We start from the raw sequence: 138,529 nt of genomic DNA, 5'->3' as shown, positions 1-138,529 counted from the left end.
ACCTCGGTGGTGGTCTATCTGACATCCTCATCTTTTCTCCAGATGTGGCCTCTCACCGGAGAGACGTCTGCAAGGTCTTCGACCGTTTGTGGGCAAATTCTCTCTTCGCCAAGCTGGAGAAGTGCCAGAGTGAGCAGGAGTCCTTGCCGTTCCTGGGCTATATCATCTCGGCACAGGGGTTGGCTATGGATCCTGCCAAATTGCAAGCGGTAATGGACTGGCAGGAGCCCCATTCTCTAAAAGCGGTGCAGCGCTTTTTGGGGTTCGTTAACTATTACCGCTAGTTCATTCCCCACTTCTCCACACTGGTAGCTCCTTTGGTCGCTCTCACCGAGAAAGGAGCCAATCCAAAGGTTGTTCAGAGCAGGTCTCCACGGCCTTTTCGTCTCTGAAAACCCATTTTGCTGGCGCTCCCATCCTCCACCGTCCCGATGTGGATAAACCCTTTATCCTAGAGGTAGATGCCTCGTCCGTTGGTGCAGGAGCAGTCCTTGGGCCCGAGTCCTGTGACCATCTACCGTGCGTGCACACCACTGAGACCTGTGAGGTCAATAGACTCGGCATTTATATTTATGTCTTAAGGCGCCTCTGTGAATATAACAGAGTACGCCCAGTGCACACCAGGTGAAGTTCAACCCGTGTGCGATATACCGCCATATTGTATTGTGCGTCTGCCATTATATAGCAGCAGTTTAACACCTCTGCACGGTGGACCCCGGGCGGCGAACGCACTTTCTATTATTTTATATTTAGTGCGTTCCGCCGTCCCTAACACTCAGTATGTTGGAGAGTGAAAATTGCAAATATGCCATTTTATTACCCAACACATAGGCGACACACACAGTGAAGCCAAATACATGGATGCTAAATGTGGTTTGGGCACACTGCAAGGCTCAGAAGCGAGGGCGAAATTTGACTTTGGGAGAGTGGATATTGGTGGATTGGTTTATGGAAGCCATGTTGGTTTTCAAGAGCCTTTGCACCACTAATTATGTGGAAACCACTGTTTTTCCATTGACATGAATCTTTAGAGGGGAATTGTTTTTTTGTAAGATGAGTGGAACTTTTTTTTTGCATTATTTTCACCTACGTAACATTGTTTGGTGGCTTATTATTCCATATTTGTGAGGCAGAATGCACAAACAGTTGAACACCATGCTCTACTGGCTCATCCTATGAGGTTTTCTATTAGACTGTGAACTGTCATTGTCAGTAGGTGAAAATAAACTGGAGAAGTGGGCAGCAACTAACAGAATGGTTTTTAACAGGGAGAAATGCAAAGTACTACATCTGGGCAATAAAAATGAAAAAAGCATATACAGAATGGGAGGAATAGGGCTAAGTGACAGCACATGTGAAAAAGACTTGGGTATACTAATAGATCACAGACTGAATATGAGTCAACAGTGTGATGCAGCAGCAAAAAAGGCAAATGCAATTCTAGGATGCATTAACAGAAGCATACAGTCTAGATCACGTGAAGTCATTATTTCCCTCTACTCCTCTTTGGTCAGACCTCATCTGGAATATTGTGTCCAGTTTTGGGCACCACATTTTAAAAAAGACATCAACAAACTGGAGCAAGTTCAGAAAAGAGCGACCAGAATGGTGACCGGTCTGCAAACCCTGTCTTATGAGGAAAGGTTGCAGGATTTGGGAATGTTTAGTTTGCAAAAGAGAAGACTGAGAGGAGACTTAATAGCTGTCTACAAATATCTAAAGGGCTGTCACATTGTAGAAGGATCAACTTTATTCTCATTTGCACAAGGAAAGACTAGAAGCAATGGGATGAAACTGAATGGGAGGAGACACAGATTAGATATTAGAAAAAACTTTTTGACAGTTAGAGTGATCAATGAGTGGAACAGGCTGCCACGAGACGTGGTGAGTTCTCCTTCAATGGAAGTCTTCAAACAAAGGCTGGACAGACATCTGACTGGGATGATTTAGCGAATCCTGCTTTGAGCAGGAGGTTGGACCAGATGGCCCAGGAGGTCCCTTCCAACTCTACGATTCTATGATTCTATGGTGAATAATTCAAATTTTTACATAACTTGCAATTTTTACTGACAGTTTAAGTATAAATGTTAAAAAATATAAAATTCGAGGATATTTTATTATAAAATAATATGTGGTTTTATTCTTAGATGACTGTACCAAGGGATCAGAGGGACAGCTGACATCTTCAATTTTTAAATCAGATGATCTTGAGATGCCACAGGATACAATTGAAGTGAATGTCATTACTCCAGATATACCATCATCCCTTTACAGCAAAGATTTATCATTTGATCCTTTTAAACAGGTCCTGTCTTCTGACTCATTATTGACTTCTAAGGAAAATCATAGTCACAAAATAAGCATTGAAAAACAAACTCCTTCTGAATCAAAGAAGCCAATATCTTGTTCAGAATCTGGAAATAGTTTTGCACTCGAAAAATCTTTTCTTAAACATCAAAAAATGTACACAGCAGAGAATAGATTTTCTTGTTCCAGCTGTGGGAAATGTTTTAACCAGAAATCAAATCTTGTTAGTCATCAGAGAACTCACACAGGGGAGAAGCCATTTTCATGTTCAGAATGTGGGAAATGTTTTAAATGGAAAACAAATCTTGATAGCCACCAGAGAACTCACAGACAGGAGAAGCCTTTTTCATGTTCAGATTGTGGGAAATGCTTTACACAGAAATCAAATTTGGTTAGTCACCAGAGAACTCACACATGGGAGAAGCCATTTTCATGTTCAGAATGTGGGAAATGTTTTAAATGGAAAACAAATCTTAATAGCCACCATAGAACTCACACACGAGAAAAGCCTTTTTCATGTTCAGAATGTGGGAAATGTTTTACACAGAAATCAAATTTGGTAAAGCACCAGAAAATGCACACAGGGGAGAAGCCATTTTCATGATCTGAATGTGGGAAATGTTTTAACCAAAAATTGTATTTTCTTAAAAGAATTGTGCACTACTATGGCAACCCCTTGTCTTTCCTCTTATTTGGTTTCATTAAAATAAATAATACTCCTACTTGCCTTCTGTGCCAATGTCATTCTAGCGTTGTCGTCTCTCGCGTTCCTGGGGCTCATGTGAGGTTGTTACATGACATGAGCCCTGCGCCCAATCATTGTTGACTTTACTGTCCCCACCTTCAGACATATAGAACATCAATAGGAAGCCAGAGCTACGACTTCTCTCTGACTTCCTCTTATTGTTCAGTTTTTTTGAAGGTGAGAACAGTGATGCCAGTGTTAATTGGACGCGAGGCTCACATTGACCTAACAACCTTAAATGAGCTCCTGAAACTCAAGTGCTGGGAACGTACCACATGGGAGGTATATATAAGTATTTTTATTTTAACCGGACCAAACATGAGGAAAGAGAAGGGGTTGTCCAAGTAGTGGACAACCCCTTTAAACGTCAAAAATCCCAAACAGAGAAGAGAATCCATTATCATACTGTCAGTGGCGTAACTACAAAGTTATGGGCCCCGGTGCAAACTTTCAAATGGGCCACCCCATGCCAAAATATTTTCCACCCAAATTCACATTTTTCCTATTCATTTTGCACACTATAGTTTTGTTGCAATAAAAAACATATGATTGTCAATGTAGACGCACCTGAATCAGGATGCCTGCGTTCAATCTGCATGCAGATTTCATACTGCGCATGCTCGGAGCCCCATTTATTTTTTTCTTTCACTTTCACCAGTCTCTCTCCCCTCTCCCCTCCTCTCTCTCTTCTGCCCCAGAAGTCAGAATTTCACATTTCCAACCAAATCCTGATCAGGATGCAGTTCCATGCATTTGCATCCGTTTGCAGAAAAAATCTGGATGCGGATAAATCACTAACACTGGCTAACCTTAGAATAGCAAAATAGAAAAAACACGGCACTCAGTGTGGAGAGAGGTGCACAAGTCGGGTATCCAGGCAACTAACAATGTAGTACAAAAACTTGGCACTCAAAAGAAAAATTGATTTGACAGTTCCTTTATTGTAAAAGGCATCCAGTTAAATATACTTCTTTTACTTCTTTAAACGTTTTCGGTCATACAATTGACCTTCATCAGAAACAGAATTCCATTACAGTTCCTCTCAGTTAAAACCAACTGTGAAAAAATTCTGTTTCTGATGAAGGTCAATTGTATGACCGAAAACGTTTAAAGAAGTAAAAGAAGTATATTTAACTGGATGCCTTTTACAATAAAGGAACTGTCAAATCAATTTTTCTTTTGAGTGCCAAGTTTTTGTACTACATAACCTTAGAATAGGTCAGCAATGTTTGATCAGTGGGGGTGCGACACCTAGCACCCCTGCCAGTCAGCTGTTCTTGGTGCCAGCTGGAACTGCTGCCTTACAGAGCTGCTCTGTCTGCTATTTAGTAGCCATGGCCAGCTACTGCACATTTTCCCCCTATTCAAATCAAATGCACTATAGAGCCTCGTCATGTATCATCAGTGTGCACTTCACTGTGCACTATAGAGCCTCGTCATGTATCATCAGTGTACACTTCACTGTGCACTATAGAGCCTCATGTATCTCGAGAGAGAGAGAGAGAGCGAGAGAACTGACTGGCTCCTAATAACAGGACTCACAGGACAGGTGCAGATCTGAGGGACCCTTGGCCAGCAGCAGGAGGACGCAGCAACAGCTTGCAGCACACAGCCACTCACACACTCAATCAGCGGAGCGGTTGAAGGACCTGTGGACACGCCTCTATCTGGATCACGTGTTCCGATAACCACATTCAATCCATCTTCCCCCATGTAACTAGAGGACCTGTGGTGACGCCTCCCTGTTGCGGGTCACATGGTTCGGTCCTCCTTCTCCTTCACTATTGGTGGACGGACGGGCCCCTAAGCAGTCCGGGCCCCTTCGCAGCTGTGACCACTATAGTTACACCCCTGCATAATGTACCTAGAGTGTGAAAACGAATTACTGTAAAATTGAATTTTGATGACCATCAAAAATAACTCAGACTATACAGTGGGGAAAAAAAGTATTTAGTCAGCCACCAATTGTGCAAGTTCTCCCACTTAAAAAGATAAGAGAGGCCTGTAATTGACATCATAGGAAGACCACATCTATGAGAGTCAAAATGAGAAAACAAATCCAGAAAATCAACTTGTTTGATTTGGCAAGATTTATTTCGCAAATTATGCTGGAAAATAAGTATTTGGTCACCTAAAAACATGCAAGATTTCTGGCTCTCACAGACCTGTAACTTCTTTTTTAAGAGGCTCCTCTGTCCTCCACTCATTACCATTACCTGTAGTAATGGCACCTGTTTAAACTTGTTATCAGTATAAAAGACACCTGTCCACAACCTCAGTCACACTCCAAACTCCACTATGGTGAAGACCAAAGAACTGTCGAAGGACACCAGAAACAAAATTGTAGCCCTGCACCAGGCTGGGAAGACTAAATCTGCAATAAGCAAGCAGCTTGGTGTGATGAAATCAACTGTGGGAGCAATAATAAGAAAATGTAAAACATACAACAAGACCACTGATAATCTCCCTCGATCTGGGGCACCACACTAGATCTCACCCCTTGGAGTCAAAATGATCACAAGAATGGTGAGCAAATATCCCAGAACCACACAGGGGGACCTAGTGAATGACCTGCATAGAGCTGGGACCACCATAACAAAGGCTACCATCAGTAACACACTACAACGCCAGGGTCTCAAATCCTGTAGTGCCAGACTGTCCCCTGCTTAAATCAGTACATGTCCGGGTCCGTCTGAAGTTTGCTAGAGAGCATTTGGATTATCCAGAAGATAATTGGGAGAATGTCATATGGTCTGATGAAACCAAAGTAAAACTGTTTGGTAGAAACAAAACTTGTCATGTTTGGAGGAGACAGAATTACAGGCCTCTCTCTTCTTTTTAAGTGGGAGAACTTGCACAATTGGTGGCTGACTAAATACTTTTTTCCCCCACTGTATAGGTTATTGATAAAAAGTAGAAAAACATATAACAGACAGATGCATAATTAGATGAGAAAGGGAAATTATTTCAGAACTTACTGTATTACTTGGACAATAAGACACATATTTTTAATCAGATAATTTTTAGTAAGAAAATTAAACAATAAAGTTTTTACAAAGAGACATCAGTGGAACAAAGATATTTTCAATGTTGCATGGTATCATTATATATTATTGTTATACAGTACAGAACAAAAGTTTGGACACACCTTCATATTCAAAGAGTTTTCTTTATTTTTATGACTATGAAAATTGTAGATTCACTCTGAAGGCATCAAAACTATGAATTAACACATGTGGAATTATATAGTTAGCAAAAAGTGTGAAACAACTGAAAATATGTCTTATATTCTAGGTTCTTCAATGTAGCCACCTTTTTCTTTGATTACTGCTTGCACACTCTTGGCATTCTCTTGATGAGCTTCAAGAGGTAGTCACTGGAAATGGTCTTCCAACAGTCTTGAAGGCATTCCCAGAGATGCTTAGCACTTGGTGGCCCTTTTCCCTTCATTCCGCGGTCCAGCTCACCTCAAACCATCTCGATTGGGTTCAGGTCTGGTGACTGTGGAGGCCAGGTCATCTGGCGTAGCACCCCATCACTCTCCTTCTTGGTCAAATACCCCTTACACAGCCTGGAGGTGTGTTTGGGGTCATTGTCCTGTTGAAAAATAAATGATGGTCCAACTAAACGCAAACCGGATGGAATAGCATGCCGCTGCAAGATGCTGTGGTAGCCATGCTGGTTCAGTATGCCTTCAGTTTTGAATAAATCCACATCAGTGTCACCAGCAAAGCAGCCCCACACCATTACACCTCCTCCTCCATGCTTCATGGTGGGAACCAGGCATGTAGAGTCCATCCGTTCACCTTTTCTGCGTCGCACAAAGACACGGTGGTTGGAACCAAAGATATCAGATTTGGACTCATCAGACCAAAGCACAGATTTCCACTGGTCTAATGTCGATTCCTTGTGTTCTTAGCCCAAACAAGTCTCTTCTGCTTGTTGCCTGTCCTTAGCAGTGGTTTCCTAGCAGCTATTTTACCATGAAGGCCTGCTGCACAAAGTCTCCTCTTAACAGTTGTTGTAGAGATGTGTCTGCTGCTAGAACTCTGTGTGGCATTGACCTGGTCTCTAATCTGAGCTGCTATTAACCTGCGATTTCTGAGGCTGGTGACTCGGATGAACTTATCCTCCACAGCAGAGGTGACTCTTGGTCTTCCTTCCTGGGGCGGTCCTCATGTGAGCCCATTTTTTTGTAGCGCTTGATGGTTTTTGCCACTGCACTTGGGGACACTTTCAAAGTTTTCCCAATTTTTCGGACTGACAGACCATCATTTCTTAAAGTAATGATGGCCACTCGTTTTTCTTTACTTAGCTGCTTTTTTTCTTGCCATAATACAAATTCTAACAGTCTATTCAGTAGGACTATCAGCTGTGAATCCACCAGACTTCTGCAAAACACAACTGATGGTCCCAACACCATTTATAAGGCAAGAAATCCCACTTATTAAACCTGACAGGGCACACCTGTGAAGTGAAAACCATTTCCAGTGACTACCTCTTGAAGCTCATCAAGATAATGCCAAGAGTGTGCAAAGCAGTAATCAAAGCAAAAGGTGGCTACTTTGAAGAACCTAGAATATAAGACATATTTTCAGTTGTTTCACACTTTTTTGTTAATTATATAATTCCACATGTGTTAATTCATAGTTTTGATGCCTTCAGAGTGAATCTACAATTTTCATAGTCATGAAAATAAAGAAAACTCTTTGAATGAGAAGGTGTGTCCAAACTTTTGGTCTGTACTGTACATAAAATACAATAAAGTTGTCATCTTCCAAGGATTCGATTTTTTTTCATTCAAACAAACTAATTCTGTATTCATATTTTTTTATGATGTGTATACATTAGAATATCTGTCTTTCAGCTACAATAATTAGTTTTCATGTATAATGAACATACCTGTATCATTTAACCTGAATTGATCATACCACAAGTGTTCCTGAAGCCAGAAATTGCCATATGTTATCTCTCAGGAGTACTCCAAATGGCAGGCCTGGAACATTCAACCAGGTCCCCAGTTGTTGTCAAATTTCTTGATTGCTTTTCTCTTTCTATATACTCCTTTTTCCAACCAAATAATATTGTTTAGCTTATTTATGAACTCATTAACGGTTGGTGGTTGGAATCTGGCCAATGTTTGTGCAATTAGTTTCCATGCTTGATACAATGTTCACGAAAGACCTACAGCCATCGGCGATAGATTTGAGATCTATCGATTCTCCCAAATATCCCAGTATGCATATTTTGGGGTCTGCTTGGATTTCCACAACAAGAAGTACCCTTGTTATTAAAGATAATGTGTGTGAAGAAACCAGATTGTATCTTAATTTCCCAGTCAACAACTTTTTTGCAAACCAAGAAGAATTGACTTTTTATCTGTATATTGGCTTGTAGAGTTAAGAATTTATTTCTGGGGGGTAAAAAAGACTGACTTGCAAACCAATATACCATTTAACATACCGTGTAAGTTTGTAATAGTGATTTGTACATAGTGTGTGTTTATCTTTGTCTATTGTGTGCTGATATGCTAATTGTGTATTGTATTCTGGAACAGTTTGTTGACTTCAAAAGTATATAGGGAAAGGCTGTGAGGGTGGACTGAAGGACACCGGGTAAATCTAAAAATAGATCACATGCTTCGGATATAAAATAGACTTCTTTTCTTCTGATTGGTGTCACTCTTCAGGATCTCAGCTGAGGGTACATCGGACCCGCCTGAAAGAACACAGGCCTGCTCTCGGTTATCTCCCTACACTTGTCATTATCTCTTCCCTATGTGTGTATCACAGGTGGAATAGCGACCCTGGGAGCTCTGACATGTCAACTGGTTTTCGACCTTGTACAGACTCTATGGACTGTTCTCGGTCATCTCCCTACGCTTGTCGATATCTCTTCTCTGTGTGTGTATCACAGGTGGAATAGCGACCCTGGGAGCTCTGACATGTCAACTGGTTTTCGACCTTGTACAGACTCTATGGACTGTTCTCGGTCATCTCCCTATGATTGTCGATATCTCTTCTCTGTGTGTGTATCACAGGTGGAATAGCGACCCCGGGAGATCTGATGTAACATCTACCAGTATTTCGGCGAGTCAGCGGAAGGGTGAGACCCAGTAATGTGCACCATCTTGGGGGTAATTGCTGGGATTGTTCTATTTGGTATTTGGTGTTGTGGTTCAATAAAGTATTGCCACACTGTTTTTCCCTAACCCTGTGTTGTCTGTGTAGTGTATTACCCACAAAGAGACATAGCGCGTTCAGTGGTATGAGCCCTGGTCCAAGGTGTTTTTCCAGTAGGAGCCCAACTCCAGAACATGTGTAACAAATGTGCATCTCCTGTTCTACATCTTGGACAATCTGCTTTTGGACGCACCCCAATTCTAAAAAGAAAGATTGGTGTTTTATATACTGTATGTATAAGATGTATCTGCGAGAGACTAGTAAATAATTTTTCCATATATCCGGTGCCGCAGCGCTAAACTGAGTCAGATATGCATGCCTAAGTTGTAGATATTGATAGAAGAGTTGTAGATTGTTAAAGCTTTTAAGCGTTCCGTTTTCTACTAACTGAAGTCTGATTCCCCTTGATTCCCAACCTCTGAAACCAGTGAATTTGTCAAACTCCACCAGTTGCTGATTTTGCCATGATGAGGTAAAATGAGAGTATTCCCTTATCCCCTACAGTCTCTTCCTCTGTCCCACACCTTGTACATCGTGGCTAAGGACAGAGACACACTGCCATATTTCTCGTGCGACAATTGCATCGTAAAACTCGCATGGGCCGTCGGCTCTCCTGACCTGAGCTTGACAGCTGCATAGTAATCCATCACGCTGTCTTGGTCAGGTCAGGATAGGTGCCGGCCAGTCGGTGCAGTGCGATGCAAATACAACAATTGTGGCATCAAAATCACTTTAATGAGACTCCCCCAACCTATTACAAATGGAGGAAATTTACACCACACATCTATTTTGGATGTAAATCTCTGTAATAAGGGGTTAATGTTTAACGCTATGTACTCTATAATATTAGAACCGACCACCACACCGAGATTTTTATTCTGTTCCACCATATGTGGGAGAGGGTCAGTGGTAATATAGATGACTTATCCCAATTGCTGTTTAGGCCTCATCTCAGACCAAACTCCTTTATATCTGTCATTATTGGACCACAGATGACTCTACATCGCCCACATACAGTAGCGTCATCAGCACAGACTCACCTTCGCTATGATGTTATTACACGTTAAACCAATGAAGTCCTTGGAATCTCTCAGTTTACATGCCAGCGGCTCATTGCTAATGGAACTAGGAGAGGTGAGAGCGGGCGCCCCTGTCGTGTACCCCTGCCCAACTCACATGGCCCTGACATTCGGCCATTTACTTTCAATCTAGCGAACGGTGACCCATAGAGAACTTTGACCCATATAAACTTGTGACCAAATCCCATTTTGCCCAATACTTTCCATAAATAATTCCACTGGACACTTTCGTAAGCTTTCATAGCGTCACGGACATTATTGCTCTATTTCCAGCCTCGTTATTACTCATCTGTATAGTAAGATATCACCGTCTGATGTTGGTGCCGTAGATCTGTTCGGTATAAATCCTGTTTGTCTTCATGGATCACTTCCGCTATCATTTTATTTCCCTATTGGTGAGTACTTCGGCTAATATTTTATTATCTGCAGGGAGTCAGGATATTGGACAATACGAGTCTGGGGACTCAGGGTTTTCTCCTGGACAATAATTGCTTCATTCATAGATGTGGGCGATCCTCCTACTGATGCGGCTCTTCAAACCCCTCAATAATTCTGGTAACGAGATCTTCCCATGTTCTTTATAGGATTCTCCTGGGAAACCATTGGAGTTCTTCAGTCAGGAGTTTAGTCACTGCCTCCTCTAACTCCTCTACTGTTCATGGCCCGTCCAAGAGCAAACTACGACCTAGGGAGCGAAAAGCAAATTAGGATTTACGGACAGTTCAGGAAGCGAAGAGCAAACTAGGATATACGGACAGTTCAGGGAGGAAAGAGCAAACTAGGAACTACGGACAGTTCAGGGAGCGTAAAGCAAACTAGGATCTATGGACATTTAATTTCTCCGCTCCGTACACACACACGGCTCCGCTCCGTACACACACACGGCTCCGGGCGGACATACCACCAGTTCAACCGGTGCGACTGCACCGGGGCCCAGAGCCTCCTGTGGGCCCTGCAGGGAGGCTAATGATGAGGGCGATCTGGCCGGTTTCTCTGGGCCCGAGGCTCCGGGGGCCCCTGGCCAGATTGCCCTCGTGTGGCGGCCAGGGAGCGATCCAAGCAGCTCCGCTGCCTGCAAGAGAAAATAGCAGGAGCGGAGCTGCAAGGATCCATCCTGCTCCCTGCCTGCCGCCCGCGCTTCCTGTCTCTGACACAGACAGCAGTGCCGCTGGATGATGTCATCTTTCAGCGGCTGCTGCTGTGCCAGAGCGAGGAAGCGCGCGCGATGCTGCGGACAGATGAGAGCTGCTGCTGTGTGTGTGTGACAGGTGAGAAGTGCTGCTGTGTGTATGTGACAGATGAGAAGTGCTGCTGTGTGTGTGTGTGACAGGTGAGAATGGCGGCTGTGTGTATATATGTATGTATGTGTGTATGTCTCTGTGTGTGTAGGTGAAGTCTGGCCCTGGAGGACAAGGCAATGATATAATGGGGTCATGGGGAGAAGGCCATGATGGGGTGATGGGAGAAGGCCATGATGGGTTGATGGGGAGAAGGCCATGATGGGGAGAAGGCAATGATGGGATGGATGGGGAGAAGGCAGTGATGGGATGATGGAGAAGGCAATGATGGGAGTGATGGGGAGAAGGCAATGATGGGGGTGATGGAGAGGGCAATAATGGGGTGGTGGGGGAAAAAGAAATGATGATGGGGTGGTGGGGGAGAATGCAATGATGGTGGTGGTGGAAAGGGCAATAATGGGGGTGGTGGAGGGGGAGGAAATGATGGAGGTGGTGGAATGGGCAATGATGGTGTGGTGGGGGAGAAAGCAAAGATAGTGGTGGGGAGAAGAAAATGATGGAGGCGGTGAAGAGGGCAATGATGGGGTGGGGAGAGGACAATAATGGGATGCGAGGGGAGGAGGACAATGAGGGGTGTGGGGGATTGGGATGGGAGGAAGGGGGACTTATAATGGCCTTAAGAACAGGGGGAGGAGGAGGAAGACATTACTATTGCTTATTATGTCCAACATAGTCCCTTAGTATATAGTTTACTCACTAGTTCTGTATAACATCATCCTTAGTTGCATCGTTTACTCTTTTATTATGTATAACACCGTCCCTTATTACGTACCATCCTCTCTAGTTATATATGGTGCCGTCCCTTATTATATAGCTTCCTCTGCTGTTATGTACAGTGCTGTCTCTTACATAGTGTATTCTTGTTAATTTTGTTATTCACAGCGCTCTCTTTTATTACATAGTTCCCTCTCTTTTTAGGTATAAAATTACTGCTGATCGAGGAGCTGGTGACCAGACGACCAGTCCATCAGCTCCTCCATTCCCATGCTCCATCAGCCATCATTGCATTATACAGCTAACAAGACAGGACGGCATGTAATAAAAAACAGGGCTCTATATAATCCAAAATGTAAAGGGCAGTACTGTACATAACAAGAGAGGGCACTGTGTAAGGGACAGCAATATACATAATAAAGGAGACTATGTAATATATATGTGTGTGTGTGCGTGTGTGTGTGTGTGTGTGTGTGGCTATATAACACATATATATATATATATATATATATATATATATATATATATACATACATATACTAGCTGAAGAGCCAGGCGTTGCCTGGGCATAGTAACTAACTGTGGTTAGTTATAACAAATTATAATGATTATATTGCACATAAAAAACGTGCATCTAATCCTATCCTGTGTGATACTGACTGCTGAGCCGTGTATCTAATCCTATTCTGAGTGATACTGTCTGCTGAGCCGTGCATCTAATACTATTCTGTGTGATACTGCCTGCTGAGCCGTGTATCTATTCCTATCCTGTGTGATACTGACTGCTGAGCTGTGTATCTAATCCTATCCTGTGTGATACTGACTGCTGAGCTATGTATCTAAGCCTATCCTGTGTGATACAGTCTGCACAGCTGTGTATCTAATCCTATCCTGTGTGATACAGTCTGCTGAACCGTGTATCTAATCCTATCCTGTGTGATACTGTCTGCTGAGCTATGTATCTAATCCTATCCTGCGTAATACTGTCTGCTGAGCTATGTATCTAATCCTATCCTGCGTGATACTGACTGCTGAGCTGTGTATCTAATCCTATCCTGTGTGATACTGACTGCTGAGCTGTGTATCTAATCCTATCCTGTGTGATACTGACTGCTGAGCTGTGTATCTAATCCTATCCTGTGTGATACTGACTGCTGAGCCATGTATCTAATCCTATCCTGTGTGATACTTGGCTCCCCCTGCAGTCTGTGTCAGAGGGTGGTCTGTGTGGGCACGGTAATAAATTGCATTATTTCCAGCTTTACAGAAGGTACCCCACCATCCAGGTAAGGTGGATACACCTGACCACACTCCAACACCCTTTGGTGGCTCCCTGCTTGGAACACGAAGCGTGCTGGGAGGCGGGTGGAGTTTAGTTGGCACCAAAAGAGCGGGAAGAGTTTAGGATTTGGTCAGTCTGACAGAGTCAGTGGAAGAGTGAAGATCCCCTGAGTGGGATGGATGAAGGAAGTGCTGCAGCCGACCTCAGTGACCTGGGTCCACTGGCACAGGAAAGGAACATTGATGGAAAGCCTGACTCCATAAGAAAGAAGGATTAGTACGGAATGTAAGGAGAGGAGGACTAAGGATTAAGGTTAGAGCAGAACCCTTCCCAAATTCACAGCGCAAGGCTGGGGTCCAGTCCCCAAGGTTGTATGGATACTAATGGTCCTGCGACAGACACCGGAGGAATAGAAGTTGTCATCACTTTATTCCCACACAAGACTTGGGGGCACAACAGTGAGCCGGGACAAGGTAGTAAGGAGTCCCCGAAGCAGGCTACAGCTGTCTGCCGTACAAGTAGAGTTCATAGGAACATTTGACAGGAGGAACTCCAGTGTAACTCAGTACTGTTAGTACTTCACTATAGGCGCAAGAAGGGAGACGTTCAGAAAAGGCACATATGTTGGCTGAGTGTTGGAAAGGAGTACTTCATCTTGCCTGGAGGTTGGCTGAGCTCCTGTCCCGGAGGACACGGCACAGATGCGGGCACCTGTATGCACAACAGGCTGTGAGTAACGCTTTGGAACTACATGCCCTGGTGTCCTCCGCTTATTACTGCGCCAACCCACTCAGCACTGCTACATCTTTGTGCCTAACACTGCACCATCCACGTCTCCCCTCACCGTCACTTCACCTACTCTGCCCTGGGACTATAGCCCTACCTGTGGAGGGCCACACCATCATTGCTGCACTACACCATCTGTCCCAGAGGATCTGCTTGCAGCGCCGGCTTAACATCTCCCTTGCCGAACACCACAGGTGGCGTCACGAATCATTCACTTATAAACTTCATTCCATCACTTAACCCCTTTTACATGGGCGCCCAGGGCCCCGGACTGGGTCACAGCTGCTGTGACATTCCCCTTTGAGAGACCGGCCTGGTACAGAGTACCCCACAGCCCTGGGAGGGCGACCCAAGTATCCCATGTCAGGGTCCCACCTTAGCAACTGTACGGTATATATTCTTTGGCGCCATCGCTCTCATTCTTTAAGTCCCCCTTGTTCACATCTGGCAGCTGTCAATTTGCCTCCAACACTTTTCCTTTCACTTTTTCCCCATTATGTAGATAGGGGCAAAATTGTTTGGTGAATTGGAACGCACGGGGTTAAAATTTCGCCTCACAACATAGCCTATGACGCTCTCGGGGTCCAGACTGGTGACTCTGCCAAATTTTGTGGCTGTAGCTGCGACGGTGTGGATGCCAATCCCGGACACACACACACACACACACACACACGTACGTAGCTTTGATGCCATGAAAGGACGGGGGCCCAGACACATTTCTTGCACAGGGGCCTCAAGCTGTCAGTGTCTGCCCCTGCAGGGTTCCACTGCATACACACACGTCTCCACTCTGTACACACATGGCTCCATTCCATATGCCTTGTACAGCAGCTGCTCCACTCCATATGCCTCGTTCACCCACGGCTCTGCTCCATACACCTCATATAGACATGGCTCCACTCCCTACACCTCGTACATACTCCGCTTTGTACACAGGTGGCTCTGCTCTGTACACCTCGTACACATGCATGGCTCCGCTCCGTACACACACAGGACTCCACTCTGCACAGACACTGCTCCACTGCATACACACAAGGCTCTGCTCCGTCCACATCGTACACACACGGCTCCGCTCCGTATGCCTCGTACAACAGCAGCTCCACTCCATACACCTTATATAAACATGGCTCCGCTCCGTACACCTCGTACACGCACGGCTCCGCTCCGTACACCATGTACACGCACGGCTCCGCTCCGTACACCTCGTACACACACGGTTCCGCTCCGTACACCTCGTACACACGCGGCTCCGCTACATATACCTCATACACATGGCTTCACTCCGTACACCTTGTACACGCACAGCTCCGCTCCGTACACCTTGTACACACACGGCTCCGCGCCGTACACCTCGTACACACATGGCTCTGCTCTGTACACACGGCTCCGCTCCGTACACCTTGTACAGACGGCTCCACTCCGTACACCTCGTACACACACGGCTCTGCTCCGTACACCTCGTACACACACGGCTCTGCTCCGTACACCTCGTACACACACGGCTCTGCTCCGTACACCTCGTACACACACGGCTCTGCTCCGTACACCTCGTACACACACGGCTCTGCTCCGTACACCTCGTACGCACACGGCTCTGCTCCGTACACCTCGTACGCACACGGCTCTGCTCCGTACACCTCGTACGCACACGGCTCTGCTCCGTACACCTCGTACGCACACGGCTCTGCTCCGTACACCTCGTACGCACACGGCTCTGCTCCGTACACCTCGTACGCACACGGCTCTGCTCCGTACACCTCGTACGCACACGGCTCTGCTCCGTACACCTCGTACACACGTGGCTCTGCTCCGTACACCTCCGCTACATATACCTCATACACATGGCTTCACTCCGTACACCTTGTACACGCACAGCTCCGCTCCGTACACCTTGTACACACACGGCTCCGCGCCGTACACCTCGTACACACATGGCTCTGCTCTGTACACACACGGCTCCGCTCCGTACACCTTGTACAGACGGCTCCACTCCGTACACCTCGTACACACACGGCTCTGCTCCGTACACCTCGTACACACACGGCTCTGCTCCGTACACCTCGTACACACACGGCTCTGCTCCGTACACCTCGTACACACACGGCTCTGCTCCGTACACCTCGTACACACACGGCTCTGCTCCGTACACCTCGTACACACACGGCTCTGCTCCGTACACCTCGTACGCACACGGCTCTGCTCCGTACACCTCGTACGCACACGGCTCTGCTCCGTACACCTCGTACGCACACGGCTCTGCTCCGTACACCTCGTACGCACACGGCTCTGCTCCGTACACCTCGTACGCACACGGCTCTGCTCCGTACACCTCGTACGCACACGGCTCTGCTCCGTACACCTCGTACACACACGGCTCTGCTCCGTACACCTCGTACACACGCGGCTCTGCTCCGTACACCTCGTACACACGCGGCTCTGCTCCGTACACCTCGTACACACGCGGCTCTGCTCCGTACACCTCGTACACACGCGGCTCTGCTCCGTACACCTCGTACACACGCGGCTCTGCTCCGTACACCTCGTACACACACGGCTCTGCTCCGTACACCTCGTACACACGCGGCTCTGCTCCGTACACCCCGTTCACACGCGGCTCTGCTACATCCACACTGTAAACCCCTCCTGACCCCACACATAAACTTCCCCTCATCCAGCGCCATGACAACCAGCACAGCAGAGTCCTGCATACACTGAGACCCCTGATCATGTGACCCCTGACTCCTCCCCTCCTGTGACCTCATCACAGGTCCTATGCGCACAGAGCAGCCATTATGGGGTGCGGCTCTGCGAGTGGAGGTCGGTGCTGGAGATTCCCCATTACTGGGTGCAGGTAGGACCGGTTATATACACAGTGGGGCGCCCATTGCTCACATATATACCCCATATCACACAGACACATGTCGGTTGTAGTTACATGCGTTATACGAGTGTCATCCACAATATTACACTCATCTCTTGTTTCTCGGCCTCTTTACCCTGGCTGAGAAATAATGAGGGGGACAGAACAATCACTAATAGATCAATCTATCCCCCCCTATACAGTATCATGTTATCAGCTTCTTACACCGGGTGATGTGCTGCCGAGAACAAGGATTTCTGTTGCGGTATAAAAATCCAATCACTCAGTGAATAGGCAGCAATTTGCTTGTTTAGAATAATGCACCTCATAGTCCTCCACATAGTATAATACACACCTCATAGTCCTCCATATAGTATAATACACACCTCATAGTCCTCCATATAGTATAATACACACCTCATAGTCCTCCATATAGTATAATGCACACCTCATAGTCCTCCATATAGTATAATACACACCTCATAGTCCTCCATATAGTATAATACACACCTCATAGTCCTCCATATAGTATAATACACACCTCATAGTCCTCCACATAGTATAATACACACCTCATAGTCCTCCACATAGTATAATACACACCTCATAGTCCTCCACATAGTATAATACACACCTCATAGTCCTCCACATAGTATAATACACACCTCATAGTCCTCCATATAGTATAATACACACCTCATAGTCCTCCATATAGTATAATGCACACCTCATAGTCCTCCATATAGTATAATGCACACCTCATAGTCCTCCATATAGTATAATACACACCTCATAGTCCTCCATATAGTATAATACACACCTCATAGTCCTCCATATAGTATAATACACACCTCATAGTCCTCCACATAGTATAATACACACCTCATAGTCCTCCATATAGTATAATACACACCTCATAGTCCTCCATATAGTATAATGCACACCTCATAGTCCTCCATATAGTATAATACACACCTCATAGTCCTCCATATAGTATAATACACACCTCATAGTCCTCCACATAGTATAATACACACCTCATAGTCCTCCATATAGTATAATACACACCTCATAGTCCTCCATATAGTATAATACACACCTCATAGTCCTCCATATAGTATAATACACACCTCATAGTCCTCCATATAGTATAATACACACCTCATAGTCCTCCATATAGTATAATACACAGCTCATAGTCCTCCATATAGTATAATACACACCTCAGAGTCCTCCATATAGTATAATACTCCCCATAGTCCTCCATATAGTATAATACACACCTCATAGTCCTCCATATAGTATAATACACACCTCATAGTCCTCCATATAGTATAATACACACCTCATAGTTCTCCATATAGTATAATACACACCTCATAGTCCTCCATATAGTATAATACACACCTCATAGTCCTCCATATAGTATAATACACACCTCATAGTCCTCCATATAGTATAATACACACCTCATAGTCCTCCATATAGTATAATACACACCTCATAGTCCTCCATATAGTATAATACACACCTCTCAGTGCTCCATACAGTACAATAAACACCATAGTTCTTGATATAGTATCATTCAGCCCCCCATAGGAGTGTAATGCAGTTTCCCCATAGGAGTATCATGCAGCCCCATAGTCAGATGCAGAGGAGGGATGATGGGAGAGGAAGTATCATGTGACGCTGTCTACTCCATTATTGCTTTCGTCATCATTGGGATCGTAGATGCCGATACAGTTGAATGCGGGGGAGGGGGGCGCTAGCAACAGGCTCCCCTGACTCATGGGTCCCTGTGGTAGTGGGGACCCTAGGCAGATACCTAGTCTGCCTGTCCCTAAGGCCAGCCCTGGGCACAGGGAACATTAACCCGTTCAGCACTGAGACTCTTTTAGGGCCTCATTGTGGTGTGAACAGTGACATAACAGCTGTGGACAGAATGCGGCTTCTCTGGTTCCCAGCTCCACATTAGACCCATTCAGACAACTGCAGGATGAGAGGACAGAAGCCCAGAGAAGTTCTCACACAATGTGATTATTTCTCTCCTCGCTCCGCTCCAGCACAGTAATGTAGATACTAGTGATGACGCCACAAACAGACGATGATCCAAGACTTTAAATAACATTTTATTAACTTTTATTCTGTCAGTTTATAAACCTTGCGTCACAAAAATAAAATTTAATCATCAGAACTTTGGCAAAATCATTGGAGGAAAAATCCCAGAGAGAATGAAGGTGTAAATGAGACCCGAGCCCGATATAAACCTCTCTGGAGGAGCCGCACCTTTATACACCTGATGAATGGCTTCACTAATAATACAAAGAAAGACAACGCTGAAAACAAAACCATCTACAATCATGCTAATATCGTCCTTCACCAGTTTAGTAATGTGAGATCAGATCTGTTCTCTGTGTAACGTGAGGTCGGAGCCGTCCTCTGTGTAAACCCTCCAGTACAGATGTATTCAGCCTGAGTATCCAATGAGCTTCACAGTTTAGCAATGCTCGTCTGTGATGGGTTAACAATTTACCCTTTCAATGCCTCAAAACTGAAAGTCCTTGTAGTCACCATTGTGTTCTCTTAAGAAATGTATGGTAACGTTGGAGGGGTTAGTGGCCTCGGGATTAGTGGGGTCTCCTATGTGCTCATTAATTCTCTGGGGTAATTTGTGATTGGTACATCCGACATATCTGACATTACCTCTCACATACTGAATACAATATACTACAAATTTATTTGGTCTTCAGGGACAGGAAACCAACAGACATTAAAGGGCGGCACCTCTCCCGCATCAGTTGGTTTCCTGTCCCTGACAAGGAGCCTCTTCAGACATACTGTAAAGGTACTGTCACACTTAGCGATGTACCAGCGATCCCGACCAGCAATATAACGCGGACAGGATCGCTGGTGCATCGCTAAGTGGTCGCTAGTGAGCTGCCACACAGGCAGATCTCACCAGCGACATCGCTGGGGACGGGGGTCGCTACTTACCTGTCAGACGAGGCAATCCTGACGTCCTCCCGCCCGCGTCCACACGTCGCTCGTCGTCACAGCAGGAAGCTGACGACGAGAAACGGTCCAAGATGTTCTCGCGCGATCAGCGATAACCAGCGGGGGAGCGGTAGGAGCAAAGTATCAGATATAGCGATATCGCTAGCAAAAACCAGTGACGTTATAGCGATATTGCTAGAGATATCGCTTAGTGTGACAGGCCCTTAAGAAGAAGGTAGAAGATTGAAGATATTCCCAGCGCACGTGTGAGCGAAAGCAGGCAAGCGGGCTTCGGGGAGGCGAGCTTACATGAAGGTGGTCAGGCGCCAGAGTGTTGGTGAGTACGAGTGTGGAAATTCCAGGCTCTACCACCCATTAATGGAGGTGCTCAGGGGGTAAAAAGACATATGTACGTAATGAAGTAAACCCCGGCACTCAAAATGAGGACAAAGGAATGAATGCAAAAGTGAATTTATTGACACACTGCAAAGGGAACCTGACCAGATGAGTAGACTGGGCTGCAGTGGTGTGTACCCTCTGTGTCTGGGTGTGCGGCAGTGATCCCTCTGACGGCTGAGCGGGCCCGGGTGGCGGTGACCGACATACTGAATGTGGCCGACTCACGGCCTGATGATGCGGCGGGGGTATGACCCCATGACGCGGTCGGGGCGCGTCCTGTGTGATGCATCGGGGGCATGTTCTGTGATGTGGTCAGGACGCGCCCCTGTGACTCTGCCGGGGAGTGTCCTATGGATGCCGGAGATGCAACGGCCACGGCTGTGAGTCCAGGGGTAGTTCCTTGGGGCTGTGGGCAGTTCCATCTGGGATCTGCACCGGTCAGGCCATGGGAGCAGTGGCTTCGGTGGGAGGGTGGGTCATCAGGAATTCCTGGGTCTTGTGCTGGAATCTGAGGTTCAGGAATGTCGATTACCAGGTTCTAAGGTTGACGGTATTCGGCGTCAGGTTCTGAAGGCCGTGAGCAATCCATCTGTATTCCTTAGGAGGGCGATATCTCTTCTAGGCTCGCTCACGTCTTGTATTCCGGCTGTCCATTGGGCTCAATTCCATACTAGGGCCTTACAGTGGGATGTTGTGCAAAACGACCTTCAGCTGAGAGGATGCCTTGAAAGGAAATTTTCTATGTCCCACCTCTATGATACGTCTCTGTGTTCGTGGTTAGATTTGTCAAACCTTTCCAAAGGGGTTCCCTGAGTAAACCATATCTCCTGGGTTATCTCTACAGATGCTAGCCCCATGGGTTGGGGGGCTCATATTGGGGAGGTGTGGATTCAGGGGGTCTGGTCACATGATGAGCAGGGTGATTCATCTGCTGTAACCTGAAAGAGCTGTTAGCAGTAGAGTTGGCAATAAAAGGGCTCCTTATGTCCCTACAGGGTCAGCATGTCAAAGTATTTCCCAACAATCAGGTAACTGTGGCTTACATTAACCACCAAGGAGGAACCCAATCCAGGTCTTTGATGGAGGTGGCGAATCATATTTTTCAGATCGCTGAGACGACTCTGCTGTTGTTAACATCCCTGCACATAAGAGGAAATGAGAACATCAAAGCTGATTACCTAAGCTGCAACAAGCTCATACAGGGGGAATGGGTGTCGAACCAGGCTGTCTTCAACCAGATTGTGCAGATGTGGGGCTGTCCAGACATAGATTTCTTTTTCCAACGGAGGGAAAAGGAGAGTGCATCACTTTTGATCCTTAAAGGGAATCTGTCACCCCATTTTTTGACTATCAGCTTCCGGAACCGCCATCAGGGGCTTATCTACAGCATTCTTTAATGCTGTAGATAAGCCCCCGATGTAACCTGCAAGATAAGAAAAGCGAGTTATATTATACTTACCCAGGGGCGGTCCGACGCCTCCCGTCTTGTAGCGGTGATGTCCTCTTCTTTGCTTTCCGGCGCAGGCGTACTTTACCTGCTCTGTTGAAGGCAGAGTAAAGTACTGCAGTGTGCAGGCGCTGGACCTCTCTGACCTGGTCCGGCGCCTGCGCACTGCAGTACTCTGCTCTGCCCTCAACAGGGCAGAGCAGAGTGCGCCTGCGCAGGAGCCATGACGGGAAGCAAAGAAGAGGGCGTCACCGTTAGAAGATGGGAGGCGCGGAACCGCTACACCCATCGGTCCCAAACCGGACCCGGGCCACCCCTGGGTGAGTATAATATAACTCATTTTTCTTATCTTTCAGGTTACATCGGGGGCTTATCTACAGCATTACAGAATGCTGTAGATAAGCCCCTGATGGCAGTGCCTGCAGCTGATAGTCAAAAAATGGGGTGACAGATTCTCTTTAAACCCCAGAGAAAATCCACATGCTGTGAATGCTCTCTTGATCCCATGGGATTTCAAGTTAGTTTATACCTTTTCTCCGATAGCCCTGATTTCATTAGTTCTGAGGAAGAGTCGGGAAGACAGGGCAGGTGTTATTCTAATAGCCCCATTCTGGCCCAAGAGGCCATGGTTCTCCTGGCTGAGGAGGATGTCCGTCACCAACCCGTGGGTTCTTCCGGAGCTCCCAGACCTCCTAACTCAGGGACCGATCTTCCATCCATGAGTGTCCAACTTGCATCTGACGGCGTGGAATTTAAGAGGGCACTGTTGAGAGAGAAAGGGTTTTCTCATAGCTTGGTAAACACTTTGCTGAAAAGTAGGAAAGCATCCACAATAAAAATATATTCCAGAACCTGGAGCAAATTTTTGTCAGTTCCAGGGGCAATGGTTGGAGGAAAGGTTTAAGATAAGCCAGGTGTTAGAGTTCCTACATAAGGGTCTAGAGATGGTCTAGCCACAAGCACCCTCAAAGTCCAGGTATTGGTATTAGGGACCCTGTATAATTGTGATCTGGCAGACAATTATTGAGTATCTAGGTTTATCAGAGCATTGGCTAGGTCTAGACCCATCCTTTGGGCCGGAAACACACATGCGAGAAACTCGTGTTTCTATGCAGCCGCACGCTCTTATTCGGTGGCTCAGTGGATAGCACTGCAGCCTTGCAGCGCTGGGGTCCTGGGTTCAAATCCCACCAAGGACAGCATCTGCAAGGAGTATGCATGTTCTCCCCGTGTTTGCGTGGGTTTCCTCCGGGTACTCCGGTTTCCTCCCCCACTACAAAAATAAACATACTGATAGGGAATCTAGATTGTGAGCCCATCAGGGACAGTGATGGTAATGTGTGCAAACTGTAAAGCGCTGTGGAATATGTTAGCGCTATATAAAAATAAAGATTATTATTATCCCGGCCTTAAGCAAAGATTGGTGCCATTGGATTTGAATTTAGTGCTAACAGCATTAACGGAAGCTCCATTCGGACCCATTGAAGCAGCCTTGATTAGGATTCTTTCACTCAAAACAACACTTTTAGTTGCACTGACATCAGCCACTAGTGACATCCAGGCCCTGTCTAGGCAGCCACCATATGCCCAGTTTTAGGAAGATACTGTTATTCTGAAGCCAGACCCCTTGTATTTACCAAAAGTAGCCTCAAAGTTTCACAGACTACTGGAGATAGTTCTCCCTTCCTTCTGCGCCAATCCGGGAAATCAAAAGAAGAGAAAGCTCCATTCACTAGACGTTAGGAGGTGTCTACTTAGTTATATTTCGGTAACTGACCCGTGGAAGATGGAGAATTCCTTATTTGTTTTCTTTGAGTGAGTTAGGAAGTGGCTTAGAGTCTCCAAGAGCACCTTAGGTAGGTGGATCAGGGAAGCAATTTCTTTGGCCTATTCAGCAAGTGGTGTTGCAGGTCCTGAGGGTCTGAAAGCTCACTCCACACGAGCCGTGGCAACATCCTGGGCTGAGAGATCGAAGGTGTCGATTGAGGAGATGTGTAAGGTGGCTTCTTGGTCTTCTCCCTCCACGTTTTTCAAACATTATAGACTGGATATGGGTGATTCCTCCGATTTCACATTTGGGACAAGGGTGCTTGAGGCAGTGGTCCCTCCCTAATTTCTTAACATCTGTGTAATTCTCTCGTGGTGCTGTAATGGGAGACCGAATAAATGCTTACCAGTAATGGTGTTTTTCGTAGCCCATGACAGCATCGTTATATTCCCTCCCTTCACATGTGGGTGAGGACTTCTTCTGGGCTGTAAGCACAAGCACGTGTGGATAGTTATGTTCTATATACATCATTTTATACAGAACATAACTATCTACACGTGTTTGTGCTTACAGCCCAGAAGACGTCCTCACCCACACGTAAATGGAGGGAATATAACGATGCTGTCATGGGCTACGAAAAACACCATTACTAGTGAGTAACTAAGCATTTATTTTCTGTATAAAATTATGTATATATTGCTACTAACTTGGGAGGTCCTCTCATGCTCTGTAATTCAGCTTACGTGGGAGAGAGGTGCCGCCCATTTGTGTCTGTAGGTTTTCTGTCCCTGAAGGGCGGATTCCCTCTCTCGTGATGCTGTCATGGGTTCCGAAAAACACCGTTACCGATAAGTAACTAAGCATTTACTACAGGTGATAAATTGTGTAATGAAATGTTTTTATTAATGTGATTAAATCTATTTCTTTTGTTTCTCATATTTACAAGGTGAACATTTATCACTACCGCATTTGTTAGACCCCATAGGGGTGAGCCGAGTTCTCTTACTATTAAACTAGGAGACAGGAGTTGTGGAAGGGACGGGGATTTGTGGCAGAGAATAACCATCTCGGCTCTCGCTCTATAACATGGGAAGGTATTTGTTAATAATTCCTTTAATTTAGTTAACGCAAAAAAAATTCTGGTAACACCATCCTAAGATTGATTCTCATCACCCAAGAAACAATAAATTGGGGATTCCTATGGGTGAAATGATCTATTCAAAAAGAAACTGATCAGAACAAGAGCAATATAGTAAGGAAAGTGACACCATTTATAATAGACTCCAAAGATGCGGTTATAATAGACTAACAATGCTAAAAATGAACCTTTATTAGAATGTATTATGATATATATCCACCGTACCTAACATACAGTCTCTCCAGTCTGAGCCTTAGAGAGAGGTCAGACTTGGATACTAATAATAAGTGGTGTATATTATTATTCTACTAGAAATAGGCCCGATGCTATCTCATCGGGAGTACGGTGAAATTAACATCTGTGTATGCTTAGTGGTGCTGACAGGAGCAGCGCGGGTAGAGCGCGCTGTTGTTGCTGTTACTGCGCATGCGTGGGAATTGCGGCCACGAGCAAGTGACATACACGTCACCACTATTCCTGCTCATGCGTAGTAACGACATGGCTGTTACTGCGCCTGCGTGGGAATAGCGGAGATGTGTACCGTATATACTCGAGTATAAGTCGACCCGAGTATAAGCCGAGGCACCTAATTTTGCCACGGAAAACTGGGTAAGCTTATTGACTTGAGTATAAGTCGGGTATGCATTGTCCTCCTGTCCTGGTATGTGTGGCTCCCCCCGTCCTGTCCTGGTATGTATGGCTCCCTGGTCCCATCCTGTATGTATGGCTCCTTGGTCCCATCCTGTATGTATGGCTCCCTGGTCCCATCCTGTATGTATGGCTCCCTGGTCCCATCCTGTATGTATGGCTCCCTGGTCCCATCCTGTATGTATAGCTCCCTGGTCCCATCCTGTATGTATGGCTCCCTGGTCCCATCCTGTATGTATGGCTCCCTGGTCCCATCCTGTATGTATGGCTCCCTGGTCCCATCCTGTATGCATATGAACATAAGGATGAGTGACCTCATGGAGATCAACATCCAACACTGCGGAGACACCATCACATGTTTCTCAACGCAGTGATCTAGAGCAATGCCCCCATCCCTTATGGGAAATATGGTGTCTCCGCGGCTGTTCATTTACATGCTTTTGCATATTTCCCATAAGGGATGGGGGCATTCCTCATCAGTGTGGAGTAGGAAACTGGCTAGTAGGAGCAATGCCTAGTGAAAGGCTATGAACATAAGGATGAGTGACCTCATGGAGATCAACATCCAACACTGCTGAGTTCGCTGATCTGGTGTCTTTATCCTGCTGTGCGGTGCTTTGCAGCAGAAAGCTAAGTGTTACATTTTTTGCTATGTTGTCCCATTTGGTGTCTCTTTACATTCCTTTTGTTGTATTGGTGCAGCGGTGGGACAAGTGGTTTCACCTGCCAGTTCCCTATTTAGGGATAAGAGCAGGGCAAGTGAGGGATTAGGTATCCTGCTCGGCGACTGGGTGAAAGAACCCATATAGGGACGATAGTGAGATCAGGGCACATCCTCAGGTGAGTGCAGGGGGTGAACATTTCCCCCGTTCCCTATCTACAGGGCCCACCATTGTTATAGTTTCCCTGGTGTGTTGTGCCGTTTGGTGACCGACCAACCGTTGGGTCGTCTCACACTGGGTAAGTCACTCCATGACAGTCATACTTAGATACTGTTAATAATAAGCGGTGTATATAATTATTCTATAGAGGAGTCAGACTTGGATACTAATAATAAGAGGTGTATATAATTATTCTATAGGTGGATCTTGCTGCACTTTATTGAGTTCTTTATTAGCTCCTTACCATCGGTAGTCGGGATCGTTCCAACTTGTGCCCTTTAATCAGTTATAAACGATCCCAACCTGCACATTCATGGCAATGTGTATTCATTTGCAATGTATGACCACCACAGAAATCACCCCTTATTATTGCACTTTGCCCCCAATGTAAGCAATGAGCAACCCAGCAATCACCTAGCGTTAATCAGTATTAATACGCTACGACGAGTTCTTGTTGAACTATTGCTAAGGCCCAAATAAGTGGGATTAAGTTAAGGAAGGATTCCTTATTATAGGTGAATAGCATTTAAGGAAACAATTGTCTATACTAGAGCGGAAGCTACAGTGTCGCCAAACTGGGACACAAGTTCTCCTAGAGCGCTGAAGATGCAGTGCCACAACAAGAAGTGTTGTATGGCCCACATCGAATGAACTTTGAGAGTACGAGTGAGAGGTCGCACCGATTCAACTCGGGCAGTGAGGTCATCACAAATCAACTGGGAGCTGAGAGTAGCTCTGAGGGGCCGTAGTTACACATCTCAGTCCTTATGGTCCCCACAGGTTTGCTGGACTGTTGTACCTTGTAACAAAAGTTATGTATGGCCACATGTAACCGGAAAGTTCCTGACTCTGCATAATGCAGAAGTATTCATAAAGTGTTGTGCCTACTATCTGATGTTTACATAGTGGGTACAGAAAGTATTCAGACACCTTTAAATTTTCGTATTTTGGTCTCCCTCATTCATCTCTATACTATCTGGTCCAGACCTACCAAATACAACAGCAGCATGTAGCCTACAGTGTGCTGAGGGACCAAATTACAGTTATGGCTGTGGGATCTCATTTGGGATTTTATTGCAGCTATTTGGTAAATTCAAAAAAGTTCATTTTTTTCTCATTAATGTACACTCTGCACTCGATCTTGACTGAAAAAAACAAATGTAGAAATTTCTCCTTCGTCTCATTGGGGGACACAGAGACTGTGGGTGTGTGCTTCTGCCGTCTGGAGGCCGACACTAAGTGTACAAAAAAAGAGTTAGCTCCTCCTCTGCCGCATACACCCTCGCCCCTAGGCCGGGCGTAACTCAGTTTTTGCTTAGTGTCTGATGGAGGCACACGCAGTCTGGAGTTCCAGACTAGATTTTTTTTTTTTTTTTTTTTTTTTTTTCGATCCCCAACGTACTGGCTTTTCTACAGGCAGGGCTGGACGCAGGGTTGGCCCCGAGTTCCCTCAGAACGCAAATCTCGGCCCTGTCGGTACTTTTCCAACGAAAAGTCGCTTCCGTCTGGCAGGTTAGGACGTTTATGCAGGGGGTCGCACATTTAGTACCCCCCTATAAGGCGCCGACGGAATCATGGGACCTGAATTTGGTGCTCAGAGCCCTTCAGGAGGCCCCTTTCGAACCATTGCAAGAGGTCTCCTTACCTTACCTGTCCAGAAAGGTCGTTTTTCTAGTAGCCATAACGTCTATTAGGCGGGTTTCGGAATTGGCGGCCTTATCTTGTAAACCACCGTTCCTAACCTTTTATAAGGATAAGGTAGTTTTAAGGCCAGCTCCCCCCTTCTTGCCGAAGGTTGTGTCTGCATTTCATATCAACGAAGACATCGTCTTACCCTCGTTTTGCCCGGCACCGGTGCACAGGGTAGAGAAGGCTTTGCACACTCTGGATCTGGTAAGAGCTCTTAGGAGGTATGTGGCGAGGACGGCGCCATTCCGCCAGACAGACTCTCTATTCGTGGTTCCAGAGGGACGGCGGAAGGGGCTCGCTGCGTCCAGAGCGACTTTGGCCAGATGGGTTCGCCTGACGGTCCAAGAAGCTTATCAAATCAGTGGCACGCCAGTTCCGGCAGGGATCAAGGCTCACTCGGCACGGGCAGTGGGTGCCTCATGGGCACTACGACACCAGGCTTCAGCGGAGCAGGTATGCAAAGCAGCTACCTGGTCCAGTTTACATACGTTTGTCAAGCATTATAACGTACATACCCAGGCATCCTCGGATGCAAGCCTGGGAAGAAAGATCCTCCAGGCAGCAGTTGCGCACCTCTAATCAGGGGCGCAAATTAGCATGGATTGGGTGAGTTAAGATCCCGCCCAGAGGACTGCTTTAGGACGTCCCACAGTCTCTGTGTCCCCCAATGAGACGAAGGAGAAACATGGATTTTTGTGAGTACTCACCGTAAAATCCTTTTCTCCGAGACGCTCATTGGGGGACACAGCACCCACCCTATCAGCCAGTTGGCTTTTACTTATTTTGAGTTTTACAAATCCTTGTACAAGGTTTAGGGTGGCCCCCTTTTTCAGACATATAGTTTCTTGCCTGAGTTTAAGGCGCGTTCTCCTACTGCTTATGCACTAAACTGAGTTACGCCCGGCCTAGGGGCGAGGGTGTATGCGGCGGAGGAGGAGCTAACTCTTTTTTTGTACACTTAGTGTCGGCCTCCAGACGGCAGAAGCACACACCCACAGTCTCTGTGTCCCCCAATGAGCGTCTCAGAGAAAAGGATTTTACGGTGAGTACTCACAAAAATCCATGTTTTTGCAAATTTATTAGAAAAGAAAAACTGAAATATTACTTGGACTTAAGTATTCAGACCCTTTGTTCAGTATTGAGTAGAAGCACCCTTTTGAGCTAGTACAACCATGAGTCGTCTTGGGGATGATGCAACAAGTTTTTCACACCTGGATTTGGGGATCCTCTGCCGTTCTTCCTTGCAGATCCTCTCCAGTTCCATCAGATTGGATGGTGAATGTTGGTAGACAGCCATTTTCAGATCTCTCCACAGATGCTCCATTGGGTTTAGGTCAGGGCTCTGGTTGGGCCACTCAAGAATGGTCACAGAGTTGTTCCGAAGCCACTCCTTTGTTATTTTAGCTGTGTGCTTAGGGTCATTGTCTTGTTGGAAAGTAAACCTTCGGCCAAGTCTGAGGTCCAGAGCACTCTGGAAAAGCTTTTCATCCAGGATATCTCTGTACTTGGCCGCATTCATGTTTCCTTCAATTCCAAACAGTTGTCCTGTCCCTGCAGCTAAAAAATACCCCCATAGTATGATGCTGCTGCCACCACCAAGTTTCACTGTTGGGATTGTATTGGGCAGGTGATGAGCAGTACCTGGTTTTATCCACACATACTACTTAGAATTATCACCAAAAAGGTCTATCTTTGTCTCATCAGACCAGAGAATCTTATTTCTCATAGTGTGGGAGTCCGTCATTTGTTTTTTAGCAAACTCTATGTGGGCTTTCATATGTCTTGCACTGAGGAGAGGCTTCCGTCGGGCCACTCTGCCATAAAGGCCCGACTGGTGGAGGGCTGCAGTTATAGTTGACTTTGTGGAACTATCTCCCATCTCCCTACTGCATCTCTGGAGCTCAGACACAGTGATCTTGGGGTTCTTCTTTACCTCTCTCACCAAGGCTCTACTCAGTTTGGCTGGATGGCCAGGTCTAGGAAGACTTCTGGTGGTGCCAAACTTCTTCCATTTAAGGATTATGGAGGCCAATGTGCTCTTAGGAACCTTGAGTACTGCGGAAATTCTTTTGTGACCTTGGCCAAATGTGTGCCTTGCCACAATTCTGTCTCTTAGCTCCTTGGCCAGTTCATTTGACCTCATGATTCTCATTTGGTCTGATGTGCACTTTGAGCTGTGAAGTCTTATATAGACAGGTGTGTGCCTTTCCAAATAAAGTCCTATCAGTTTAATTAAACACAGCTGGACTCCAATGAAGGAGTAGAACCATCTCAGAGAGCATCACAAGAAAATGGACAGCTTGTGTCTGAGCAAAGGGTCTGAATACTTATGACCATGTGATATTTTGGTTTTTCTTTCTTAGCAAATTTGCAAAAATTTCTACATTTATGTTTTTTTTCAGTCAAGATGGGGTGCGGAGTGTACATTAATGAGAAAAAATGAATTTTTTTTGAGTTTACCAAATGGCTGCAATGAAACAAAGAGTGAAAAATTTAAAGGGGTCTGAATACTTTGTGTTGGCTGAACGGTCATTTTGCAAACGGCTATCTCTCCCGACTCCCCATACACACAAATATTCCAGCTTTCCTGTGGTCTGTATGAGAGAGTCGCCTCCAGACTCCTCTAGCGGAGGATTATCTACAGGAAGAGCAAACGGATTGTCCTCTGAAATTCAGGATGCCAGATCCTTCTCTGCCCTGGCATCATCTGTCAGGACGCCCCCAAATACATTATATGGTCGGCCAATCCCCCCGAAATCAGTGCTTTCATGTAACTTTAGTCTAATGTGCATGGGGGCATTAAAAAGTAACTTATTGGACACTGCCTCTGCCCCGGTCTAATAGACCTTCGTACATTGCAGCCCAGACACCATTATTAGGCATGTAAGTATCGTAGTAACTAGGCCGCACCATACTATCAAGTACTTGGAGGCGGAGGGGCATTCAGCCGAACTCTGACACACCTTCATAGATGCCATTGTTGCTTTTGACCACAACAAGTCGTTAAACTGCCAGGGTTTTTGTAGCAGCCACTCCTGTGCCGTCCCTGCGGTGTACATCTATGTTCTCCAACAAGGCAAAGCAATCCCCACTGCTGTGGCACCCAAGCCACAACAAACGGCAATTAAGGCTGCATTTGAAATCACTGTGCTGCTAGGATTAATACCGAAATCTCTGTGCTAAACCACAGAAAAACCAAGTGACATGAGTAGTCCAGTTAAAGATAAGGAATGGATGGCATTCACCGTTCCTAAAAGGACCCGTAGAAGCACAGGAGCGCAAAACGATCGTCGTCCTTTCATTCCACATGCCATCTCCCTGCCTGATGATGATTTAACGATTTTTCTAATAATGCCATCCATTCCTTATCTTTAAATGGAGTACAGCTATGTTCTGTCCGCAGTGTTTGTGGAAACAAAAAATCTTTTCTAAAAACCTCAAACTTCTGTGTGTGACTCAGGCATGAGATCTAACATGATAGAAGATTACAGTGCAGGGAAGACGGGAAACCTTCATATAGACGGCCGGTGGGGATGGAGTCAGTGACGGACTCTGGCCAAATATGTTTCTAGAGCCATAGTAGAAGATGAAGATGTCATCCTCATCATGAAGTAGTTATTTCTCCTGTCCCGTGTAATGAATGTCTCCTGCAGTATTGCTAATGCCGATTCCAGTGTCGGGAAATGAGACGAGAATTAGCGTTATGGAAGATGAGTCTATGAGGAACGTATTCAGCTGCCGACTCCGAGGCAGAAACTGCTTGTTGTCTGTGGCCTAAATATATAGGTTTTATAAGTAGATGTAAAGAAGAAAACTAAATACTGTAAAATAATAAATCTCCTCATATGTTTCCCTTATTATCTCCAGTAATTGTATTATTACACAGGATTTTTATGATGTTACATCGTCTCATCTTCTCATTCAGGTCCCTACAATATCGGATCCTCTCAGTGAAGATCTTCTATAGAAGAGAATTTTCCTGATATTCCTATCAAAGATGGATATGGACAGAGACAAGATGGCGGAGAGGATTTTACACCTCACCCTAGAGATCCTCTTCCAGCTTACTGGAGAGGTGAGAGATTCTGATGACGTCACATTACATCATTCTTATCTGTGGGAATAACAGATGGACAGAACTGGAGAGGTGAGGACTCTGGAAATGTCTGTAGTGAGATTTATTAATGTGTCTCTCCATAACCAGGATTACACAGTAGTGAAGAAGACCTCTAGTGAGTGCTGTCAGGACTCTGTGTCTGAGGGATGGGGAAGACCCCTGAATCCAATCACAGGGCGTCCACCTCACCGCCTGATACTTGAGGACATCAATGACCAGAAGATCCTAGAACTCATCTACAAGATGATTGAGCTGCTGACTGGAGAGGTGACACTGCTGGGAATGCTGTGACATTATACAGTAACGCTATGAATGGATCGGGGTGATGATGATATCATTGTATGTGTCAGGTTCCTTTAAGGTTTCATGATTTTGCTGTCTATTTCTCCATGGATGAGTGGAAGTATTTAGAAGGATGCAAAGATATGTGCAAGGATGTCATGATGATGGAGGTTCCTCAGCCCCTCGCATCACCAGGTAACAGCCGGGAGTAGAAATACATGGGCTATAGTTATCTGTATGTAAACAATGAATTCGGTCCCTGTATGTGTTTCCTCCAGATCTATTCAGTAAGAGGACAACACCAGAGAGATATCCCCGTCCTCTTCTTCTACAAGAATGTAAACAAGAAGATCTGAATGTTCCTCAGGATCATCAGGTAGATGGAGAGAAGGTGTCAGGAGATCTCCCCTATGATGTTTAGATGGCTGTGAAGGTCTTATGCTCAGTCTTGTTTTATCCACCAGTATTTTATGGTTTATACTTGTGTAATGAGAACGGTGGAGATGGCAGGATTAGAGCTGATTATAGATGTAACTTCTCCATCTGTGACTTTTACAATATTTGTTTCAGTATGAAGATCTGACCCATATTAATACTACAGAGACATATGTGAAGGGTGATGAGTGGTGTAAAGATGAGATTCCTACATATGGCTACCCAGGTGAGTAGTAAACATTTAACTACAGAGAAGTCACAGATTCTTCTCAGTCACCGGCTGTGGGCGCTTTATCAGTGGTGTAGTCCGGTCATATCACAATTGTGTCATAGCCATTTTGCCTCTAGACTATGACATATTCAACGACCCAAAACTGTTCAAATGAGTTTGAGAAATGAAAGCCCTTTTCTATAGAACTTACAACCTGGAGGATCCACCTACCAACTGAAATACAATTATTCTGACCCTTACCTGCCCAGGTCTGTAAACTACAAAGCCAAATGAAAACGTATGTAGAATGTGCTGAGAAGTTAGAAATTCACTTGAAGAAAAATACTTTGATGGTCCTGTAAGAGAAAGTGGAGGGTAATGATGCCGTTGGCTCCCTAGATCCCTGATATCTTATTGAATGAATCTCCCTTCTCTCCCTTCTGTGCTGCTGAATGTGCTCATATGGTCCCTACAAGACCAGGTCCAGTCTTTCTGGCCAAACTTCACTTTACTGATCAACAACATTTAATGTGCAGTGAGGCCAAGTGTGAATTTATGTACAATAACTGCAGAGTTTCCTTTTATCCTGACTTTTTTAATTTTCTATTAAAACCAACTAACTTCCAACAGGATCACGATAAACTACATAAAACACGTTACACCTGTGTCATGATATATCTCTAAGCTGTGCGTGGCTGATGGCTGTAATATACATTTACTCACACCTGCAGGAGATGTGTTGGCATGGCTCCAGCCCTGGTTTCATGGATTCACTCCACTCCATAAATTCCATTATGTTTTCGATCATAAGGAATTCAGATTACAGCACAATCTCACCTGAAATGGGGGCGCTAATACTCTCTCTACTCTTCTGATCAGAAATCATATTGGCTCCAATAGTCCACTGTAAATGAGTGCAACTCCAGTTTAGTGTTCGATCTCTCCCCCTAACATTATCCTATCTTTAGTTTATTGCAGGTTAATTCTGTATGATAGTTTGATTATGGTGGGATTGGCCTGCCTCACTTATGTGACTCTGTAACTCCTTGTAGTTTTTATAAAAAGGTCTCCATTGCCGCATCCAAATGCCTGAGATTTAAATTTAAGACACTCCCTCGCTCTCCAATATTAGAAAAAGTTCTCTTTAAATGTCTAATATTTCTTCTTGAAATTTATTTGACAAAAAATATTGGCCCTTACGATAGTTTAGATTTCCAGGAACCACCGAGCTCCATACTCTACTTACCCCAAAGAGGTTTCACCACTAGTTACTAATTTTTTACTGATGAAGACTGTTGAGATTGATCATTTCAGTAGATGTGTTATTGTCAATACTCAGTTTTTGACTACAGTAGTTAGTATACAAAATACTCTGATTTAACCACTCCCTTCAGCCAGTTTTGTGTTCATAATCAGGGCCCATTTTTCATATCTGACGTGTGTCACTTTGTGGTGATAACTTTGGAATTCTTCACAAAAGATAATAGGGAACAAATGGACCTTACAAATTATTGTCCAACGTCTCTTGAATCCGACAATACCTTATATACAGTTGTCCACTACTGTCTGGGCACATGGCAAGTTGAGAAGGGAAGGAGAACCATTTAGCTATTAGAATGCAGAGCTTGCTGAAAAAGTTTGCAGACACAATGTATTTGGGGAACTGTTCATGGTCACCTGGCAGCTCAAAAGATGGCCACCATGAACAGACTTTGCACTATCTACTCCATTTTCCAGATACAAGGGATTGCCTTGCTACTCACCTTTTAACCTTCTAAACTTACACAGAAAACCCTAGGCATGGGCCGTGATGTTACCTGCTGTTTTGTGATGTGAATTGGCAAGAAGAATAATCATGTAGTCAGGTCAGAACCAGGAGGGCAGAGAAAATATAAAACCAGAAGACACAAGAGTAGTCAGTACGCGGCCAGGGTCACAACAGGAAACAAATGCACAAACCAGGAGCTCGTCACAGAGGACTGAACCAAAGGAGAACAAGGCTGTATCTAGCAGCTTCCAGCAATATGCTTCCAGCTTTAATAGAGTGTGGTGATTACCAGTTGGCTGAAGTAGGGAGTAGATTACTGCAGCTGGACAGCACACACACCCATACTGCCAGACTGGATGGTACTAGTGGACCCAGGAACGCAGAACTTTTGGTTCTGACATCTCACCCATTACCAGCACCACCTGCAGAATGAATAAGGCAGCTCCTTTTGATAGACGCAGACGTCGCAGGAGCAGTTCCCAGAGGAGATGGGACACACCATTTGCAGAAGCCCTATTATGTCAAAATTGCAGAAAACCAAAGCAGTAGAAATCCCCATAAAGTGACTCCATTTTGGTCAGTATAACCCTCAGTGAATTAATCTATAGGAGTAGTGACTATTTTGACTCCACAGTCACTTTCCAGTAATTAGCTCACAGTGGATGTTTGCGAGTGAAAACTGCAAATATGCCATTTTATTACCTAACACATAGTGCCCAGATTGTACCTCAGGAGACACACACGTAAATTAAGTGGGTTCATCTTGCCATAGTAATGCTAAATGTGGTTTGGGCACACTACAAGGCTCAGAAGCTGCTTGATTGGTTTATGGAAGCTATGTTCCTTTTCAAGAGCCTTTGAGACACTAATAATATGGAGCATATGAACTTGGCACACACAAGTGAATTCCGATGCAAAAGTATTTAATAAAGGTACAGTACATACATTAGACGTTTCGGTCAATGTGATCTTCATCAATGTACTGTAAAAATAAATAAGATTACATGATAAGTATACAGCAGAAGTATTTACAAAATATATTTATTGTCTGGGAATACAAATACAGTATTTATAATATCAGGAGACATGATTAACATTATTAGCACAGTGCATCTTTTCAGAATTGAGAGTCACAACAGTGGAGATCAGGATATAGAAAGAAGGAGGCACATACCCCTATGCTGTACTGTGAGCTCGTGGAGATTTGAAAGTAAATAGGACCTAAAGGAGAAGGTAGGCTCAATAAAAAGGCATCATGGCATCGCTGGAGCACACGCTGGCCTACTTCCGGTGACGCACTTCCCCCCAGCCGCCATACTTGTCACAGATATAAACACCGCTGCTCCTCCACTTCCCAGCGCCCAGGATTCGCGGCGGATACCCCGTCCAAGCTGGCATACAGGACGCTCACTGTTACATGGTAAGATATAACGGGCACTTCCCTTCCTTAGTGGCACGAGTCATAGCGCTTCTTGACTTAGTCATACTTTGCCATTACTTCTTGCAGAGAGACGGCTCCAGACACCTCCTCACTAAGTCTTTGGTATGTAGTCCCTGCAACTAGTGGTATAAACACCCAGCACGTATGACGCTCATTGCCTTTTTATTGAGCCTACCTTCTCCTTTAGGTCCTATTTACTTTCAAATCTCCACGAGCTCACAGTACAGCATAGGGGTATGTGCCTCCTTCTTTCTATATCCTGATCTCCACTGTTGTGACTCTCAGTTCTGAAAAGATGCACTGTGCTAATAATGTAAATCATGTCTCCTGATATTATAAATACTGTATTTGTATTCCCAGACAATATATATTTTGTAAATACTTCTGTTGTATACTTATCATGTAATCTTATTTATTTTTACAGTACATTGATGAAGGTCACATTGACCGAAACGTCTAATGTATGTACTGTACCTTTATTAAATACTTTTGCATCGGAATTCACTTGTGTGTGCCAAGTTCATATGCTATATGTTCACGGAGTGGGATCCTACTTGTGCACCACTACTCTGGGTTGTGCCAACGGTTTTGTCTGTCACTAATAATATGGAAACCTCTGTTTTTCCACTGACAGATGATGAACCTGAGAGAGGACTTATTTTTTTGCGAGATGAGTAGAAGCTTTTATTAGTATTATTTTCACCTACATAACATTGTTTGGTGGCTTTGTATTCCATATTTGGGAGGCAGAATGAAGAAACCGTTGTACACCTAGCCCTACTGGTTCATGCTTTGAGGTTTTAAATTAGACTGTGAACTCTCATGTGTTGGTGAATAATTCAATAATTACATTACTTGCCATTTTCTACAGATAGTTTAGAGATATTCTAAAAACTAAAATTCAAACTTTTTTTGTTCAAAAGTAGTAATTGGTTTTATTCTTAGCAGATGACTGTAGTAGGAGATCAGAGGGACAGCTGACATCATCAATTTTTAAATCGGATGATCTTGAGATCCCACAGGATAAGAGTCAAGTGAATGCCATTACTCCAGATACACCCTCATCCCTTCATAGCAAAGATCTGTCATCTGATCCTTTGAAACAGGTCCTGCCTTCTGATTTATTACCGACAACTAAAGAAAGTTGCGGTCACAAAATAAGCATTAAAAAACAAACTGCTCTTAAAACAAGGAAGCCATTTTTACATTCAGAATATGGAATTAGTTTTCCCCTTGAAAAGTCTTTTACTAAACATCAAACAATTTACAGAGCGGAGAATAAATTTTCTTGTTCCAACTGTGGAAAATGTTTTAACAAGAAATCAAATCTTGTTAGTCACGAGAGAACTCACACAGGAGAGAAGCCATTTTCATGTTCAGAATGTGGAAAATGTTTTAACCAAAAATCAATTCTTGTTAGTCACCAGAGAACTCACACAGGAGAGAAGCCATTTTCATGTTCAGAATGTGGGAAATGTTTTGCAGATAAATCGACTCTTGTTACACATCAGCTAACTCACACAGGAGAGAAGCTGTTTTCCTGTTCAGAATGTGGGAAATGTTTTAAGCGGAAAACACATCTTGATAGCCACCAGAGAACACACATAGGGGAGAAGCCATTTTCATGTTCAGAATGTGGGAAATGTTTTGTGAAGAAATCCTCTCTTCTTAGTCACCAGAACAGTCACACTGAGGTTAAGCCATTTTTCTGTTCAGAATGTGGGAAATGTTTTAATCAGAAATGGAATCTTGTTATGCACCAAAGAACTCACACAGGGGAGAAGCCTTTTTCCTGTTCAGAATGTGGAAAATGTTTTATACAGAAATCAAATCTTCATAGTCACCAAAGAATTCACACAGGGGAGAAACCTTTTTCATGTTCAGAATGTGGGAAATGTTTTGTAGAGAAGTCAGCTCTTGTTAAGCATCAGAGAATTCACACAGGGGAGAAGCCTTTTTCCTGTTCAGAATGTGGAAAATGTTTTGTGAACAAATCATCTTTTCTTAGTCACCAGAGCAGTCACACAGGGTAGAAGCCTTTTTCTTGTTGTTAATGTGAACATTTTTTTTTACTCTGAAATCATCTCTTCTTTGTCACCACAACAGTACACAGGGGTTAAGCCATTTTCCTGTTCAGAATATGGGAAATGTTTTGATCAGAATTGGAATCTTGTTATACACCAAAGAACTCACACAGGGGAGAAGCCTTTTTCCTGTTCAGAATGTGGAAAATGTTTTGTAAAGAAATAATCTTTTCTTAGTCACAAGAGCAGTCACACAGGGGAGAAACCTTTTACATGTTCAGAATGTTGAAATGTTTTAACTGAAAATTGTGTCTTTTATTTCTTTTATAACAAGTTGCAGTTATGTATTTATTTGCTGTGCTACACCTTTTCATTTGCAGTTTTCTTAGCACAATAATTGTCTTATTCTTACTAGGAAGTATTGAGTTGATAGTTGGATCTAGTTAAATAAAAACAAGGAGAAGCTAGTGTTAATTCATGTCAAAAGCATGTTAGTCCGGTCTAGGTAACACTGTAGATACTTACCTTTTATTGTATCCTGCGGTCAGCGCTCGCGCAGCCGATCCAGATCCGGTCTCCTTGATGACGCAATCTCTGGCCTTACCTCTCCCTGCCCATATCATTACGCATCTGGTATTGGCGGGAGACAGTGACGTCGGACATTCTGTAGCTCCGGTGTCAGCGCGGACAACATGAGCGCCACATTAAGTCATTTGTGTGTATGGGAACACAAAAAAAAACTGAAAAAAGGCAAATGGAACATAACTCCACTTAACATCCCAAAATGGGTTAGACAAAATTGTTGGCACCTTTTTAAAATTGTCTATAAACAACTTTGTTTCAAGCACGTGATGCTCATTCATACTCACTTGTGGCAAGGAACAGGTGTGGCTAATATGAAAATCACCTGAAACCAGAAAAATAGGGGAGATGTTGACTCAATATTTGCGTTGTGTATCTGCGTGTACCGCACTAAGCATGGAGAACAGAAAGAGGAGAATAGAACTGTCTGAGGACTTGAGAACTAAAATTTTGAACAATATCAACAATCTCATGGTTGCAAGTCCATCTCCAGAGATATTGATGTTCCTTTGTCCACGGTGTGCAACATAATCAAGATGTTAACAACCGAAGGCACTGTAGCTAATCTAATGGACATGGGTGACAGTGAAAAATTGGTGAAAAGTTGCAACGCAGAATAGTCCAGATGGTGAACACTCAAGTTCCAAAGAAATTCAGGCTGTCCTGCAGGCTCAATGTGCATCACTGTCAGCCAAACTATTTGTTCACATTTAAATAAAATGAAACGCTATGAAATGAGACCCAGTAGGACCTCACTGCTGACACAGAAACATAAAAAAGCTAGGCTGCAGTTTGTCAAAATGTAAGACAATATCTTTCTGGGAACGCTTCTTGTGGACAGGGGAGACCAGGATAGATCTTCATTCTACTATTTATCGATGTAAAACATACTTATTTTGTATATTTATTTATTCAGGACTCTTTACCAGATGTGATACTCTAAAAAAAAAAATGTCATACTATTTCTTATAAAAAAATGTAGAGGTTTATTGGATTGCCCACCAAAATACATTATTGCAGCAAAACCTAAAATAGGTGAAATAGTTACAAAGAGATTGTCCATTTGTCCATATCAAAGGTTGTTCCCAAACTTTCCGGGTGATCCTGAATTGTAGGTTGTGTCAGTAGCATGGTTAAAGTCCATGAAAAAGCACGTATTTAACTCACATATTAGCTGTTGTAAAGCCAGGTGTTCATGTAAAGTGTGAGCCCCCTTCCTGTGGGTCACATGGTTATATATATCCCACATAGCATTTGTTTTCTATATATGCCGTTACCATCTACCCTGAGCTAAGTACAGGAATGTCACATGTAATGTCAGGTTTAGCTGACCTTCCACGAGACTAAGAGGAGATGTACTCAGTACAGAATATATATATATATGTATATATACCGTATTTTCCGCTTTGTAAGACGCACTTTTTTTCCCCAAAATTTGGGGGGAAAACGGGGGTGCGTCTTACAAAACGGACATGCCTTACCATAGGCTGTGATCGGTGGTGTCCGGGTGTCTGGCGGTTGCTGGCCGGTGCTGCGGGTGTCTCCTGTGCCCAGCGGTGCTGCGTTGTGTGCCCGGCGCTGCCCGGGGCTCTGCCGACATTGTGCGCCAGGCCAGAGCCCTGGCATTTCCTCGGTTCTCTGTGTGCGCGCGGTGGTGCCGGTACAAAAATGGCCGCCAGCGAGGGCGCAGATGGGATCTCGGGACCCAGCTCTCAAGAGATGAGATTTCAGATCTCATCTCTCGAGAACTGGGTCCCGAGATCCCATCTGCGCACGAGGCGGCGGCCATTTTTTTTACCGGCACCACCGCGCACACACAGGGAACCGAGGAAATGCCGGGGCTCTGGCCTGGCGCACAATGTCGGCATAGCCCCGGGCACACAACGCAGCACCGCTGGGCACCGGAGACACCCGCAGCACCGGCCAGCAACCGCTGGACACACGGAGAAACCTGGCAGCAGAACAAGACCCTGCAGCAGCAGCAACGGCACACATTGGAGCCCCCCATCATCCCTGAATGCTGCCTGCAGCATCACTCCACTCCTGCCTCCTCCAGCAGCGATCCTGGGATCCCGCTACACCGCAGCCACCAACCCCGGTAAGCCATAAGATGCAAGGATTATAAGAGGCACCACCATTTTATTAAAAAATATTTTTTTCTTATTTTTCTCCTCAAAATTTGTGGTGCGTCTTATAATCCGGAGCGTCTTACAAAGCGAAAAATACGGTGTATATATATATATATATATATATATATATATATATATATATATATATATATATATAGTATACAGTTGTGGCCAACAGTATTGACACCCCTGCAATTCTGTCAGATAATACTCAGTTTCTTCCTGAAAATGATTGCAAACACAAATTCTTTGGTATTATTATCTTCATTTAATTTGTCTTAAATGAAAAAACACAAAAAGAATTGTCCTAAAGCCAAATTGGATATAATTCCACACCAAACATAAAAAAGAGGGTGGACAAAAGTATTGGCACTGTTCGAAAAATCATGTGATGCTTCTCTAATTTGTGTAATTAACAGCACCTGTAACTTACCTGTAGCACCTAACAGGTGTTGGCAATAACTAAATCACACTTGCAGCCAGTTGACATGGATTAAAGTTGACTCAACCTCTGTCCTGTGTCCTTGTGTGTACCACATTGAGCATGGAGAAAAGAAAGAAGACCAAAGAACTGTCTGAGGACTTGAGAAACCAAATTGTGAGGAAGCATGAGCAATCTCAAGGCTACAGGTCCATCTCCAAAGACCTGAATGTTCCTGTGTCTACCGTGCGCAGTGTCATCAAGAAGTTTAAAGCCCATGGCACTGTGGCTAACCTCCCTAGATGTGGACGGAAAAGAAAAATTGACAAGAGATTTCAATGCAAGATTGTGCGGATGTTGGATAAAGAACCTTGACTAACATCCAAACAAGTTCAAGCTGCCCTGCAGTCCGAGGGTACAACAGTGTCAACCCGTACTATCCGTCGGCATCTTAATGAAAAGGGACTGTATGGTAGGAGACCCAGGAAGACCCCACTTCTTACCCCGAGCCATAAAAAAGCCAGTCTGGAATTTGCCAAAACTTACCTGAAAAAGCCTAAAACGTTTTGGAAGAATGATCTCTGGTCAGATGAGACAAAAGTAAAGCTTTTTGGGCAAAGGCATCAACATAGAGTTTACAGGAGAAAAAAAGAGGCATTCAAAGAAAAGAACACGGTCCCTACAGTCAAACATGGCGGAGGTTCCCTGATGTTTTGGGGTTGCTTTGCTGCCTCTGGCACTGGACTGCTTGACAGTGTGCATGGCATTATGAAGTCTGAAGACTACCAACAAATTTTGCAGCATAATGTAGATCCCAGTGTGAGAAAGCTGGGTCTCCCTCAGAGGTCATGGGTCTTCCAGCAGGACAATGACCCAAAACACACTTCAAAAAGCACTAGAAAATGGTTTGAGAGAAAGCACTGGAGACTTCTAAGGTGGCCATCAATGAGTCCAGACCTGAATCCCATAGAACACCTGTGGAGAGATCTAAAAATGGCAGTTTGGAAAAGGCACCCTTCTAATATCAGGGACCTGGAGCAGTTTGACAAAGAAGAATGGTCTAAAATTCCAGCAGAGCATTGTAAGAAACTCATTGATGGTTACCGGAAGCGGTTGGTCACAGTTATTTTGGCTAAAGGTTGTGCAACCAAGTATTAGGCTGAGGGTGCCAATACTTTTGTCTGGCCCATTTTTGAAGTTTTGTGTGAAATGATCAATGTTTTGCTTCATTCTCTTTTGTGTTTTTTTCATTTAAGACAAATTAAGTGAAGATAATAATACCAAAGAATTTGTGATTGCAATCATTTTCAGGAAGAAACTGAGTATTATCTTACAGAATTGCAGGGGTGTCAATACTTTTGGCCACAACTGTGTGTGTGTGTGTGTGTATATATATATATATATATATATATATAATCCTACAAAGATTCTAAGAGCATGATGCCTCATGATAGAAGAAATAACCCAGGAATATGTATCTTAAAAAATTGAAGTCTTTATTAGTACAGTCTCATGAAAAGTCCAAAAAAAATCAGTGCATATATGATGAGAATCGGTAAATGACAAGATGGATGAGCCCAGCAGAGAGTAAACATATATGAGTATAGATTCACCTCAATGCAGCACAAACTACAGAACAAGGTTTTAGGGACTATTTAACAAACCACAATGAGGAATGTAAGGAGTGGGGAAGGAGTTATGTACATCAGAAAACAGTCTAAATCCAAAGACAAAATAGTGCATAAATTACGTACTAGCATAACAAAGTGTTACACCTTGCTCCGAAATACTCCCTCACACATTGCACATAGCCCAAATGATGAAAAAGAGACTGTATCAGTCTAAAGTGCCGCAGCTATTGCTTACCCATGTGGGATCTCTGTCCTGCATGTTCACCACGAGCCCCGACGTGAGTTTCACAATGTGAGCTTCCTCTGGGGCTGTGTGGACTGCTGCATGTGTAGAACATTAAACAAATCGCGCCATTTTCCGAGACCTGTAGCTTCTCTATTTTTCGTGATCACGGGTTGGGTGAGGGCTTATTTTTTGCACGCTGAGCTGACATTTTATTGACACCATTTTGGTGTAGATATGATCTTTTGATCCCCCATTATTGCTTTTTATTGCAATGTAGCGGTGACCAAAAAAGTAATTCTGGCGTTTTGAATTTTTAACTCGTTATGTCGTGTAGCGATCGGGTCAATTCTTTTTTTATATTGATTGGGCGATTCTGAACACCATGATACCAAATATGTGTATATTTGATTTTTTTTATTGTTTTACTTTTAATGGTGCAAAACGGGTGCTTTGAATGTTTATTTTTTAAAAATTTTGAAAAACTTTTTTTTACATGCTTCAATAGTCTCCATGGGAGACTAGAAGCTGCAGTACTTTGATCGCTTCTGCTACACGCAGGCAATAATCAGATCGCCCGTGTGTAGCAGAAATGCTTACTTGCTAGAGATGAGCGACTTTGCCTTTTTTCGGGTCGAGTCGGGTTTCATGAAACCCGACTTTCGCAAAAGTCAGGTCGAATGAAATTGGCCGATTTTTGTGAAAAGGCGAAGGCCGACTGAAACACGAAACCCAATGCAAGTCAATGGGGAAGCAAAGTCGGCAGGGAGTGGAGGACAGGAAACACACCTACAGTGCCCTTTTGAATGGCAAAAACATCAATTCTTATTACTGAAGCATTCCAACCTTAATTTACTTCATAATACTAGTTACGCACTGAAAAATGGGGGTTATTTGGCTAGATTTGTGGGGGGGGTAGGGCTGGCTCCAGGTTTTCATGTGCCCTGGGCCAAAGAGCGCCCCTTTAACACTTAGCACAACTCATGATGCTCCGATACGGCAGAGAAATAGCGGTATAGTACAATGAAAAATACTTCACTTTTTACATCTCATGACTGATATCCATTTTAAATTCTCCAATAGCTCCAAAAACAGACAGTATATTACTCCATACAGTATTATGGCCACCGCATAGTGCGCTATACAGAGTAATGAGGCCCATATATTTCTCCATACAGAATCATTGGTCCCATATAATGTTTGAAACAGTATATGATTAGCTCCACATAATGCTACAGTATATGTTGGTCCCCATGAATGAAGCTACACTGTCTTATGGGCCTAAATAATGCTCCATATATAATGGGCCCCATTTCTAATGCTCTAGTGTATAATGGGCCCTGTAAATGCTGCTCCAGTGTCTGATGTCCACCTTTGGAATGCTCCAGTGTATGGTGGGCCCCATATATCATTCTCCAGAGTATAGTGCTCCCCAAAAATTGCTGTTCCAACATTGAAAACAAATAAGTCTCCTCAAATAAGTCTCCTCACTAGGGAATCCCTGTACTCGTCTGGGCGTACAGATGTGATGTAATTGCGCTCTCTGATCAGAATATCACTGTCAGGAAACGCGGAAGACGTCATGGCGGTGGAGCAGGGAGAGGTAAGTATTTCAACTTTGCAAGTGCTGTGATCCTGAGCAAGCAGGGGGGGCCCACTCGTTGGCGACGGCACTGGCACAGGGCCCCTCATAGTACGGCGGTGTGTCTGACGGCGGGTGGGCCAAACCTGCACTTTCATCTGCACCTTCCTCTTTGTCACTGTGTAAGGTGGTACAGTATATGGGAAGGGTAACCTGAGTGTCATCAGGGTCAGATTCTGGCTGTGTAGAGTGTGAGGGGAATGTAGTGGTCTGGGTCAATGTACCAGCAGAATCATCTAGCAGTGGCTGGGCATCAGTGCACTTGTGGCGCCCCCAGGAGTACGGTCGCCAAAGTGGCATTACCTTCCTCCTAGGGAGTGTGATGTCATGCTTGGGAGCAACGAAGGATCTCTCTAGCAGTTAAACCAACACACAACACATTTCCCACTCCAGGCCAGCAGGGAGACCTCTGAACCTGACTGCTGAGGAGCTGCTCTCTGTGGTCGGGAGGAGGTAAGTTAGGGCAGTCTGTGAAGGGAAGGGGAAGTGTGTGGATGTGAGAAGGGGAGCTGGAGGATGAGCAGAGTTAAGGCTCACTCCTAGCTGGAGTGCATGGTCCGGATTCCGGTCTCCGAGTTTGTAGGGACACTGACGTTCCTGCAGCCGAAACCGGAGGAAATAGCAGTTGTAAATGCTCTGTACCCAACTAAGGCTCGGAGGCCCCAGCAGCGATGTGTGGGAGCCAGAAGGAAAAGGCTACGGCTGCCTGCCATACGAGAAAGTTCCAAAAGAGAGTCAACAGGGGGAACTTCATTGAACTCAGCACTGCGGGTACCTCAGATAAGCGCTAGAACAGAGGCCACACTACCTATCTGCAGAGAGAATTCCAAATTGGCTTCCAGGCTGACCAACTCCTCCATCTGTACTCTGGGTCTTGGACGGCACTTACCTTTTCAGGTAAAGGAACTGCACGACTGTGTCTGTCATCTTTCTCCTGCGCCTGGCACATGGCTCTGCTACATCCTGCACTGCACACCATCTACCAACTCTTTCATCTGCCCTGCGACTACGGCCCTACCTGTGCAGGGCTTCTACATCTTAGCTGCACCACAACATCTGTCCCAGAGAAGCGACACTGCAGCGCTGGTCAATCTAATCAGAAACCACAGGTGGCGTCACGTATCATTCACCTATAAATGTAATTCACCCCTTTGCATGGACGCCCAGGGCCACAGAACGGGTCACCACCACCGTGACACATCCCTGTGAGACACCGGCCCAGTACCGATTAACCCCACTGCCCTGGCTGGCCACCCACACTCCATGTCAGATTCATCTTGGACTGGGGAATACATGATTTGACTTGATAACCCAGGCTTGGTATGATAGAAAGAGCTACATGGACTAATGTGAAGTGTGGCCTGCTGCATCATTCACTTTGGGTGGGGGTGCAGGACACAAGGAAAGGGGTTCTTCCTGACCAGGAGCCAGCACTTGACGACTCAGTGCTTGCATTTTTTGAAACTTCAGAAGAGGAGGGCATATTTGCTGTAGTCTGTTTCGGCAATGTAAGCCAAAATCAGTTCCTCATGCTCCGGCTTTAAAAGCGGTTAACCTACTCCCAGAAAAGGTAGCCTTCCAGGCGTTCCGGAGCCAGACCATGATGCAGTCTCAACACCTGCCTTAGCTGCTATTGTGCTTTTGCCACTACCAGCAGATGCACCATCAGCACCAGCTGGCCTCCCCACGTCCGCAGCCTCTTCCACCAAACTTCAAAATTTAGCACAAAATAGACACAAAATAACATCAGATATATGGCACTGTATCAGAAGCGTACAGCTCTATTCAGTCAAAGGATAATTGTCAATCTCCATATATATTCCATCAGTCACACAGACGCTCACAGGCTCAGTATGGATTAGACAAGAATATAAAAAGTAGACAAAGTGTACAGTATCATCAGATAGCAGGTATATATATAGCATAGTTTAAACATTAACAATGTACGTCTATATATCAGGAGTAGTGTTGAGCCATCCCGCTAGTGTTTTGGTTTGTCGCACAGGAGGCAAGTTCGTTGAATGTTCCTCGAACCACATTGAAAACAATGGCAGGCAAACACAAACACATAGAAAACAATTACAAAACACCTTAAAATGTGTCCCAAAGCCGAAAAAATGCTCAGAAGACAAAAATTAACATATGGAAAAGGGCAACTACATTTAGAAAAGAGGTGGAGGAGACACAGATATAGGCTTGTCATGCCCTTATGAAGTCAAGAAAGGCTGGAATAAAAATGTAAAATACAAACCAAAAAAAAAAAAATTCTGAAATCGAACACGATCATATACGTCGGACTTCCCACCAATAAATTATGCCAACTGGCAATCGGGCGGCGTCATTCCCATGAACCTCCAAACAGTGTCCATGAAGGCAAAGTGTTTGCTTTCCGGGGGCAGTATGATTGCAAAGCTGAACCTTAAAGGAATGTCCAAAAGGGCACCACCAGGAGTGGAGCCTGCGGCTTGATTGGACTCCACCCGGGAAACCACAACCTTGCCACCTCAAGAAAAGATGCACACATTGAAAGTTTTGTCGATTCTGTGTGTGGTGTGGTATGTCCGTTTGTAGTTGTGCTAGCGATTTGTCAGCTTTATTCCGTTAACGAACGAGACTCCGGCATGCCCCCGCGGTACGCGTCAAGCTTACTAGAGGGATACGCGAGGCTCTGGCACGCGAGATAGAGCAATCACAGGTCTATCATGGCCTTACATGTCCGGGGCTGCATGCGTGCTACACTGAAAGGACCAGCTTTTGTCGCTTACAGGTGCAGATAACCCGCTGAACACCGTTAGTGATGGGGATCTGTGATTCCAATTATTCCCCGCGAACGATGATTTCCCAGTAAGTGCAGGTCAACCGCAATTCCTGAATTAGGCCTAACCGGCATTCCTGAAAATATGCAAAATATTACGTGTCCAAACCACAGGTGCTATAGCTTGCTTAACAGCTCGGCAGCCGTTCTCAGGCCCAGTATGGTTTCGACAAGATTCTAGAAAGTTGATAAAGGGTGAAGTTTCACCGGATAACACGTATATATGTAGCATAGTTTACACATTAAAAACCTATGTCTATATATCAGGAGGCAGACTCAGACGGTCTCAGGCCTAGTATGGATTATACGTGATTGGACAAAGGTGAGAAAAGGTACCGTATCACTGGATAACAGGTATGTATATTATAGTTTACACATTAAAAACCTATGTCTATAGATCAGGAGGCAGGCTCAGACGGTCTCAGGCCCAGTATGGATTGGACATGATTGGACAAAGGTTACCGTATCACTGGATAACAGGTATGTATAGCATAGTTTACACATTAAAAATATATGTCTATAGATCAGGAGGCAGACTCAGACGTTCTCAGGTCCAGTATGGATTTGACCAGATTGTGCAAAGTTGAGAAAGGGTACATTATCACTGGATAGCAGGTATATATAGCATAGTTTAAACATTTAAAATCTCTGTGTTCTCAGTATGGATTAGACAACAATCTAAAAAGTCGAAAAAGGAAATGTATTTGAAGCGTACACCAGTATACTCTTTTGGTGGTATTTTTTAATCTTTATATATATTTCTGTCTCAGTAAGACAGTTCAGACTCTCCGCAATAGGAAATGAGATGCATACAATTACAGACAAAGTCTAGTGATTGCAGAAATCTAGGAATTACTATTCATGGGAAAAACCATCACTATTCTCAGAGGCGATGCTGACCCTCAATTAATTAGTGTGTGGAGACAGCAAAAACCTTTCTTTGTGAAGAAAGTGTTGCTGTATCGCAGTACCGTTGATCCCATCGCCATTACTCATATCCATCCAATTTTGATCACAGGGAGAGATGTAAACATGGTGCTCACTGCCTATCATGATCTGTCACGTAACTTTGGAGTGCAAAACACAGAAGCCACAGGCTGTAGGCGATTCAATTGGATTGGCATGAGAGGGCACATTTAAAAATGTGCTCTGGAATGTCACACATCTGTGGGTAGGAAAACTGAAAGCTGATGAGAAACCACCACTGCATCTCATTGTGAGTCGACGTCCATAACAAATGGAAGCCATTGATCATCTGAAGCTAGAGCCCGGCCAGCGGGACAGGGCATAGCTACGTCTTAACCATCATCTATCAGTTCACCAAATTTGTAGTGGCAGTCCCAGTGAAGGATTTGACAGCCCAGACTACACAGCGGAGGAGCAGGGAGAGGTAAACATTGCAAATGCTGGGGTCCTGCCCAAGCCCACTCATGGGCGTCAGTACTGGCACTGGGCCCCTCATAGTACGGCGGTGTGTCTGACGGCGGGTGTGCACCCCCACCGTCAGAGACACTTGATTGCACTATGAGGGACCCTGTGCCAGTGCCCGCGCCCAAGAGTCGGCCCACCCACCTGTCCAGGGCAACGGCACTCGCACGGTTGCGTGCACTGGGTGGTGACCCCAGCCATGGGGGGAGGAGGCAGCCCAGTTACGGAGGTTTACAAAATGGCAAATGTTGATGTGGGACATTCACCTGCTGCTAAAGGCGAAATTGGTCAAGTCCGAGGAAGAGGAGGACCAAAGAAAGCCATTTTTCTGGCAACCTATGTGTCATCAGGGTAAGGTGTAACAAAATCCTTGGAAACCCATGCATGGTTCATTTTAATGAAGGTTAGATCATCCACATTTTGGGTCGAGAGACGGGTCCTTTTTTCTGTGAGGATTGATCTAGCAGCACTGAAGACTTTCCGATAGCACACTTGAAGCTGGGCAAGCGAGCTCCTGTAAGGTATATTGTGCCAATTCAGGCCAGGTGTCCAGTTTAGCGGCCCAATAGTCAAATGGGAATGACCTGTGAGGGAGAACATCGATATGGGATGAGAAGTAGTTTGTAACCATAGCTGATAAGTGCTGTCTCCTGTCACTTTCAATCGATGCAGTATTACCAGTCGTGTGAGCGGGACTTGAAAAATCAGTCCACAACATGGTCATGAAACCCCTGTCTCCAACGCCACTTCTGATGTGTGCACCACCAACACCTCTTCCAAGTTGCCCCCGGCCCCTATGGCTCGTGTGAGAACCATCACCGCTGCTGTGTGCTGGGAATGCCTCAACCAACCGGTTTACCAGAGTTGCTTGTTTGTTAGCCAATATTAGGTCAAGGTTCTCCTGTGGCATGATGTTTTGGAATTTGCCTTTATAGCGTGGATCCAGGATGCTGGCCAACCAGTAGTCGTCATCGTTCATCATTTTGGCAATGCGGGGGTCCCTTTTCAGGATCTGCAAGGCATAATCTGACATGTGGGCCAATGTTCCCGGTGTCAATGATGCACTGCGAGTGCTGGATGGAGGAGCACTTTCTGGCAAATCCACATCCCTCCAGTCACGCACAAACCCTGTACCAGACCTTGCCACGCCAACATTTTCTCTTGCCCCACGAGAAGCATCCTCCTCCCCTAAATAATCGTCCCCATCATCATCCTCTTCCTCTTCTTCCTCCACCTCATCCAGGAGAGTTCCCGGAGCACACAATGGCTGACTGTCATCAAGGCTTCCCTCTTCCTCATCATCCTCGGCTGCAGACGCCTGCTCCTTAATGTGCGTCAAAGTTTGCATGAGCAGACGCATAAGTGGGATGCTCATGCTTATGATGGTGTCGTCTGCGCTTACCAGCCATGTGCATTCCTCAAAACACTGAAGGACTTTACAGAGGTCTTTCAGCTTCGACCACTGCACACCTGTCAACTCCATGCCTGCCCGTGTATCCTCCCACAAATGCATTACGGCCTGCCTCTGTTCGCACAGCCGCTCAACCATGTGCAGGGTGGAGTTCCACCTTGTTGCAACGTCGATAATTAGGCGGTGCTTGGGAAGGTGGAGCAATTGCTGCAGCTTCTGCATGCGACTGGAGTGTACCGGCGACCGGCGGATGTACGAGCACAGTCTTTGGACCTTCTGGAGCAGGCCTGTTAACTCCGGATAATTATTGAGGAAGCACTGCACCACCAGGTTCAAGGTGTGAGCCAAGCAAGGTATGTGTCTGAGTTTTGAAAGGGCTATGGCTGCCACAAAATTCCTGCCGTTATCACTAACTACCTTGCCTGCCTCAAGATGTAGACTGCCCAGCCATGACTCAGTTTGTCGCTGAAAGTAGTCGGCCAGTACCACCGCGGTGTGTCTGTCGCCCAAACACATCATCTTCAACACAGCCTGCTGACGCTTTCCACTAGCTGATCGATAGGGGGACACCTCGTGTGCAACACTGGCAGCTGCGGATGGAGTGCTCATGCGACTGCGTTCTGTGGACGACCTTTCGCCTCTGGAGGAGGAGGGTCGAACGCCTACAGCCAACTGTTTCCTATACCATGGACTAGGCAACACTGTCCCACCACCGCTGTCCCCTGAGGACCCTACATCCACCACATTAACCCAGTGCGCAGTGATGGACATGTAACAGCCCTGGCCATGCCTACTGGACCATGCATCAGTTGTGAGGTGCACCTTTCCACTCACTGATTGCTTGAGTGCATGTACAATGCGGTCTTTCACATGAAGGTGGATGGCTGGGATGGCTTTGCGAGAAAAGAAGTGGCGACTGGGTAGGTCATAGCGTGGTACTGCGTTGGCCATGAGTTCGCGGAGAGCTGCGCTTTCAACCAACCGATAGGGCATCATCTCTAACGAGATTAGTTTGGCAATGTGGGCGTTCAAACCCAGTGTACGCGGATGAGAGGATGAGTACTTTCTTGTCCTACTCATAGTCTCTGGTAGGGTGAGCTGGACTTGAGAGCTGCATATGGTCGAACTAGCAGTGGATAAGGCGGACTGAGAGAGGGTTGATGATGGTGATGGAGTTGGTGTTCTTTCTGATGGCCTAGATTCAGTCTTTTGTTGCAATAACACTGATTTGCCCTTGCGACGACAACTCAACATTTGCTGCTGGTGGTGTGCTAACCGTTGGGCTTACAGTGGGGGAAACAATGTAGTGTTGCTGACTACCTTCTTTGGGAGCAGTTGCACATGTGGTACGTGAGTTTTGGTAGTCCGTCCACGCTTGCAAGTGCATGGTGGATAAATGTCTTAGCATGCAACTGGTATTCAAATTTCTCAGATTTTTCCCTCGGCTAAAGGTCTTTGCGCACTTCTTACAGATAACCTTTGCCTGATCATTAGGATTTTGTTCAAAAAAGTGCCACACTGCACTCTTCCTACTATGGAAGACATTTTGAGGCCTTGCACGCTGTGCTATTTTGACCGTCTGGCCAAGCTGTCCTGCAACTCTTTTGGTTTTTGTAACCTGTTTTTGGACTGCTCTGGGCCTGCCAGATAACAGCTGTTGTGATGTCGATGCCCACTGCGGATACTCCTCCTCTTCTGAGCTATTGGCAGCGGCACCCTCTTCCCCCAATGGATGCCAATCTGGGTCAACAACTGGGTCATCCATCACCTCCTCTTCAATGTCATGTGCACCTTCCTCTGTGTCACCGTGTATGGTGGTATAGTATGTGGGAAGGGGCACCTGAGTTTCATCAGGGTCAGATTCTGCCTCAGTACACTGAGAGGACAATGTAGTGCTCTGAGTGAATGTACCAGCATAATCATCTACCAGTGGCTGTGCATCAGTGCACTCCTGGGTAATTCACGATTTGACTTGATAACCTAGGCATGGTATGTGAAAACAGCTCCATGGAGTAATCTGTAGTGTGGCCTGCCGCATCCTTCAATTTTGGTTGGGGTGAAGGACACAAGGAAAGGCGTGGTTCATGACCATGAGCCTCCAATGAAGACTCAGTGCTTTTATTTTGTAAAACTTCAGAAGAGGAGGCGATAGAGCTGGAGGCTGAGTCAGCAATGTAAGCCAAAACTTGTTCTTGAAGCTCCAGCTTTAAAAGCGGTTTACCTACTCCCAGAAAAGGGAGCCTTCGAGGCCTTGGGAAGCCAGACGATGACGCAGGCTCAACACCTCCTGCATTAGGTGCTATTTTGCTGGATCCAACACCAACACCATCATTACCAGCTGCCAACCCCCGCCCACTTCCACGGACTCTTCCACCACACTTCCTCATTTTTGGGGAAAATGTACCCAAAAAACCACCAACTATGTGGTACTGTAAAACAAGGTGCAAGGTGTATATAGTAGTGGGGAGAATTTGAATCTCTCTAGACTTCAGGACACAGTTGGATTCTGTCAGGCCCTGTTTATATTACACCGAAATGTGACAGGCAGATTCTGGATGGTGTAAGAAAGGTGTATAGAGGACTGGGGAGAATTGGAATCTCTCTAGACTTCAGGACACAGTTGGATTCTGTCAGGCCCTGTTTATATTACACCGCAATGTGACAGGCAGATTCTGGATGGTGTAAGAAAGGTGTATAGAGGACTGGGGAGAATTGGAATCTCTCTAGACTTCAGGACACAGTTGGATTCTGTCAGGCCCTGTTTATATTACACCGCAATGTGACAGGCAGATTCTGGATGGTGTAAGAAAGGTGTATAGAGGACTGGGGAGAATTTGAATCTCTCTAGACTTCAGGACACAGTTGGATTCTGTCAGGCCCTGTTTATATTACACCGCAATGTGACAGGCAGATTCTGGATGGTGTAAGAAAGGTGTATAGAGGACTGGGGAGAATTGGAATCTCTCTAGAATTCAGGACACAGTTGGATTCTGTCAGGCCCTGTTTATATTACACCGCAATGTGACAGGCAGATTCTGGATGGTGTAAGAAAGGTGTATAGAGGACTGGGGAGAATTGGAATCTCTCTAGACTTCAGGACACAGTTGGATTCTGTCAGGCCCTGTTTATATTACACCGCAATGTGACAGGCAGAAATTGCCTAGTGTATGACAAACTACAAGGTGTATATAGAATTGGGCAGAATTGGAATCTCCCTAGAGTGTAGGTCTGTAAGAATGGACAAACTCCTCGGCTTTTCCTTACAGGGTCACACACTTAGCTTCAATTTGGCCATGACAACAGCCGTTACATGGTACTTCGAGAGGAGCGTACACGTACACCGCTGTACGGTGTATGTAAAATTGTCAAGCTCCGTGTTTTTGTATACTGACTGACACACGCTGTCTCTCTCTAGTTTTGAATGTAATCAAACAGCAGATATACTAAACTGTTTGAAAAACGGACAAAACTATAAGGTGTAGGTCTGTAAGAACGGACAAACTCCTCAGCTTTTCCTTACAGAGTCACACACTTAGCTTCAATTTGGCCGTGATAACAGCCGTTACACGGTACTGTGAGAGGAGCGTACACCGCTGTACGGTGTGTGAAAAAATGAACGCTTAGTACCTCACCAGGACAAAACAATAAAATTTGGATTGCTTTTTAAAAAGCAGTTTGAACACCAGTGTGCACACAGCAATGCTGCTAGCCTTAAAAGGCAGGCTAATCACCACCAGCGCTGCTGCACAAAAGCAAAAATCTTCACCTTTCACTGCACAGTAACTACAGTGAAAAGCACTATCAGCAGAAGCAGTTCCTAACGTTCTCCCTACAGAATCCGCAGCTGCAGCAGCTTTACCTATTCTGAGATCAGCATGAGTAACATGGCGGTCGGCGTGCATGCCCTTTTATACCCCCGTGACGCCCCACAAAGCAAGCCAATCACTTGCATGCCCTTCTCCAAGATGGTAGTGACCGCTGCCTATGTCATCATGTTGCCCACAGTGTCCGTTCTTCCTGATTGGATGAAAAAGGGCGCTAAAGCATCTTTTGAAACGCGACTTTGGTGCTAAAGTCGCCGACCTCGTGGCCGACCTCACGCTAAGGTCGGGTATCGTTTCATGAAACCCGACTTTGGTGAAAGTCGGCGACTTTTGAATTTTTTCGACCCGTTTCGCTCAACTCTATTACTTGCTATGAGCACCAATCACGGGGTGGCGCTCATAGCAATCTGGCAGTGACAACCATAGAGGTCTGCTTCAGACCTCTGGCTGTCATGCTGACCCATCGTTGACCCGCGATCATGTGACTGGGTCACCAGTGGGCTGCATTAGCAATGCGATTCCAGTAAGCACAAGTTAAATGCCACTGTCAGAGATTTAGGGTATGTTTCCACGGTCAGGATTTGCTGCTGCGTACAGCCACATTGTCCAATCCGCAGTGTCCAGATGTTACAGTGGAGGGAATTTTATGAAATCCCGTCTCCACTATGCGTGAAGGGACCCCTCTGGCATCCCTGCGTATACGCACATGTGGCACGTCTTTCTAGACTGCAGCATGTCTTTTTATCTTGCGGAGACCATATTGTAAATAGCACTGTTCTATGAATAGGATGCGATGATTCCGCATGTGTTCAATGAACACATGTGAAATCACAGCGTGTACAACAGGGGGCAGCGCTTTGGACGGAGAGGGTATCCGCTGTGTTTAAACTCTGCAATTCCTGAACGTGGACACATTCCCTTAGAGCGGCATTTAACTAGTTAACAGCCGCAGGTGGATCATACTTCCACCTGCGGCTGTTGTGAGCTGTATAGATCAGCTGTCGTGTGGGCTCAGCAATGGAGCCAACACCAAACGGGGAGTCCGGCATGGGTGTATTACGCCCAATGTCGGAAAGGGGTTAATCTTGAAGATGAATATTATCCACTTATAATGGGCTTCCTATGTGGTTACAGCCTCTGTTTCACTTTCAACCCTTTTGTCTGCTCTTAATATATTTCTTTATATATTGTGGCATGGTGACTGGTCATGTGATTGAAGGGCGGTATGTATCGCAGAGGTGGGTGGCCCTGTGATGGAAGCGTGGGCGCATTTTGCTCAGCAGATCTACTGTTGAAGGCTTTGCTATATATTGGGAGGCTTCCAGGTGACTTGGAGAGATGGGTGGATCCAGTCACCTGCATACCCACCCAAGGGGTGTGTGTCTGAATACCTAATGAAGCCTGTGTGTATGGTCATGAGGTTCAGGACCTGCAGTGAGGTCATGACCATGTGACCAGCCCATGTTATACATACCTCACCTATGGGTGTGATTACAGGCTATGTAATCAAGGTGTGTTTAGCACATGGGAGTGAGTGTTGTGGAGTCTGGCAGTGTGCACAGACTTCCATGTGTCCAGGTGGGACACTACAGAGTGGTCTGCGTGCAAAGAAGGAGAAGCATTCCTGTGTCTGTGGCTCCAGATAGAGCTCTGCTATGGACAATAATGGATTTGAGGGTTTATGGAACAAATAAACTCACATGGATGGTGAAGAGAATGTGCCTCCTGTTTCCTCCTACGCAGCTGAGTACAATCATTACAATATTTATACTAATAAAGAATTAGACCATTTGATTTGGGCTGTGTTGCTCCTGGTCTTTTGTGTAGGTTCAATAATTTGTAGAAAAATGGTTGCAATTCCTAAACATTTCTCAAGATATTTTTTTCAACACCTTTTATTTTAAACCTGAATGTTTCCACTTTAATTGCATCTCAGTTGTTTTAATTTTATATCCAAATTAGTGGCCTGCAGAGCTGAAATCACGAAGATTCAGTCACTGTCCAAATATTTCTGTCACGTCGCCATCAGACACAGGGACTGCAGTTCCGGCCTCGGCCACTGGGGGGGCGCCGGACTGTCACGTCGCCGTCAGATACAGGGACTGCTGTTCCGGTCTCGGCCACTGGGAGGCGGCGGACTGTCACATTGCCGTCAGACTCGAGGACTGCTGTTCCGGTCTCGGCCACTGGGAGGCGCCGGACTGTCAAGTCGCCATCAGACTTGGGGACGGCTGTTCCTGCCTCGGCCACTAGGAGGCGCCGTGGTTCGCTCGTGGGTGGTGGTGTCAGAGAAGGGGCTCCTGCGCAGGCATCTGGTGGGCGCAGGCACCGCTACTCTGTCAGTCATGAAAGGGTTGGTGCGTCACTATCTGGCCTGGTCCTGCGGGCGGTCCAAATGACGTCATCAGACTGAGGGATAGCCTGATCCTTCAAATACCTTGGGGCCTGTTTTGCAGGCCGCCAGATATAGTCTTGGTTTCCCCAGTGTGCTAGTGTGTTATTTGCTATCTTAGACTCTGCCCTTAACCTGGATTTCTGACTCTGCTCCTGCCTGACGATTTTGTACCTCTGCTGCGCTCCTGGTTTACGACTCTGACCTTGGCCTGGATTTCTGACTTTGCTCCTGCCTGACTATTTTGTACCTCTGCCTCCCTCCCGGTTTTTGACTCTGACCTTGGCCTGGATTTGACTCTGCTACTGTCTGCCGTTGTTGTACCTCTGCTGCCCGCCTGGTTTAGACTTGGATTCCTGACTACGCTTTTGGTCCTGTTTTTTAACCCCTTTCTGGCGACCGTCCTGCTCTGGTCTGCTGCTCTTATTTAGACAGCACCTCCTGGGCTCTGCTGTAAATACAGATCCCTGTATAGGGGTAAAGGGTATCGGGGTTGCTCGGGGTGCTGTCTTACTGCAGCCCAGACTCGCAGACGGACGTCACAATTTCTGGACCTAACTGTATTCTATGTATTTACATTATATGGACAAATATTGCATCTCTTGCCCCGACCCCTAAAAAACAAAACCTCAAATGTCCTCGTGACACTTTTCCTAACTCCCAATTCCAAAATGGACACGGAAATTCTGAGTTGCCAATCCTCCCACTTTTGGAGATAAAGCATTCCTCCGGGTTGGCCACGTTAAAATAAAAACACTCATACTCGGCTCCCGTGTCGGCGCCATTCCAGCGGTGTTGGGAATCAAGTTCCTGGGGCTCTCATGAAGTTGTCACATCACATAAGCTCTACAATCAATCACTGCAAGCTTCAGCGCTGATTGGGCTCAGGGCTTCTATGACGTCACAACCTCACATGAGTCCCGGGAACGCAAGTGCCAACACCGCTGGAATGGCATCGGCATGTGAGGTTTGTGAAATTGTTTTCATTTTAATAGGACCAAACATGAGGTCCACGACTTGGACAAGCCTTTAAAACCTCAAAAATCACACACAGGGACAAATTATCATGCCTAGAGTTGAAAAAAATGAATTACTGGAAAATTTTATTTTATTGACCATCAAAAATAACTCTGAAACAGAGAAACTATATATGTTATTGACAAATTGTACAAAAACATAGAACAGACAGTCATATAATTAAATGAGAAAGGGAAATTACTTTAGAACTTAGTGTATTTTTTGGATTAGAAGACACACTTTTTAGCAAGAAAAAATCTTGCTAATAATTGAGTCTGTCTTATTGACTGGAGGCAGCTTCCTGTGACAGAGGAGAAGGCATAGACAGTGTCCTTTCCTGATCTCTGAGAGAACTCTCTTTCCTTCAGTCCCACACCTATGTAACTGATTGGTGCAGAGCAGGAGAGGAAAGTACCGGGACCTGCACAGAGGCTGCACGTTCTGAGTGAGCAGCTGAAGAACCTTCCACCCGACTAGCTCAAGGACCTTTCAGATCATGTAACTCTGTTTTAGATATTATCAAAACTTGTCACGTTCAATTATGAAATGAGACATTTTTTAATGTTTTGACCTCCTGAATTCAAATCTGATAACAAATTTTTTTAGTTGTCTCTTGTATCTATGATATCAAAAAGTTTTCCTTTTACTGCTACATATAATTAATGCATACAAATTTCAGTATCTTGAAACATTATTATAAATATAAAGATGCAGAATATTTTGTCATGCCAGTTTTCTGATATGTATTTAGAGGAAACTTATCAACAATTCAAATAACTAAACCGTGTCTGAACACTATCGCGAATAATAAACATTTACAGAAATTGCACTACAAAATTTGCTCCTCATTCATTGACAACTCTTTTTTGCTTGTCTCTTGTACTCCTGCATCGGCTCATCTCTTACAATTGTTCAACATTGATTTGCAAGCATGGATGGATTCCATTTTCCTTGATCTCTTTTTTCCATAGACGCAATATCTTGGTGAAGTCTCTCACCGCGCTCGTGGCTCACTGCTCCAACAGTCTAGATGCAAATGAATTTAATCTTTAAGGGACATGTTACAGCCAAGATCTTTATGTTTTGAGGAGATTTTTCACCAACTCTTACCTGGTTTTGAGTTTCCAAAGGGGCTAGCTGGCAAATTTTAGCCTGGGGGGCAAGCACACAGCAGTGGCCCATGAGTAGCGGCCCATCGTTAAAAAGGTTGTCTGATCTTAAGCTACAAGTCTAAAGTCACTATATGTGAATCCTCACATCATGTGCGCTGTGAGAATTCTCTGGTGCTGGCGGTGGGAGCGGGCACTGCTATGATCAAGTATGTGATGTGTATATTCCCGGCCATATTACAACTAGACGGTTTCTGGCCTTGCTCAATACAGGTGTATTAACTGAGGCGGAGCAAGGCTAGTTGTCATGTATCCAAATCACATACCTGCAGTCACACACCCGCCGAATCACGACAGCACTGCGAGCAATGTGAGGATTCACGAGTGTTATGCCGCGCTCACAAGGAGGCGGGGCTTCGGCCCCGACGTCACTCCCTCCGGTACGGCGGTCCCTCAGGGGTCCCCGTCGGGTGCGCACGCGCAACTCTCGTCCCCGGGTCTGCTCCTCCTTGCCACGTTTGCGCTTGCGCGCTCCTGTCAGTGCTGTATAGGGCTCGGTCCTCTCTATGGTATTGGAGGACCTGACCCGGAACCACTAGTGGTCATGTGCTTTCTGGCTAGGTCCTGACCCGGAACCAGTAGTAGTCATGTGCTATATCAGACGACCTCCCCCTAGGGGAGGTGCCTGATTATTGTTGTGCTTCCTGGCTGGGTCAGCTGTGTCCCAGCCTGGCTGTGCGCTGTTCTCAGGTCCTCTGCTCTGTCTGCTATTCTGTGGTGCTCCTAGCACTTGCTCTGAACCCTTGTTTCTTCATGCTCCGCCGTGCCTCCTGGCATTCACTCTATTCCTGTGTTCTGTTACTTGCTACACGCCTTATGTGCCCACGTGTACCCGTCTAGCACTACCCTGTACTCAGCGCACTCCTGTGTTCCCTAGTATCCTGCACCCTCCAGTCACACAGTCTCGTATCTCCTGTGAGCCGGCCGCCTGGTGCCAGCAGTCGTGGTATCGTATCCCCTGGGGCTTGCTCCTGACACTCCCTGTATAGGGGGTGGTCCTCACTAGGCTAGCTCGCCCTGGGAGGGTTGGTGCCGCGACCCAGAGGGTCCACTCCAGGAGTCGCTAACACTCTAACAGTATAATCAGGCCATGGACTCCGCTGGTACTGCGGCTTCCGTCCAAAAGGAGCTGACGTTCCTCCGGGAAAACCAGATTAGGATTATGGCATTTCTCAAGTCCATGGAGTCCGGTTTATCTGCCTCTCAGTCCTCTGAGCCTGGGAATGCTGCCCAGTTGGCTAGTCTCCAGCAGGAACTTGCGCAGCAACGCGACTCCCAGGCTCAGATTCTCAACTATATAGCGTCGGTAGATAATCGGCTCCTTTCCATACAATCTGCCCAGGCCATGCTTCCACACTCACTTCCGCGCCTATGCAAGCCACCCCGGTATAGTGGTGACCCTGTGTTGTGTCGCGGATTCTTGAACCAGTGTCGTTTGCATTTTGAGTTTTTGCCGCAGCATTACCCCACCGATCGTGCTAAAATAGCATTTATTGTTTCTCACTTAGAGGGTAAGGCGCTTGCGTGGGTGAATCCCCTTTGGGAGCGTAATGACCCGCTCGTCGCTCAGCTTTCCATCTTTTTGGACACTTTCCGTAAGGTGTTCGATGAGCCGGGTCGCCTTGCTTCCACCACCGAGTCCCTCTTTAATCTTCGTCAAGGTTCTCTATCGGTTGGACAATACGCGATATGTTTTCGCACTTTGTCCTCTGAGCTAGGTTGGAATAATGATGCCCTCGTAGGGGCCTTTTGGCGTGGTCTGTCCGGTCGGATCAAAGACGAACTGGCGGGCCGAGATACTCCTACCAATTTGGAGGATCTTATCTCTCTCGCGACACGCATTGATTTGCGCTTCCAGGAGCGCACCCGCGAGTCAGCCAGAGAGAGAGGGTCCTCTCTCCTCTCTTCGTCCACTCGCAGTTTTTCTCATCCGTCACCCGAGTTATCTGCGGCAGATCCGGTACCTGAGCCTATGCAGGTGGATCGCCTCCAGATAGCTCAACGGCGTCGTGTGAAAAGGCAGGCACAAGGGCTCTGTTTCTATTGTGGGGATGCCTCCCACTTTCTACGCTCATGTCCCAAGAGACCGGGGAAGTCTCTCCGCCTGGGACTGTTAAGTGAGGTCTCCCCAAGTGTATGTGATTCCTCTCTACCCCTGACCGTGCCTGTCTCCCTGAATTTTGGTTTCGAGACTTTTACTGTGAAAGCTATTGTGGACTCTGGCGCAGTGGGTAACTTTATTAGTCTCGAGGCAGTTAAGAAGTTTCGCATCCCTGTCAGATCCCTGGAGTCTCCTAGGTCAGTAGTTCCGGTCGACGATAAGCCCTTGCAGGACACCGTTAACCAGGTCACTGAGGAAGTTGAGTTGCAGATTGGCACATGTCATCGGGAGCGGATCTCCTTCTACGTACTGCCGACTTCGCCTCATACCCTTCTTCTTGGACTTCCTTGGTTACGTATTCATGGGCCGACCCTGGACTGGCAATCTGGTGATATACTCCGTTGGGGACCGTCCTGTCAAAAGAGTTGCCTGCTGTTCATTCATCCGAAGAACCCTGCTTGCTCGTCTTCGACGGTTATAGGTCCGCCGTCCACTATCCCGTCTGTGACTTGTGACATTGTCGAGAAGGAGGCTGAGAGTCAGTCTCCACATCCGTCAAGCATTCCGTCTGTGACTTGTGACATTGTCGAGAAGGAGGCTGAGAGTCAGTCTCCACATCCGTCAAGCATTCCGTCTGTGACTTGTGACATTGTCGAGAAGGAGGCTGAGAGTCAGTCTCCACATCATTCAAGCAACCGGTCTGTGACTTGTGACATTATCAACAGGGGGGCTGAGAGTCAGTCTCCACCTCCGTCAAGTGACCGTCCCAAGGTAATTACCGTGGCTTCCGTCAAGTTGACGCCCCAGCGTCCAGGGGAGACCTTTGTGTCTAAAGGTAACCGTAAAGGTGTGTTATCCTGGGGACATTCTTCTCCGGCTGCCGGTCATGTTGGTGCCAAGAGGACACTCTCCCGTTTATCCCACGATTACTGGTGGCCGTCTATTGCTCAGGACGTCAAAGACTTCGTGGCTGCTTGCCCATCGTGTGCCAAGAAGAAACTTCCCAAGCAACCATCCTCCGACTGCTCGCCTCCTAAGGATGAATTGACTTCCAATGACTGCACCACCATTTCGGCCTCAAAGCATGTCTGTGTGCCTCTGCCGGTTCGACCTGTCTCGGGGATACCTGCCTCCGACTCTCTGTCCGTGGAGTTCTCCAGGGTATGGCAGGAGACAGAATTTTCTCGTATTGAGACTCTGGATCTCATTGGTCCTCATGCAGTTAGGAAGTGTCTGGATCCCGCTCCTAGTGTCAAGGTGCTATTTTCCAGTTCTAGAGAGAGGGGGCTTAAAGGAGGGGGTACTGTTATGCCGCGCTCACAAGGAGGCGGGGCTTCGGCCCCGACGTCACTCCCTCCGGTACGGCGGTCCCTCAGGGGTCCCCGTCGGGTGCGCACGCGCAACTCTCGTCCCCGGGTCTGCTCCTCCTTGCCACGTTTGCGCTTGCGCGCTCCTGTCAGTGCTGTATAGGGCTCGGTCCTCTCTATGGTATTGGAGGACCTGACCCGGAACCACTAGTGGTCATGTGCTTTCTGGCTAGGTCCTGACCCGGAACCAGTAGTAGTCATGTGCTATATCAGACGACCTCCCCCTAGGGGAGGTGCCTGATTATTGTTGTGCTTCCTGGCTGGGTCAGCTGTGTCCCAGCCTGGCTGTGCGCTGTTCTCAGGTCCTCTGCTCTGTCTGCTATTCTGTGGTGCTCCTAGCACTTGCTCTGAACCCTTGTTTCTTCATGCTCCGCCGTGCCTCCTGGCATTCACTCTATTCCTGTGTTCTGTTACTTGCTACACGCCTTATGTGCCCACGTGTACCCGTCTAGCACTACCCTGTACTCAGCGCACTCCTGTGTTCCCTAGTATCCTGCACCCTCCAGTCACACAGTCTCGTATCTCCTGTGAGCCGGCCGCCTGGTGCCAGCAGTCGTGGTATCGTATCCCCTGGGGCTTGCTCCTGACACTCCCTGTATAGGGGGTGGTCCTCACTAGGCTAGCTCGCCCTGGGAGGGTTGGTGCCGCGACCCAGAGGGTCCACTCCAGGAGTCGCTAACACTCTAACAACGAGTCTGCAGTCCCAGAGTGACTTGTAACTTAAAACTGGACAACCCCTTTAACATGTTTACCTCCGGCTGCTTCATAGGCTATATGCCTATGACTGTATTGCTTGTCTGAGAGCTGCTCAATGAAAAACCAGACAGTACTCGGATCAGCTCAGATGAGCGTTTCTTTTGATCAGGGAAATCACATATTATGCTCATGTATTATTCATTTTAAACTGGATATACATTTTCAGATCTGTAGTAAAGCAAAGTATGCAATGCTTCTCATCATTACCTAGGTTTTTTTTTTGAATGCTCTATACTGGTCACACCTGGGACCTGCCTACAGAACCTCAGATATCACATTTGGAACCATATCATTTTCAGTTTTAACATAGCCATGAAGCATATTATGGTTCGCTACATGTGTACATGATCAGAACCAGTAGTAGAATGCAGTGACAGGGTCAGAACCACCATCAGTGGATGAATGCAGCAACAGAACCACCATCAGTAGATGAATGCAGGGTCAGAACCACCATCAGTGGATGAATGCAGGAACAGAACCACCATCAGTAGATGAATGCAGGGACAGAACCACCATCAGTAGATGAATGCAGGGACAGAACCACCATCAGTAGATGCATGCAGGGCCAGAACCACCATCAGTAGATAAATACAGGGTCAGAACCACCATCAGTAGATGAATGTAGCGACAGAACCAACATCAGTAGATGAATGAAGGGTCAGAACCACCATCAGTAGATGAATGCAGCAACCATACCACCATCAGTAGATACATGCAGGGCCAGAACGACCATCATTAGAAACATGCAGGGACAAAACCACCATCAGTAGATGAATGAAGGGTCAGAACCACCATCAGTAGATGAATGCAGAGTCAGAACCACTATCAGTAGATGAATGCAGCAACAGAACCACCATCAGTAGATACGTGCAGGGCCAGAACGACCATCATTAGAAACATGCAGGGACAAAACCACCATCAGTAGATGAATGAAGGGTCAGAACCACCATCAGTAGATGAATGCAGGGTCAGAACCACCATCAGTAGGATTAAGGCAGCGACAGAACCACAATCAGTAGATACATGTAGGTCCAGAACCACCATCAGTAGATGAATACAGGGTCAGAACCACCATCAGTAGATGAATGCAGGGCCAGAATCACCATCGGTGGATGAATGCAGCAACAGAACCACCATTGGTAGATGAATGCAGCAACAGAACCACCATCGGTAGATGAATGCAGGGTCAGAACCACCATCAGTGGATGAATGCAGCAACAGAAACACCATCAGTAGATCAATGCAGGGTCAGAACCACCATCAGTAGATCAATGCAGGGATAGAACCACCATCAGTGGATGAATGCAGCAACAGAACCACCATCAGTAGATGAATGCAGGGGCAGAACCACCATCAGTAGATGAATGCAGGGACTCAGCCATCATCAGTAGATGAATGCAGGGTCAGACCCACCATAAGTAGATGAATGCAGCAACAGAACCACCATCAGTAGATACATGCAGGGCCAGAACCACCATCAGTAGAAATATGCAGGGACAAAACCACCATCAGTAGATAAATGCAGCCACAGAACCACCATCAGTAGATGAATGCACCAACAGAACCACCATCAGTAGATGAATGCAGGGCCAGAACCACCATCAGTAGATGAATGCAGGGACACAGCCACCTTCAGTAGATGAATGCAGGGTCAGAACCACCATCAGTAGATGAATGCAGCAACAGAACCACCATCAGTAGATACAGTACATGCAGGGATAGAACGACCATCAGTAGATACATGCAGAGCCAGAACCACCATCAGTAGATGAATGCAGGGCCTGAACCACCATCAGTAGATGAATGCAGCAACAGAACCACCATCAGTAGATTAATGCAGCCACAGAACCACCATCAGTAGATGAATGCAGGGCCAGAACCACCATCAGTAGATGAATGCAGGGTCAGAACCACCATCAGTAGATTAATGCAGCGACAGAACTACCATCACTAGATGAATGCAGCGTCAGAGCCACCATCAGTAGATAAATGCAGGGTCAGAACCACCATCAGTAGATGAATGCAGGGTCAGAACCACCATCACTAGATGAATGCAGGGTCAGATCCACCATCAGTAGATTAATGCAGCGACAGAACTACCATCACTAGATGAATGCAGTCAGAACCACCATCAGTAGATGAATGCAGGGTCATGAATACCATCAGTAGATGAATGCAGCGACAGAACCACAGTCAGTAGATGAATGCAGTGCCAGAACCACCATCAGTAAATGAATACAACATTAGAACCACCGTCAGTAGATGAACGCAGCACCACGCTTATTACAGTGGTCAATTTCAGTGTTAGATTATCCCCATGATACACTTGTATGACATGAACATGTAGCTCCCAGTATGTCCTTAACTATGGTAAGGAGATACTGGGAGTTGTTGCTTCCTTTATCATCAGACAGCGGACCATACAGGAACCTCACTAATTATGAGATGTAGTCAGTATTAGAGATATCACTGAATTGGCACCCTTACACCAGATACAAATCCAACCAATTACCGTAATTGCAAAAATCACTGACTGTGGTGGAAAAATAATAAAACGTAACTTTTAATAAATTGTGAATAAATAATATATCAAATCATCCACCGTGTTTGTGTGCAGTCTGTCCAATCAACCCCTATCACAAGAGGGGGTCATAAAGGACACTAATATCATTATACAACATTGTATTCCTGGACTCCAAGACACCCTTTAATGAGGGAAAATCTCACTAGGCATCCTTTTTTAAGGGAAGTGTTTAACAGTTATTGCATATATGGATATACTATATATGGATTTACCATTGCATCATTCCCAATCATTAATAGCCAATTTTACACTCCAATATCCGTAGACTAAAGTGCTAATTCTATTGCACATTGTCCCCAATAGCATAACGAATCTCCCCCATACAGTGTCATCCGTGGACTACACAAAGGCTCATTTGCCCAATTGAAACAGATGCCAGCCAGTGACCGAATGATTTATCTCACTCACGCAGTCCGTAGATGTCACCTCTCATATGCACATGCTATCCCCTTATCCACATGGGAGTAATATTAATATAGTCTGCCAGTATACTGAGCCATAAACTTAAGGCTCTACCACATCCCGGCAATTTTGCCTCATCCCCGTACTCATAATGGGATTAATATGTCTACAATGTGCCTGAGATGTTAAGCCATGATATTAAGCTCTGTCACACCTCAGCAATGTCGCCTCAACGCATTTCGCCCTACACTATCATATTAGGGTACATCAGGAGGCTTAGCCCTTTTGCTGTGTGCTTATGATTTTACAATGGAGCAAAATACTCCTGGCCACGATGAGAGCCGCGTGTGGCGGCACGGACGCCGAGCTTTTATAAACAACGCGCGTGGCTCTCATCGTGGCCAGGAGTATTTTGCTCCATTGTAAAATCATTATACTGCCAACAAAATATAAATATCTACCATGTTGTAATAATTGTCCATCAATGTGCTTCCTACAGAAAAAATCCCCCTAGACTGTCTCTCTCCATAATATCCCTCCCACACCACCCTTCTCTATAATATACCCCCTACATCACACCTCCCTATAATATACCCTCTACACCACCCCTCTCCATAATATACCCTCTACACCACCCCTCTCCATAATATACCCCCTACACCACCCTTCTCCATAATATACCCCCTACACGGCACCTCCCTATAATATACCCCCTACACTGCACCTCCCCATAATATAACTCCCCTACACCACCCCTCTACATAAGATGCACCCCTCCTCATAATATACCCTCTACACCACCCCTACCCATAATATACCCCCTACACCACCCCTCTCCTTAATATACTCCCTACACCACTCCTCTCCCTAATATCCCCTTCACTGACCCTTGCCTTAGTATATTCCATTCACCGTCTCTCCCCATAATATACCCCCACACACGCCACTTCTCCCCATGATCAAAGTCCCTCTCCATAATATCCTGCCTACACCACTCTTCTCCCTAATATCCCCTTCACTGACCCTCCCCATAGTATATCCCATACACCGCCCCTCCCCATAATATCCCCTTCGTTGACTCTCCCTATAAAATACCCCATACACCACCTTTCTTCAAAACATACCTCTCCATCCCATAATATCCCGCCTACACCCTCCCTCTCCATAATGTTCGTCTCCATAATGTCCCCCACATACTGCCCCTAGTCTCCATAATGATCTCCCTCCACACTGCCCGTCTGAACACACACACCCACTCACACACACACACACAGGCCAGGGTTACACTGGCGATTAAAACGGACGAATGCAATGCGATAAAAAATCGCATTGCATTCGTCCCAATGTTATTCTATGTTGCTGCTCCCATCATGCGATTTTTGCTCGGATCCGATCCTCTGACCGAGACAATTGCAGCAAGCTGCGATTGTCACTGATTTTCGGATCGGATTCGACAATGCAAGTCTATGGGGGCGAGAAAAAATGGGACTAAAAACGGACCCGATGTTTGAGTTGCGATAAAATCGCACCAAAAGCCGGCATTTTTTTCCCAAAATACAGTAAAATCACAGTGTCCAGTTAAATAAAGAAATGAATTAATAGATCTAGACACATTAAATACATACACTCACTGGCCACTTTATTAGGTACACCATGCTAGTAAGGGGTTGGACCCCCTTTTGCCTTCAGAACTGCCTCAATTCTTCGTGGCAGAGATTCAACAAGGTGCTGGAAGCATTCCTCAGAGATTTTGGACCATATTGACATGATGGCATCACACAGTTGGCGCAGATTTGTCGGCTGCACATCCCTGATGCGAATCTCCCGTTCCACCACATCCCAAAGATGCTCTATTGGATTGAGATCTGGTGACTGAGGAGGCCATTTGAGTACAGTAAACTCATTGTCATGTTCAAGAAACCAATCTGAGATGATTCGAGCTTTATGACATGGCGCATTATCCTGCTGAAAGTAGCCATCAGATGTTGGGTACATTGTGGTCATAAAGGGATGGACATGGTCAGCAACAATACTCAGGTAGGCTGTGGCGTTGCAACGATGCTCAATTGGTACCAAGGGGCCCAAAGAGTGCCCAGAAAAAATTCCCCACACCATGACACCACCACCACCAGCCTGAACCGTTGATACAAGGCAGGATGGATCCATGCTTTCATGTTGTTTACGCCAAATTCTGACCCTACCATCCGAATGTCGCAGCAGAAATCGAGACTCATCAGACCAGGCAACGTTTTTCCAATCTTCTACTGTCCAATTTCGATGAGCTTGTGCAAATTGTAGCCTCAGTTTCCTGTTCTTAGCTGAGAGGAGTGGTACCCAGTGTGGTCTTCTGCTGCTGTAGCCCATCTGCCTCAAAGTTCGACGCACTGTGCGTTCAGAGATGCTCTTCTGCCTACCTTGGTTGTAACGGGTGGCAATTTGAGTCACTGTTGCCTTTCTATCAGCTCGAACCAGTCTGCCCATTCTCCTCTGACCTCTGGCATCAACATGGCATTTCCGGCCACAGAACTGCCGCTCACTGGATTTTTTTTCTTTTTCGGACCATTCTCTGTAAACCCTAGAGATGGTTGTGCGTGAAAATCCCAGTAGATCAGCAGTTTCTGAAATTCTCAGACCAGCCCTTCTGGCACCAACAATCATGCCACGTTCAAAGGCACTCAAATCACCTTTCTTCCCCATACTGATGCTCGGTTTGAACTGCAGGAGATTGTCTTGACCATGTCTACATGCCTAAATGCACTGAGTTGCCGCCATGTGATTGGCTGATTAGAAATTAAGTCTTAACACACAGTTGGACAGGTGTACCTAATAAAGTGGCCAGTGAGTGTATATACAATGAGTGTATATACAACAATGAGTTTACTGTACTCAAATGGCCTCCTCAGTCACCAGATCTCAATCCAATAGAGCATCTTTGGGATGTGGTGGAACGGGAGATTCGCATCAGGGATGTGCAGCCGACAAATCTGCGCCAACTGTGTGATGCCATCATGTCAATATGGTCCAAAATCTCTGAGGAATGCTTCCAGCACCTTGTTGAATCTCTGCCACGAAGAATTGAGGCAGTTCTGAAGGCAAAAGGGGGTCCAACCCCTTACTAGCATGGTGTACCTAATAAAGTGGCCAGTGAGTGTATATATATATATATATATATATATATATATATATATATTTTATACATGTCATAGAGACACATTTATATATATATTTCTAATTCATACAGTTCTTCATTGCAGAATAGCCGCTGAAACATTTGCCGGCTTATGTATAATTATTTTCCTGCCCGACATGAAATGACACATGGTTTACATATAGTTAACCATTGCATTTCATGTTTTTTATGTTATGTCTATCACTATTAATTATATGAGGGCTTGTAGGTAAAATTTTGGAGTTGTAGGGGTTCATTTAAGGGGTTAATTCATTGTATTAAATTGCGTGGACTCCCGCTGACGTCACTGAGGCTGCAGGGAGTCCCCGTAATTTAATACAATGAATTAACCCCTTAAATGAACCCCTACAAGTCCAAAATTTTACCCACAAGCCCTCATATAATTAATAGTCATAGACATAAAAAAAAAACATGAAATGAAATGGTTAACTATATGTAAACCATGTGTCATTTCATGTCGGGCAGGAGAATGTTATACAAAAGCCGGCAAATGTTTCTGCGGCTATTCTGCAATGAAGAACTGTATGAATTAGAAATATATGTATAAATGTGTCTCTATGACATGTATAAAATATATATATATGTGTATTTAATGTGTCTAGATCTATTAATTCGTTTGTGTGTGGAAACCTGTCATTGGGCTCCATTATACAGTGGGGAAAAAAAGTATTTAGTTAGTCAGCAATAGTGCAAGTTCCACCACTTAAAAAGATGAGAGGCGTCTGTAATTTACATCATAGGTAGACCTCAACTATGGGAGACAAACTGAGAAAAAAAAATCCAGAAAATCACATTGTCTGTTTTTTTTTCATTTTATTTGCATGTTATGGTGGAAAATAAGTATTTGGTCAGAAACAAGCAATCAAGATTTCTGGCTCTCACAGACCTGTAACTTCTTCTTTAAGAGTCTCCTCTTTCCTCCACTCATTACCTGTAGTAATGGCACCTGTTTAAACTTGTTATCAGTATAAAAAGACACCTGTGCACACCCTCAAACAGTCTGACTCCAAACTCCACTATGGTGAAGACCAAAGAGCTGTCAAAGGACACCAGAAACAAAATTGTAGCCCTGCACCAGGCTGGGAAGACTGAATCTGCAATAGCCAACCAGCTTGGAGTGAAGAAATCAACTGTGGGAGCAATAATTAGAAAATGGAAGACATACAAGACCACTGATAATCTCCCTCGATCTGGTGCTCCACGCAAAATCCCACCCCGTGGGGTCAGAATGATCACAAGAACGGTGAGCAAAAATCCCAGAACCACGCGGGGGGACCTAGTGAATGAACTGCAGAGAGCTGGGACCAATGTAACAAGGCCTACCATAAGTAACACACTACGCCACCATGGACTCAGATCCTGCAGTGCCAGACGTGTCCCACTGCTTAAGCCTGTACATGTCCGGGCCCGTCTGAAGTTTGCTAGAGAGCATTTGGATGATCCAGATGAGTTTTGGGAGAATGTCCTATGGTCTGATGAAACCAAACTGGAACTGTTTGGTAGAAACACAACTTGTCGTGTTTGGAGGAAAAAGAATACTGAGTTGCATCCATCAAACACCATACCTACTGTAAAGCATGGTGGTGGAAACATCATGCTTTGGGGCTGTTTCTCTGCAAAGGGGCCAGGACGACTGATCCGGGTACATGAAAGAATGAATGGGGCCATGTATCGTGAGATTTTGAGTGCAAACCTCCTTCCATCAGCAAGGGCATTGAAGATGAAACGTGGCTGGGTCTTTCAACATGACAATGATCCAAAGCACACCGCCAGGGCAATGAAGGAGTGGCTTCGTAAGAAGCATTTCAAGGTCCTGGAGTGGCCTAGCCAGTCTCCAGATCTCAACCCTATAGAAAACCTTTGGAGGGAGTTGAAAGTCCGTGTTGCCAAGCGAAAAGCCAAAAACATCACTGCTCTAGAGGAGATCTGCATGGAGGAATGGGCCAACATACCAACAACAGTGTGTGGCAACCTTGTGAAGACTTACAGAAAACGTTTGACCTCTGTCATTGCCAACAAAGGATATATCACAAAGTATTGAGATGAAATTTTGTTTCTGACCAAATACTTATTTTCCACCATAATATGCAAATAAAATGAAAAAAAAACAGACAATGTGATTTTCTGGATTTTTTTTTCTCAGTTTGTCTCCCATAGTTGAGGTCTACCTATGATGTAAATTACAGACGCCTCTCATCTTTTTAAGTGGTGGAACTTGCACTATTGCTGACTGACTAAATACTTTTTTCCCCACTGTATGTCCATTTTGCTATCCTGCGAGAAAATCTCGCCAGACGGATGTCAAAAGGATGCTTACATGCGATTAAAATCGCATCAATGAATAAAAATCGCATCAAAAACGGATCACTGGTTAAGATACCTTTGTGCGATTTCGGACCGTTAAAATCGGACCGTTTTTTTAATCGTTGTGTGTGACTCCAGCCTTACACACATACTCATACATACTCATACCAACACACTCATACACTCACACATACACATACTCATACATACTCATACCAACACACACACACACACACATACACACAATGCTGTGCGGCTGCCCTTGTGGCCTAACACCATGGATTCATGCCCTATACCTTATGCACAGCAAATGACAGATCTCTAATCTTCAGCAGCTCAGGTCCTGCTCCTCATTGGAGCGCTGCTGCTCACCATTCTTCCCGCCGGCTGCCTTGCCCCCGCCTCTTCTGCCCTGCTCTGCGTCGCCAGCAGCAGTGTGACGAGGTCGCAGCATGAAGACCTCATCGGTCTGCTGCACGCTAGGCCGCGGAGCAGCAACAACAGCGATGCTCTGCTCTGTGCCGGATATCATGCATTCAAATGTATTCGCGTCTCCAAGCAGGGAACCACCAGAGGTGCTCTGCTACTCTCTAAGCACTGAGCCGCAATGTGGTTGTACAGAACTACCCTGTTGCGTGGGGTGCGAGTGTTGGAGCGTGGAAAGGAGTTCCCACCTTACCTGGATGGTGGGGCACTACACCTTAGGAGAAGGTGCAGTACCTCTGTGGCGACTGAGCATCAGGGGCGCCACATACCCCCCCGTTAAACACAGCACGTCCGCAGGCTGCAAGGCAACAAAGTTGACAGTACAGGAACATACAAAATTTTATAATGCTGCATAAACATTTCTTATCCTAAACTTCCTAATATAGGAGGCATTGTTTCTTGAACGTTACAAACAATTCTTAATTAACTATCTAAATTTCAAGTAAAAAAGTGCAATTTTTCATACTTTACGCAATTCTAAGTGACGTTATCTGTGACTCACTATCACTTCAATATACTCCATCTTTCTTTCTCTAGTACACATTTCTTCTTCTCTTTCTGGTGCACATTTTCTACTTTCTTTCAAGTGACACCATTGATACCTGGTTCACCATTCACATTTTCAACTCTTTATTCAAACCTCTCATTCCTGTATCAAAATATTTCTTATTCTATATAAAAGCCATTTCCTAGTTACTAATACTCTCATAAGATACATCATTATCAAAATACTTTGCATTAAAACTTTCAACAATTATTCTTGTAAGTGCTGGACACCGCTCCCAGCCGGGATCTCTTTCAGTGTCCTTTGAGGTAGACATCATCTTTGCAAAGTGTCCTTATGTAAAACCTTGACATCATCTTCGCAAAGTGTCCATATGTAAAACCAAGAGAAGGCACCTAAAGAGGTGCACCTATTTACAATACAAGTTTTGGATCATACAGCGTTCATGATCTCCTCAGTTCCAAATGCAGAAACGCTGCCAATCAAACAGGGCAACTCTGGGAAAACCAAAAATTAAACCATGTTGAGCAAACAAAAAGGCACAACGGTGCTAAACAAACCCTCCTGGGTTACGAGAGTTACTGTAAATTCACTAATGCTGGTCCCCTCCTGGGGTTCTGGAAGCTGACTGGGTACTGCTACCAGATATGGTATCTTCATCTTGATTCTGGTTTCTGGCTATAGGGCACTGAAGCTGTGGCAAAGGGAACCCATGATGCATCTCAATGCCCATCAACTGTTCCTCCTCAATAGGTGATTCCGCTGCTCTGGTACGAGGCCTAGCACCGAGAGATTCCGCAGCTTGTCGACGCTGATAACCAACTATACGAGGATTCGGCAGCGAAGGGATCCCGAGGTCAGTTTCCCAAAACGACTGAGACTCATCTATTCCCCGAAGATGTCGAATCGTGTGCGCCTGTTCCAGCCGTACCCTTCTGAGTAGGGTTCTCTTCCACCACCCCATCTCTGACTGACTAGCGCCCCTAGCGGACTCTTCTAACTGCCCCATTTTGAGTTGCTGCAAACCCGCCTCAGACAACGTGAATTCGGAGGTCAACCCATTAGGAGGGCCGGGGTATATACCTGGTGCCTCCTGGTGGTGTGGCCTCTGCTCCGGGCATGGTGGCAACAGACGCCGCCCAGTGAGACACCGGGGATGGCGGTGGAGCCAATGGCAGCTCCAGCTCCGCGGGGGTCGCTGGCGGGACCTGCGCAGCCGCGTCAGGTCCGGGCAGGGGCTTCTGTTCCTCTGCTTCAGCTCCCTGGGCTGTGTATAACTCCTCCGATAGTAGCGGCAGAGAGGGAACAGGGCACGCTGCCGGTGACATGGCAAAGGTCACAGGCTCCACAGGGTCTGCCGGAAAGAAGTCCGGTGCAGCAGCGGCTGGTACCGGAGTCGCAGGTACTGCAGGTGTAGGCCCCTCCTGGGCGTGCTGCAGATTCAATGTCCATAATGATTCCTGCCTCAGTTGCAGGTGGCGCGTCAGCTGGGCAATTTCGTCCTCTAGCTGCTGGCCGTTCATCTCTGCGACGGGGTCGGAGCCTTCAGCCATGGCGCCGGGGAGATCCATCTTAACCTCCGCACGCTCTACAGGCCTACTTCCCTCACTCTCCAAAATGGCGTTCTGGCGTTCTTCTTCCTGCCTCGGCCCCTTTCCCGCCACTGGCTTCTTCTGCCCCTCCTTCCGCGGGCGGCGTCTTCTTCCAACGCCTCCATACCATGCCAGTATACGAACCCCTCGGGGGGTGGGCCACGTTGCTGTCACATAGTAATTCAGGCAGGAGAGGCCCAAGACTCTTCGCGGTCTTTTCCTAGGACCTCCTATCTCTTCACGCCCTTCTTCTCCGCGCCAGCGGCCATTTTTAATATTCATGTCACAGTCTATTAAATTGGGTCTTCTGCACATTTTCAAAAGTTCAAAGTCCAACAAATCTTAGGCACACAGAACCCGATGGCATCGGGTCTCGTCATCCTGTTCATGATGCCAAGTTGGGTCGCCCTCCCAGGGCCGTGAGGTACTCGGTACCGGGCCGGTGTCAGGGGAAGGTGTCACAGCAGCGGTGACCCGGTCCGTAGTCCTGGGCGCCCAAGCAATGGGGGAATGTAGTTAATGGAATGGAATAGTTCGTGACTCCACCTGTGGTGCTCGGCAAGGGACGTGTTAAGCCGACGCTGCAGACAGATCCTCTGGGATAGATGGTATGGTGCAGCATTGATGGTATAGCCCTCCACAGGCAGGGCTGATGTCCCAGGGCAGTGTAGTTGTAATGGTTGTGGAAAGGCACAGGCAGTGTAAAGAATGGTACCCAGATGTAGCGGTGCTGAGCAGGTTCGCGCAAGAATGAATGGAGAACACCAAGGCTTGCAGTTCCAAAGCTTTACTCACAGTCTGCGGTACACAAGGGTGCCTGCCTCCGGGCCGTGTCCTCCGGGTCAGAAACTCAGCCAACCTCCAGGCCAGATGGGAAGCTCCTCTCCAACACTCCGCCAACATGTACCTTTCCTGAACAACTCCTCTATTGCGCCTTAAAGTGTGAAGATCTCCAGTACCGCGGTACCCTGGAGTTCCTCCTGTCAAATGTTCCCAAGAACTCTACTCGTATGGCAGACAGCTGTAGCCTGCTTCGGGGACTCCCTTCTCCTGAGTCCCAGCTCTCTAATCAGTTGCTGTTGTGCCCCAAGTCTTAGATGGGAGTAGTGCATTTACAGCCTACTACTCCACCAGTGTCTGCTGCAGAGCCATAAGTGTCCATACAACCTTGGGGACCGGGCCTTGCGCTGAGAACCTATAGGCAGGGTTCCTCTTCCAACCCACGTCCTCTCTGTTCTCCTTACTCCTTCGTTCTGTACTGATTTTTCTCTCTCTTATGGAAGCTTAGGTTGCAGTTCTATGTCTTTCTCCTTCTTTCCCTTTCCCATGCCAGCTGGCTCAGATCACTGAGGCAGCTGCAGCACTCCTTCCTCCATCCCTTCTTCCAGGGATCCTCACTCCTGTCTGAGTGACATCTTACCCGCCTGACCTTCTGCCAGACTGAACCTCTAATCCTACACTTTCCCACTCTTTTATATATCTCAACTCCACCCACCACCCAACACATCCAGTGTTCCAAGCAGGGAACCACCAGAGGTGCTCTGCTACTCTCTAAGCACTGAGCCGCAATGTGGTTGTGCAGAACTACCCTGTTGTGTGGGGTGCAAGTGTTGGAGCGTGGAAAGGAGTTCCCACCTTACCTGGATGGTGGGGCACTGCACCTTAGGAGAAGGTGCAGTACCTCTGTGGCGACTGAGCCTCAGGGGCGCCACACATACACATAGTACACACACGGCTCTGCAACAAACAATAAATGTCCTATCGCAATTTTATTGTGACCAGTTCTTCTACGGTGTGATAAAGAGCCGTGGCTCTGTAGATATACAGCTTCCCTCCTTATTTGTCGCACACACAGCTCCGCTCCGCACACTTTGTACACACACGGCTCCGCTCCGCACACCTCATACACACACTGCTCCCATCCGTACATCTTGTACAACCACGGCTCCGCTCCGTACACCTCGTGCACACAGCTCTGCTCCATACACCTCGTACACCCACGGCTCCACTCCGTACACCTCGTACACACGTGGCTCTGCTCCATACACCTCGGACACACGCAGCTCCGCTCCGTACACCTCGTAAACACATGGCTCCACTCGGTACACCTTGCATACACACGGCTGTGCTCCATACACCTCGTACACACGTGGCTCCGCTCCGTACACCTAGTACACACATGGCTCCGCTCCGTACACCTTGTATACACACGGCTCTGCTCCATACACCTCGCAAACATGCGGCTCCGCTCCGTACACTTAGTACACACATGGCTTCACTCCGTACACACACGGCTCCGCTCTGTACACCTCATACACACACTGCTCCCATCTGTACATCTTGAACACCCACGGCTCCGCTCCGTACACCTCGTACAGTACACACGTGGCTCTGCTCCATACACCTCGTGCACACGTGGCTCCGCTCCGTACACTTCGTACACACGTGGCTCTGCTCCATACACCTCGTACACACATGGCTCCACTCCGTACACTTTGCATACACACGGTTGTGCTCCATACACCTTGTACACACGTGACTCCGCTCCGTACACCTAGTACACACATGGCTCCGCTCCGTACACCTTGTATACACACGGCTCTGCTCCATACACCTCGCAAACACGCGGCTCCGCTCCGTACACCTAGTACACACATGGCTTCACTCCGTACACACGCGGCTCAGATCCGTACATCTCATACACCCACAGGTCCACTCCGTACACCTCGTACAGACCCGGCTCCTCTCCGTAACCTCGTACACACGCGACTCCGCTCCGTACACCTCGTACACACCCGGCTCCGCTCCGTAACCTCGTACACACGTGGCTCCGCTCCGTAACCTTGAACACACGCGGCTCTGCTCCGTACACCTCGTACACTTGGCTCCGCTCCGTACACCTCGCACACACGTGGCTCCGCTCCGTACACCTCGTACTCATGCGGCTCCGCTCCGTACACCTTGTACACACACAGCTCTGCTCCGTACACCTCATACACCCGGCTCTGCTCCATACACCTCGTACACACACGGCTCCGCTCCATACACCTTGTACACACACGGCTCTGCTCCGTACACCTCGTACACACACGGCTCCGCTCCGTAACCTCGAACACACGCGGCTCCGCTCTGTACACTTCGTACACACACGGCTCCACTCCTTACACCTCGTACTCATGCGGCTCCTCTCCGTACACCTCGTACACACGGCTCCGCTCCGTACACCTCGTACACACACGGCTCAGCTCCGTACACCTCGTACACACGGCTCCGCTCCGTACACCTCGCACACACAAGGCTCCGCTCCGTACACCTCGTACACACGGCTCCGCTCCGTACATCTCGTACACACACGGCTCCGCTCCGTACACCTCGCACACACACGGCTCCGCTCCGTACACCTCGTACACACACGGCTCCGCTCCGTACACCTCGTACACACACGGCTCCGCTCCGTACACCTCGTACACACACGGCTCCGCTCCGTACACCTCGTACACACATGGCTCCGCTCCGTACACCTCGTACACACATGGCTCCGCTCCGTACACCTCGTACACACACGGCTCTGCTCCGTACACCTCGTACACACACGGCTCCGCTCCGTACACCTCATACACACACGGCTCCGCTCCATACACCTCGTACACACACGGCCCTGCTACATCCCCCCTGTAAACCCCTCCTGACCCCACACATAAACTTCCCCTCATCCAGCACCATGACAACCAGCACAGCAGAGTCCTGCACACACTGAGGCCCCTGATCAGATCATGTGACCCCTGACTCCTCCCCTCCTGTGACCTCATCACAGGTCCTGTGCGCACAGAGCAGCCATATATGTGGAGTGCGGCTCTGCGGGTGGAGGTCGGTGCTGGAGATTCCCCATTACTGGGCGCGGGGGGACATTAACCCCTTCAGCACTGAGGAGACTCTTTTGGGGTCCCTTTGTGATGTGAACAGTGAGGTAACAGCTGTGGACAGAGGGATCAGGCTGGTACACACCGTCGTCTATTGGAGATTTCCGGTAAGCAGCGTTTCCCGTTCCCCCTCATATATGGAGATTTTGGGATCTTCGCCCTAGAACATGTGAAAAATGAGGATGAATGAACTCATGGAGATCAACATCCAACACTGCGGAGACACCATCGCATGTTTCTCAACGCAGTGATTCTAGCGCAATGCCCCCATCCCTTACGGGAAATACACAAAAACGCACAACACAACAGCCGCGGAGACACCATCACATGTTTCTCAACGCAAGCAATGACTAGCCAGGTCTTTCCCCGGGAAGGAACAACCACGGGAAGGGCAGTCTCCAGTGAAGGAAACCACCTATGCCAAAACATGGTATCCATCCACAGACAGCTGTTTCGGGGTATTGCCCCTCATCAGTGTGGAGTAGGAAACTAGAACAGGCAGCGTATAGTTCCCCATGTGACCTCTGCCCCCAGACTTCTGCGGCTCCTGTCGGTGATTGACCTTGTGCTTTGTTTCCGCTCATAGTAAATACAAGTCGGATTGGAAGCTGCAGACGCCTATAATGGGGACGTGTTGCTGGGTAACGAGGGGGGAGACGCGGGATGGAAATATTTCCCCCTTAGTTTCCCATAAGAATAGTGGCCCCAATAACGTTGGGCTGAGACTTGGACACACGACCTTGTGCCGTTACACAATTTGTGGTGACAGTTTCTCAGTAATATTATCGGAGCTCCTATCCTTAGAGTGAGCCCCTGCGGTGACATCCAGGAGACCCCACAGAATTCAGGAACTCCCATGGGGGCATTCCGGGCCTTCACTATCCATGACTGAAGCAATGGACCTGTCTGTGGTCTCTGGGCCGGGCTGTCTCCCCTGTATCTGTAGAGTATGGAGCTGACACTGTCGTTTTTAGGCACTGGGATTGTGAATATACAGCACAAATGCCAATAGTAGTCAGAAATTGACAATAAATTCTCACCCAAAATGTATGATATATAACAGCAAGTAAGATAAAATATAACTTTTAATACATAACTTAAAAAATTAATCCTAAGGTGTCACCAATTAGTGATTAAAATGAGATGCCCATACATTGGGTGATCCTCAAGGGATAATTAGATACACCCATAAAGCATCAGATAGGAATATAGAATGCAGTTAGTGTAACATCCAAACAGCAATCTATATATATTGGATACAGCATAAAAGATAGCAGCAAAATGCCATAACCAAATGCACTCATATGTTTATATACTGGCTAGACCAAAAAAAGGGGGAAGAGGTTCATAGCCACAAATAGATGAGAATAATAAAAGGAACAATCTCACCAATATTTTGCAGACGGTCAGGAGTCTCCAGGAATACTCATCATACGTATGGATAAGCAGCAGTGGGAGTACAATACCCTGTCACAACCCTCATAAGCTGCATTACCTGATCCCCAGACTCCTGCCCTGACAAGGGCAGTCCACAACTAGCCCTAGATTGCACAAGCCCTACACTTTCCCTTCAACGCTCCTTGAAGGGAAATTGTAGGGCTTGTGCAATCTAGGGCTAGTTGTGGACTGCCCTTGTCAGGGCAGGAGTCTGGGGATCAGGTAATGCAGCTTATGAGGGTTGTGACAGGGTATTGTACTCCCACTGCTGCTTATCCATACGTATGATGAGTATTCCTGGAGACTCCTGACCGTCTGCAAAATATTGGTGAGATTGTTCCTTTTATTATTCTCATCTATTTGTGGCTATGAACCTCTTCCCCCTTTTTTTGGTCTAGCCAGTATATAAACATATGAGTGCATTTGGTTATGGCACTGGGATTGTGCAATCACAAAGCCGCTGATGGGTGTTACAATTGTTACAAATATCAGGGAAAACTTTGTCAGTGACCTCCTGTACTGAGGACGACATTCTGCAGAAGTCTTCTGGGAAGGAAAAAAAGCCAGTAGGAGAATCTGTATAGAACCTGCCATTTCTGAGACATACTAGGTGGCGGGTAAATTTGTCCGCAGTAGTATTTCCCATCATGTGAACCTGCACAGTAGTAGTCAGTTGCTTCTGAATATGTCTCCATAGGTAAGATTTTATACAGGTATTCAGCTCGTCTGCTGGTGTTGCTCCATAAAGAACAGGTGACGTTTGGCAGAAGTCACCTGCAAACACTACAGCAATTAAGTAATTGGATCGCAGATCTTTCAAGGTGCGATCGAAGGTCTGACTCTTGTCCACTTTCTTGTGTGCCATGGTACATTCATCCCTATCAATTTCCAAGTCTGTAACACTTTAGCTTTCCATGAGCTCTCAGTGATATTATAGATGGCAGTTTCCAAGAGTGCTAGATTCAAGGCAATCCTAGTCCATCTTAGAGAGCGTCCACAATCCCAGACAAGGCAACAGCCGGAGCAATGTTATTGATTGCGCAAATTTCTGTGAGCATCAAATTAATGAAGAATGTTTTACCGGAACCTCCTGGGGCATCAAAGAAAACAGTCTCCCATTTCCACTTGGAATCTGACCCATGATTGCCAAATACGCTGATCTGTGGTCAGATGCTGTTAAATCATGTCAGACAGGCCCTGACCGTTAAGAAGCTCTTCCCTTGTCTCTGGCCAAGTTGGATTACACGTAACTGTAATTAGCAAATCTGGGCGGCCAACATATGTCATGTCGTCCTGAGCGTATGCGTGCTTATGTATGGGAATTCCTGTAAATATAGCTGGTAAAATAACCATACGCCCAATGTCCACCGCGCTGCCATCATTAGCAAAAACATTTCTTAAATGTTTGTATCCATCCTCTATGGTTTTGGTGGTTCAGTCATATGTACAAAAGATGCTCACTTTCCACCTTGGCATTGTAAAATGTGGTTTGATAAACCATGTCTGATCATTATTTGGTGGGCGTAAAAGTCCGTAGATGATATATTTTTATTGGTTGGCCTAACAGTGTTAGAATAAGTGATCGCCATCTTGGCCATTGTAAAATATTATCGGATATCGCAGAGCATCGTATGATCTATCTGTAATATGTTGAAGATTTTCACTTCGTCGCTGAATATTGATATATCGGCTTAGAAAGTCCCGTCCAACCATTACAATAGCTACTTCACTAAAGCCCCCGTTACACACTGTGATATCGCTAGCAATATCGCTGTAAAGTCACCGATTTTGCTAGCGATATCGCTGTGTCTGATACTTACCTCCGACCGGCTCCCCCGCTGGTTATCGCTGATCGCGCGAGAAGCTCCTGGACCATTCCTTGTCTGTCACTTCCTGCGGCGCTTCCTGTGGCGCTGACGAGCGACGCGTGGAGCCGGGCGGGAGGACGCAGGATCGCCGCGTCTGACAGGTAAGTAGTGACCCCCGACCCCTGCGATGTCGCTGGTGAGATCTGCCTGTGTGGCAGCTCACTAGTGACCACCTAGCGATGCACCAGCGATTCTGACTGCGTCATATCGTTGGTCGGGATCGCTGGTACATCGCTTAAGGGCCAGTCACACTAAGAGATATCGCTAGCAATATCGCTATAACTAGTGACGTTATAGCGATATTGCTAGCGATATTGCTAGCGATATCTCTGTGTGTGATACCTCCGACCGGCTCCCCCGCTGGTTATCGCTGATCGCGCGAGAACGTCCTGGACTGTTTCTCGTCGTCAGCTTCCTGCTGGGAAGACGAGCGACGCGTGGAGCCGGGCGGGAGGACGCAGGATCGCCTGGTGTGACAGGTAAGTAGCGACCCCCGTCCCCAGTGATGTCGCTGGTGAGATCTGCCTGTGTGGCAGCTCACTAGCGACCACTTAGCGATGTAGCAGCGATCCTGACCGCGTCATATCGCTGGTCGGGATCGCTGGTACATCGCTAAGTGTGACAGTACCTTAACACTGGGAGAATTACATCGCCTATTGTGCTCACAAACTAGTGTCTTATCTGCTCTTATTAGAACCTGATATGCGAGGTTCGTCACTTGGCATTCTTTCTAAGGCTGTTTTATACAGGTTTACTAACTGTGTTGATGGAAAAATTCAAAATACGGTAATGTCTTTTTTCGTCTCTTTCATCTATTTATCTCCCAAAAATTAGATCTGCAAAAATTTGGGCTCTTCATTTGCTACAGGAAGCATCGTACCTATTTTGGGATATATTTGACCCTGGACTTTAAAAGTAGGCATAAATCTTGTTTTCTCAAGTCCAGCTGTCATATAAAAGGATATCATTTGGAAAAATGAATTGTATCTCCTGTAACAATGCTACTCACTTGAGAGCAAGATGAGGAATCACAGGAACCGTTTCTATTTAAAAGTCAGGCTGGTTTATTTCAGTCCTCATAAGCTGCATCACAGGAAAACTCAAACACAGCCTTTGTCCGGCACAAAGTGAAACATAAAGGAAAAAGTTCATGCAATAGTGCGGCTTCCCCTGCTTGAGTTATAGTCCAGGTCCCATTTTACAATGTGAACCACTCCCACAGGTGGAGATATGGTGAGCAGCTATCCCGCTTTAACTCTTTTAGATGCTCACAATAAGATCTGGCCCTAATATGGCCTATTAACCCCTCTTAGTACTATGTGCACTAGAGCATTACTACAGGTTTATATCACATATGAAGCTTTGTGATACATATTTCCAATCCACTATGTGTCCCACAGCAACCTTCCACCTCTGCCTAAAGCCGTGGGCCTTGGCACCTTCTACCACTAGACACAGGATTCTCGAGAGAGCATAGCCATTACCATGTGACTTCCCGGCTGTATGTTTTACAAGGCAGTGGAATTCTTGCAAGTCGAAAAACCAGAGGGTAACACAAGAATTTTTCTCCCTCATTTACCTGAGCGGAGCATGGTCTAGCACTAATTTAAATTTTCGCCCTAAGAGATAGTATCACAATGTGTCCATCACCCACTTTATGGCCAAGCAATGGAATATTTTTCTCACATGCCAACAGTTTCCTTCTCGGGTAGAGAACAGGATGTTCCTCTCCATGAATCTGCTGAGAAAGCACCGCTCCTTATCCGACTTCTGAGGTTTCCGTTTGGAGACACAAATTCCTTCTTATAGTTGGGGGGCTGCCAGGACCAGCTGCTTTCAAACAGATACTTTCAGTTCTTGAAAGGCCATCTCCGCCTCCGAAGTCCATTTGGCCATAACCGATTTTGTCCCCTTAAGGAATTCTGTCAGGGTTGCGGCCATCATGGCAAAGTTTGGGATGAACCTCCTGTAGTACCACACGATTCTCAGAAAGGCCCCAACTTTTTTTTTTAAAAGGGCTTTCGGCCAGTTCGTGATTGCAACTACTTTATCTGGTGCTTAATTTCACCTCTACCTACTACATAACCAAGGTATTTGGTCTCCTCTTTCCTCATGGCACATACTGTATGTTTGGATTTATAGAAAACCACCTTTCCTGTGAGCATCAAACATCTGGATCTTTTGCAGATGACTTCCCAATCCAAGCTGAAGATTACAATATCGTTCAGGTATGCTGTGACGTAGTTCTTATGGGATGCGAGGATCCTGTACATGGCCTTCTGGAAGGTTGCCTTAGCTCCCTGCAGTCCAAATGGCATTGGAAGCATCCGTCAGGCATAGAGAAAGCAGTCTTGTTTTTTACTTTTTTGACATGGGGATTCGCGAATATCTCTTTGTTAGATCCACCAAGGTTATTATGTATCTTGCCTATCCAAATCTCTCGATCAGCTCATAGACACGCTGCATCAGATATATGTCGAACTTGGAGACTTCATTCATCTTCCGATAATCATTACAGAATCTCCATTCTCCATCAGGTTTGTAACAAGGACAAGTGCCCTAGACCATCCGCTCTTAGATTCTTCAATGACTCCTAGATTCAGCTTTCGCTTCCCTTCCTTGGAGATAAATTCTGGGCAGGCCTTGGAATTCGGTAGGGCTTCAAGTTCACCCACACATGTGGTTCCAGCAGAACCTTGTGTTCTATGACATCTGTAGACCCCGACAAATTTGAGAACAGGTCCTATTTTTACTGCACAAATCCCAACACTGCTATTTTTGTGCCTTTGACAGCATCTCTGCTATTGTGACTGTGGAGACATGGGGAGTCGGAAGGCGCCCAGGTTTGCTAGCCAAAACCGCATGGACCAGGGATTGTTGCGATGAATGCCTGCTCTCCCTTTAACATGGGCATAACTCTATTCAAACAACACAGAGTGAGGGTAAAACTGTGTGGCAATGCTTTATTGAACCACAAAACAGGCAGATAACACGTAGAATAGTCCCAGCAAAATACCCCAAGATGGTGCACATTACAGAGTCTCACCCTTCCGCTGACTCACCAGGATAATGGCGGCTGTTACTTAAGAGCTCCCAAGGTCGACTACCCCACCTGTGGCATGCACACAGAGGAGGTAACGACAAGTATAGGGAGATGACAGTCCATTTAGTATATACAAGGCCAGATGATCTTAGGATCACAACCTGGCTTCATCTTCCAGGGTCGGTTACTCCACCTGTGGCAACCACACAGAGAGTAGGTAACGACAAGCGTAGGTCGATGACAGTCTATTGAGGTACAAGGCCAGTTAACCCAAGAGTCACAACCTGGCTTCTCAAACATATCCATGGTTCAGCATTGGTCAATGGAGCAGATCTGTATTCTTCCAACTGGGGCCGAAAACCCCTAGGTTGTTTTCTGTAGAATTATACATCCATGTCCCTCGTGATGGTGCAAAATATTGCCTACTATCCTGTCTCTGGTCCTTTGGATGTATGGATGGCTTGGCAGAATCTCTGGCTGACTAGCGCCCACATCTCTGCCTGCGGTCCCTCTCTCCCTGCAGAGACACCATCATACTCACCGCCGAGGCACCGGTCCTGCTCTTTCTGGGTCTGCTTCTGCCTGGGGTGCGTGCATTCCTAGCATGTCTCCAGACACTGTGCTTAAGATGCACACGCACACTTCCTCTTTCTTAAAGGGGCCATGTGCGTTCCTCTAAAGTGTCCCCAGCCAATAGCTGGAGGTCTTTTGTTATTTGAAGTGCCTCCTCCAACATGGAGGTGCCTGTGCAATGTTGAGTTTTTCTAACATGCTTGTCAGTTCTCAGGTCCCAGTACGTGTATCCTAGCCTGCAGCACCTGCTAGTTCTTTCTTCAACGGCAGCCGAGCCAGCTGCATCCGCCAGTGCTTTCCTCAACGGCAGCCGAGCCAGCAGCACCAGCCAGTGCTCACCTCAACAGCAGCCCAGCCAGCTGCACCTGCCAGTGCTCATATCTCTGTCACACTGTCCTGTCTGCACCTGCTTTTCCTGTCATCTTCTCTGCCTGCCTGCATCTGTAGGACATTCCCGCGCGCCATCCCAGCTACCTGTTCCTAGGGGTCAGTTGCCATCTACCCTAGGTCAGTCTTGGAGTGGCACCTGGATCACCTCCCTTGTCTCTCCATGGACCTCGGTGTCATTAGCTGCTGCATGTCCGTGGTGTGATTGGTTGAGGCTCCTAGTCACACCCCTCCAAGTCTTTCTTGGGCTTTGGCACAGTGGTTTTACCACCCAGCCCTTTACAGGCTGTCTCTCTGTCTGCCTCTGAGTCTCTTTATGCAGAGGCATGTAACCTATTTTTAGATTTAACAAGTGTCCTTCAGTCCAGCATCACAGATAAGGGGAAGAATGGTGACGACCAAGTCGCCTTGTTTAATTACGTAATCTATTTGCATAGATTTTCCTCCTCTGTTTTAAAAATCAGCAAACTATCTGGGCTAGACAATGTATAATTAGCATATCTGTAAATCTCACTAGTCATCCAGGATAATAGCACACTATGTTATATGAAATATCACCTTACAAGTCAATATTACAGGCTTACACAATTAAAAGTTTGTTTTCTTGACCAACCAGAAATCAACACTTAAATTCAAAAGCCAACATACAGATAAAAAGTCTATTCTTCTTGGTTTGCTAAAAAATAGTCGTCTGGTTAATTAAGATACAATGCTGTGTCTTCATAGTGACACCTTCAATGTCCCCTTCTGGCTTGATCAGCAAACATAAACTTTCAACAGGGTCCCTGTCGTGCCATGGCTTGATAATATTGACGTGGTAGACCTGGCACTGCTTACAACTTCCCGGTTGATAAGCCTTGTAGTTTGCGTCACCCAACTTTTCTACCACATCATGGGGGGCCTTGCCATTTGGCCAAAAACTTATACTCTACCGTGGGAATAAATACGAGGGCTCGATCCCCGATGCTGAATTACCTCACCCTGGCTGACCGGTTGTAAACCCGGGATTGAACCTCTTGGGCCTGGAGGAGATATCCCTAGCGTTTAACTGGCAGGTGAGACAGGACATGCAATACCTTAGGATATCCCAATGACAGCTGAGCCAATATAACCTCTGATTTACCGGTTCTTGGGTTTTGTTCACACCATATGGCCACCCAGGACATGGGAATGGGCCATGTCCAACACCCCTTTCTATAGGGTCCTGGTACCAACCACTGCTCTACTATTTCCTTTCTAAACTTAGTAACCAGGTACAAGTCCCCACTCATCATAAAATAGAAAATTTGGTCTCAGCCCTCAATTCCTGCACAATTATATTTTATAAGAGTTACTTTATTAAACGTCTCTTTTAGAGTTAGGTGCCTATGTTGGGCAGATCCAAAATTTCCTCTGGTCCTCCCTATCTCAGCATTTTCAGCCTCAGAGAATACTACCTCCTCATTCTTCACCATTACACAGAAGGGAAGCCTGTCAGGCTCTGGGGTTGGTGAGACTTATTTAGGGCCAACTCATCTCTTACCCTAGCAATCAAGGTCTCTACCCCTCCCCCTCAAGTCCCAAAACAACACAAAGTCCCAGCCTATGATAATTGGGTACAATAAATCCTGGACCATGCCAACCTCATGGGACTCAGTAGTTGATTCATTGACCCCCAATCTCTCAAAGAGCTCATTGATCTGGGGCATCACTTACGTATACATGAACACCTCATTCATCATACGATAATCATTACAAAACTGCCATTCCCCATTTTTACTTTGGCACAAGGACATTAGGACTGGATCAGCTGCTCGTTGATGATGCCCAGACTCAGCATTCTTCTCACCTTCTTCAAAATCATATTGCGGCAGGCTTCAGGGATTTGATACATCTTAAGGTTTACCCACAAGTGCTGTTCCGTCAGAACTTTATGCTCCATGGTTTGAGTACATCCCGGCAACTCTGAAAACAGATCTTTGTTTCGCTGGAGGAGTTCTCAGCACTGTTATTCCTGGGCCGGTGATAGTGTCTCTTCCACCTTGACATCCTCGACATTGGCTCCAGGCAGGGAGCTTCCCCCGGCTCGCTATCACTGCATGGCTTGAGCAGGTTGACCTGGTAGACCTGGTAGGGTTTTCTTCTCCCAGAATGGTGGACCTTATGGTTAACTTCGCTCAGTTTTTTGACCACTTCGCTTGGCCCTTGTCACTTTACCAGAAAGGACTACGACTTGATCTCCAGGGCTAATCTATCTCAGCCTTGCTGATCAATTGTAGACCCTTCATTGAGCCTCGTGTGCCTGGAGAAGGCTTTCTCTCACAATCGTCACTACCTCTGCAATTCTCTCCTGCATCTGGGTCACATGCTCGATGATGCTCTGGTGGGGTGTAACTTCTGCTTTCCATGTCTCCTTTGCAATATCCACAAAACCCCAAGTGTGATATAATGGGTGACGGCACTAAGAGTCTACAAAAGTGAGTCCTGACACCCTATAGGGCCCTGGTACTACCAGTTATTCCAATACCTCTCTCCCAGCTTTGTCATCCAATATAGCAAATCCCTGTTTACTGCAACGTGTGGAGACCTGCTGTCAGTCACTGGCTCTTGAGCAACCCGTTTAAATTGGTGACATTATCAGATGCCCCTTTTAGCTTAAGGTCCTTCAGATGAGCAGTCCCAATATTCTCCCCGAAAGTCTCCAACACAGCGATGTTGGACTCATGGGTCGCTGTCTCTTTTTCCTCGCCCGCAATCACACAAAGAGGAAACACATCTGCATCTGACTGTGATGGGGTGTTTTTTAGGACGAACTTGTACTTATCTGAGTCACTTGGCACCTCCCCTTTTTGCCATAAGTCCCAGAATAGGGTAAAGTCCAGCCTTATTATAACAGAACTGGGTGTATCAGGTCCTTGACCACTCCAACTTCATGGGACACAGTGCCACAGTTAATGTCTATAGTCACTCGAGCGAAAGTGTAGTCCTTACCATCCCTGTGAATAAAGAGAATGCCCAAAATCCTTCCAGGGATCAAATGGTAAAGGAGTGTGGCGTTTACATGGGTCACTAGGCTCCCCGTGTCCAAGAGTCCAGTCACCAGTACTCAGTTTATTGTCACAGGACATACCTGCGGCCCCCTTCCAGGCTGAGAGTCCACACTGGAAGCCAGATAGGTATAATACGAACTGTGCTGCCCTACACTGCAGTCCATTGCTTCGGTGTACATGTGACACCGAGGGGCTACATGCTTAGAACACTGACACCTCCAACAAATTAAGTTCTTAACTGTGGCTTCAAGCAACCCTTCAGTAGGCCCTTGGGGCTTTTGAGGCCCCCCATTTGTAGCTATAGCACCCCTCTTTTGAGAATCCATCTCTTTCTGTGTACCCCATCCGATACAATGACACCAGGTTTCCCTACTTACTTGTTGACCACCTAGACCTTTCCACTGTAAAGAAGAAAACTAAATATTGTAAAATGATAAATCTCATAGAATGTTAGAGTGGGAATGGACCTCCAGGATCATCGTGTCCATCCCCTGCTCAATGAAGGATGATATGTATATCCTTATATCTTCAGTAATTGTATAAATACAGAGGATTTTTATGGTGTTACATTGGCTCATCTTCTTCTTATTCAGTTCTCTACAATATCAGAACCTCTCGGGGAGGTCTTCTATATAAGAGAAGTTTCATGATTTACCCATCAAATATGGATATGGAAGGAGACAAGATCGCAGTAAAAATATTACACCTTACCCTAGAGATCCTCTTCCGGCTTACTGGAGAGGTGAGAGATTCTGATGACGTCACATTACATCATTCTTATCTATGGGAATAACAGATGGACAGAACTGGAGAGGTGAGGACTCTGGAAATGTCTGTAGTGAGATTTATTAATGTGTCTCTCCATAACCAGGATTACACAGTAGTGAAAAAGACCTCTAGTGAGCGCTGTCAGGACCCTGTGTCTGAGGGATGGGGAAGACCCCTGACCCCAATCACGGGGCCTCCACCACACCTGTTACATGAGGAAATCAATGACCAGAAGATCATAGAACTCGCCTACAAGATGATTGAGCTGCTGACTAGAGAGGTGATGCTGCTGGGACATTATACAGTAATGCTATGAAGGGATCGGTGGGGATGACGGTATCATTATATGTTTTCTATAAGGTTCCCATAAGGTGTCAGGATGTCGCTGTCTATATCTCCATGGAGGAGTGGGAGTATTTAGATGGACACAAAGATGTGTACAAGGACGTGATGATGGAGGTTCCCCAGCCCCTCACATCACCAGGTAAATAGACAGGACTAAATACACATGGTCTATAGTTATCTGTATGTAAAGAATGAATTCAGTCCCTGTATGTGTTTCCTCCAGATCTATCCAGTAAGAGGACAACACCAGAGAGATGTCCACAACCTCTTCTTCCACAGGAGTGTAAAGAAGAAGATCCCAATGTTCTTCGGGATCATCAGGTAGATGGAGAGAAGGTGTCAGGAGATCTCTGATATGTTGTGTAAACCGCTGTGAAGCTCTTGTGCTCAGTCTTGTTTTATCCACCAGGATTATTTCTGAATTTCCCCATGGTGGGACAATTAAAGGATTATCTTATCTTATATGTTTTATACTTGTGTATTGAGAACGGTGGAGATGGCAGGATTAGAGCTGATCATAGATGTGACTTCTCCATCTGTCTGTGACTTTTACAATATTTGTTTCAGGGTGAAGATCTGACCCATATTAATTCTACAGAGACATATGTGAGGGGTGATGAGTTGTGTAAAGAGGAGATTCCTACATATGACTACCCAGGTGAGTAGTTACCACTAAATTTCACAGATTCTTCTCAGTCACTGGCTGTGGTTTTGTTATCTGTGGTGTAGTCCGGCTGTGATCACCATTTTTCCTCAAGACTAGGGATAAGCGAACGTGCTCTGTGATACTCTGTTATCACTCGAGTTTCACGGTGCTCGGATGTCCGCATTACTCAGATATGATTGGATGCATATTTCACAACCAATAAGCATGCAGGGATTGCCTGCGCGTCACTGTAAAGCCATAGACATCTTGGTTGTGGAATTACTGTTATTTGAAAGTGTTTGTCTAGGCCTGTGTGTGTAAAGTATAATGAATCGGAGGCCTGTAGTGCTGATACTGGTGCTGAAGTTGACACATCATACTAACAGCCCTTTTAATGGCTAATTGATAGCTTATCTGTTTGTACCACATACAATCTGCATTTAGCCTACAGAGGGAGAGTCGCAGGAGCAGGGAGAGTGACAATACAGTCTGCACACTGGGATTATGGCTGTGCAGTCCGTTGGCAAATATATAGTTGCAGCATTTTTTTGGCGGGGGTGGGGGGCTGAGAAAATTGAATATATTTTGATCCATGAAGTATTATGTGCTTTGAGGTCCTTTTTTGTGTTACAAAAAAATTGTTGAAACATTTTCCTGGGTTAAATTTCTCACCCATACACCATTCCATAGTGTGGAGTACATTTCTGTGATCTTTAAAACTAAAAAAAAGTTAAAAATTTTGTAGGGTTACATTTCACAGCCATATATTATCCCATGGTCTGGGGTACATTTCTGTGATATATAACACTCTAAAAAAGCGTTGAAACATTTTTCTGGATTGTATTTGATTGTCAGCCTTACAATTTTGCATTCTTTCTGTTACAAAAATGGCTTTGACTGCTGCAGGTGAACATTTTTTTTCTTTTATTAAAAATAAACTTGGTTTTAAGAGACCTAGCAATTACAAAAATACTTAAGGCGTGTAGTAAGGCTAGGTTCACATTAGCGTTTGTGTGCACAGCCTATCATCTGCATGCGCAAACGCATGTCAAAATGCATGCAATCGCATGTTTACGGAGCGTTTATCCGCATCAGCTTACGCATGACAACAAAAACGCTGTGTTTGCATGCGTCTTTTACATGCATTTTTCAGTGCATGCGTTCGGAGAATTTCCTTGACACAAGCCACACCCAATGGGCATGTCTCATTTCCTGGACATGATTATATGAAAAAAGCATGCATTTCGAACACATGCGTATACATGTCCTTGTGTACGCATGCGTTTCCATAGACAGAAATGCTTTCTTTTACGAACTCATGCGCATGCCTGTGCATATTTGAGGGACTTTTGACACCTCAAAAAATGCAACATGATGCGTTCGCCGGACACCACGAAATGACGCATGCGTACGCGTTTCCATGCGAATGCATGCAAACGCATGTCCCTTCGTACACCATGTTAAAGGTAGGGAAACGTGACGCATGCGGATTGCTGCAGATGAAACGCTGCTCACACATACGCAAATGTGAAAGCAGCCTAAGGGATGGGGAAGTTGAAGTTCTGAGGAAGGTGCATGCAGATGCCAAGGATGTGGGGCAGGTGCAATTATGTCTGTTGCTGAAGTACAAGAAACCTGGTCATCCACGACAAATAAGTTCCTGTCCCACCTTGCGTGGAGGCACAGTACACCACTTCTGGAGCCAGAGCAGTGCACACAAGTGGTCGGTTGGATAGCAGATAATGCTTCCAGCAAGCTTGGCAGCACTACCCTGTCTTCTACATGGTCCAGTCTCACCAGTCCATAGTCTGGATCACTTAATTCTCACCCTGATCCTCCTTTCTCACACCATGTTGAATCCCAGGAGACTAGTAATCCCAAAAGAGGACACTCGAAGGAGCTCTTGACAGCATTTCTTGATTGTGGCCTCTGAACCTGCATGCTCCAAGAGGGACAGGAGGGCATGCTGTTTAGTGATGCACAAACCTTAGCGCTGCTACGGCTACAAGAAGAGGAGAGTGGGGAACAGTAAATTTTGGCTAAGGAGGATGATGATGAGAGACAGTTGCCGATAAGTCACAAAGTAGGAGGACAAGGGTGCCGGGGTGGGTGGAAGACAAGATAGTGGATAACAACGTCACCAACCCAATCTGGGAAGCTGGCATCACCAAAACAATAAGGAAGAGGCAGTGGAGTGACCAGAGGGAGAAGGCGAGCAACTGTTCCGCAGAGCACGGCACTCCTGAATTTCTCCTTCAAATAGGTGATCCCCAGTCTGGGATTTTTTAAAGAAAGTTCTGAGACAAACAAAATGACCATTTCCAACCTGTGCCATGCCAAGATCTGCAGGGGCCTGACCACTAAGAACCTAACCACCACAATCAGCATGAATAGGCACACGTCATCTAAGCACCCGACTCGGTGGGCCAAATGCCTCGATCCATGATTGGTGCCATTGGGTGACATCACTGACTCTTCTCCTGTTCTAGGTGCTTCTCAATCCACTGTCCAAAACACTGGAATAGATGCCTCCTACCCTGCACTTATCCTTGCACATTCTGACACCATCATCAGGCAATTCCAAATCCTTGTCCCAGCACTGCATTCAGCTGTACCTACCCCAGGACTTGAAATGAAAGAGAAAGCTTGCAGCAAACCACCCAAAGGCTAAAGAGATATATTTCCAGGCTGTGCCTTGGTAATGTTGCCTTTTCGTCTTGTTAACACGGAGGATTTCCGCCAACTCATGGCGGCAGCCGTCCCTTCGTACTTGGTCCCCAGTCACCACTTTTTCTCTCGGTGAGTCGTTTCCGCCTTTTACCAGCATGTGTCCAGGAACATCACCCATGTCCTTATCAAGGCACTTACTGGGATGGCCCACTTTATGACCGACACGTGGACAAGTACTTGTGGCCAAGGACGTTAAATTTCCCTGACAACTCACTGGGTAAATATTGTGGAGGCTGGGGTCGACTAATATACTGGCATGGCACATGTGCTCCAGACGCCGCGGATTGCTGATCATACTTCTATCAGGGTTTACTTCACCTCCTACCGCAGTTCCTGCTCCCCCTCCTGCTCCTCCTCCGTCTCCAATCTCACATCCTCCACATCAGCTGGATGCTCTGCAGCACTACCTCAGCAAAGCGGCAACAGGCTCTGCTGAAGCTCAGACACACTACAAAAAAACGCATACGCGTACAAACGCATGTGTATGCGCACCTATGCGCACCCATGTAAAAGATAGGGGAAAAAACACATGCTTTTTTGCGCTAAAAAACAGCGCAAAAAACGCAAGTGTGAAACCAGCCTTAGCTGATTGGCGCAACCGGGGGGTTGTGGCCCCACTTTGCCACAGCCCAGACTACCCTGGAAGGTGCGTGACTGGGCGTCAATACGACAGCTACCTTGGTTTTCACTGGAGCCTCTGATGGTGAGGTCAGGCTTGTGCGGCAGGTAGCTGCCGGGTGCCACTCCAGGGTGGTGTCTGGCTGTGGCTGCTGATCCCACTCAGGAACAGGACACCTGGACAGGTGTGAGGGACTAGCAGGCTGAAACACAGGGCAAGCAGGCACGGCTGAGACACAGGGCAAGCGGGCACGGCTGAGACACCAGGCAGGCGGGCACGGCTTGAGACACTGGACAGGCGGGCACGGCTTGAGACACTGGACAGGCGGGCACGGCTTGGAGACACTGGACAGGCGGGCACGGCTTGGAGACACTGGAAAGGCGGGCACGGCTTGGAGACACTGGACAGGCGGGCACGGCTTGGAGACACTGGACAGGCGGACACGGCTTGGAGACACTGGACAGGCGGGCACGGCTTGGAGACACTGGACAGGCGGGCACGGCTTGGAGACACTGGACAGGTGGGCACGGCTTGGAGACACTGGACATGCGGGCACGGCTTGGAGACACAGGACAGGCAGGTGTGGTGTGGTGTATGAAGGAACAGGTAGGGGCCTGTTCACACAGCAGGGGCAGGTATAGGTTTAGGCAGGAAGTGGAACAGGTTAGGAACTGAGCCGCAGGAGTGCGGAGTAGGCGGGGCTGCAAGGGAGCCGAACAGGCAGAGCGGCTAGGGAGCTGAGCAGGCAGAGCGGCTAGGGAGCCGAGCAGGCAGAGCGGCTAGGGAGCCGAGCAGGCAGAGCGGCAAGGGAGCCGAGCAGGCAGAGCGACTAGGGAGCCGAGCAGGCAGAACGGCTAGGGAGCAGAGCGGCAAAGGAGCCGAGCAGACAGAGCGGCAAGGGAGTCGCGGCACAGACAGAGCTGCAAGGGTGCAGAGGCTCAGACAGGGAAGACACAAGGAAGACACAGCAGGGGCGGAAGCCACAGACAAGGAGACAGTACAAGACAAGGTACAGGATATACAGCCTCCTGAGTGGCAGAAGGACAAGAAAACACAAGGCTAGGACTGGGACACAGAGACCAGAATATGCAGCCTCCTGGAGGGCAGACAAAGAATACAAAACAAGGCTAGAGTATTCCTCCAGGGAAGGAGATACACAGAACAGGGCCTGGCTTCCTCAGCAGCAAAACACTAACTGAGTATAGACATTGCACAGGCCAGGATTAGTGGGTGTGGCGACCCTATATAGTAAAGGGCTCCAGGTGATTGGTCGGGGACAGATTGGACAGAGCAGAATTATCTCTTCATGTTACAGAAAGAGAAGAAATTTGAAGTGCACCTGAAGAAACAGAGGAATGGAGACATGTGACCCAGAGAAGCAGGAGGATCAGGAGGCAGTCAGCACCCATACTGCTCAGAAACCAGTACCAGGCTCTCACGCAGGAAAACGATGAAGAAATACATCAGGATAAGACTTTGCCAACAAACAGCAACCTTGTACGCCTTCAGAGTCCTCCTGGATGGAGAAAGAAAAATGTTGTGAAGAAGAAACGGAGAGTGGTGGTCATGGGGGATTCCCTGTTGAGAGGAACAGAGGCCGCTATCTGCAGACCGGATATAACTTCAAGAGAAATGTGCTGTCTTCCAGGTGCAAAAATTAAAGATGTGTCTGACAGGATATCAGGACTCTTCAGACCTACAGATGACTACCCATTCCTGCTACTACATGTGGGGACAAATGACACCGCAAGAAATGACCTGGAAACCATCTGCAGAGACTTTGAAGACTTAGGCAAGAAAGTGAAAGAACTGGGAGCGCAGGTGGTCTTCTCTTCCATCCTCCCAGTGGATGGCCATGGAACAAGGAGGTGGAATAAGATTCTGCAGGTGAACAACTGGCTACGTCGATGGTGCCGTCAGCAACGATTTGGATTTCTGGATCACGGAGTGAACTACTTATACGATGGACTACTTGCTAGAGATGGGGTGCACCTTACGAAGACTGGAAAGCATGTATTTGGAAGTCGCCTTGCTACACTTGTAAGGAGAGCTTTATACTAGAACAACATGGGAAGGGAAGCAAAAGACCAGAAAAAGCCAAACACCTGACAAATGCTATTGAGAACCCTGCTATTAGAAGTGGAAAGGAAGAACAAAGACAAAAGTATCTAATTAATAAAAATATTGGAGAAAGAGAAACCAATCACAAACTAAAATGTTTCTATACTAATGCACAAAGCATGGGCAACAAACAAGGAGAATTGGAACTACTAACACAGGAAAAGAAATATGATGTCATTGGAATCACTGAAACTTGGTGGGACAATACACATGATTGGAATACAAGACTAGAAGGATACAACTTATTTGCAAGAAACAGACTTGATAAACGAGGAGGGGGTGTCGCATTGTATGTTAGAAACGCGTATATCTGCACAGAGATTGAAGCTTCAGAGACTGGAAGTTCTGTGGAAACTGTTTGGGTAAGAATACAAGGAGAGAACAATGGAAAGGACACCATTGTAGGCATTTACTACAGGCCGCCTGTGCAAGCTGAAGATATGGATGAACTCTTTATGCATCAAATGGCCAAGTTCTCCAAAAAATATGACATAGTTGTCATGGGAGATTTCAACTATCCAGACATTTGTTGGGAATCTCTCTCAGGCAAAACTAACAGGTCAAGGAAATTCTTATCCTCTCTTGCTGACAACTTTATCTTCCAAAAGGTAGGGGAGAAAACAAGGGGAACTGCTACCTTGGATCTAATCCTTATAAACAGGGAGGAAATGGTTGAGGAGGTAAAAGTGGCTGGGACCCTAGGAGGTAGCGACCATGCTATTTTAGAATTTTGGATAACTAGAGGCGGAAGACCTGTGAAGACTCAGACGTCAAGGTTAGATTTCAGAAAGACAGATTTTAAGGGATTCAGAAAGAGAATTGGAGGGATCCAATGGCTGGATATCCTTAAAGACAAAAATGTCCAGGAAGGATGGGAAATCTTGAAAAATGAAATTCTCAAAGCACAGTTGTTAACAATTCCGAAAAGAGGGAAGAATAGGAAGCATTTAAGGAAACCAGGATGGATGAACACAGAACTTAAGCACATGCTAAAAAGGAAGAACAAAATGTTTATAAAATGGAAATTTTCTCTCAGAAAGGAAATGTAACATCAACTGTTCTTCACTGTCCTATTAAGGGAATAGAAGAATCTAGGATATCTATAAACAGAAAGATAGTGAGGAAACACTTACGGTAGCTAACCTAAATGAATTCAAGTCTCCAGGTCTAGATGAATTACACCCCAGAGTACTGAAGGAGATAGCAGAAGAAATTTTTGAACCCCTCTCCATAATCTTTGAAAATTCTTGGAGAACAGGAGAAGTGCCAGAAGACTGGAGAAGAGCAAATGTTGTTCCTATCTTCAAAAAGGGGAAGAAGGTGGACCCAGGCAACTATAGGCCGGTGAGTCTGACTTCTATACCAGGAAAGATCTTTGAACAAATTATTAAACAACATGTATGTCAATACCTGGATAAGAATGAAGTGATTAAACAGAGTCAGCATGGGTTTGTAACTAATAAGTCATGTCAGACTAACTTAATTTCCTTCTATGACGGTATCACTGATTGGGTGGATCAAGGAAATGCTGTAGATATACTATATCTTGACTTCAGCAAAGCATTTGACAAGGTCTCTCATACAATCCTTATTGAAAAAATGACTAAGTATGGAATGGACAAGGCAACTGTTAGGTGGATTCATAACTGGCTTAGTGATCGGACCCAAAGAGTGGTCGTAAATGGCTGCACATCCAGTTGGAAGAATGTCTCAAGTGGGGTACCACAGGGCTCTGTCCTTGTCCCTGTATTGTTCAACATCTTTATCAACGATTTAGATGAAGGAATTGAGGGTAAACTGATTAAATTTGCTGATGACACAAAGCTAGGAGGGATAGCTAATACTAGAGAAGAGAGAGAGAGGATTCAAAAAGATTTAAATAAACTGGAGAAGTGGGCAGCAACTAACAGAATGGTTTTTAACAGGGAGAAATGCAAAGTACTACATCTGGGCAATAAAAATGAAAAAAGCATATACAGAATGGGAGGAATAGGGCTTAGTGACAGCACATGTGAAAAAGACTTGGGTATACTAATAGATCACAGACTGAATATGAGTCAACAATGTGATGCAGCAGCAAAAAAGGCAAATGCAATTCTAGGATGTATTAACAGAAGCATACAGTCTAGATCACGTGAAGTCATTATTTCCCTCTACTCCTCTTTGGTCAGACCTCATCTGGAATATTGTGTCCAGTTTTGGGCACCACATTTTAAAAAAGACATCAACAAACTGGAGCAAGTTCAGAAAAGAGCGACCAGAATGGTGACCGGTCTGCAAACCCTGTCTTATGAGGAAAGGTTGCAGGATTTGGGAATGTTTAGTTTGCAAAAGAGAAGACTGAGAATGGACTTAATAGCTGTCTACAAATATCTAAAGGGCTGTCACATTGTAGAACGATCAACTTTATTCTCATTTGCACAAGGAAAGACTAGAAGCAATGGGATGAAACTGAATGGGAGGAGACACAGATTAGATATTAGAAAAAACTTTTTGACAGTTAGAGTGATCAATGAGTGAAACAGGCTGCCACGAGAAGTGGTGAGTTCTCCTTCAATGGAAGTCTTCAAACAGAGGCTGGTCAGGCATCTGACTGGGATGATTTAGCGAATCCTGCTTTGAGCAGGGGGTTGGACCAGATGGCCCAGGAGGTCCCTTCCAACTCTACGATTCTATGATTCTATGATTCTATGGACCGGTGCACCCTGACTGCATAAGAAGCAGAGAGTTCAGGCGCCGCCCCCCTATACACACAGTCAGGAAACATGAAGAGAGCAAGCAGGAAAACAAGAGGCATAGCGCATGGAGATGGCAGCAGACAGAAATCACCGCATGACCTGGAGCAGCAAGTAAGTTGGTGTGCGGGGATGGGAGGCCATGCAGTGATGCCAGCAGGGTTGTTACAACGGGCATCATGTTGAAGGCGCTAGTAAAAAGATGATAAAAAACAGGGTATTTGATTGATACATTTTTTGCAAAAAATGTTTACTAAGCCGCTCTACCAAACGTCAAGGTAACCCGTGTCAGAGCAGTCCCTAACTGATGTATTTAAAAACCTGATCATGTGTATAATACCTACTGTATATGACCAGGTGTTTTTTATCATCTTTTTACTAGCACTTGTTCTTTATTGTTACTTTTTTACAACATAGTATTCTTACACATTTTATTGTGTTTTTCTGTGTTTCAGTCTTTTGGTGGTGTGAACATTGTCCTACAGACTTGTTCACTGTGTGCATGGCCCATGTGTTTGCATTTAATTGGTTTCTTGTTTTTACAAGATTAGGGAGGTTTCCACCCCTTCCTTGTGGGCCATGCATATATAAGCCGTTCTCTGCAGTGTGTCCACATCGGACATCACCTGTCTGAATCCTGCTCATATAGGTATTATACACATGTTCAGGTTTTTAAATACATCAGTTAGGGACTGCTCTGACACAAGTTACCTTGACGTTTGGTAGAGCGGTTTAGTATACATTTTTTGCAAAAACGTATCAACCAAATACCCTGTTTTTTATCATCTTTTTACTAGCACTTGCTGTTTATTGTTACTTTTTTACAACAAAGTATTTTTACACGTTTTATTAGGTTTTTCTGTGTTTCACTGTTGGAATGCATGTCTGATTTAAGGGAGTAGTTGAGGGCACGGGTGGAGGAGGCAGAAGCAGTGGAGGAACTGTTAGATACAGAGGGTTTTCCTGCAAGCCTTGGGGATTCAAAGACTTGTGAAGCAGCCCCTTGACCACCAGCCACCAGAGCCACTCAGCACCCAGTCAGTGACATGAAATGTCCCTGCCCATATTTGCTCCTCCAGGCTATTGCATAAGGGTACATCAGGAGGCTTAATCCTTTAGCTTTGTACTTTTGAATTTACATTGGAGCATCATATTTCCGGCCACGATGAGAGCCACGGCCCTAATACAATTGTGTAGGGCGAAACGCGTTGAGGCGACACTGCCGAGGTGTGACAGAGCCAATTATCTCAGGCTGACTGTGAATATATTAGTTCCATTATAAATGCAGGGACGAGGCGACACTGCAGCGACACTGCTATCAATACGGCTCAGCATCTCTGGCAGACTGTAGATATATACATTATTCAAATTTAAATAAAGGGATAGCACGTGCCTATGAGAGGTGGCCTCTGGGGACTGAGTGAATGAGTGTATCCATTCAGTTCCTGGATATCCCTCGTTTGTTTCAGTTGGGCAAAGGAGCTTTTTTGTGGTCAACAGACTGTATTAGGGAGATTTGTTATTCCGTTGGGGACAATGTGCAATAACATAAACACTTTAGTTTACTGACAGTCTACTTGTGAAATGGCTGTCAATAATTAGGAATAATGCAGTGGTATATCCTCAGGATAAGGGTATAATGCAATAATTATTAAACACTTCCCTTAAGAAAGGATACCTAGTGATATTCTCCTATATCATCAGAGGGTATCTGTGAATACAGTGTCATATTTTTAATATTTATATCGGTGTCCTTTGTGATCCACTTTTGATAGGGGTCTGATTGGACAGACTGCACACAAGCATGGTGGATGATTTGATTTATTATTTATTCACAATATTATTAAAAGTTAAGTTTTATTATTTCTCCACCACAGTCAGTGATTTTTGTGAAATGCACCTTGACAGACATAGTTTTTTTTTTCAGAGAATGGGTGATGATGGCGATATGCTGGTGTAGCGCAGGCACAGATTTCTTTGAGAAGTAATGGAAACTGGGCAAATAGTACTGAGGGACTGCGACGGCCATCATCTCTAGGAAACTGTCTGTATCCACCAGTCGGAAAGGCAGCGTTTCCGTGGCCAACAGATTGTAGATGGTGGAGTTCAAGCTCTTTGCTTTGGCATATGTAGGACACATTGTTTTATGTGACCAAAACTGCGGGACAGAGGGGTGGCTACTGTGCTGAGATAGGGTGTAGTATAGAGAACAGGACAAACTGCTGGAATGTGAGTAAGGTGCAGGTGGAGATGTTATGGTGGATTGAGAAACATGTGTTGTGCAGAATTCATCATCTTTCCCCCATCTCACTCTACCCCTCCACCAGACCCATCCATCAATGTCAATGGCTGCTTTCTTTCCCCAGTCCCACACGCTCGGTGCCTTGGGGTGATCCTCGACTCTGCGCTCTCTTTCAAACCACATATCCAAGCCCTCGTCTCCTCCTGCCGCCTCAAACTCAAAAATATTTTCCGGATCCGCTCATTCCTCAACCACGAAACCACAAAAACACTAGTGCATGTTCTTATCTCCCACCTTGACTACTGCAACCTCCTACTCTCTGGCCTCCTCTCTAGCACTCTGGCTCCGTTCCAGTCCATCCTAAACTCTGCTGCCCGACTAATCCACCTGTCTCCCCGCTATTCCCCAGCCTCCCCCCATGCCAGGCCCTTCACTGGCTTCCTATTGCCCAGAGGCTCCAATTCAAAACCCTAACCATGACATACAAAGCCATCCACAACCTGTCTCCTCCATACATCTGTGACATGGTCTCTAGGTACCTACCCGCACGCAACCTTCGATCATCTCAAGATCTCCTTCTCTACTCCCCCTTATCTCTTGTTCCCACAACCGCATACAAGACTTCTCCCGTGCTTCCCCCATACTCTGGAACTCTCTGCCGCAACCCATCAGACTCTCACCATCAACGGAAACTTGCAAACTGCACACTCTCGACCGGTGCTGGCCATAGCCAGAGTTAGGGCTGAGGATGCACTGCTTGTCATGGTTGCATCTCTTCATGTCTGTGTGGGAATCTGCAACATAACCTTCTTGTCTTCCTTCTCCTCTGCTGAGCTACTCAGCTGCATACCTTTGGGTTCACACCAAGTGGAATCTACAACCTCATTGTCATACTGTCTGTTCTCGCACTCCTCACCTTGAGAATCACCCTCCTCCTCTTCCTGCCCTGACACCACAATAGAGTCCGCATCCTTTGGTATTGGATTCTCACCAGGATCACCTCCAACCCCGGTGGTTAACACCTAACCCACGTACACGTCCATCATCAAGTCTGTACCCCCTTCCACCTCAACCTCGCTTTTTCCCACTCATGTTATATTTAACCTTCCCCTCTTGTAACTTGCTGTTTCACAAGCTTAGGCCCACAGCTGTCAGTCACCCGTCACTAAATGAACAATCACTATTTCTTTTCTTAGATAGTGTGCCTTAACAACACTGTTATACCTAATGATTTTTAAGTAGAAATCTGGCCTTTTGGTTTGTCTCTGAAACACAGTTTTATCACAAATGATTTGGATTAGCAAATGGAGCCACATTGTTTTTGCAAAATCTAGATAGATGCTGGAAGATCGATTTCACTCAGGACGGGATCCTATCTAGCTAACTGACAAGTTCACTTGCAGCGCTATCAGGAGTGGCTGCTCTGCACTGTGACATTGAGAAAATGGCATCAGCAAAACAAGATGTTCGCTTTTTATATGGCCAGCGACATGTGACTTCAGCAGACAATCACAGAAGACCTTGTCATGATGTTGTGGATGGTTTCTGCGCTCTGGCTGCCAGTCAACACACATAAAATGAAGGGGGGAGGATGGAAAGAGCGTGCCACTCCTCTAACCTCTCCACACCATCTCCCCTCATCAAACATGTCCCCCCGTCCCTCCCGCTTATCATACAGCACCACTATCCTAGCCAAAGTAAAAACAAAAGCATTAGTGGAAACGCAATTATTTACCGAACTGTGATCGAATTTTTCCAACTTTGAGTAAAAATGCTCGTAAAACCGAACACGAATCTGAATGCGCTACATTTGTGCTAAATTTGAGATTTTTGAACGTTTTCTGAACAAGTTCGCTCATCTCTAGTCTGGAGTACATTTCCTGACAATTTAAACATAATGTGTATAAGGCCCTCCTTTATGCCTAACACAGGGTGTATCTGAGTTCTTTATTTTTGGCAGTTCTTGCTTGTTTCTTAAGTGAAATTGAAATTTCCTATTTTTTAATAAAAAAATAATAATTTTGGTTTACTTAAATTGTTGTATTTTTAAATCATTTTTACATTTGGTCTTATATACAAGTCATTATACAGGGAAAAATATTTCTTAACATCATGTTTCATGTAAAATGCAATTTTTTGTCTGTTTGGAATGTTTAATTGTCACTCCATAAAGTGGAGTAAAAGTGTGACACAATTCTCAGCAGCGATCTGGGAGTTAGAGATGCTTCTATATGTCTTCCCCATGCTGTTCTCCTTCCATTCAGCACTTTTCCCATTCATTTGAATATTTTTACTGCCCCCCCCTCCCAGACCTTTTTGTAGGGTTTACCGTAAAAAAGCTTGGATTTTCCATTGACTCCCATTATACTCGTTACTCAAAACGAGCATTTGAGCATTAGGAATTACTTGGTTCGAGCAACGAGCACCCGAGCATTTTAGTGCTCGCTCATCTCTAGTCAAGACCCCCCCAACATTCTCCTCCATCCAAAACTGTTCAAATGACTTTGGGCATTGAAAGCCCTTTTCTATAGAACTTTCAACCTGGAGATCCACCTACCCCTGGGATTAGAAGATGCTGACCATTATCTACCCAGGTCTGAAAACTTCAAAGTAAAATCACAGTGTACGTAGAATGTGCTGACAAGTTAGAAAATCACTTGAAGAAAAACTTATGATGGGCCTGTAAGAGAAAGTGGAGGTTAATGATGGCGATGCTGTTGGCTTCCTAGAACCCTGATATCTTATTGGATGAATCTCCCTTCTCTCCCTTCTGTGCTGCTGAATGTTCTCATATGGTCGCTACAAGACCAGGTCCAGTCTTTCTGGCCAAACTTCACTTTTATGATCAACAGCATTGAATGTGCAGTGAGGCCAAGTGTGAATTTCGAGTTTCCTTTTTATCCTTAATTTTCAATTTCTTTTAAAACCAACTTAAAACACGATTGTGATAAACTACACAAAAAAACATTACACCTGTACCATGATATATCTCTAAGCTGTGCCTGGTTGATGGCTGTAATATACATTTATTCACACCTGCAGGAGATGTGTTGGCATGGCTCCAGCCCTGGTTTCATGGATTCACTCCATAACATAAATTCCATTATGTGTTTGTTCCTAAAGAATTCAGATTACTGCACAATCTCTCCTGAAATTGGGAGCACAAATTTCTACTCTTCTGGTCAGGACTCATAATAGCTCCATTGGTCCACCAGAAGTGCGTGCAACTCAGGTTTAGTGTTGATGTTCTTCCTCCTAACATGTAATGTGTTTTTTGATTCTGTATTTTTTTTACATATTCATTTTGTATGATAGTTTGATTGTAGTGGAATCGGCCTGATGTGAGTCTGTAACTCACTGGTAGTCTTTAAAAAAAGGTCTCCTTTGCCTCTGCCAAATGTCCGAGATCTAAATTTAAGACACTTCAGCTCTGCAGTATTATAAAAAGTTTTCTTTAATTGTCTAATATTTCATCTTGAAACTCATGTGCTAGAAAATATTGGATCTTATGATAGTTTAATTGCCAAGAGCTACCAAGCCCCATACTCTACTTACCCCAGAGAAGTTTCACCACTAGTTACTCATTTTTTACTGATGAAGATTGATTAGTTTGATCATTTCAGTAGATGTGTTATTGTCTATGGTCAGTTTTTGACTACAGTAGTTGGTGCTCAAAATATTGTGATTTAACCACTTCCTGCAGCCAGTTTTGTGTTCCTAATCAGGCCCCAAATCTGACGCATATCATTTATGTGGTGATATCTATGGAATTCTTCACAAAGGAAACAAATGGACCTTACAAATTATTTTCCAATTTCTCTTGAATTCGACAAGCCTCTATATACAGTTGTACACTACTCTCATGTCATATGGCAGGGTTAAGAAGGGAAGAAGCACCATTTAGCTATTTTAATGCAGATCTTGCTGGAATTCTTTGCAGACACAATGTATGGGGGGCATAAATCATGGTCACCGGGCAGCTCAAAAAATGGCCACCACGAACATGCTTGACATTATGTTGTCCATTTTCCAGATCCCATAGATTGCTTTAACCTTTATCCTTTAACCCATATACATGGATCTGGACTCACACAGCGAATCATAGGCTTGGGTCATTATGTTTCTAGCTGTTCTAGCTAGTGGTGTGAGATGGCAAGAAAAATAGTCAGGTAGCCGAGTCTGAACCAAAGGAGAACAAGACTATCTGGCAGCTTCTGGCTATATGCTTTGAGCTTTAGAATGTTGTGGTGCTTTCCAATTGGCTGAAGCAGGGAGCAGATTACTTTAGCTGGACAGCACACACACCCATAATACCAGACTGTACGGTACTACTGGTCCCAGTCACCCTAATCTTAGTGGCTGGATAGAGCTTGCGCCAGCCAGAGCTACTGGTTCTGACATCTCTTCCATCACCAGCGTCACCTGCAGATTGAATAAGGCGGCTCCTGTTGACAGATGTAGAAGTTGCAGGAACCGGTCCAGAGGAGATGGGGCACACAATTTGCAGAAGCCCTAATATGACAAAATGGCAGAAAACTAGAGCCATAGAAATCCCCATATAGTAACTCTATTTTGGAACCTATAACCTTTAATCTTTTGAAGTAGTGAGTATTTTGACTCCACAGGCATTTTTCCGAAATTGACACACAGTGGATGTTGGAGAGTGAAAATATGCCATTTTGCTACTGAATATATAGTGCCCAGATTGTGCTCCTGGAGACAAGAAAAACATAAATGAAGTGGGTTCTTCTCACTGGATTTGTTTATGGAAGCCTTGTTGCTTTTCAACAGCCCTTGAGCTACTAATAATATGAAAACTTCTGTTTTTCCATTGGCAGATGATGGACCTGACTGGGAGTGGAGACTTGTTTTTTATCATTTGAGTCGAGGTTTTTATTGGTATAGTTTTGACCTACATAACCTTTTTTGGTGGCTTTATTTTTCCATATTTAGGAGGCAGAAGGAACAAACAGTTGAACACCATGCTTCACTGGTTCATCCTATGAGGTTTTCTATTAGACTGTGAACTGTCATTGTCTTGGCGAGTAATTAAATACTTTTTCATAACTTGCCATTATTATAGACATTTTAACTAGAAATGTTCAAAAATAAAAAATTTCAAGGATATTTTATTTAAAAAAAAATTTGTTTTTTTTCTTAGCAGATGACTGTGCCAGGATATCGGAGGGACAGCTGACATCTTCAATTTTTAAATCGGATGATCTCGGGGTCCCACAGGATGCAACTGAAGTGACTGCCATTACTTCAGATATACCATCACCCCTTCACAGTAAAGATCTGTCATCTGAACCTTTGAAAAAGGTCTCGTCTTATGATTCATTACCGACTGCTAAGGAAAATAAAAGTCACAAAATAAGCATTAAAAAACAAATTATTCCTAAAGCAAATAAGCCATTTTCGTGTTCAGAATATGGAAATAATTTTTACCTCAGAAAGTCTTTTCTTAAACATCAAAAAATGCACACAGCAGAGAAAAGATTTTCTTGTTCCAAGTGTGAGAAATGTTTCAACCAGAAATCAGATCTTTTTAGACACCAGAGAAGTCACACAGGGGAGAAGCCATTTTCTTGTTCAGAATGTGGGAAATATTTTACACAGAAATCATATTTGGTTAAGCACCAGAGAACCCACACAGGTGAGAAGCCTTTTTCCTGTTCAGAATGTGGGAAATGTTTTATACAGAAATCAGATTTGGTTAAGCACCAGAGGACCCACACTGGTGAGAAGCCTTTTTCCTGTTCAGAATGTGGGAAATATTTTAACCAAAAATGGAATCTTGCTACACACCGAAGAACTCACACAGGGGAGAAGCCTTTTTTATGTTCAGAATGTGGGAAATGTTTTAACCAAAAGTCAGATTTGCTTAAGCACCAGAGAACTCACACAGGGGAGAAGCCGTTTTACTGTTTAGAATGTGGGAAATATTTTAAGCAGAAATGGAATCTTGTTATACACCAGAGAACTCACACAGGGGAGAAGCCTTTTTCATGTTCAGAATGTGGGAAATGTTTTGTGAATAAATCAAATCTTCTTAGTCACCAGAAGACTCACACAATGGAGAAGAATTTGTGATGTTCAGAATGTGGGTAATATTTTAACCAGACATGGAATCTTGTTATACGCCAAAAAAATCACATAGGGGAGAAGCCTTTTTCATGTTCAGAGTGTTGGAAACTCATACTCACCTTTTCTGCTGATGCCGTTTCAGGTGTGTTGGCACTCGAGTTCCTGGTGCTCATGTGAGGTTGTTACATCACATGAGCCCTGCACCCAATCAGCTGCGGATTCACTGTCGTGGCCTTCAGACAAATTGAACATCAACAGAAAACCAGGGGTTCTCTCTGACTTACTTTTATTATTCAATTTGTCTAAACATGAGGACAGTGACACCAACACTGATGGGATGCAGGGCTCATGCGACAACACAGCATTGTATCTTAATTAACCAGACCTCTATTTTCAGTAAGCCAGGAGGAATAGACTATTATCTATATGTTGGCTTTTGAATTTATGTGTTTCTTTCTGGTTCTTCAAGAAAACAGACTTTTGTTTGTTTAAACCTATAATATTGTGCTCTAATCCTGGATGACTAGTGATACAGGGTCATGGAACAATGATGTTTGCTGATATGTTGATTACAAATTGTCCAGGCCTATCAGTTTGTTGACTTGCAAAATAGAGGAGGAAAGACTATGCAAATAAATTACATAATCAAATAATTCGAGTTGGTCTTATCACTTTTCTTCCCCTTTACCTGAGAATACTGGGTATGTGCGCACATTACGGATTTGCCTCTGTAAAATTCTGCGTGGATTCTGCTTCTCTTGGCAGAAAACACAGTTGAAAATCTGCACGGTTTTGATGTGGTTTTGATGCAGATTTGATGCGGGATTTTAATATGGTTTTCTCTGCGGATTTGCAAGCTAAATAAAAATATATTATTTAACAAAAAAAAAATGTGATGTCATTTCCTCGTACAACCTCTTCTTTTACATTTTCCATTGAAGATCATTATATCATTACATACCATGTTCAACTATAATGTTTACACACACAAAATATATGTATCTTCGATTATATTTGTTATATATAATAATGTGTGCGTCTATGTATGTATGTATATATATATATATATATATATATACACACACACATATACAGCTCTGGAAGAAATTAACCCCTTCCTGACATGACGTACTATCCCGTCCAGGTGACCCGGGCCTGTATGACCGTGGACGGGATAGAACGTAATAGCGATCAGCTGCGCTCACGGGGGGAGCGCAGCTGATCGCGGCCGGGTGTCAGCTGATTATCACAGCTGACACCCGGCACTATGTGCCAGGAGCGGTCACGGACCACTCCCGACACACTGCGATCAGACATGATCGCAGTGTCCCAGGGGCATAGGGAAGCATCAGGGAGGGGGCTCCCTGCGTGCTTCCCTGAGACCCTCAGAACAACGCGATGTGCTCGCGTTGTCTCGAGGGCCTCCTCCCTACAGGCCCCCAGATCCAAGATGGCTGTGGGGGCCCTCCGGGTCCTGCAGGGAGGTGGCTTCTCCCTATTTAGTATCGCCGCGTCCGTAACGACCCACCCTATAAAACTGTCCCACTAGTTAACCCCATTAGTGAACCCCTTCAAATAAAAAACAAGGTAAAAAACATTGCTTTATCATCATACCACCGAACAAAAAGTGCAATGACACGCAATCAAAAAGATGGATATAAATAAACATGGTACCGCTGAAAACGTCATCTTGTCCCGCTAAAAACGAGCCACCATACAGCGTCATCAGCGAAAAAATAAGTTACAGCTCGCAGAATAAAGCGATGCAAAAATATATTTTATATTTTTATATAAAATTGTTTTTATTGAATAAAAGTGTCAAAACATAAAAATATAAATGAGGTATCGCTGTCATTGTACTCACCTGAAGAATAAAACGGTTTTATCAATTTTACCACACACGGAACGGTGTAAACGCACCCCCCCCAAAAAAAAAATTCATGAAATGCTAGTTTTTGTTCATTCTGCATCCCAAAAATCAGAATAAAAAGCGATCAAAAAATATCATCTACCCGAAAATGGTACCAAAAAAACCGTCAACTCGTCCCGCAAAAAATAAGACCTCACATGACTCTGTGGGTCAAAATCTGGAAAAAATTATAGCTCTCAAAATGTGGTGATGCAAAAAAAAGCGTATTTTAGAGTGTGACAGCTGCCAAACATAAAAACCCGCCATAGATAGTAAATCAAACCCCTCGTTATCACCCCCTTAGTTATTGAAAAATAATAAAATTAATAAAATGTATTTATTTCCATTTTCCCATTAGGGTTAGGGCTAGTGTTAGGGGTGTGTTGGGGTTAGGGTTGGAGTTAGAATTGGGGGGTTTCCACTGTTTAGGCACATCAGGGACTCTCCAAACGCGACATAGCATCTGATCTCAATTCCAGCCAATTCTGCATTGATAAAGTCAAACGGTGCTCCTTCCCTTCCAAGCTCTGCCATGGGCCCAAGCAGTGGTTTACCCCCACATATGGGGTATCAGCCTACTCAGGACAAATTGCACAACAACTTTTGGGGTCCAATTTCTCCTGTTACCCTTGAGAAAATAAAAATTGGGTGCAAAATTATCGTTTGTGGAAAAAAAATATGATTATTTTTATGACTCTACGTTAAAAACTTCTGTGAAGCACTTGGGGGATCAAAGTGCTCAACACACTTCTAGATGAGTTCCTTGGGGGGTCTAGTCTCCAAAATGGGGTCATTTGTGGGGGGTTTCCACTGTTTAGGCACATCAGGGGTTCTCCAAATGCGACATTACACCCGCAGACCATTCCATCAAAGTTTGCATTCCAAAACGACACTACTTCCCTTCCGAGCCCCAACGTGTGCCCATACAGTAGTTTACTCCCATATATGGGGTATCAGCATACACAGGACAAATTGGACAACAACTTTTGGGGTCCAATTTCTCCTGTTACCCTTGGGAAAATAAAAAAATTGGGGAGTAAAAGATGATGTTTGTGGAAAAAATGATTTTATTTTCATGCCTGAGCGTTATAAACTTCTGTGAAGCACTTGGGGGTTCAAGGTGCTCATCACACATCTAAATAAGTTCCTTGGGGGGTCTAGTTTCCAAAATGGTGTAATTTGTCGGGGGTTTCCACTGTTTACTTACATCAGGGGCTCTCCAAACGCGACATGGCGCCAGCCAATACTGCGTTAAAAAAAGTCAAACGGCACTCATTCCTTTCCAACCTCTGCCATGCACCCAAACAGTGGTTTACCCCCACAAATTGCACAATAACTTTTGGGGCCCTGTTTCCCTTTGGAAAATAAAAATTGGGGGTGAAAAGATCATTTTTGTGGAAAAAATGATTCTTTTAATTTTACGGCTGTGCGTTATAATCTTGTGTGAAGCCCTTGTGGGGTCAAAGTTCTCACCACATATCTAGATAAGTTCCTTGGGGGGTATAGTTTCCAAAATGGGGTCACTTGTTAGGGGTTTCCACTGTTTAGGCACATCAGAGGCTCTCCAAACGCGACATGGCGTCCGATCTCAATTCCAGCCAAATTTGCATTGGAAAAGTCAAACGGCGCTCCTTCCCTTCTGAGCTCTGCCATGCGCCGAAACAGTGGTTCCCCCCTCATATCAGGTATCGGTGTACTCAGGACAAATTGCACAATAACTTTTGCGGTCCAATTTCTCCGGTTACCCTTGGTAAAATAAAAAAAAAATTGGACCTGAAGTAATTATTTTGTGAAAAAAGTTAAATGTTCTTTTTTTCTTTCAACATTCAAAAAATTCCTGTGAAGCACCTGAAGGGTTTTTAAACTTCTTGAATGTGGTTTTGAGTACTTTGAGGGGTGCAGTTTTTAGAATGGTGTCACTTTTGGGTATTTTCTATCATATAGACCCCTCAAAGTGACTTTAAATGTGATGTGGTCCCTAAAAAAAAATGGTGTTGTAAAAATGAGAAATCGCTGGTCAACTTTTAACCCTTAACTTCTAACAAAAAAAATTTTGGTTCCAAAATTATGCTGATGTAAAGTAAACATGTGGGAAATGTTACTTATTATGTATTTTGTGTGCCATATCTCTGTGATTTAAGGGCATGAAAATTCAAAAATTGATATAAATTTTCAACATTTTTGCCAAATTTCCATTTTTTTCACAAATATTCGCAAGTTATATCAATTAAATTTTACCGCTAACATGAAGTACAATATATCACGAGAAAACCGTGTCAGAATCACCGGGATCCATGGAAGCGTTCCAGAGTTATTACCTCATAAAGGGAAAGTGGTCAGAATTGTAAAAATTTGCCTGGTCATTAACATGCAAACCAACCTTGGGAGTAAAGGGGTTAAGAGACCACCACATCAAAACCCTGTCATGGGCAGCCCATTCTCCAGACCTGAACCCCATTGAAAACTTGTGGAATGTAATCAAGAGGATGACGGATAGTCACAAGACATCAAAGAAGAACTGCTTAAATTTTTGCGCCAGAAGCGGTGTGAAAGACTGGTGGAAAGCATGCCAAGACGCAAGAAAGCGGTTTTTAAAAATCATGGTTATTCCACAAAATATTGATTTCAGAACTCTTCCTGAGAAAAAGCATTAGCATTGTTGTTTGTAAGTTTTTATAAACTTGTTTTCTGTGCATTAATTGAGGTCTGAAAGCACTGGGTTTATTTTTTTAATTTTGACCATTTTTCTTTGTCAGAAAAAAAATACTAAATTTTTTGCTTCGAAATTCGGAGACATGTTGTCAGAAGTTTTTACACTAAAAGAACAATTTACATTTTACTCAAAAATATACCTATAAAGAGAAAAATCAGACAAACAACATTTGAAAGTGGTCTCAATTTTTGCCAGAGCTGTATGTGTGTATATATATATCAACTGTATGTATGTGTCAGCCAGATACCCTCATTAATAAAATGGTACATGAAGAGTTAAATAAGACACACACAAAATTTGTGTAAAGCACAATATCTGTTTATTTAAAAAAAAATTGCGTGGGCTCCCACATAACTTTCATAACCAGCAGAGGGAAATCCGGCGGCTGAGGGCTGATGTTAAAATTCTGGGAAGGAGCCAATAGCCATAAAGGTTCCCAGGCTATAAATATCAGCTCACAGATGTTTGCTTAGCCTTTACTGGTTAGTTTACAGGGGAACCCCAGAAAAAAATTGACATGGGTTCCCCCTATAAAATCAAATCAGCAAAGGCTAGGCAGACAGCTGTGGGCTGATATTAGTAGCCTGAGAAGGGGCCATGTATATTGGCACCCCAGGCTAAAAACATCAGCTCTATCCCCCCCAGAAATGGCGCATCTTATAGATAAATCTAAATGTGTACAGGGAAAGAACCCCCATTTAGGTCGCTTGGAGCCAAATGCATACCTGATTTTATTCCCCTAATGGAGGTTCCTCGACAGGTTATCTCTGAGATTGTCAAATGGATATACTTAAAATGTAACCTTTTAATAGGTATATTGTTAAAAAATCTGACCAAAAATTTACATAAATAAGGGAAGGGGTAGCCACAAGTGAAAAACATGTGCCCTATAACCAATGAACAAGAAGGGTTATCTGGTACTTGTAACATCTCAGGTTGTATAGAGAGTTTGACTATAGTTGCCTATAGGACTTATCTATATACTCAAATAAGCATCAAATACCTGTAGAGAGGTGTTTATAGAACGTCCTCTTATTATAAGAACCACTTTTTTATGCCATTCAAATGAGATCACATTTGTGATACATATCCCCAATTGTCAGATAGTCATATATAGTGGAGAAGGGTGGGTCTGAGTATATCACATACAGTCATGGCCAAAAGTTTAGAGAATGACACAAATATTAATTTTTACAAAGTCTACTGCTTCATTTTTTCTAATGGCAATTTGCATATACTCCAGAATGTTATAAAGAGTGATCAGCTTAACAGCAATTACTTGCAAAGTAAATATTTGCCTAGAAAATTAACTTTATCCCCCAAAACACATTTCAACATCATTGCAGCCCTGCCTTAAAAGGACCAGCTAACATCGTTTCAGTGATTGCTCCATTAACACAGGTGTGGGTGTTGATGAGGACAGGGCTGGAGATCAATCTGTCATGATTAAGTAAGAATGACATCACTGGACACTTTAAAAGGAGGCTGGTGCTTGGCATCATTGTTTCTCTTCTGTTAACCATGGTTATCTCTAAAGAAACACGTGCAGTCATCATTGCACTGCACAAAAATGGCCTAACAGGGAAGAGTATCGCAGCAAGAAAGATTGCACCTCAGTCAACAATCTATCGCATCATCAAGAACTTCAAGGAGAGAGGTTCCCTTGTTGCCAAAAAGGCTCCAGGGCAGCCAAGAAAGACCAGCAAGCGCCAGGACCGTCTCTTAAAAGTGTTTCAGCCGCGGGATCGGGCTGCCAGCAGTGCAGAGCTTGCTCAGGAATGGCAGCAGGCAGGTGTGAGTGCATCTGCACGCACTGTGAGGCGGAGACTCTTGGAGCAAGGCCTGGTCTCAAGGAGGGCAGCAAAGAAGCCACTTCTCTCCAGAAAAAATATCATGGACAGACTGATATTCTGCAAGAGGTACAGGGAGTGGACTGCTGAGGACTGGGGTAAAGTCATTTTCTCTGATGATTCCCCTTTTCAATTGTTTGGGACATCTGGAAAACGGCTTATTCGGAGAAGACCAGGTGAGCGCTACCACCAGTCTTGTCTCATGCCAACTGTCAAGCATCCTGAAACCATTCATGTGTGGGGTTGCTTCTCAGCCAAGGGAATGGGCTCTCTCTCAGTCTTGCCTAAAAACACAGCCATGAATAAAGAATGGTACCAGAATGTCCTCCAAGAGCAACTTCTCCCAACCATCCAAGAGCAGTTTGGCGATCAACAATGCCTTTTTCAACATGATGGAGCACCTTGCCATAAAGCAAAGGTGATAACTAAATGGCTCAGGGAACAAAACATAGAGATTTTGTGACCATGGCCTGGAAACTCCCCAGATCTTAATCCCATTGAGAACTTGTGGTCAATCATCAAGAGACGGGTGGACAAACAAAAACCTTCAAATTCAGACAAAATAAAAGCATTGATTTTGCAAGAATGGACTGTTATCAGTCAGGATTTGATCCTGAAGTTGATTGAGAGCATGCCAGGGAGAATTGCTGAGGTCCTGAAGAAGAAGGGTCAACACTGCAAATATTGACTTGCTGCATTAACTCATTCTAACTGTCAATATAACCTTTTGTTACTCATAATATGATTGCAATTATATTTCTGTATGTGATAAAAACATCTGACAAACATACGTAAAAACCAGAGGGCAGCAGATCATGTGAAAATATAATATTTGTGTCATTCTCTAAACTTTTGGCCATGACTGTACATGACCTTATATTACATCAAAACCCCTGAATCCACTATACAAGTATCAATAGAAAACGACTGGGCAATAAGCCCTAACAGTGGGATATATGTAGCACTTGTTGATTGTTTTTTTCATTGGATACCGTTCACAACATGCCGGTTTCTATTCTATATATATAAAGGGAGGATACATGATATTAGTGCATGATGGAAATAAAGTATATCAATAAATCCTACAAAGAGCAAAGGAGCGGTAGCCCTTGAATAATGTAAGCTGAGGATGAATGTATAAATAAAGTACAAAAATCTTAGATCCAATAACCTCACAAAAATAGTGTGGGCAAAGATAGCCCTAATATGTAATAAAACAAAATTACAATTACACGACAAAAGTTTCATAGAGGGAAAGAAACCAGACAGCACAAATCATACAGAGCTCTAATGTTAGTGAATAAAATACCATAATATTGCATGCACAGAAGTAATGTTTAAAAATATGCACATCTCCAAGAGATGGGGTATACAGGCTAAATTCCTATACCAATCCTTGTGGACATATCGGCATCTACCGCTATACATGCTCATAACCTCCAGAGATTAAAGTGCTGCTCATAATGCCAACAAGCATTACCCATGTGGGGAAGGGGGACAAGTAAACAGTCGTGCACTCCAAAGCCCCGACGCACATTTCGCATAGTGTAGCTTCTTCGACGGGATGTGTGGTCCACAACACCTGTCAGAGATATATATATATATATATATATATATATATAGAGAGGGGTCCTCCAGATCTAAGTGGCGCCACACTGAAATTAGCGCATGCGGGGTGGGTCCGTGGCCGCAACCACGTCACATCCAGGCTACAGTGCGGGTCAGTGATGTCACAGGAAACATTTTCCTTGACCCGCACTGCAGCCTGGATGTGACGTGGTTGCGGCCATGGACCCACCCCGCATGCGCTAATTTCAGTGTGGCGCCACTTCGATCTGGAGGACCCCTCTATATATATATCTCTGACAGGTGTGGTGGACCACACATCCCCTCGAAGAAGCTACACTATGCGAAACGTGCGTCGGGGCTTTGGAGTGCATGACTGAAAGCAAGTTTATAAAAACTAAGATCTAAGTGGCGCCACACTGAAATTAGCGCATGAGGGGTGGGTCCGCGGCCGCAACCACGTTACATCCAGGCTACAGTGCGGGTCAAGGAAAATGTTTCCTGTGACATCACTGACCCGCACTGAGCCGCAGGGATGCCTTCCGGGGCATGAGTGGATCGGGGACCGATCACATATGCGCATGGTGGGCTGACCATCTTAATTATGGGCAAAGTATGGGCAACCGAACAGAGACAAGTCTGGTAAGTGAACAGAGTGCAGTTTCAACAAATAATACGGTCCACTCGTATCTCGGAAGGCATCCCTGCAGCTCAGTGTGGGTCAGTGACGTCACAGGAAACATTTTCCTTGACCTGCACTATAGACTAGATGTGACGTGATTGCGGCCGTGGACCTGCGCTAATTTCAGTGTGGCAACACTTACATCTGGAGGACCCCTCTATATATATATACTAGCTGATGAGCCTGGCGCTGCCTGGGCATAGTAACTAACTGTGGATAGTTATAACAAATTATAATTATCCTCCATCCCATAGTCCCGTGCCCATATACCCAACATACCTATCCTCCATCCCATAGTCGAGTGCCCATATACCCATCACACTCACACATCCTCCATCCCATAGTCCCATGCCCATATATTCATCATACATATTCTTCATCCCATAGTCCCATGCCCATATACCATCATACATATTCGCCATCCCATTGTCGAGTGCCCATATACCCATCACACATCCTTCATCTCATAGTCCCATGCCCATATACCCATCATACATATCCTCCATCCCATAGTCCCGTGCCCATATACCCATCATACATATCCACGATCCCATAGGTCCGTGCCCATATACCCATCATACATATCCTCCATCCCATAGTCGAGTGCCCATATACCCATCACACATCCTCCATCCCATAGTCCCATGCCCATATACCCATCATACATCCTCCATCCCATAGTCCCATGCCCATATACCCATCATACATATTCGCTATCCCATAGACGAGTGCCCATATACCCATCACACATCCTTCATCTCATAGTCCCATGCCCATATACCCATCATACACATCCTCCATCCCATAGTCCCGTGCCCATCTACCCGTCATACATATCCTCCATCCCATAGTCCAGTGCCCATATACCCATTACACATCCTCCATCCCATAGTCAACCATTATGACATCATAATGAGCGGCGGGGCTTGCAACCTATGATGACATCACCATCGCCATGGCAACCATTATGACATCATAATGAGGGGCGGGGCTTGATACACACACACACTTTTTCCCCATTATGTAGATATGGGCAAAATTGGTGAATTGGAACGCGCGGGGTTAAAATTTCACCTCACAACATAGCCTAGGACACTCTCGGGGTCCAGACGTGTGACTATGTCAAATTTTGTGGGTGTAGATGCGACGGTGCGGATGCCAATCCCGGACATACATACATACATACATACACACACTTGAGCTTTATATATTAGACTAGCTGAAGAGCCCGGCGCTGCCTGGGCATAGTAACTAACTGTGGTTAGTTATAGCAAATTATAATTATCCTCCATCCCATAGTCTCGTGCCCATATACCCATCATACATATCCACGATCCCATAGGTCCGTGCCCATATACCCATCATACATATCCTCCATCCCATAGTTGAGTGCCCATATACCCATCACACATCCTCCATCCCATAGTCCCATGCCCATATACCCATCACACATCCTCTATCCCATAGTCCCAAGTCCATATACCCATCATACATATTCGCCATCCCATAGACGAGTGCCCATATACCCATCACACATCCTTCATCTCATAGTCCCATGCCCATATACCCATCATACATATCCTCCATCCCATAGTCCCGTGCCCATATACCCATCATACATATCCACGATCCCATAGGCCCATGCCCATATACGCATCATACATATCCTCCATCCCATAGTCGAGTGCCCATATACTCATCACACATCCTCCATCCCATAGTCCCATGCCCATATACCCATCATACATCCTCCATTCCATAGTCCCATGCCCATATACCCATCATACATATTCGCTATCCCATAGTCGAGTGCCCATATACCATCACACATCCTTCATCTCATAGTCCCATGCCCATATACCCATCATACACATCCTCCATTCCATAGTCCCGTGCCCATATACCCATTACACATCCTCCATCCCATAGTCAACCATTATGACATCATAATGAGCGGCGAGGCTGGATATACACACACACTTTTTCCCCATTATGTAGATAGGGGCAAAATTGTTTGGTGAATTGGAACGCGCAGGGTTAAAATTTCGCCTCAGCATAGCCTAGGACACTCTCGGGGTCCAGACGTGTGACTATGCCAAATTTTGTGGGTGTAGCTGCGACGGCGCGGATGCCAATCCCGGACATACATACATACATACACACACTTGAGCTTTATATATTAGACTAGCTGAAGAGCCCGGCGCTGCCCGGGCATAGTAACTAACTGTGGTTAGTTATAGCAAATTATAATTATCCTCCATCCCATAGTCCCGTGCCCATATACCCATCATACATATCCACGATCCCATAGGCCCGTGCCCATATACCCATCATACATATCCTCCATCCCATAGTTGAGTGCCCATATACCCATCACACATCCTCCATCCCATAGTCCCATGCCCATATGCCCATCACATATCCTCCATCCCATAGTCCCATGCCCATATACCCATCAGACATATTCGCCATCCCATAGTCGAGTGCCCATATACCCATCACACAACCTTCATCTCATAGTCCCATGCCCATATACTCATCATACATATCCTCCATCCCATAGTCCCGTGCCCATATACCCATCATACAAATCCACCATCCCATAGTCCCGTGCCCATATACCATAGATTCATAGAATCGTAGAGTTGGAAGGGACCTCCTGGGCCATCTGGTCCAACCCCCTGCTCAAAGCAGGATTCGCTAAATCATCCCAGTCAGATGTCTGTCCAGCCTCTGTTTGAAGACTTCCATTGAAGGAGAACTCACCACTTCTCATGGCAGCCTGTTCCACTCATTGATCACTCTAACTGTCAAAAAGTTTTTCTAATATCTAATCTGTGTCTCCTCCCATTCAGTTTCATCCCATTGCTTCTAGTCTTTCCTTGTGCAAATGAGAATAAAGTTGATCCTTCTACAATGTGACAGCCCTTTAGATATTTGTAGACAGCTATTAAGTCTCCTCTCAGTCTTCTCTTTTGCAAACTAAACATTCCCAAATCCTGCAACCTTTCCTCATAAGACAGGGTTTGCAGACCGGTCACCATTCTGGTCGCTCTTTTCTGAACTTGCTCCAGTTTGTTGATGTCTTTTTTAAAATGTGGTGCCCAAAACTGGACACAATATTCCAGATGAGGTCTGCCCAAAGAGGAGTAGAGGGAAATAATGACTTCACGTGATTTAGACTGTATGCTTCTGTTAATACATCCTAGAATTGCATTTGCCTTTTTGCTGCTGCATCACACTGTTGACTCATATTCAGTCTGTGATCTATTAGTATACCCAAGTCTTTTTCACATGTGCTGTCACTTAGCCCTATTCCTCCCATTCTGTATATGCTTTTTTTATTTTTATTGCCCAGATGTAGTACTTTGCATTTCTCCCTGTTAAAAACCATTCTGTTAGTTGCTGCCCACTTCTCCAGTTTATTTATATCTTTTTGAATCCTCTCTCTCTCTTCTCTAGTATTAGCTTTCCCTCCTAGCTTTGTGTCATCAGCAAATTTAATCAGTTTACCCTCAATTCCTTCATCTAAATCATTGATAAAGATGTTGAACAATACAGGGCCCAGGACAGAGCCCTGTGGTACCCCACTTGAGACATTCTTCCAACTGGATGTGCAGCCATTTACGACCACTCTTTGGGTCCGATCACTAAGCCAGTTATGAATCCACCTAACAGTTGCCTTGTCCATTCCATACTTAGTCATTTTTTCAATAAGGATTGTATGAGAGACTTTGTCAAATGCTTTGCTGAAGTCAAGATATACTATATCTACAGCATTTCCTTGATCCACCCAATCAGTGATTCTGTCATAGAAGGAAATTAAGTTAGTCTGACATGACTTATTAGTTACAAACCCATGCTGACTCTGTTTAATCACTTCATTCTTATCCAGGTACTGAAATACATGTTGTTTAATAATTTGTTCAAAGATCTTTCCTGGTATAGAAGTCAGACTCACCGGCCTTTAGTTGCCTGGGTCAACCTTCTTCCCCTTTTTGAAGATAAGAACAAAATTTGCTCTTCTCCAGTCTTCTGGCACTTCTGTTCTCCAAGAATTTTCAAAGATTATGGAGAGGGGTTCAAAAATTTCTTCTGCTATCTCCTTCAGTACTCTGGGGTGTAATTCATCTGGACCTGGAGACTTGAATTCATTTAGGTTAGCTAAGTGTTTCCTCACTATCTTTCTGTTTATATATATCCTGGATTCTTCTATTCCCTTAATAGGACAGTGAAGAACAGTTGATGTTACATTTCCTTTCTGAGAGAAAACAGATGCAAAATAGGAATTTAAAAGTTCAGCCTTCTCAACATCCTGTCTTACCATTTCATCATTTTCATCCTGTAAAAATCCTAGAGCATCTTTGACTTTTCTTTTACTTTTGACATATCCCCAAAATCCTTTATTATTGCTTTTGACATCTCTTGCAAGCCTCAATTCATTTTCAGCTTTAGTAATCTGATTTGTGCCCTGCAGGTTCTGCAGACAGCATTATATTCTTCTTTAGATATGCCTCCCTCTTTCCATTTTATAAACATTTTGTTCTTCCTTTTTAGCATGTGCTTAAGTTCTGTGTTCATCCATCCTGGTTTCCTTAAATGCTTCCTATTCTTCCCTCTTTTCGGAATTGTTAACAACTGTGCTTTGAGAATTTCATTTTTCAAGATTTCCTATCCTTACTGGACATTTTTGTCTTTAAGGATATCCAGCCATTGGATCCCTCCAATTCTCTTTCTGAATCCCTTAAAATCTGCCTTTCTGAAATCTATCCTTGACGTCTGAGTCTTCACAGGTCTTCCGCCTCTAGTTATCCAAAATTCTGAAATAGCATGGTCGCTACCTCCTAGGGTCCCAGCCACTTTTACCTCCTCAACCATTTCCTCCCTGTTTATGATTAGATCCAAGGTAGCAGTTCCCCTTGTTTTCTCCCCTACCTTTTGGAAGATAAAGTTGTCAGCAAGAGAGGATAAGAATTTCCTTGACCTGTTAGTTTTGCCTGAGAGAGATTCCCAACAAATGTCTGGATAGTTGAAATCTCCCATGACAACTATGTCATATTTTTTGGAGAACTTGGCCATTTGATGCATAAAGAGTTCATCCATATCTTCTGCTTGCACTGGCGGCCTGTAGTAAATGCCTACAATGGTGTCCTTTCCATTGTTCTGTCCTTGTATTCTTACCCGTCATACATATCCTCCATCCCATAGTCCAGTGCCCATATACCCATCACACATCCTCCTTCCCATAGTCAACCATTATGACATCATAATGAGTGGCGGGGTTTACAACCTATGATCACATCAGCGTCGCCATGGCAACCATTATGACATCATAATGAGGGGCGGGGCTTGATACATACACACGTTTTCCCCATTATGTAGATAGGGGCAAAATTGTTTGGTGAATTGGAACGCGCAGGGTTAAAATTTTGCCTCACAACATAGCTTAGGACACTCTCGGGGTCCAGACGTGTGACTATGCCAAATTTTGTGGCTGTAGCTGCGACGGTGCGGATGCCAATCCCAGACATACATACATACATATATACATACATACATACACACACTTGAGCTTTATATATTAGATAGATATATATATATATATCTCTGACAGGTGCGGTGGACCACACAGCCCCTCAAGGAAGCTACACAATGGGAAATGCGCGTCGGGGCTTTGGCGAGCACGACTGATTATTGCCCCCCTTCCCCACAAGAGGAAGCAATAGCTTGTTGGCACTATGAGCGGCACTTTAATCTCTGGAGGTTATGAGCATGTAAAGCGGTAGAGAGAATGTCTTGGTCTCTGATTTTGGCAAAGTGGCACGCATCCAATACATGCGCTGGAACGCAAATACGGTTAGATCGAGGCATGTGGAATGCAAGGAGCACTTCCACCCTTTGGAACGTGTGGACACTTACGTGTTATGTCACTTCCGGTTTTAGCTTCACCACGCTATTGGTCTCACACGGAGGCTGCTCCCGACCCCTATTGATATACCTGTCACACACCACCTTAGATTTGTCTGTAACAAGCGGCGGACACCGCTTTGGACCTCGCACAAGGCTTCTTCACAGCTTAACAGTAGGTCAATAACTATGTTACCCGCATCTGACTACACGTACATGTCAAGTATCTCACGTAGGTTTTGCATTATAGATTCCACATACCGCAGCAAGAGCGATGGGTGCTTTATGTGATACATCTCCCATCTAGAGGTGCACACACCTTCCAGGTTGTCATATGTTCTTTTCTTCGGCTTCTATTTTGTCTTGCGCCCCACAGATAACATCTGACATAGGATCTAACAATTTTACACAACTGCACATACCCCTTTGGCTTAACACTAGAAGTCCCAGAAATTTCGAGCTCCCCCTGAAGTACTGAAAGAGGGTCAAATGACCCTTAGTCAGAGCTGACGACTCTGGTCATTTTGCCAAATGTACATATAGTTTGCAAACCATACAATCTGTTTCAATTTTTCAAGTTTTTCTAAAAGAATTTAGTAATGTTTTTCTTTTAAAAAAAGATGTGAAAGAAGTGGGTTAAAAATGACAGACAAAAAACAAAACAAATTAATTGTGTTGATCCACCTCAACAAAGGTCTTGTAAAAGAGCAAAAGAAAGTAAGCTGCTCCTGAGTGTGTCTGCTCACCCCCCAGCAGCATTGCTGTGCGGGGGATATGCATAAGGTTGCTAACACCTTAGCAAATTTGCATGCAGCATTTTGTGCTATGGGGGATAAATAGGTGACTGCTTCACCTATTTTGTTCACAACTCAACTGGCATTGGAACTGATCCTGAGCAACACCAACCCTTGTGACTCAGATGGAGAAGACTCACCTTGTGACTCACACACACACATGCAGCCCCCGCTGCAGCCTATTGTAAATATGTGTGGAATTGTTTTATTCCTTGAATTTTTTTAATATTTTTATATAAAAAATAAAAAGCATGGAGACAAATAACAGTTGTTCTTTTGTATATTTTTCACACTGACATTTCAGTCCTCTTGACTCAGACACAAATGCTTCTGGTCATTACTCACAGCTGTACCTTGCTCTAAAATTTCTAATTCTCTATTTAAAATATATAAAAATTGATTCATTGTTTCAGTGCTTTTTTGCTCAAATAAAACTAAACTAAATACAATATGTATAGTCTTTATATTATCAAATACAATAAACTGAATAGAGCTAACTAGAAACTAAAAGGCTAAACTCAATGGAAAACAACAACCTCCTGTGGTGCGACAGTAGTGGCCTTAATTACAGAACAAAAGACGGTGATTATAGGATGTTAGATTAAATCCTTCAGGTCATTCGACCTGTCTCTGGGTTCCAAAGGCAGAAATGTTAAATGACCCCTCTCTGGGACTTCTAGTGTTAAGGAGATTAAAGTCTATGAAGCCTTTAAATGCAATTTAGGTCGGTTCTGTTTGGATCACCATACTCTATGTGCACCACTGGCCACTGATACGACTTTTCATTCTAATAGTATACCAGTTAGACACAGTGTCTAGCTCCCCATGATCACCATTTTTCACCTAAGAGCAGTCGGGTAGGTCTCGTTACCTAACTACCCCTCCTTTTTTATCATGCAAGCTATCTTGTTAAGAGTAATTTTCTTGATTATCATTAAGAAGTCATGATTGTTTGAGGGATCAGCATCCCCCACATAATTTACGAGCGAACATGTATTATCTTATTTACTTTTTTGTTTTATTAACATTTGGTTTGCATTTTTTATTTTTACTGTCAGTACACTGATGACGGTCATTATTGGACCGAAACGTCTGGATTTTGTACTACAATTTGGCTGCATTAAAATATACTTCATTTCTTCATACAAGTTGAGTGGCAAGTTTCTTTATCACAGTAATTGGTTTGGGGCCCTACTTGAGCACTGCCCCAGTAGTGCCACGTCACATCACTGTTAACATATTGCCATTCCATGAAACAATAGGTCGACCAGGGGGAGTTTCCCTGTCTTTATGTACCTTAGGAAGCAGATAGAAGCATGAGACTAGAGGATGTTCTATGTACAAAAAGTCTTTCTCATCCTTGGTAATGGCATCATTCAGGTGAGCTTGCTTTATCATGTTCCACAGGGATCTGTTGAAATTAATCAAAGGAATAAATGTCAACCTTTTCCGCGTGTTTGATAACCACACCTTGTATTTTTTCCAGTTCCTCCAGTGCTCTTTTTTGTTCAAAATTCAAATTATCTGCTGTTAATTTAGGAATCCTATTAAACTCATAAGACACTACCTTCACAAAAATTTCCACATTTGGAACTTTGCTTAGAGGAAGGAATTTCATAGACTGAGGTTTGTAAACAACTGTTCGCTTACCATTGTCATCTTCCTTCTCCTCCAGTCCGGCCAGCTCATTCAAAGTTGATATAGCCTGAAACTAGTCCTGATTCCATCCTTCAGTATGGGCTTGTGGAAAATCTTTTTAAAAATTAGCTTTCTTGCAAAAAGGTGCAAATCCTTTGTCACTGTGAAGGTGCTAAAGGTGGCATACGGAAAAAAGGTTAGGCCCATACCCAATACTTCCAAATGAGGAACAGTAAGAACAAAATTTGATAAATTGATTACCTGTATAAGATTGGTGGAAAATTCCCGACGGTGATTCCTCTTGTTTCCTTCCTGATAATTATCCTGGTATCCCCCTTTACATTTCTTTTGTCTTTTGTGATACGAATGCTGAAGGCCAGTGTGATAGGGATGCTGGAGTCTCACTACCGTGGTGTTGCTTGTACAAGAAGCTACTGATGAAAGAGATGAACTTTGTGATTAATTTGGTCCTCTCTTATTGCTCTGCTGCCATCTACAGTGGGGAAAAAAAGTATTTAGTCAGTCAGCAATAGTGCAAGTTCCACCACTTAAAAAGATGAGAGGCGTCTGTAATTTACATCATAGGTAGACCTCAACTATGGGAGACAAACTGAGAAAAAAAAATCCAGAAAATCACATTGTCTGTTTTTTTTTCATTTTATTTGCATATTATGGTGGAAAATAAGTATTTGGTCAGAAACAAAATTTCATCTCAATACTTTGTGATATATCCTTTGTTGGCAATGACAGAGGTCAAACGTTTTCTGTAAGTCTTCACAAGGTTGCCACACACTGTTGTTGGTATGTTGGCCCATTCCTCCATGCAGATCTCCTCTAGAGCAGTGATGTTTTTGGCTTTTCGCTTGGCAACACGGACTTTCAACTCCCTCCAAAGGTTTTCTATAGGGTTGAGATCTGGAGACTGGCTAGGCCACTCCAGGACCTTGAAATGCTTCTTACGAAGCCACTCCTTCGTTGCCCTGGCGGTGTGCTTTGGATCATTGTCATGTTGAAAGACCCAGCCACGTTTCATCTTCAATGCCCTTGCTGATGGAAGGAGGTGTGCACTCAAAATCTCACGATACATGGCCCCATTCATTCTTTCATGTACCCGGATCAGTCGTCCTGGCCCCTTTGCAGAGAAACAGCCCCAAAGCATGATGTTTCCACCACCATGCTTTACAGTAGGTATGGTGTTTGATGGATGCAACTCAGTATTCTTTTTCCTCCAAACACGACAAGTTGTGTTTCTACCAAACAGTTCCAGTTTGGTTTCATCAGACCATAGGACATTCTCCCAAAACTCCTCTGGATCATCCAAATGCTCTCTAGCAAGCTTCAGACGGGCCCGGACATGTACAGGCTTAAGCAGTGGGACACGTCTGGCACTGCAGGATCTGAGTCCATGGTGGCGTAGTGTGTTACTTATGGTAGGCCTTGTTACATTGGTCCCAGCTCTCTGCAGTTCATTCACTAGGTCCCCCTGCATGGTTCTGGGATTTTTGCTCACCGTTCTTGTGATCATTCTGACCCCACGGGGTGGGATTTTGCGTGGAGCACCAGATCGAGGGAGATTATCAGTGGTCTTGTATGTCTTCCATTTTCTAATTATTGCTCCCACAGTTGATTTCTTCACTCCAAGCTGGTTGGCTATTGCAGATTCAGTCTTCCCAGCCTGGTGCAGGGCTACAATTTTGTTTCTGGTGTCCTTTGACAGCTCTTTGGTCTTCACCATAGTGGAGTTTGGAGTCAGACTGTTTGAGGGTGTGCACAGGTGTCTTTTTATACTGATAACAAGTTTAAACAGGTGCCATTACTACAGGTAATGAGTGGAGGAAAGAGGAGACTCTTAAAGAAGAAGTTACAGGTCTGTGAGAGCCAGAAATCTTGATTGCTTGTTTCTGACCAAATACTTATTTTCCACCATAATATGCAAATAAAATGAAAAAAAAAACAGACAATGTGATTTTCTGGATTTTTTTTTCTCAGTTTGTCTCCCATAGTTGAGGTCTACCTATGATGTAAATTACAGACGCCTCTCATCTTTTTAAGTGGTGGAACTTGCACTATTGCTGACTGACTAAATACTTTTTTCCCCACTGTATATACTTTTTTCGCTTGATAATCCGCCAGGTCCCATTGATATTTCTTAGTTTTCATATCTTTAATCTCCTTTTCTCATACAATTAGATGGCATTCCAAATCTTTTGTCAGGGAGACCAGAGCCTGTGGGGTAAGGGACTCATTGATTGTTCTCTGTAAAGTTTCAATTTCAGCCTCTAGCTTCTCTGAGCTGGGTTTATGAAGATTTATAAGTAATTCAATCAAGGATTTAGAACACACATTGCAAACCTTCTCCCATTCCATGCGAAAATTTTCATTGTCTACAGGAAAAGATGGTAGGATTCTAACTCGTAGACCTCTTGGTATGATCTCTTTGGCAAGATAGTTCTCCAAGGATATTTTATCCCACCAGGTTCCTAATCTTTTATGGGTTTTGAACCAAAATCATTGATGGTCTCCTGATTCTGCCCCGTCTCAGGATCCAAACTCTGCATAAACTCTCCTTTAAAAATGTTGTTGGCTTGTGTGAGCCAGGCCGAATCTCTGGCTCCCATTCCATTTTAAAGACCAATAGCATGTGAAGATCAACACAGAAAACATTTTATCCCACAGGTTCTTAATTTTTTATGGATTTTGAACTTAAAATCATTGATGGTCTCCTTTTTCTGCTCCTTCTCAATGTCACAAAGTGACTGTCCTAGCGTTACACGACACACCAATAGGTCGGTCACTAAACGACACAGCAAAAAACACACCATGCAACACCACGGACACAATAACAGTGGTAGGCACTGTCAATAGGGAATGGGGGAATGGACACCTCCTGCACTCACATGAGGATGTGCCCTGATCTCCCTATCATCCCTATATGGGTTTTTTCACCGCGTCGCCAACCAGGATACGTGAAACCTCACTTGCCCTGCTCCTAACCCTAAGCAGGGAATTGGCAAGTGAGATCACTGGTCCCACCGCTGCACTAAGACAACACAAGGTAAGGTAAGACAGACACCAAAAGGGAATGGGGAACAAAAACACAACACTTAGCTTTCTCTGCTGCAATGCACCGCACAGCAGAGTGAGGCACCAGATTAGAGCATGCAGCTAAAGCACCACTGCAGCAGAAAGCTCCTGACTCCAGATTGGTTGGTCTCCAAAAGGACCTGCATCACCAACAGTCAGCTGATGCATCAGGTGACCTTTTAAAGGATGTTGGCGTGGTCACCAAACATCAGCAAACCCAACAGCAATGCAATTACACCAGCAGGCCAGTGGGGGAAAAAAACTGACATTAACACCCGATGGCCTGAAAAGAAAAAAGTTTTACCCTGAGAGGAACCAGAGCTCCCACAAATCCAAACATGAATCGTGACACTCAGAATCCAAACTGCATAAACTCTCCTTTAAAGGTGTTATTGGCTTGTGTGAGCCAGGCCGAATCTCTGGCTCTCATATCCATTTTAAAGACTGATAGCCTGTGAAGATCAACACAGAAAACACTTAGGAACCAACAATCGTCATATGTGCAATATGGACAAAAGTAATATAAAATGCAATTTTATTGAAACAATTAGCCATTACATAAAAAAACAGGTAAATAGGAGAGGTCATCTTATTGTTCCATTATTTTGTGGGTCTCTGTTACAGTTCACTACTCCAGGATCTAGGCACCAGCCTTTCTATTGTAATTAGGAGTAGTAACTGTTTTTAGACCCCTATTACTAGATATGCCCTGTGGACCTGGGTCTATGAAGGCACTGCTACTTTAATTTCACATGCACTTATTTTTGTGATATGTGACCGGCTCATATTCCTTATGCCATAAATACTGTATTTTGCAGATTATATGATGCTCCAGATTATAAGACGCACCCCAAATTTTGAGGAGAAAAATTAGGAAATTTATTTTTTAATAAAATGGTGGTCCTTCTTAAAATCCATGCATCTTATCGCTTACTGGGGGTGGTGGCTGCAGTGAAGCGGGGTCCCAGGGTCGCTGCTGGAGGAGGCAAGAGTGGAGCATTGTTGCAGGTCACAGGCTGGGATGAGGGGGTGTTCAGATGTGTGGCGTGCAGCTGCGGGTTTCCATTGCTGCGAGTGTCTCCGATGCTGCTTTTGGAGTCCAGTGCTGCTGCAGGTGTCCAGTGTCCCTGCGGGTGTCTGGTGCAGCACCGGACACCAGCAGCAGCACCGGAGACGCCCGCAGCGGCACGCCGCACATCAGAACACCCCCACATCCCAGCCTGCAGCAACACTCCACTCTTTCCTCCTCCAGCCGCAATACTGGGACCTTGCTCCACCGCGGTCGGTAAGGTACACTACCGTTCAAAAGTTTAGGGTCACTTAGAAATTTCCTTATTTTTGCAAGAAAAGCACAGTTTTTTCCAATGAAGCTAACATTAAATCATTCAGAAATACACTCTATACGTTGTTAATGTGGTAAATGACTATTCTAGCTGCAAACATCTGGTTTGTAATGCAATATCTTCATAGGTGTATAGAGGCCCATTTCCATCAACCATCATTCCAGTGTTCTTATGGTACTTTGCTTCCTAACTGTGTAACAAGGCTAATGAATGGTTAGAATACCCTTGAAAACCCTTGTGCAAGTATGTTAGCACAGCTGAAAACAGTTTGGCTGATTAGAGAAGCTATAAACGTGACCTTCATTTGAGCTAGTTGGGAATCTGGAGCATTACATTTGTTGGTTCCATTAAACTCTCAAAATGGACAGAAAAAAAAGAACTTTCATGGGAAACTCGACAGTCTATTCTTGGTCTTAGAAATGAAGGCTATTCCATACGAGAAATTGCCAAGAAACTGAAGATTTCCTTCAACGGTGTATACAACTCCCTTCAGACGAAAGCACAAACAGGCTCTAACCAGAGTAGAATGAGAAGTGGGAAGCCCCACTGCAAAACTGAGCAACAAGACAAGTACATTAGAGTCTGTAGTTTGAGAAATCGATGCCTCACAGGTCCTCAACTGGCAGCTTCATTAAACAGTACAAGCAAAATGCCAGTGTCAACGTCTACAGTGAACAGTGAAGAGGCGACTCCGGGATGCTAGCCTCCAGGGGAGAGTGGCAAAGAAAAAGCCATATCTGAGACTGGCTAATAAAAGGAAAAGATAAGATTAATATGGGCAATAAAAACAAAGACCTTGGACAGAGGAAGATTGGAAAAAAGTGTTATTGACAGACAAATCCAAGTTTGAGGTGTTTGGATCACACAGAAGAACAATTGTGAAATGCAGAACTGAAAAGATGCTGGAAGAGTGCCTGACGCCATCTGTCAAGTATGGTGGAGGTAATGTGATGGTCTGGGGTTGCTTTGGTGCTGGTAAAGTTGGAGATTTGTACAAGGTAAAAGGGATTTTGAATAAGGAAGGCTATCACTCCATTTTGCAGCTCAATGTCAGACCCTGTGGATAGCGCTTGATTGGAGCCAATTTCATTCTACAAGAGGACAATGACCCAAAGCACACCTTTAGGCAAATTAGGCAAGAACTATTTAGGGAAGAAGCAGGCAGCTGGTATTCTATCTGTAATGGAGTGGCCAGTGCAGTCACCAGATCTCAACCCTACTGGGCTGTGGTGGGAGCAGCTTGACCATATGGTACGCAAAAAGTGCCCATCAAGCCAAATCAACTTATGGGAGGGACTTCTGGAAGCACAGGGTGAAATTTCTCCAGATTACCTCAGCAAATTAACTGCTAGAACGCCAAAGGTCTGCAGTGCTGTAATTGCTGCAAAGGGAGCATTCTTTGACAACAGCAAAGTTTGAAGGAGAAAATTATTATTTCAAATAAAAATCTTTTTTTCGAAATTTGTCAATGTCTGGACTAGATTTTAAATTAATTTAGCAAATCATTTGATTAATAAAAGTATGAGTTTTCATGGAAAACACAAAATTGTCTGGGTGACCCCAAACTTTTCAACGGTAGTGTATATCCGCATTATAACACGCACCCCCATTTCCCCCTCAAATTTGGGGAGAAAATAAGTGCGTCTTATAATCTGAAAAATATGGTAATGTTTGTAGGCTATATTGTTGATTTCTACAACTGAATATATAGATTACCTCATGTGGGCATTTTATATATGGTTAGACAAAGGAACTACATATTGCAGCAAAAGGCGTATACATGATAACTAGAGTTGAGCAACTTTTGGTTTTTTAGGGTCGCGTTTCGTTTCGTGAAACCCGACTTTTCCAAAAGTCGGGTCGAGCAAGATCGTCCGATTATAGGGAAAAGTCGGGGTCGTCCCGAAACACGAAACCCAATGTAAGTCAATGGGGAATAAAAGTCGGCAGTGAGAGGAGGACAGGAAACACACCTACAGTGCCCATTTGAATGCCAAAAGCATCAATTCTTCTTACTTAAGCTTGTCAACCTTAATTAACTTCATAATATAAGTTACGCACTGAAAAATGGGGGTTATTTGGCTAAAGTTGTGGGGGGGGGAGGGCTGGCTGCAGGTTTTCATGTGCCCTGGGCGAAAGAGCGCCCCTTTAACACATACCACAACTCATCATGCTCCGATACGGCAGAGAAATAGCGGTATAGTACAATGAAAAATACCTCACTTTTTACATCTCATGAAGAGGCCCATCTATTTCTCCATACAGAATCATTGGTCCCATATAATGTTTGCAACAGTATATAATGAGCTCCACATAATGCTACAGTATATGTTGGTCCCCATGGATGAAGCTCCACTGTCTTATGGGCCCAAATAATGCTCCAAACATAATGGGCCCCATTTCTAATGCTCTAGTGTATAATGGGCCCTGTAAATGCTGCTCCAGTGTCTGATGTCCACCTTTGGAATGTTCCAGTGTATGGTGGGCCCCATCTATCATTCTCCAGAGTATAGTGCTCCCCAAAAATTGCTGTCCCAACATTGAAAACAATCAAATAAGTCTCCTCGCTAGGGAATCCCTGTACTTGTCTGGACTCCTTGTCGTCCCCATCTTCCATCTCACTGCACAGTATTTCAACTTTGCAAGTGCTGTGATCCTGAGCAAGCAGGGGGGCCCACTCATTGGCGATGGCACTGGCACAGGGCCCCTGATAGTACGGTGGTGTGTCTGATGGCGGGTGGGCCGAACCTGCACTTTCATCTGCAGCTTCCTCTTTGTCACCGTGTAAGATGGAACTGTATATGGGAAGGGTAACCTGAGTTTCATCAGGGTCAGATTCAGGTCGTGTAGCGTGCGAGGGGAATGTAGTGGTCTGGGTCAATGTACCAGCAGATTCATCGAGCAGTGGCTGGGCATCAGTGCACTTGTGTCACCCCCAGGAGTACGGTCGCCACAGTGGCATTACCTTCTTCCTAGGGAGTGTGATGTCATGCTTGGGAGCAACGAAGGATCTCTCTAGCAGGTTAACTGATTGGGTGGCGTTATTCCCACGAGTCATGACCCTCCAAACAGCGTTCATGAAGGCAAAGTGTTTGTTTTACGTGGGCAGTATGGTTGCAAAGCTGAACCTTAAAGGAATGTCCAGAAGGGCACCACCAGGAGTGGAGCCTACGGTTAAATTCGACTCCACCTGGGAAACCTCAACCATGCCAGCTACAGAACAGATGCACACATTGCAAGCTTAATTCCGTTAACGAACGAGACTCCGTCATGCCCCGCGGTCCGAGTCCGGCTTACTAGAGGGACACGTGAGGCTCTGGCACATGAGATTGGCCAATAACTGGTGTGTCATGCCCTTACATGTCCGTGGCTGCATGTGCGCTACACTGAAAAGGCCAGCGTTTGTCGCTTACAGGTGCAGATAACCCGCTGAACAACGTTAGTGATGGGGATCACTGATTACAATTATTACCCGCGAACAATGATTTCCCAGTAAGTGCAGGTCAACCGCAGTTCCGGAATTAGGCCTAACCGTCATTCCTGAAAAAATGAAAAACTTACGTGTGCAAACCACAGGTGCTGTAGCTTGCTTAACAGCTCGCCAGCCGTTCTCACGCCCAGTATGGATTACACGTGATTGCACAAAGGTGAGAAAGGGTACCGTATCCCCAGATAACATGTATGGATAGCGTACACATTCAAAATATATGTCTCAGGAGGCAGGCTCAGACGGTGTCAGGCCCAGTATGGATTGCATGTGATTGCACAAAGGTTAGAAAGGGTACCGTTTCCCCAGATAACATGTATGGATAGCGTACACATTCAAAATATATGTCTCAGGAGGCAGGCTCAGATGGTGTCAGGCCCAGTATGGATTGCACGTGATTGCACAAAGGTTAGAAAGGGTACCGTTTCCCCAGATAACATGTATGGATAGCGTACACATTCAAAATATATGTCTCAGGAGGCAGGCTCAGACGGTGTTAGGCCCAGTATGGATTGCACGTGATTGCACAAAGGTTAGAAAGGGTACCGTATCCCCAGATAACATGTATGGATAGCATACACATTCAAAATATATGTCTCAGGAGGCAGGCTCAGACGGTGTTAGGCCCAGTATGGATTGCACGTGATTGCACAAAGGTTAGAAAGGGTACCGTATCCCCAGATAACATGTATGGATAGCGTACACATTCAAAATATATGTCTCAGGAGGCAGGCTCAGACGGTGTCAGGCCCAGTATGGATTGCACGTGATTGCACAAAGGTTAGAAAGGGTACTGTTTCCCCAGATAACATGTATGGATAGCGTACACATTCAAAATATATGTCTCAGGAGGCAGGCTCAGACGGTGTTAGGCCCAGTATGGATTGCACGTGATTGCACAAAGGTTAGAAAGGGTACCGTATCCCCAGATAACATGTATGGATAGCGTACACATTCAAAATATATGTCTCAGGAGGCAGGCTCAGACGGTGTCAGGCCCAGTATGGATTGCACGTGATTGCACAAAGGTTAGAAAGGGTACCGTTTCCCCAGATAACATGTATGGATAGCATACACATTCAAAATATATGTCTCAGGAGGCAGGCTCAGACGGTGTTAGGCCCAGTATGGATTGCACGTGATTGCACAAAGGTTAGAAAGGGTACCGTATCCCCAGATAACATGTATGGATAGCGTACACATTCAAAATATATGTCTCAGGAGGCAGGCTCAGACGGTGTTAGGCCCAGTATGGATTGCACGTGATTGCACAAAGGTTAGAAAGGGTACCGTATCCCCAGATAACATGTATGGATAGCGTACACATTCAAAATATATGTCTCAGGAGGCAGGCTCAGACGGTGTTAGGCCCAGTATGGATTGCACGTGATTGCACAAAGGTTAGAAAGGGTACCGTATCCCCAGATAACATGTATGGATAGCGTACACATTCAAAATATATGTCTCAGGAGGCAGGCTCAGACGGTGTTAGGCCCAGTATGGATTGCACGTGATTGCACAAAGGTTAGAAAGGGTACCGTATCCCCAGATAACATGTATGGATAGCGTACACATTCAAAATATATGTCTCAGGAGGCAGGCTCAGACGGTGTCAGGCACAGTATGGATTTGACGGCCCAGATTACACAGCGGAGGAGCAGGGAGAGGTAAAGATTGCAAATGCTGGGGCCCTGCCCAAGAAAGGGGGGCCCACTCGTGGGCGTCGGTACTGGCACTGGGCCCCTCATAGTACAGCGGTGTGTCTGACGGCGGGTGTGCACCACCACCGTCAGAGACACTTGATTGCACTATGAGGGACCCTGTGCCAGTGCCCGCGCCCAAGAGTTGGCCTACCCACCTGTCCAGGGCAACGGCACTCGCATGGTGTCGTGCGCAAGGTGGTGACCCCGGCCATGGGGGGGAGGCAGCACAGTTAGGAAGTTTTAGAAAGTGGCATATGTTGATGTTGGACATTCAGCTGATGCAAAAGGCGAAATAGGTGAAGTACCAGGAAGAGGTGGACCAAAGCAAGCCATTTTTCTGTCACCCTATGTGTCATCAGGGGAAGGTGGGACAAAATCCTTGGAAACCCATGCGTGGTTCATTTTAATGAAGGTTAGATCATCCACATTTTGGGTTGACAGACGGGTCCTTTTTTCTGTCAGGATTGATCCAGCTGCACTGAAGACTCTTTCCGATAGCACACTTGCAGCTGGGCAAGCGAGCTCCTGTAAGGCATATTGGGCCAATTCAGGCCAGGTGTCCAGTTTAGCGGCCCAATAGTCAAAGGGGAATGACCTGTGTGGGAGAACATCGATATGGGAGGAAAAGTAGTTTGTAACCATAGTTGACAACTGCTGTCTCCTGTCACTTTCCATCGATGCAGTATTACCAGTTGTGTGAGCGGTATTTGAAAAATCAGTCCACAACATTGTCATGAAACCCCTGTCTCCAACGCCACTTCTGCTGTGTGCACCACGAACACCTCTGCCAAGCTGCCCCCGGCCCGTACGGCTCGTGTGAGAACCATCACCGCTGCTGTGTGCTGGGAATGCCTCAAGCAACCGATTTACCAGAGTTGCTTGTTTATTAGCCAATATTAGGTCAAGGTTCTCCTGTGGCATGATGTTTTGTAATTTGCCTTTATAGCGTGGATCCAGGATGCTGGCCAACCAGTAGTCGTCATCGTTCATCATTTTGGCAATGCGGGGGTCCCTTTTTAGGATCCGCAAGGCATAATCTGACATGTGGGCCAATGTTCCCGGTGTCAATGATGCACTGCGAGTGCTGGGTGGAGGAGCACTTTCTGGCAAATCCACATCCCTCCAGTCACGCACAAACCCTGTACCAGACCTTGCCACGCCAACATTTTCACTTGCCCCACGAGATGCATCCTCCTCCCCTAAGTAATCATCCCCATCATCATCCTCCTCCTCCTCTTCATCCTCCACCTCGTCCAGGAGAGGTCCCTGAGCAGACAATGGCTGAATGTCATCAAGGATTCCCTCCTCCTCTTCCTCCTCATCAACATTGGCTGCAGACGCCTGCTCCTTAAGGTGCGTCAAAGTTTGCATGAGCAGACGCATAAGTGGGATGCTCATGCTTAGGATGGCGTCGTCTGCGCTTACCAGCCGTGTGCATTCCTCAAAACAATGAAGGACTTTACAGAGGTCTTTCAGCTTCGACCACTGCACACCTGTCAACTCCATGTCTGCTCTCAAAGTGCCTGGCCGTGTATCCTCCCACAAATGCATTATGGCCTGCCTCTGCTCGCACAGCCGATCCACCATGTGCAGGGTGGAGTTCCACCTTGTTGCAATGTCGATAATGAGGCGGTGGTTGGGAAGGTGGAGCAATCAATGCAGCTTCTGCATACGAACGGAGTGTACAGGCGACCGGCGGATGTGCGCGCACAGTCTTCGCACCTTCTGGAGCAGGGCTGTTAACTCCGGATAATTTTTGAGGAAGCACTGCACCACCAGGTTCAAGGTGTGAGCCAAGCAAGGTATGTGGCTGAGTTTTGAAAGGGCTATGGCTGCCACAAAATTACGGCCGTTATCACTAACTACCTTACCTGCCTCAAGATGTACACTGCCCAGCCATGACTCAGTTTGTCGCTTCAAGTACTCGGCCAGCACCTCGGCGGTGTGTCTGTCGCCCAAACACATCATCTGCAACACAGCCTGCTGACGCTTTCCACTAGCTGCTCAATAGGGGGACACATCGTGTGCAACAGTGGCAGCTGCAGATGGAGTGCTCGTACGACTGCGCTCTGTGGACGAGCTTTCGCTTCTGGAGGAGGAGGAGGAGGGTCGAACGCCTACAGCCAACTGTTTCCTATACCGTGGGCTAGGCAGCACTGTCCCACCACCGCTGTCCCCTGTGGACCCTGCATCCACCACATTAACCCAGTGCGCAGTGATGGACACGTAACGGCCCTGGCCATGCCGACTGGACCATGCATCAGTTGTGAGGTGCACCTTTCCGCTCACTGACTGCTTGAGTGCATGGACAATGCGGTCTTTCACATGATGGTGGAGGGCTGGGATGGCTTTGCGAGAGAAGAAGTGGCGACTGGGTAGGTCATAGCGTGGTACTGCATAGGCCATGAGTTCGCGGAAAGCTGTGCTTTCCACCAACCGAAAGGGCATCATCTCAAACGAGATTAGTTTGGCAATGTGGGCGTTCAAACCCAGTGTACGCGGATGAGAGACTGAGTACTTTCTTGACCTACTCATAGTGTCTGGGAGGGTGAGCTGGACTTGAGAGCTGCATATGGTGGAAGTAGCGGTGGACAGGGCGGACTGAGAGAGGGTTGATGATGGTGATGGATTTGGTGTTCTTTCTGATGGCCTAGAATCAGTCTTTCGTTGATATAACAGTGGGATTCCCTGACTGCTGTGGCCTTGCAACGACACCTCAACATTTGCTGCTGTGCTAACCGGTGGGCTTACAGTGGGGGAAACAATGTAGCGTTGATGACTACCTTCGTTGTGATCAGTTGCACATGTGGCACTTGAGGTTTGGTGTTGTGTCCACGCTTGCAAGTGCATGCTGGTTAAATGTCTAAGCATGCAACTGGTATTCAAATTTTTCAGATTTTTCCCTCGGCTAAAGGTCTTTGCGCACTTCTTACAGATAACCTTGGCCTGATCATGAGGATTTTGTTCAAAAAACTGCCACACTGCACTCTTCCTACTTTGGCAGACATTTTGCGGCCTAGCACGCTGTGATCTTTTGACCCTCTGGACAAGCTGTCCAGCAACTCTTTTGATGTTTGGAACCTGTCTTTGGAGTGCTCCGGGCCTGCCAGATAACAGCTGTTGCGATGTCGATGTCTGCTGTGGATGCTCCTCATCTGAGCTATTGGAAGCAGCACCCTCTTCCCCCAATGGATGCCAATCTGGGTCAACAACTGGGTCATCCATCACCTCCTCTTCTATGTCATGTGCACCTTCCTCTGTGTCACCGTGTATGGTGGTATAGTGTGCGGGAAGGGGCACCTGAGTCTCATCAGGGTCAGAATCTGGCTCTGTACACTGCGAGGACAATGTAGTGCTCTGAGTGAATGTACCAGCAGAATCATCCATCAGCGGCTGTGCATCAGTGCACTCCATGTCAGATTCATCTTGGCCTGGGTAATTCACCATTTCACTTGATAATCCAGGCATGGTATGTGAAAACAGCTCCATGGAGTAATCAGTAGTATGGCCTGCGTCATCCTTCAATCTTGGTTGGGGTGAAGGACACAAGGAAAGGTGTGGTTCATGAACATGAGCCTCCAATGACGACTCAGTGCTTTTACTTTTTACAACTGAAGAAGAGGAGGCGATAGAGCTGGAGGCTGAGTCAGCAATGTAAGACAAAACTTTTTCCTGATGCTCTGGCTTTAAAAGCGGTTTGCCAACTCCTAGAAAACTAAGCGTTCGAGGCCTTATGTAGCCAGACGATGACGCAGGGTCAGCACCTCCTGCATTCGGTCCTATTTTGCTCTTGCCACTACCATCAGATCCACCACCAACACCATCATTACCAGCTGCCAACCCCCGCCCAATTCCACGGCCTCTTCCACCAGCCTTCCTCATTTTTGGTAGAAATGTGGACAAAATCCAACAAACTATATAGTAATGTAAAACAAGGTACAAGGTGTCTATAGGACAGGGGAGATTTTGAATTTCTGCAGACACTTGTGGACACTGGACACTTTTGGATTGTGTGAGGCCCACTGATATCTCAGCGCTATATGACAGGCTCGATGGCACAGCTGTGACCAAAGTGACTAGAGGATAAGGGAGATTTTGAATCTCTGCACACACTTTTGGACACTGGACACTTTTGGATTGTGTGAGGCCCAATGAATATCTGAGCGCTATGTGACAGGCTCGATGGCACAGCTGTGACCAAAGTGACTAGAGGATAAGGGAGTGTCATGATCCAGGACGGGATTTCGCTTTGACCCGTCCTGGTTAGACTATGGGTTAATTGTGCTGCCTCTCTCTGGCAGCAGGAGGCTATTTAATGCTCACTGGACCTGGGTCCGGTGTCAGTTATACTCCTGCCCTCGGCTGAGTTAAGTGACCTCTTGTATACGCGTGCCTTGTGCCTGATATCTTGCTTGCTTGTTCGGTTGTGATCTGGTTCTGTCCCTGTTACGAGTTCTGCCTGACCCTCTTGTACTGCGCTACCTCTCGTGTATGACTCTCTGCTTGTGACCCGACTTCTCTCTGCTCGTCCCCTTGGTACCACGTCGCCCTCTTGTGTATGACCTTTGGCTTTGTCTGACTACCCGTCTGTTTGTCCCTTCTGTACCTCGTTTGCCCGTACTGTGTGTGACCTCTGTTTTGCCTGACTCTGAGTTGTTGTATGGTGTCCTGTCCTATCTGAATACAGGACGCTAAGCCCCGCCCCCTTGCAGTCACATGACCATAGGTCCCGTGCACATTATTCAGTTTCAGTGTCCGCAGGTCCTTTGCCCCACCTGATGCCCTGGAGGAAGCTATGACACAGGCCGTCCGAATGGATCGCAGGTTACGGGCAAGG

The 138,529-nt window shown here is 45.4% G+C and overlaps 1 protein-coding gene and 1 pseudogene across 1 annotated transcript in view; both read left to right on the top strand.

Moving 5' to 3' along the window:
* Positions 1-3,957, top strand: part of LOC141055858 (uncharacterized) — a 57,501-nt gene extending 53,544 nt beyond the window's left edge. Inside the window, exon 7 of the mRNA XM_073552579.1 lies at positions 2,148-3,957. Within this exon, the coding sequence (XP_073408680.1) occupies positions 2,148-2,911 (764 nt within the window). The 3' untranslated portion in view covers positions 2,912-3,957. The remainder of the gene's footprint in view (positions 1-2,147) is intronic.
* Positions 3,958-16,971: 13,014 nt separating this feature from the next.
* Positions 16,972-107,881, top strand: LOC141055871 (uncharacterized; annotated as a pseudogene).
* The last annotated feature ends 30,648 nt before the right edge of the window (positions 107,882-138,529 follow it).

This window comes from Dendrobates tinctorius, unplaced genomic scaffold (genome assembly GCF_039654945.1).
Source record: "Dendrobates tinctorius isolate UK_male_01 unplaced genomic scaffold, ASM3965494v1 ptg000192l, whole genome shotgun sequence".
NCBI classification, from domain to species: domain Eukaryota; kingdom Metazoa; phylum Chordata; class Amphibia; order Anura; family Dendrobatidae; genus Dendrobates; species Dendrobates tinctorius.
The sequence above is the reverse complement of the archived record's forward strand: the minus strand, read 5'-3'. Positions and strand labels throughout refer to the sequence as shown.